The sequence below is a fragment of the Genypterus blacodes genome, unplaced genomic scaffold (assembly GCF_046128005.1).
Source record: "Genypterus blacodes isolate CSIRO-AG114 ecotype Tasmania unplaced genomic scaffold, CSIRO-AGI_Gbla_v1 ptg000067l_1, whole genome shotgun sequence".
In the NCBI taxonomy this organism is placed as follows: Eukaryota; Metazoa; Chordata; class Actinopteri; order Ophidiiformes; family Ophidiidae; genus Genypterus; species Genypterus blacodes.
Genome location: NW_027466879.1, coordinates 6291656 through 6431920, shown reverse-complemented (window position 1 = coordinate 6431920; position 140265 = coordinate 6291656). Strand labels below are relative to the sequence as shown.

At 42.7% G+C, this 140265-nt stretch overlaps 14 protein-coding genes across 21 annotated transcripts; 9 read left to right on the top strand and 5 right to left on the bottom strand.

Moving 5' to 3' along the window:
* Nucleotides 1-4460: 4460 nt before the first annotated feature.
* On the top strand, nt 4461-8914 carry LOC143005005 (voltage-gated potassium channel regulatory subunit KCNG4-like). Its single transcript, XM_076156230.1, has 2 exons — nt 4461-5222; nt 8066-8914. The coding sequence occupies exons 1-2, from the start codon at nt 4461-4463 to the stop codon at nt 8912-8914; spliced, it is 1611 nt and encodes a 536-aa protein (XP_076012345.1).
* Nucleotides 8915-16828: 7914 nt separating this feature from the next.
* LOC143004571 (beta-1,3-galactosyltransferase 1-like) lies at nt 16829-19864 on the top strand. Its single transcript, XM_076155570.1, has 2 exons — nt 16829-16974; nt 17265-19864. The coding sequence occupies exons 1-2, from the start codon at nt 16955-16957 to the stop codon at nt 18571-18573; spliced, it is 1329 nt and encodes a 442-aa protein (XP_076011685.1). The 5' UTR covers nt 16829-16954; the 3' UTR covers nt 18574-19864.
* Nucleotides 19865-22142: 2278 nt separating this feature from the next.
* Nucleotides 22143-25197, bottom strand: LOC143004573 (interleukin-17F-like). The gene is made up of 3 exons (XM_076155572.1): nt 24684-25197; nt 24352-24611; nt 22143-23592 (listed from the first exon to the last, which is right to left on the bottom strand). The coding sequence occupies exons 1-3, from the start codon at nt 24705-24707 to the stop codon at nt 23355-23357; spliced, it is 522 nt and encodes a 173-aa protein (XP_076011687.1). The 5' UTR covers nt 24708-25197; the 3' UTR covers nt 22143-23354.
* A 2954-nt stretch (nt 25198-28151) lies between these two features.
* On the bottom strand, nt 28152-32253 carry LOC143004572 (beta-1,3-galactosyltransferase 1-like). Its single transcript, XM_076155571.1, has 3 exons — nt 32078-32253; nt 30853-31026; nt 28152-29435 (listed from the first exon to the last, which is right to left on the bottom strand). Exons 2-3 carry the CDS (start codon nt 30909-30911, stop codon nt 28367-28369), a joined length of 1128 nt encoding a protein of 375 aa, XP_076011686.1. The 5' UTR covers nt 30912-31026; nt 32078-32253; the 3' UTR covers nt 28152-28366.
* Nucleotides 32254-35563: 3310 nt separating this feature from the next.
* On the top strand, nt 35564-39779 carry nqo1 (NAD(P)H dehydrogenase, quinone 1). 2 transcript variants are annotated; one of them, XM_076155262.1, is made up of 7 exons: nt 35564-35672; nt 36299-36390; nt 37523-37690; nt 38017-38147; nt 38407-38520; nt 38910-39011; nt 39282-39477. In XM_076155262.1, the coding sequence occupies exons 2-7, from the start codon at nt 36384-36386 to the stop codon at nt 39474-39476; spliced, it is 717 nt and encodes a 238-aa protein (XP_076011377.1). In that variant the 5' UTR covers nt 35564-35672; nt 36299-36383; the 3' UTR covers nt 39477. The 2 variants fall into 2 exon arrangements, with proteins under 2 accessions (XP_076011377.1, XP_076011376.1); XM_076155261.1 differs by having other exon boundaries at nt 35590-35672; nt 39316-39779.
* A 3763-nt stretch (nt 39780-43542) lies between these two features.
* On the top strand, nt 43543-48797 carry ctsd (cathepsin D). Its single transcript, XM_076155904.1, has 9 exons — nt 43543-43730; nt 44750-44906; nt 46175-46298; nt 46401-46519; nt 46602-46801; nt 46896-47018; nt 47610-47754; nt 47871-47969; nt 48230-48797. Exons 1-9 carry the CDS (start codon nt 43669-43671, stop codon nt 48389-48391), a joined length of 1191 nt encoding a protein of 396 aa, XP_076012019.1. The 5' UTR covers nt 43543-43668; the 3' UTR covers nt 48392-48797.
* A 14162-nt stretch (nt 48798-62959) lies between these two features.
* drd4b (dopamine receptor D4b) lies at nt 62960-67063 on the top strand. Its single transcript, XM_076155942.1, has 4 exons — nt 62960-63229; nt 63915-64027; nt 64164-64756; nt 66769-67063. The coding sequence occupies exons 1-4, from the start codon at nt 62960-62962 to the stop codon at nt 66972-66974; spliced, it is 1182 nt and encodes a 393-aa protein (XP_076012057.1). The 3' UTR covers nt 66975-67063.
* sirt3 (sirtuin 3) lies at nt 66972-72617 on the bottom strand. Its single transcript, XM_076155558.1, has 8 exons — nt 72136-72617; nt 71770-71821; nt 71144-71305; nt 70807-71039; nt 70570-70670; nt 70114-70275; nt 69725-69937; nt 66972-69551 (listed from the first exon to the last, which is right to left on the bottom strand). Exons 1-8 carry the CDS (start codon nt 72209-72211, stop codon nt 69528-69530), a joined length of 1023 nt encoding a protein of 340 aa, XP_076011673.1. The 5' UTR covers nt 72212-72617; the 3' UTR covers nt 66972-69527.
* A 24-nt stretch (nt 72618-72641) lies between these two features.
* Nucleotides 72642-77102, top strand: psmd13 (proteasome 26S subunit, non-ATPase 13). Its single transcript, XM_076155556.1, has 13 exons — nt 72642-72853; nt 73183-73261; nt 73670-73704; nt 73825-73880; nt 73967-74010; nt 74105-74191; nt 74355-74526; nt 74621-74700; nt 74782-74907; nt 75244-75306; nt 75455-75535; nt 75733-75849; nt 76862-77102. Exons 1-13 carry the CDS (start codon nt 72753-72755, stop codon nt 76955-76957), a joined length of 1137 nt encoding a protein of 378 aa, XP_076011671.1. The 5' UTR covers nt 72642-72752; the 3' UTR covers nt 76958-77102.
* Nucleotides 77103-80310: 3208 nt separating this feature from the next.
* Nucleotides 80311-89874, top strand: jph3a (junctophilin 3a). Of its 2 annotated transcripts, XM_076155313.1 has the most exons (6): nt 80311-80692; nt 84547-85327; nt 85703-85827; nt 86381-86841; nt 87235-87621; nt 87920-89874. In XM_076155313.1, the coding sequence occupies exons 1-6, from the start codon at nt 80311-80313 to the stop codon at nt 87998-88000; spliced, it is 2217 nt and encodes a 738-aa protein (XP_076011428.1). In that variant the 3' UTR covers nt 88001-89874. The 2 variants fall into 2 exon arrangements, with proteins under 2 accessions (XP_076011428.1, XP_076011426.1); XM_076155311.1 differs by having other exon boundaries at nt 86381-87621.
* Nucleotides 89875-92687: 2813 nt separating this feature from the next.
* Nucleotides 92688-96173, top strand: znf319a (zinc finger protein 319a). Its single transcript, XM_076156138.1, has one exon. It carries the CDS (start codon nt 92808-92810, stop codon nt 94590-94592), a length of 1785 nt encoding a protein of 594 aa, XP_076012253.1. The 5' UTR covers nt 92688-92807; the 3' UTR covers nt 94593-96173.
* A 1148-nt stretch (nt 96174-97321) lies between these two features.
* LOC143004478 (casein kinase II subunit alpha'-like) lies at nt 97322-103551 on the top strand. Of its 5 annotated transcripts, none has more exons than XM_076155372.1 (13): nt 97322-97511; nt 98028-98401; nt 99384-99495; nt 99649-99750; nt 99913-99963; nt 100153-100212; nt 100447-100530; nt 100719-100829; nt 101091-101192; nt 101430-101530; nt 102118-102266; nt 102528-102615; nt 103098-103551. In XM_076155372.1, the coding sequence occupies exons 2-12, from the start codon at nt 98295-98297 to the stop codon at nt 102599-102601; spliced, it is 1053 nt and encodes a 350-aa protein (XP_076011487.1). In that variant the 5' UTR covers nt 97322-97511; nt 98028-98294; the 3' UTR covers nt 102602-102615; nt 103098-103551. The 5 variants fall into 5 exon arrangements, with proteins under 5 accessions (XP_076011487.1, XP_076011489.1, XP_076011485.1 ...); XM_076155374.1 differs by having other exon boundaries at nt 97322-97560; XM_076155370.1 differs by having other exon boundaries at nt 97322-97626; nt 98081-98401.
* Nucleotides 103552-103857: 306 nt separating this feature from the next.
* Nucleotides 103858-110940, bottom strand: kiaa0895l. 2 transcript variants are annotated; one of them, XM_076155368.1, is made up of 7 exons: nt 110774-110940; nt 108533-109290; nt 108295-108438; nt 108048-108180; nt 107212-107517; nt 107007-107104; nt 103858-106836 (listed from the first exon to the last, which is right to left on the bottom strand). In XM_076155368.1, exons 2-7 carry the CDS (start codon nt 109253-109255, stop codon nt 106675-106677), a joined length of 1566 nt encoding a protein of 521 aa, XP_076011483.1. In that variant the 5' UTR covers nt 109256-109290; nt 110774-110940; the 3' UTR covers nt 103858-106674. The 2 variants fall into 2 exon arrangements, with proteins under 2 accessions (XP_076011483.1, XP_076011484.1); XM_076155369.1 differs by having other exon boundaries at nt 108533-109284.
* Nucleotides 110941-115370: 4430 nt separating this feature from the next.
* Nucleotides 115371-120074, bottom strand: gpn1 (GPN-loop GTPase 1). The gene is made up of 13 exons (XM_076156287.1): nt 119874-120074; nt 119399-119492; nt 119179-119285; nt 119029-119066; nt 118830-118908; nt 118606-118700; nt 118446-118491; nt 118085-118231; nt 117890-117972; nt 117596-117635; nt 117362-117452; nt 117112-117219; nt 115371-116904 (listed from the first exon to the last, which is right to left on the bottom strand). The coding sequence occupies exons 1-13, from the start codon at nt 120036-120038 to the stop codon at nt 116798-116800; spliced, it is 1200 nt and encodes a 399-aa protein (XP_076012402.1). The 5' UTR covers nt 120039-120074; the 3' UTR covers nt 115371-116797.
* Nucleotides 120075-140265: the final 20191 nt, after the last annotated feature.

Sequence of the window (140265 nt, the reverse complement as noted above, 5' to 3'; positions counted from 1 at the left end):
GCTTTGGATAAAAGCGTCTGCCAAATGATCGTAGTGTAAAATGTAATGTGATGATGAAAGCATTGACACAGTACAACTTCTTCAGGAACTTTCCTTTGTTTGGCTCCACGGAATGATTTCTCTGCTCCTGCTGCTCCAGGGTCTGAACCATCAGAGAGAACCTACCAGGAGAAGACGAGACCATATGTGATTCTGACTGAGGGTTGAAAGATCTTTGAAACAAACATTCACAAAACAGAAAAAACAAACAAAAGATTACAATCTCCTCCATTCCCCCATTATTGTTGACAGCATCTACATCCTTGGTATTCCCAAAGGAGGCTCAGCTGAATGGTGAAGTCCTATCAGGCTAATTTCTTAAATCAACTGCTTGCTGAGGGATTTTATTCTGAAATCCTGTGTTGGGCAATTTATCAAATGAAGGATGTGGGTGGAGGCGGCTGTAATAATCCCTAATACACATTCCAGCTAAGAGTGAACGCCAAATTGTGATTGAATGTAATGTCCCATAATGCTCACCCATCCCCTGTGTGTCCCTTACTCTCTGTATTCACCTCCCTTGAGTTAAACCCCTCCCACTGGTGGATTATCATGTAATCCTTGATATTCATCAACTGAGGGGTCAGAGGACATTTTATTACAGTGCTCCAGCATTATCATGATCTTTTTTCTGGTGTGGATGAGCTAGATTGGGCTGGATAGTGGGCTCTAAGAAGGGAGCAGAAATGGTTGACATTGCAAATCAACACGATGGTGACCTCTCCTACTTGGCTTTGGTGCTGTGTAATAGCTCTAACAGCTGGGAGTCATCACAGGATGTCATTCCAACAGCTGAGCCTCTTCCACACCTGTGAACAAGCTGACATGCATGGTGTGCAGACCAGCGCTCAAAGAAATAAAGTTGTTATCAGGTTTGAGAGACGGACACACAATGTGTCATCACTATTCTCACCTCTACACTATATATAAATTAAGATTTGAATGGAGTCTGTTTTCCAAAACGTTCCAGGGATTAATTTCACACGGCTGGGATGTTATGAGCGCAGACATCACCTTCACATTCAGTGATGCTGGTTATTACATGTGGACCAATCCAGCCACCTGCTTCTTGTAAAGCAGTAATGCAAATTACGAATGACATAATAGTCTGCCCTGACCCAGCTCAGTGTGTGTGTGTGTGTGTGTGTGTGTGTGTGTGTGTGTGTGTGCAAAAGGGTGGGTGGTGGTGGTGCTCTGTGTCTTATCTTCTATCCTTTATTAATCCTCTGCTTCTTTGGATGTCTGACTACTCAGGCTTCGTCAATCAGGCTTTAGACGCAGATGAACAAAGGCTTGCAGCATGTGTCCAGTTTATCCAGTACAGTTAAGCATTGATACCCATGTAATATTATCACACTAATCTAGGGCTCGGTGTTCAGTTGCTGCTACATTGAAAGATACCTGTGTGTCAAAGAGACAGCATTCAGTTAGCTCATCATTTGATAGGGGAGGAGGAAATTCTCTTGTCCCCCACTTCACGACACAAATTGGGCCTGAGTGAAGTCTCGACAAAACATTCCCTGTTGTTGTTTCAATAAAGTATTAGGCCATTAACTGTGATCTGGTGGAGCCTGTGTACACACACACACGCACGCCCGCGCACGCGCACACCCACACACACGTGCGCACACACACATACACACACACACACACACACACACACACACACACACACACACACACACACACACACACACACACTCTCCACAGACAGAAGTGACTCTGCGTTACGTCAGGAGGACAAGTAAGTCTGCTAGCTGAATCATCGAATCAAACAGAAATCTGCTTCATTGGTGAGAAAAATCCAACCATCAATCCAATAAGTTTAAATCTATCTACTTCCACATTCTGGATTAATATTTCTTCATTTCTGTGTTGTCCCTTTTAAAAAATGAAACCCTCTGAAGATTTCTGGAACATTCTGAAGATCAATGATTCATTTTTTATTATTCATTGAAATGCACTGTCACATGTTTTCTCATATTGACCTTTTGTCATTTTGGTTATATTTTAGTTTGCTTGATGCATATTAAGTCCATATTTGAAATGTCTCTGTGTTTACAATATGCTAATGTCCTATTGTGTCCACATGAGATAAATAATGTCTACAACAAAGACTCATTGACATGTGACTTGATTTTTACAGCGAGAGAGGCAGAGAGGTGGCGGGAGGGAGGGAGGGAGGGAGGGGAGGGAGGAGGGTGAAAACAGGAGGAAGAGGAGGAGGAGGAGGGGGAGGATGGTCCTGCTGTCAGACTCAGATGAAAACAGGAGCAGCAGCAGGTTTCAGTGCCGTTAGATAATCGCATTTGTTGCGCTCGTCTGAAGCAGCGGGGACCAGAGGAAGCGGAGCGACGATCTGATGATAAAAACTATCATCCTCATCCTCATCTTCATCCAACTCTGCCGCTGGAGATGATACTGCACAGACTCACAGCAACTCTGCAAACTTCACACTTGATTTTAGATGTGATAACTCAGAGAGCTGCCAGTACTCATTACCAGCCTCCTGCTTGGTAGATTGAAGTGCTTCTGCTCAGCTGAGCACAATTATGCCGACGGTTCATCCTATGTCTTAATTAGTAAGACTCGTCTTCCTTATAGCAACAGCTGAGAGAATGTACAGGACAACAGAGACACAGAGAGCTGAGGCAGCCGACCTTCTCCATTGAAGGTGAGTCAGTATAAAACATAATTTCTTCGTGTTAAACTTCAGTGATTTGCCTCCTTTTACTGCTTAAGGAACAGGAGACGTAACTAATGATAATGAAAGGGCTTTTTTTTATTAACCCAAAAAATAAAGTGCACATTTTTTTGGTTTCAGTTCAAACAAGGGGAATAATTTAGTGTAATGCAGTATAATGAAGTTTAGTGCAATTACTATTTAGTTATTTTACTTTGAATTTAAACTTAAGGGGCAAAAAATGCTGTTCTATCTTATTCACATGTATAAGGTGGACATATATAGCGATATATTACATGGGTTAATATTGTTATTATTGAGTGATGATATGATCAAGATTCCTGGTATTCCTCAGTGCAAAATAACAGCCATAAGGTGAATAATTCACAACAATGTTTGTGTTAAAATAGATAAAGTAAATATTATGTGTAAAAAACAGCAGATTTCGATATTGGATTTTGATATTAAAGTAAACTTGTTTTCAGTTGATACATGAGTGTAACCAGAGGAGCTTGAAGTGTCTCATCGACACGTTACATTAACCTGCCACATCCCCATTCATGAATATGTCTATAGAAAACCTGATAATTCCAAGATCAACATTTGAGTTGGCAGCTCTTGGTTTATGTTGGAAACGGGTTTAAAAGTGTAATCTTGTCAGAATTCCCAGAGCTAATACCATGAAAATGAAGATTAAGATATTAAGTTCTAACGGACGATACTGCCAAAAGTGTTCACCAGCCTGCTCTTATTTTTGGCTATACTAGTTTATCATGGCTCAAACTGAACACACACAGGGGGGAGGCAGGTGGCTAGAGACACTGGAGGTGCCTGTGAATGGCTGTTGATGACCCGTGGAGGTTGTCCAGAGGGTTGCGCTAGAAATCCATACTAGCTACCCAACTTCAGGTTTAAATCTGATTTTTCTATGTAACAAACCTGCCTCTGCTGATCGTGCTGTGTTGTCATGGTAACTTATGCACTACGACTATCCTGATACAGAGCGGGTTATGTTAGAGCTGAAATATAAAGCACCACCTTTTGACCCCTGTACATTTATCATCAGGTCTGTAATCTCACCACTAAAACTTAAATCACTCAAGGCTCCGCTCTCCATTCAGTATTTCTCTCCTCTGCCACACACCCTCAGACACTGCTGTCTCTATTAACAGAGCCACGCTTCTCTCATAACACAGCGCTGATTAAATAGTGTTAAATTCTGCAGGAGGTTGATCCAGTTGGACCATCATAGAGACGCAGTCAAGCCAGCCGCAGAAGGGTTTCAAATTCAAAATGATATTCTTTGTTATCTATCATGAGGTCAGTCCCTGAATGTGTGTGATCACAATCATTCAAGGGCTCACACATACAAATAGATGTAAATACTAAAGTAAATGTGATCGTGTTTATCAAAATCAGAATTTAGTAGAAGCTTCATCCACATATTCAGAGCGTTTCAGTTATGAATGTAAAAGTAAATCAATATATAAATCCTGCAATACTCATTATCAGATTACTCATTGCTTTTCTGTGCGGGATTGGAACTAAAACAATAATAATGAGACTAATGCTTAATCTAAGGTATTGATCACCAGAGATATTCAATCAAGATTCAGTATTGTACAAAAACTGACTTAGTCTGACTTTGATTCCACAGATTATTGGTGGATTAATCGGATCGCTTCTCAATTGGATATACAGGAATCTCCTGAGTTCTTCCATACATCCTGCAGCCAGCATGCCCATCATCAGCAACGCCAACCATGACTTCAGCACCTACTCCATCAGCAGCGACGACAGCAGTCTCGACCGCTTCTTCACGGAGATCCCAGAGACTGAAACCATCAAGGGCGTCTATTTCCAGCGTGCCCATCTGATACGAGAGCCAAAGGCCTCATATGTGGTTGACCACACCCTACAGGTTCTCATCAATGTGGGTGGGAACCGCTACACATTCCCCTGGAGTACCTTGGAGAAGTTCCCACAAAGCCGATTGGGACGCCTTCGCTTCTGCACCACCCCTGAGGAAATTGCACGACTCTGTGATGATTACGACGAGACCTGCAAGGAGTTCTTCTTCGACAGAAACCCCACAGCATTCAGGGTCATCCTCAACTTCCTGGCTGCAGGAAAACTGCGTCTGCTTCGGGAACTGTGTGCTGTGTCACTGCATGATGAACTTGACTACTGGGGTGTAGACCTAGGACATATGGAGCGTTGCTGCCGCCGTCGAATGATCACACGTGTGGAGGAGGTGGCCGAGCGAGAGCGCAAGGAAGAAGAGTGGAGGCAGAAGAAGGTGACGCTGAAGAAAAGCATGACGCAGGCGGAAAAAAAGGGCCACAGCAAACTGATCTGGATATTACGGGAAGTGGTGGAAAACCCTCACTCAGGCCTGGCTGGGAAGATGTTTGCCTGTCTGTCTGTCATCATGGTGCTGGTCACTGTAGTCAGCCTGTGCATCAGTACCATGCCAGATCTCAGAGATGAAGAAACCAGGGTGCGTATAAGGCAGAGGAACAATCAACACACTACATGTAACTACAATTCTGTGTTAGCGGCCATTCACACACACACACACGCACGCACGCAGGCACGCACACACGCACGCACACACGCACGCACACCTTTCAGTTCCAGCAAAGTTTAGTCATAGTGTACGACTGCGAATCATTCTTTTATTTGTACAATATACAGACAGAAGGAATAAACACGAACATGCAAACAAACAATAATCCATATGGCAAACTATCAATCTAAAAAATAAAATGAAGGCCAAAATACATGAATCATCTCACATAATGATAGAGAAAACAAGGAAATATGTCCATAGGGATAAACAGAGATAATAATAATATATACATACATTCAAACCAGAGCCATTTTCTAAACAATGACAGAGAATGTGGCAAGAAATAGCTCCACTTAATGGACAAAAGTTACAATATTACATTAATAATATATAATTATAAAGAAGAAGCACCTGCGCTCTTCCAGATGAGAGGAGCTGCCTGTTATTGATCACGTTAATATGGTCGGTGTTAGTAGTAGCTGCATTGCATTCTGGCCTGTTTTCTGCTCTTGTGGGTGTAGAAATTTGTCTCTGTGCCTTTTCTCTCTTTTTTCTCTGATGAATTTCCCTCTGTGTGATTGTTGAGTGCTGGTGCAAAATGGCAGCTCTTCACTCTCTGATGTTGATGGAGTGGCTCCAAATCTGACATTTACTCTCCATGCAATAGATGTTCTTTTGTTTGCCGTCTGCACTGTGTAAATGTCTTGCAATGAATTATCTATTTCATCCACTGTCATGTGGGGAAAAAAATTCATCACCCACAAAACAGTGGATTGTGTTATGTTAAAAAAAACATCCCCCAATAGCAAGGCAGCTCACTGAGAAGCCCTCCACTGTAAAAGCATGTCACCACTACTAAACAATGATAGGGAGTATGTTGTATTAATTTAAACCATAGATGATGCTGTCTAAACACAAGAGCTATGATGTGACTCCATTGGTCAGTTTGGGCTCTTTTCTTATTACTTTTGCCGAAAGCCACTGTTAGCTTGACACACAGCATTTTTGAGCTGTCTAACTAGAGCTAAACAATTAGGTGGCCAATAATCAAATATCATCCTGAACTGAAGCATGAAAGAACTTTTGCTTTGGGAGACAAAACAACAATCATCGGTGGCCGTTGAAACGTATTTACAATTACGTTTTGGTGACATGCTGTAATTTCATTTGTCATAATTAGTGCCGTTCGCTTCCCCAGCTTCAGGGAGAAATCGATTGATTGTCTCTGGCTTAGAAGCATAATCACATCAGCCTAGTTCAGCCTCTTAACACTGCGAAAATTAGTTTTCACGTCCAGTCCAGAATAGTACTGATGTCATCTACTTGTGTTTACCTTGAACTCTGGCACAGAGCCAATGCTTCAACAATCACACAGCACCTTCCCCTAAAGCAGCAGTCTGCCCCTCCTCCCCCTTCTACATGCTGCAGCCCAGTCTGCACCCCCCCGCATGAGTACATAACACAAGATTGAATCCCCTTGTAGTACATGGTGGGATTTTTGTTTTTTCCCAAATCAGTATCACTCAGTTTCTGGATTCTTTCTTTATATCAAAAGAAGTTTTAACACATTACATAATGTACCATGAAAGTCCTGCATTACAATATATACAAAACAATGGCCTACGGAAAACCAAATACTCTAAATTTATTTTAATTTAAGTTTAAGTAAAATGGAGATTCAGATTAAAATTTTAAGATCAGGATGAATTTTGGAAATGTGAAGATATCTGTGTGAGAAGATCTGAGGGGAGATGGTCCTTTACAGAAAAAGGTGTTTGACCTGAGGCTCTACTGAGGCAGTGCAGAACAAAGAGCTCTCCACAATTACTTTACTTAGAGAGGATCTGCAGGTGTGGTCAGGATGAAATACAGAGACGCTGCATTGTTCATCATAATAAAGAAAACAAATCTCTGTGAGTTTGGGGAGCACCTGTTGGGCTCATCAGCAGATGGCTGAGATGTTTTTGATTACATGTAGCAAATGTGCTAGAAAGGTCACACAAAACATTTATAATATAATAGTAATTTATGTCACTGTGAATAATTAAATTCAGAATGTCTTCATTTCTGTATTTGTATAATTTAAGGTCTGCAAAAAAATAATAAACCTAAACAGGCAGCCCTCCATAAAAAAGGAATAGCAAGCCAACATGGCAAAGTCTGGATATTCAGTCATGATAGGACAGGCAAAGGATTCCTCCAGACTGACATCAGGTTAGTGGGCAGCCAGGAAATCTGCAAGACAGTCTAGGACAAGGCCATGAAGTGTGTCGTGGAACAAACTCTGTTTGATGGATGCTTTTAAAGCTGTGGCAGTAATTTGCACATTTTACATCATCTTAAATTACCCTACACTCCAAATTTCAGCCAAATACAAGATACTGAAAGCAGTTTCAATCTTTATAGCTTTATAGCTTTATAGCTGCATGGATGTGGAGACAGAGATTCACTTTAAAAGCTGTGACAACAGAGTGGCAGGCAGACACACAGGGTATTACAGAAAGCACGTAGTCTGTATGTTGACAAGATTAAATTTCAATTCAACTCTATTCAATTATTGTTTCCCAAATGTTATTTCAATCACAAATAATCCCCTCACCAGAGTCTTATTATATCCAGTAACTGAAGCCGATAGACCTGTTTAATCTTGTGTGGTTATATAGACTTTTTTTTTTTATAAACATGTTGCTGAATAAAGTAAAATAATGATACATTATGAAGTTTTCAAAGTAAAAGTGTGTCTTCCTCACTGCCTGTCTCTGTATCTGCAGGGTGAATGCTCCCAGAAGTGCCACAGCATGTTTGTGGTGGAGTCGATCTGCGTGGCCTGGTTCACCTTGGAGTTTGTGCTGAGATTTATCAATGCCCAAAGCAAACTAGCCTTTGCCCGCGGCCCCCTCAACATCATCGACGCCATTGCCATCCTGCCGTACTACGTGTCCTTGTTGGTGGACGTGGGAGATGAGAAACAAGAGGATGTTGCTGTGGGTGGTGGCAGAGGCTATTTGGATAAATTGAGTCTCATCCTGCGGCTGCTTCGAGCCTTGCGCATCCTGTACGTGATGCGATTGGCTCGGCACTCTCTGGGCCTGCAGACTCTGGGACTCACCATGCAGCGCAGCATGAGGGAGTTTGGCTTGTTGCTGCTGTTTGTCTGTGTGGCTGTGACTCTCTTTTCACCTCTGGTTCATTTAGCAGAGAGTGAATTGGCACCGTTTGCGGCCACGCCCCCTCACCACAGTTTCAGCAGCATCCCAGCTTCTTATTGGTGGGCTATCATCTCTATGACAACAGTTGGCTATGGCGACATGGTGCCACGGAGCATCCCTGGACAGATAGTTGCACTCACCAGCATCTTAAGTGGAATCCTGATCATGGCTTTCCCTGCCACCTCCATCTTCCACACATTCTCTCGTTCCTACCAGGAGCTGAAGCAGGAGTACGATCGGCTGTGGAAGGAGGAGCGAGGCGATGAAAAAGCTGCCGAGGCCGATGAGAACTGGCCAAAGGCTGAGTTTTCACCAGGAGTAGGATTGCCCACGTCTACTTCCAGGGAAGATAATAATGACCTAACCACTAGCAGGAGTCTTAAACCCATGCTTCCATCCACAGCTTTCTAATGGAACAGACAGACACTGACAGGACATTCAGTCATTTACTAAAGTGTTGGAACTGGGTTCTTATATTACTGTAAATTCTCAAATAATGGTCGGTGCCTTTATTTACCTTGACCTATGAGAGAAGCAGGTCTTTATCTGAGACAGGCTACGTGGGTTTATCTAAGGTGAGACACTTCTGTCTTATTATGTAAATCACTGAATACTTCTGGAGTCTGTGAGTTAGAAACGCTCAGCTCAAGTGAATGCAGCAGATTCTACAGTACATCACTTACGTACTTCACTTCTTATGTGTCACTCAACAGTTGTAGTAGTATCCTCTCCAGCCCCACAATGGTGCACAAAGCTCCAACAATATTTAGCCATCTAACTTGACCTTTGGCCCCCTCCCTTGCTTCAGAGAGAGGCCTGTGAATTGCCGCGTGATCCTTGGCTCCACCTGGCTTCCATTTCCGTTTGGTGTCTATAGTTGTGCCACACTCTCTCTCTATCCTGTCCTGATGCATTCTCAGCTCATGTCCCAGCGGTCTGAGCCATCTCCTTTTAATCTCTACAAATATCACTACTGATCTTTGAAGGTCAGCAGTGGCTGGGACCTTATATCGTGATGGGGTGCACCTGTGGTGAAAGACGTTAATACCTTTCTTATCTTGGTGGTGTTCCAACCCTCTGAGCAATACAACAGCACAGGTTTGACATTTCCATTGTACGTTTTTACTTTGGTTGTGTCTGTTGGATCTCCAGATGTTACAAAGGCCACAAAACAGTATTCTTGCTTTGTTCAGACCGAAAGTCTATCTTGACTCAATACTCCCCACTCGCTGATGATACTGCCAAAGTTAAGTCGTTCACACCTGTATGTTTTTCGCTTGGAAGGCCAGCGAAGGTGGGAAGGTGGTGTTGATACGTGTGTGAGCTGTGTGTGTTTCTGGCAGATCTGTTTATAGACTTTTGTTGGATGAGTACTGCACATGAAGGCAGCAGAGCAAAATTGTCTGCATAGTGGACATTGTCGAGGTGGTAAGGGGCCACTGTGAAGTCCTCGGTTTGACAGTGGTTGTAGTCCTCCGTATGCTTGCTGGTTCACTGGTTAGCAATGTTGCCTCACCGCAGGAAGTTTTTTTTTTTGCAATTTGTTTTTATTGAAGCAGACATTGTACATGACATTGTGCATACAGGTGTAGGATATTTTGGAGATCATTTTTTAAAGAGAAAGAGGGGAAAGAGGAGAGAGAGATAGAGAGAGAAGGTTGTGATATCCCTACTATTGTTGTTGAACTTTACACGTGAACCCTGAGGTAGAGTACAAGTGGACTGGAGTTGCAATGATGTCATAGGGTACATACAGAACTTACAGGATGATGTCAAACAGCAATGTAGGCTAGTACAAATCGCATCATAGGTTGTGATTGTCACGTTCTGCAGGACAGAGGACCCAAGTGCAGATTCAGAGATACAGGAGTTTATTATACAAAGGCAAAAGTAACCAAGGGGGCAGGCAAAAGGTCAGGTTCAGGTGAAGGTCCGAGGGCTTGAGACGGGAGGCGAAGTCGGGTTCAGGGCGTGGGTCGGTACACGGGTAGCTCGGGATCATGAGAGGAGTACTGTCACAGGGGATAAGGAACACTGGGAAGCCACGAACGATAGGTATAAGACGGGGAACGGGAACAGAAGTATGCAGGTCACTGAAGCACGCAGGTCACTGAAGGACGCAGGTAAGACAAACACACAACGTAACATTAGCAACGATCCGACGAAGGCCACATGTAACACAGGGGTATACACACACACCAGACAGGGGACCCAGACCGCAGGAAGTTTCAGGGTTCTGTGCCTTGTCCGTTTCGTGTGGAGTTTGCATGCTCTCCCTGTGTCTATGGTGGTTTCCTCTGGTTACACCATTTCCCCCCACCATCAAATGCACAAATGTGTTAGGTTAGGTTAATGCTCCTGTCAAAGCCCTTGATACCTGGGGTTGGTCGATTGTTCTTGTACAATAAAAACTATGAGAGTCGTAATGTTAACCCTGCTAAAATCTGTGAGAGGCTACACCCTTGAACCAATGCCTGTGTTATTGGATGGACCTTGTTTTTACTGTTCCCCGCGTTTTATATTGACTCATACTTTATCACGAAGCCTCCTTGTTTTCTGGTCTTTTGCACTTTTTCATGTTTATTTGCTATTGCTGCTATATGCTGTTAATACAAAGTCAACTGTGTTTTTGCACCGTACTGTGATGAATTCAGCATCAACCACATTTCCATTCATTCCAACCACATAGTCATGATTTGAGCCAGCATTTGGGAACCATTCCCACTGGCTTTTATTTGAGACTTTACAGTATCTTTTATTAAGACATTTAAGCTCAAAGGTCTGTGTGTTATTGTGGAATGTTGTGTATATGTTCACTTAAACTGAACTGCTGTTTGTACCCCTTTTCATGTTTTCAGAAGTTCATGGTCTCAGTAATAGTTTAAACAAAGTCTGTCTAGTACTGCAGATATCCATTTTAATGTTCGCAAATAAATACAGCACTTTATTTAACCATTTACTTAATCTTTATTTGTAGTATTGTCAACAGTAGCACTAAGGGGGCCAGGGCCGAAAAAGTGATCATTGTAAAACTGCATCAATAACGGCATCAATCACATGGTTGCTTGCTTGCTTGCTTACGTTACGTCCTCTGGGTGTGATTTCTGAAAACATAAGTCATGAATGTGATGCTTTAATGCAGCTATCTGCCAGGGCTGTGATCGAAGATTGGCCTTACATGCACCACAGCGGAGAGATTAAAAATCAATGGAAAAAGATCATGTCAAGTGAGAGATTCCAAAATAATCAGCAGCATGCAAAAATTCCAAGTCTAAAGTACTTCAACATCTATATATGGGTAATTCTTCATTTATGGTCCATTTTGGTTCATAAACTTTGAAAAAAATTAACCAAATGCTTCAACAAATACAGGCGCAGCTCAATAAATTTGAATATGGTCGTCTTCCCCGTGTTGTGTAGCCTACTGAACCAGACTGAGAGACAATTAAAGGCTCAGGAAAGCATTGCAGGTGATTTGAGATAATTAGCTGGTTGAGTGTGACAATGTGAGACTACAATATTGAACTTTTTCACAATATTCACATTTTCTGAGAGACTGAACTTGGGGTTTTCATGAGCTGTAAGCCATAATCATCAAAATTAAAACAAATAAAGGCTTGAAATATTTCACTTTGTGTGTAATGAATCTATAATATATGAGTTTCACTTTTTGAATTGAATTTTCTGAAATAAATGAACTTTTCCACGATATTCTTATTCATTGAGCTGCACCTGTATACTGGCCCCTGCTGTCATGGTTGAGAACAGCGGGTTTCCATCCAGGAAGACAGATCAAACATCACAGAGACCAGTTCACATCTTCTTCTATTAACAATAATAATAATAACTGTGAACTTATGTGGCGCTATTATCCAAAGCGCTTTACAATGACCTTCCTTTTTTTTTTACGTCAGTTTTTTCACCTCCCTCCACATTCTTAAAATGGTTCCGCTGCTATGTGCTCCACTCTGACCTAGCAGTTTCCAAGGTAACCACGTATAAATACTGAAAGAACTTCAATTTAATTTTTGTGTGTGGAGGAAATGGCATTAAATAACACCAGAAAATACAAAGATATTTTAAGAAATATACTTTCATTCATCAACTGTGGCATTAATTTATCAATTGTATTTGGAATGTATAAATATAATGATGATATATAATATATACACTATGTATAATTAATTCAAAATTAAACAAGGCAGAATCTTCAAACTCAACAAATTCTATAGCCTAATAGACTGACCTATTATTTAATGGATATGTTGATTTTGGTGTGCAATAAGTATGGCAAGAGTATAAAGTGGGAAATATTTCCATTAATAGTTCAGGGGCACAAAAATGACCATAGCTGAGGAATCACCTATTGTCATCTACTGTATAGGCTCCTCTCTAAGTTTATGTAATTTACAGACAATGTATATAAATTGAATTGAATGACAAAGTTTCAGCTGTTTCACTTCAAATCCTGCAGCAGACAAATTGTAGAGTGGAATGCTGGTTACTAAGACTACATGAAATTTTACCCAGTTTGTGTTTGACGCAGACATTTTATGGCTGTACAGTAGATAGAAGCACAGAAGAAGTCATAGCAATAGAATTTACTGGACATGAATTGGTTTGTGGGTGAAGCTGCAGGTGTGAGACGATGAACAGATGAATATCACTGCTACCCAGTCACTGCATATATGAAGTTTTTTTTTTTTTTGTTGCAATTTGTTTTTATTGATGCAGATATTGTACATGACATTGTGCATACAGGTTAAAGGGAATTTTGGAGATCATTTTTATATAGAAAGAGAGGAAAGGGGAGAGAGAGAGAGAAAGAGAGAGAAGGGAGGCAGGTTGTGGTAACCCTACAATTGTTGTTGAACTTTATACATACATAGACTCTGAGGAAAAATACAAGTGGGCTGGATTTGCAATGAAGTCATAGGGTACATACAGAATTACAGGATGATGTCAAACAGCAATGTAGGTTAGAACAAATTGCATCATAGGCAGTGAGAGAGAGAGAGAGAGAGAGAGAGAGATAGGGGAGAGACAAACAGGAAATGAAAAAAAAGAGATGGCATCCTGCCCTGAAACCTCACCCAGCCCCACATTCATACAACCCCGCATTCACACATCCTCGTCCTGGACTGCCTGAAATGCAAAATAAAATGATAAAATAAAAAGGATCTGATCTGTGTTCTTGTAATCAGTCTGGCATAGCCTGTAGATCTGTGAAATAGGAGAGAAAAGGTTGCCATCTCTGATAGAATTTATCAGTGTGGTTCCTCATAGTGCATTTGATTTTCCTCGAGTCTAAGAAAGTATATTGTATCCTTAAGCCATTGCGAAATAGAGGGAGGGGTGAGGGATTTCCAATGTAGGAGCAGGCGTCGCCTGGCAAGCAAAGAGGTGAACATGATGATTTCCTTTTGTGGGGTGTTAAAAAGGTGTAGGTCATACGGAGTACCGAAGATGGCAATATAAGGGGAGGGTAGAATTTGTATTCCCAATATGGTGGACAGTGTGTTGAAGTAACCCGCCCAGTAGTTGAGCAGCCTGGGGCAAAGAAAAAACATGTGGCTTAAGTTACAATGAGGCATCGAACATCTATTATGCATATATGAAGTTACTGTAAATTCGTTTATCAGCTCTATGAATTGCTGAGGTTGATGTTATTAACCATTATTGAATGCATCTTACTGGTTTTAATAAGATATTATGAAAATATTATGCCCCCCAAGAAATCCTGTCACATTTGAGTGCAGACAGTTTTATTTTGACAGAATTAAAAAGTCGTCCAGTGCAGTTAAATTATTCCAGACTTTCCAATAGAAATCATGATTCATCATAGTAAATACATCATTTTAGTTTTTGTTTCTTGTGCCTAGTGAGGGCCGCTTCATTTATCAACCATGTAGTCCACGTTCTTAGACCTGTACTTGTAGCAAAATCGTAAAAAACATTTTTTCAAGCAAATCATCCTAAAACACATTCAATTCACTCTATCACATTCACAATGATAGAGTGTGCATGCTGCTTGATCCAAATATTTTTTGTTAATAGGAATAAATATGATTTAATCGTCGGGACAGTAGTATATCTCTATTTCTTTGTTTTTATTTTCATTTTGGAATCTATTTTGAAATCTATAGCTTACCTTTATGTGCAGAAAACATCAAATCAACCAAATCTTTTCCCCTCTCCCTTACTGCAGCACCACTGTGCACACTGACTAATATTTATTGGTTTTAAAGGACAACTATAAATCCTGCTGTGTTCTGATTGGCCATCTGTGTCAGGCCTGAGCCAGTAACACCCACAGACTGTGAAACAGGAAAGCTGGCCACTTGCTCGCTAATCTCACACTTGGTTGCTGTGTTTAACCAGGTGTAGGTGGGTGACAACATGAAACCTATAGGCCTGTCTTCCTGGACGCAATACTATAGACATCCACCTTAAGTTTTGACACTGTGACAATGTTCAACCTACACATCCTCCCTAATGTATTACACCCAATGAGTGTAAATGAGTGAAAATAGAATACATAATGTGAGCATAATATGTAACCTTTAAAAAAAGATGTTGACAATTCTGAATGCCTGATTTTGCACTTTAATGTATTGGCTTCCATCTCTCTATTTCTCCCTCCTCATGATTGCTTACTCACTGAACTCACCAACTTAACTTAAGAGAACTTGTATATGTTTGGAGGTCATTGTTGACTCTCCAGTTTCTGAGTTGAACACTCCAAGAGCTCCTTTCAGACCGGATGGCTTGACGAGTAAATATGGATGTGTTCTTTTGGGTTTTGTATTTTCCTGAAAAAGTAGGCCATAAACTCAGTTTGTATTGAGCTACAGTAAGAAAAGCAGGATAAATGATATGATTGATGATAATAAAGATATGTGAATAGAATGTGGCGCTTACCCCAACTATTATTACTACTATTTCACTCTATGTGTCTATTCACATGAAACTAAATGCTATTCACACCGACATCTGTTGTTATTGACTTAGTGTTTCAAGACACAGATGGAGAGCTTTGAAGAGCCGCTTTCTGTCTCCACACAACAAATTCAGACAGTGTTGTTGGCACTACGAACTTCCAGTCAAGCTAAAAACAATGGAAACATTCAAACGTCCAACAATTACTTGTTATTCTCCTCCTCCACCTCTTCTTTTCCTCCACTCTGTACTGCCTGCTGTCCAACATGGAGATTTTATAACACAAGCTGCCTGAGACTTCGCCCACCATCTCCTTCTGCAGATGAGGTCGTAGTGTAGGCTGGTTAATTCTGTGTTTGATTGACAGGTGCTATTCCACCCTAACCAGATTCTCATGCCTGCCATGATTAAAAGATCAACATATTCAACTACTTGATAATAGAAAACAAAGTCTGTTCATGTAAGAAACTGTAAATGTGATTATTTGAACAAACAAGTAGTAAAAATTACATTACAATTTTTTTTACAGTTGATTTAGTTGCACAAACTTATTTTTGCTGCCATCCAATTAGTCAATTATAATTACAGTAGAGCTCTTTGGAAACATTTGGTGGGCCACCTTTCTCTCATTTACTGTGAACAACACAAGACTGATCTATTTACTGTGAGGATAAAAAGTGGGAGTCAAATCATTCAATAGGACTTGGGAATATTTTTTGCCTGTCGCTCTGTTTGTCATCCTGTTGTCTTGATTAACATTAACATGTTTTTATTTAGAATAAAGAACAAGAAAGTGCGGCACAAGTCAACTGTTTGCATGGCAGTTGCTTAGTCGGTCAGAAGGTCGCCGGTTCAAGTCCCTGCTGAGGTGCCCCTGAGCAAGGCACCGAACCCTCAACTGCTCCCCCCTCTGTAATGGGTGGTAATGTAATGTAAGTCGCTTTGGATAAAAGCGTCTGCTAAATGACCGTAATGTAATGTAATGTAATGCATGCTACTGAGTTAACATCTCAGCAACATATGTGCCTGAGAACTGAACAAAGATGATCAAATTACCACACATTATTTAACATTTGACAAAAATCTAAATTTGGCACACAGATTTATAGCTGAGTGGTTTTCCATTACATTTAATTGTGTTGTGTCTGTTATGTCTTATGTCTGTAAGGTCCACGACAAGAGCAACACAATAAACATTACTAAGGGTTCAGAGTTCAGGGTCCAGGGTACAGCTGTCGGTGTGAATAATGCACCTGGTCTTACCTGCACACATAGGTTGTTAAGCCTGTTTGGGGCTTTCAGCTTTTCATTGGACATGAGCTCAACACACCAGCAAATTACGGGGTGGAGCAAACAAAGGTGTGGTTTAGTTACCAGTAAAGATCACACATCGTGATAGCAACACCAAGGAAGTGAAGAGAGCGCTGCTGTTCCTCAGCAGCGTGTATTCACTATGGGACTGCTTGATCATGCTTCTGTCTTTTTCAATTTTTTTGTCATCTAGGAGAAGAAATGACCATGGTTGAAAGCAGGTGAGCACCTTATCATAACATACTTGAGTCACAACCTGGGAGAACATGGTCTGACTAAGGAAGGGAAACATATGGGAGCTTTAAAATGTACTTTTGGTTCAAGATTCTTTATTCGTCACATGCACAGAGATATAAAGTAATACATACAGTAAAATGAAGGTGATGCTCAGTTCCTGACAATGCAATACCATCTCAGCTATAGTGAAAGAGGAAGTTGTAACTAAACTGTGACAAGATTTAATTGCATAAGTGCTTCACTTTACACATCTACCTCTACGTTTTGTTCGCAGCCAGGAAGTGATGGAGGATCGGTTACCATCAGGACACAGCAGATGGTGTAATATATCAAGATGTCGCTGCTTTTTTCTTGTTCTGCTTTTGGCCGCAGTTTTTTTCTTTTACAATAGTAATATTAAGGAATTTGCCCATGACTGGGGCACTAACTTGTGGCAGCAAAATACAACAAGAAAATACTGGAATCCATTTAAAAGTGCAACCCCCACCAAAATTTCTCTCACTAGTGTGGCTTTCAGGGGAAACACGACTTTCAGGGGAAACACCACTGACTCTCCACTTAACAATGCATCCACGAGCTTCAGTTCGCCTTCTACCGCTGATACTCTGATGGATCCCAATGCAAACCCAGACAACACAACAATGACTGTCAGTAACACTACGTATACTGAAAAAATGTCACTGGTGACTAAGCCGACAACACAAAGCACAACAACTGTGTTGCCAACTCCAGTTCCTTATGTGTCTCCAGGACCATACTTAGTGGAATACCCCTATGAGTACCACTTCACTATAAATGAGCCAGAGAAATGTGAGCAACTGAAGCCTTTTGTGGTTCTGATTGTTCCTGTAGCGCCATACAACAGGGCGCATCGCGACGTCATCCGTAACACGTGGGGTGGTCAAAGTCAGGTACTGGGCAAAGCGGTGACGTTGTTCTTCTTGCTGGGGCGGCAGACTGGAGGAGAAGCCGAGCAGGTCCAACAGAGAGTACTGCAGGAGAGCAAAGAGCATCGGGACCTGATCCAGAGTGACTTCCTGGACTGCTACAAGAACCTGACCATCAAGACCATGGTGATGATGGAGTGGCTGGCTGCCCACTGCTCCAGTGCCTTGTATGCCATGAAGATTGATTCAGACATGTTTCTTAATGTGGACAACCTTGTCAGACTGCTGCTTAATGCCCCAAAGAACAACTACATGACCGGCTTGGTGGCTAGATCGGCTGCAGTCCTGAGAGATCCCGCATCTAAGTGGTTCCTGCCTAGGGACATTTATCCTGAGTCACAATACCCACGTTATGCTTTGGGTCTTGGTTATGTTTTGTCTGTGGATCTTCCTGAAAAGCTTGTGGCGGCATCGAGACATGTTAAAGCTGTTTATATTGAAGATGTATATTTAGGGTTGTGTATGAGGTACTTGGGCATCCCACCCACAGACCCTCCCAGCTGGTACTATTTTCACGTCTTCCCTTTGCGGTACAATCGCTGTGAGTTCTCCAAAATAATAGCTACCACCACTTATAGTTCCACGGATATCACATGGGCTTGGAAAGACTTTAAAAAATCTGGTTCATATTGCTGAAGGTGGAGAATGTATGTCTTGTGTTAACAAAGGTGATAGTAGCCTGTGATAAATGAATTACAAAGACTTTAAAAAGTGGATCATTTAGACGCGGCAAGAGTTTGGTGCAATAATACGCATGAAAGAGCCCTGACATATAAAATATATAAATAAGTATAGATAAGTCTCACACAGGCTGTGAGAGAACTTTGGTCATTTATCCCAGATCCCAGTGTGAGATATTCAGCGACAAAATTCAGTGTCAGAAATGTGGGGCTAAAATCTCATACATCTCACATCTATAAACCATTGCAGACAGATGACAAGTTGATGATGCATCACTGCCTGAACAGTTTTTTTCCTGTTTGTTGTAGCACAATATCAGACATTCCTTGAACAATCTGATTTGTATCAAACATGATTTTGCAGTCTGACACAGATTAAGGCAAACGTTTATTCATTACATCTGACCGTGTGACATGTAAGGTTACTGCTTTCTCAAAGTTGGTTCCTGTTCAATAGCAGGGAAACCTTCCAGTACAGCCATTCTGGATGAAGCAGGGTGGATTTTTGATGTTGTTTCTGACCGGGTATGTGGGTTTTAGTACTGTACACTGTAGCCGTCTTTTACAGATTTGAACTGTTTAGGTTGTTTCCCTAACAGTTACTTGAAAGTTAAAAGAAAGAATGTCAAAGCAAACCCCTTTCGCAAACAGTTTTACGGGTGTGTAATCTTTGTTCATTTACATCTGCACTGTCAAACACAAACACAAAGAGTACTGTGTGTATGTACTGATAGACAACATGGAGATTGAACTGACATTCAAGTAACTAACCCTAACCTCAATTACATTTCTCAGTGTATCTGGACCAAAAACAAATATTTGATATTTGTCTAGTTTACTTTTGAAATAGAAAATGTGGAAATTGTCAAAGATTTGCCCCATTAAAACAGGTGTGCTGTGGGAACAGTGCCCCTCCCCCCCCCCCATTTTCTGTGCAGGCCTCACTGTCCTGCTGAATGTATATTTAACATAGATCTTAACTCAGTGAGTGTGCAGATGGATGTGTATGTGAATGTATTCAAAGTGATTCGCCTATTTGCATTGGAAGTAATGCTTTGCTCCGAATTTCATGATTTTACAGCTGCTATTCACAAATGTGCCGGTCTCGAAGTCCAGCCTGGGGCCAACTGTCTAACCACTGTGTGTAATAGAATACAAAGCCAGCATCAGAGATCCTTATCTTTGTTTGCATGACGTGTGGTAAATGATTCTCAGGAATTTGTCATTCAAAATGTGCCATTGTATTGTTTCTTTTGTGTAATCTGAGAAACCAAATGCATGACAGTGAAAGAAAATGTTCCCATGTCAATGTTTACATGTCAAAGTTTTTGTTGTGGTTCCTATTCAGTGCTATAGTTTTACAGTTGTCAGCGTCAACATTGTAGTAACTTACAAGGTTTCCATGACATCACCTATACTCACATTGGCGGTAGAGCTAAAATGTGTCTTTGTTTGCGTGTTAACACAAGAGTGGATCACCTCCTTGAGTAGTTGCAGTCAGGGTGTCGTTTTTTCCATGCATGGTGAGGCAGCATACCGCAAAACTGGTTTTGTAACTCTTTGTGCTCCCAAGCTTTGTTTCATTTGTCTCACTCTGTATTAGCTGTTGCACTTGATTGGTTTTAATCTTAGATGTGTGAGTGTACGTGATTGTGGTTGCACCAATATACATTTAAAACGATAACATTTGTGCACATGAACAAGCTGATCACCTTCATTTTAAAGCTGCTACGACTGTTTGTGCTCCTTATGTAAGCTTCTTTTACATAATAACCAATGTGCTGTATGGAGGATGTACACCGAAACCTTTCCAGTGATTCTAAAGGAGCAGATTGGTGAAGGGTTCCTGCCCTTGGACAACAACTCCAACGCGTGGCCCAATGGCGACTGGTTGGGCCACGCGTTGGAGTTGTCAAAGCAAGACGCCCTTAAGAAAAATCCTGCTGTGGAGCCGGTGAAAGAAATATAAACAGGATTAGATCACAGGTGGAAGTAAACAAAGTTAAACAAAACTGCCACTGCTTGTTTCAAAGAGGAGAACAAACAAGCAAGGATAATAATAAAAAGGTTGTTTCAAATATTTAAACAACGATGCTGTGCTGTAGACAAGCACCTCTGCGTTCTGGGAGGAATCATTTGTTTGTTCTGTTTTCATTGCTTTCAGGGTGTGTGAATCTATTGCCTCTAACACGGAGAATAGGTGAGAAAGGATAAGGCCTTCATGAAATCCAGAAGTAATAATAGGCTATTAGACAATAATAAATACAATACTTGTGCATTTCAGTTGTCGGCCACCTCTTGCCGACCTTTCCTGGATTTTTGCTGCTTTTCTAGTATTGCCTTTATTTCAGGACTCTCCAACCCTTTCCTGCACGGGCCCCTATCCAGCAGGTTTTCTATCCTGTCTTTAAATGTATTGCTTGCTCCTGGTATCTGGTATCCCAAGTACCTGAGAGCAGACCTGAGAACTTAGAATACAAGATGCAAGCAATTATGTAGTGGCAGTATAGAGAACCTGCTGGATAGGGGCCCTCATAGGACTGCTTTAGTTCATATAATGCTTTTAAATCTCTTGCTATCAAAGATAATTGAAGTCAGCTTTTTTTTATCATGTTTTCACGTTCGGGTGAACTGAAATATCCGAGCGTTGGTACAACTAGGAGATCCAGTATAACTTCATTAATAACATATACCAGGTTACTCATACTGCTAGATCTGGCATCACTCGGTGCTGTTCTCACCTTACACAAGAAAGGTGGCGCAAGCGACACCCAATACCATTGTGATTGTCTTGTGTGTCTAGGTGAGAGTGTTTAAGTGCATATGCATATACGGATGTGGTGATGACAGCAAACTCTACCCTGAGACAAGTCAGTTCTTGCTTCTCCTGTCCCCGCCCTCCCCAGGAGCAGATTTCCAATGTTTGAATGTATAGCCCTCTCATATAATGTGAAAGAATGTGCGTGCTCAACTATACTATGAACCTTTGCTCTTCAGTCAGCAAGCGCATTGACTTGCTGTATACATTCATACATTTTCAAAAAGCAGGTAAACATGTCTGATGATTAAATAATGTAGATTAGTCAAGTTGATAACATGTCTGCATTTGTATTACTGTACAGTATAAAAAACACATTTTCAAGTTTGCTTGGAGCTTTAAAGTGGTTGATTACATATACAGTACAACCTGTCTGTACATGAGAGACACCATGTGGACAGTTTATGCACAGCAACTGAAGAAGCAGCAATAAGACCTCACAGTGTGATTGAAGTGAATTAACAGAAAGTTTGGTTATCATATAAAGTCTAGACTCCTTTTTTAATGGAATGCTGTTGTACGTTTGTCTATAAATAGCAGTGAGTAGAATACTCAGAAATAAGAAGCACAAGTCATTTCATTTCCAAACTTTATTTTGAAAATTGGGTTAGTTAATAATAGTTGCAAGAGTAAAGCTCACCAGAGCTGAACAAGTGTTACATACACATAATAATAGTTTGTTCTTGCCCTCTTTCACAGGATACAAAAAATGCAAAATAAAGAGATGCAGGTGATTATAAATCTGAGGAACAAATCAGCGCTCTAAAACATGGTGGCGTTCCTTCTCTCTAGGATGCCTGAACTTCAAGGGTCAACAAAAATGGAAAAAGTGCAAAATAACTACTGTCACATTTTAACTTTCATATATCTAATAGCAATGTTTGGCTCTTCACATAAACAGTTTGCCAAATACATTTTAAATAGACCTGATTTAAATAGACCTGATTTGACTTAAAGCTTTGACTCAAACATGTCATTGTTTCCTCCTCAGTCTCACAGTGGAATACTTACATTGGAGGGTCACATGGTTTATAAATATACACTAACATTCAATCGGAACTAACACTGATCTATAAAGTCGAGCTTTGCACTGTAGTGAATTGTAGTTAAAAGTCTACTTTTAAAGTATGTCTCTCTAAATTGTTTCATTTAAGCTCATTGGAAATGTCTTTCAGGGTTTGACACATTTCCTACATTATTGGTCGGAGGTTTGTCAAGATTACTCATTTCTTATGTGAGACCTAGAATTTGTACTTTTTAAGGTAAAAAAAAGTTCAATGCCAACCAATGGTATTAAACTTTGCTACAATCTGAAACCTGAAAGCCTTCACCTGAAGTTACCACCAATAAGAAAATATATTAAAAACCTCTTATGCTTGTGATATCCTCCATCAACATTACCTGTGTTTAGTTTTTTTGAATTCTTAGCTGCGCATAAAACAGACAGTTGACCACTTGGGTTGTCTGATATAAAGTGTTGAGCCTGATATCTAAGTAAGTGTGCAAAAATAATGGGCAAAAAATAATCCCTGCTTTTCAACATTAGCTGCTTTCATCTGACTTCAGTGTACAAGCTGGATAAACGATATTAAGATGCCAGTTATTTGTTATTCTTGTTGAGGTTGCTATAGATGCTATCTAAACCTCCTCCAGTCACCGCCTCTTGGCACCTATGCCCTGTTGTATAACTACAACTTAGGTTCTTGGTACTTAGTCTTGTTTTTGTCTCCGGACTAGATCGTTACTCATGTTTGTATTCAAATCTCATATTGCCGTCGCTTTGGGTAAAAGCGTCTGCCAAGAGTATAAATGTAAATATAAATTCACTATCCACTTTTGTGTCTGATTCGGTATTTTCAACCAAGAAAATGACTGAGGTAGGTCTCTCTATAATATGTATGCGTTGTACCCAACTATGCTCATTCTGCATATTTGGGTACAACGCAGGTGCAGGCCACAGGGATTCTAACCAAATGTCTAGTGAGGTTGTATCTGGTTGGGTCGCTATGACATAAAGACTTTCTCAGCACTATCACCTCAGCAAACACAGGCACCGAGTTGAAGCTGAAGTTCTCCTTCTGGTTGATGAAACAGCCGTTCGAAATGCACTCTGCTCTGGAAATTTCGTGTGGGATCCTGCCGTCTTCCTTCTCTATGCTGGAGGAGACAAAGCAGGAGGAGGAGACAAAGCATACAGCTACTGTGACTAATGACAAGATTTTCACTTTAATGCAGCTATGCATCCTGATTAAAACGTAGTATCGATATCGATAGTATATATACACACTGGACAGACTAGATAAGCATCATTTCAACACAGGAGATGAGTGCTCGGGGATATGAAGAAGGAGATACGCCTGAAAGTTAAATACTCTCAAGCAATATTTGGAGACTGGTCCAAAAGCAAATTTGAATCCATGAATCAAGCAGCACGAATCAGTCACATTTATTTTCACTCTCATGTTTAGTCATTGTACCTGAATGACCTCATACTCCACACAGTGCGTGATTAACCTTATAAATTAAAGTTCTCGCTCTTCTCCTGTGAGTGCCTGGTCAGGTCTACAATTTCTTGTTACAGCCCTGCTCAGTAGACATGAAGCATGACATCATCCATAGCAACAGAGTCAGCCCCACCCTTTCTGTCTTAAAGTGAGAATCACCTGCAATCTTGTGAGACAGATGCTTGTGCTGGTGTCTACGTGAAACATTTATAATAACTTTTCAGTTTTTAGAGTTTTAGGAGTAAAATTTGGAATGGTCTGTTGAAAGTATATGAACGTCACTATGCTGCTTACATTCTGCCAGAAACTGGGAGAATGTATTGGTAAAAGTTCTTTCTTTCCTTTCGTAAACTGTTGCTGTCTGAGGGTTGGTGAACTAGTATGTCCCTCTGAAGTACCCGTAGCTCCTCACCTGATCTTCCAGGGGGAGAGTGAGCGGCAGGCGACCGTGTTCCCCTCTTGCTGACTGCGGGTGTGGGTCTCGATCGCACCGTAGACACTCCCCCTGAGTGATTTCATGAATCTGGACACCCGGCGATCCGCTATCTGCTCACTGATGCACCTGGGGCTCCGTGCTGCGGCATCAGCAGCGGCGGCGGTGGCATTAGTGGCAGAGGCGCCCGTACTAGCAGACGTGTGGTGATTGAAGATCATCAGCAAACCGATGGAAATCTGTCAACACGTAAAACAAATCAATAAACAATAAGTGATACGCGAAAATCAAACAGTTGGTGGTAAGAGTACCTGTTTCAGGCTGAGCAACTCCATCTCGAGCACCCAACGGTTTGACGCTTGCCGGCATGTCTACGAAGCTTTATAGTCTCCCGATATCCAGGCCAATGCGTGTTTTGGTGATGTATTTGGGGGAATTGAAACTCGCCTGGAAATCGATGTCTAAGCTTCGCTCCACGTGTGACCCCGCCCACCGCCGGCCGGCCGCCATGATAGTAGTGTGACGTCAGCAGTGGGGTGGCATGATGCAATGGTTTCCCTCTCCTCCCCCTCTGAACTGTGGAGTATATCTGAGCACAGCCTATACTTAGAAACAGAGTGAGCTCAGGCATTGACACTATCACACCTGATTCAATGTTTGCAGTAATGTCACTATGAATTTAAGTTCCTAATGTTTATGGACAACCTCTGATTATGAATTCAATCATCTGACCTGTTTATATGCTATCTTTAAGATCATACTAGTGCCTTTCTATATTTTAGCCTTTTTCTTACTATGTCTTTCTGTAATACAGCAACATGATACGGAATGATCAAACATCCACTTTGATAGATGGTGTCAAATATTTTACAGGTCTATTCAAATTGTTGTTGACATCAATGACTATTTTCCCTCTGGTTTTAAACCTTAAGTTGATTATCTGACTCTCCTGGAGTAAATGATAACCAAACACACTGCTTTTCTATTGTATGCCAGTTTGTTTAATACAATTAGCCAAGCTCAGAACTTATCACTCAACCGTTTGTTGTGGTAAAGTGTAATAACTGCACACACATTTTATCCAGAAAGATTTGTAAGGCACAAAACCTAGAACAAAAGTGTGTTCATGTGAATGATAAGTGAACAGGCAGGTTCTGCATGTTTGTCTGTGGAGCCAGTGGAGTCTCAGGGACTCTGACATTGCACCTCAGGGTGCTGAAAGCTGCCATGGCAGTAGTTTCCTCTTCATACCAAACTGTCCACTCTACAGACACAGCAATCCACTTGGAATGAATCTGACTTGTTTGGAGCACCCTCTTGAGCTATACATAATAGGTATTTGCCCTCCTTTGTACCTTGAACTGAATCTGATGTTGTGGTGCATTGCATTGTTATCTGATATGTTAACCAGATAAAGGGGAAAACTTAGTAAAGGAGGAACTGCTTGCAGAGTCCATTGTTATAGTACAATCAGACCTGTAATGTAATAATTGTGAACAGATCTCTGGTATCTGCAAATCATATAGCTGGGTGAGATATATTGACAAAATGACGAAATGACAATGACATTTATTTGTATATTTTTGTACCATATCCAAGCATTCCATCGTCTATCCGGTGAAGAGGAAAAATCTCTAAATCTAATGTCAGCAATAACATCCCACATGGACCTTGATCCACCATCTCTGCCTCTCACATAGCAAACATTCCTCAAGGAAAAGACACCAATCAAGGTGAGGGGTTGTCACATTATCCCCGCCCCGTCTGTATAAATATATGCCGTCTCCATTTAGAGTCACAGAACCTGCACAATGAAACAGCCTAAGCCAGAGTTCCTCCAATAGATTGTTAGAAGTTTGCTAAGGGATGCAAAATCAAAGTATTCAAAATGATCAATGATAATAAATATATTTACACTGTAATGAAATAATACAACCAACACATATTTAGTTAACCAGTCTCTCAACCTTGCCACCAAAAGATGTCAATCAACATATAAAAGTGCAAAATATTTAAAAATTGTCAAATTTGAGAGGCTTTGAAAGAAAGCAACTTGTGCGTCACAATGAACAACAACACATGAACACTAATACAATCTAAAAACTATGACAAATAGATAATAATGAACAACCAATATAAGAATGCAAAAAACATAAATAACAAAGGTGAAAACTGCAAAAGTGAAAACGTGAAAAGTTCTATTTCTATTTCTATTTCATTAAGTATTTTATTTAATAAGCATTGAGGTAGTATTTAGTGAGGAGTCAGAAATACAGACCCCCCTTAGCGCTCCCCCTTGTGGTAGGGATCCTAAACAACCGCATAGACCGCTTAGGCCAGGAGGCTAATGACACTCAGGTTACAGTGAGCAACAATGATGTCACATATTGACCACCAGGATATGGTATGTTGGTTGAAGTTTAAGTTAAGCATTGTAAGATGCCTTTAATATAATGCCAGACATGAATCCGGGAAGATTTCAACTCATGAGTCAAAATTTCTGTGCAGCTTTGACGCACTTTGTCTCTGAGGTCGTGGCTTTTGATGACCACTACTACTCATTTTTTGGGTGTGGTTTTTGTTCGTGTGGTGGTTTGTCTTTGTTGCTTAACAACAAGAAGGTCTAGAGCTTGAGCTGACCTCTCTGTGTGAAGAAGGAAGTTAAGTTTGTCTCATGTCTATTTGGGTTGGCCCTTGGCTGCTTCTCTTTCCTCTCACAGTCAAAGACATTCAGGCTTTATGAAAGGATTATAAATGATAGAGCCAAATAAAACTTCGTAATGGAACAAAATCCTGCTTATTTACTTTGAGATAACAGCATGAGTCATGGCTACACTGCCTCACTTTAAGAAAAGCCTCTGAATCCGCTGCGTTGTCAGGTCTCTCAGGAAGACCCAACTTCACAGCCAGGCCCTCCTAAGTGTGCAGCCCCTACAACTGGGAAACACCTTTGGATTAGTCACTTTTAGTCACATTTAAAAAGGGAAACCTCACTTCAAACTGACATTTAAAAAGGACAACCCCCCATTATTTTGTTGTGTATTTACTGGGGATCTAAAGAAACCAAGGATGCGTCATGGCTCTGGCCCAGAACATGTCGTAAAGGGGATAAAAGTCTCATCATGTATTATTATCACTAGCCAGGCAGATGTTGAATTTGTTAACTTCAAATTGACACACCTACCTAAACAAGATGAGGTCGACACTTGGGATTGTTGGCAAGATTGTTAAAAAAGATCAAAATGAAAGCTTCTCCCATAGTGACATAAAAGTCTGGTAGATACGTTAAATGCATTTTGGTAGTTCTCAAGACATTTTAAGGGATTTTATGGCATTTTTTGAGTATTTTCCTGATCAAACTCAAGTAGCACACTTGGAGGCATAAGGAGCCATGAATCACGAGCTGAATTCAGGTGTTTGTCTCTGCTTCTCTCCCCCTCTGGATGTGAAAAATAGAATAAAAATCTCTATATGGCAATGTGTTACACACATGGACCCATCTAACAGAACCATAACAATGTGGCTTCACTAGTTTCAGAACACAACTATTCATCACCAACAACGCTATCATACACAACCCGACTATAGAAGTTGTTAGTCTCCTCGTCTCCTTTTGCATTTTGTCCACATGTGTATCACAAGTCCCAATCGGTATTTCCTTTCTTTTTCTCCTTCTTTCTGTATTTCTTCAATAAAAATACTACTGGAAATAAATGTCAATATTCAGAATGACCCAAACGGGTTAAAAAGATGAAAAAAAAGAGAACATTTTATAGAGGTTCACAAAAAAGGGTTTATACATATTATATTTACAGGATTTATAAATGAAATGTGGTTCTACCTTTACCAGAACTCAATACAGCACTCCACACATTAAAGATGTACACTGTACAGACATACAGATGTTTATAAAAAACAAAACATAATTGCTTAATTGATTGATTTGATCAGTGGTTAAGCTTGATGGTCTCTTAGTGATCTCAAAAACAGCTCTTCAGAAAGGTTGCACCGTATCATCTCTTTGGCAGAGAGGACCGGGGCTTTTAAAGTCACTCCAGACCCACAAACGATCTGTGTACTCAGGTGTCGTGGTGGCTATAATTTCAGAGTAAATGCAGCGATCGTATGGCAAAGGGCTGAAACTGAAGGAATTCCAAGTCTGGGGGTATGTTGGTGGGATTCGTAAGTAACTCATACACATTCCCAAATATACATCCTCAATGTAAAGAGCTTGAACATGTCTGGATGCCTCCACCAGTTTCTGAGGGAGATCTAAAGAGAAAACATAGGCCAGACCCAAAGTATAGCATGGGTAGTATGTCTCAGGAAATAACTCCACAGGCAGGTACCACTTAGATGATGGGTTTCTTAAAACGACTGCTTCACACTCGACAAATCCAGTCATGTAGTCTCCCTGTGGAGGCAGCAGTAGTAGCATGGTGATGAGGTTGTTGAGATTGAGGAAAATGTCTGAATCAATCTTCATGGCATACGAGGCACTGGAGCAGTGGGCAGCCAGCCACTCCATCATCACCATGGTCTTGATGGTCAGGTTCTTGTAGGAGTCCAGGAAGTCACTCTGGATCAGGTCCCGATGCTCTTTGCTCTCTTGCAGTACTCTCTGTTGGACCTGCTCGGCTTCTCCTCCAGTCTGCCGCCCCAGCAAGAAGAACAACGTCACCACTTTGCCCAGCACCTTCCTCTCACCGCCCCATGTCCTGCGGATAATGTCCCGATCTGCCCTGTTGTGGGGCACCACAGGAACAATCAGGACGAGAAAAGGCTTCTGCTGCTCACATTTCTCTGGTTGGTTTATAGTGAAGTGGTACTCATGAGGGTATTCCACTAAGTATGAGCCGGCACTGTTCAGTTCTCTGGATGGTAGAGCTACAACACCAATCAAAACCTTGTGGATCAGACCTCGTGTGTCTAGATTCAAATAAACTTCAGTTATGACCACAGATGTTGTGATAATCAGAAAAAGAAATAAAGAGATCCATTTATAAAAAAATCTCCTCCTGGTGTGTCGTCTGTGTGTCCCCTGCTGGATGTCTACAGTCTCCCTAGGTAACAGGGAAGAACAAAGAGGTCGTAATTAGTGATTGTAGCACTTTTGGAACACGTCATTACAGAAACCTATGGAACATTCACTGTCGCTTCCATCTGTGGCTCCACTCAATCAGTAAGTACACCAAAACATCATAAAGACGTGAAATTGCTTAGATTCAAACATTCAACTTCACCACACGATTCCAAAGTCAGATTACAGGAAAAAATTGTGCCATCACCCAAATTAAACAACAATCTTTCCCGTAATCTCATGTTTAAACAAACATCATGTAGCAAACATTGGGAAGGGGCCAATATCTGAAATCTGTACTCGGGGGGGAAAAAAACACTCCCTGCTTTCAGAATGTCATGACGGCCCTGAGAGTGGGAAGGAAGCAACAGTTGGCCTGTGGTTCCTGATAACAGAAACTAAATGGAATTACTGAGACTGCAACAATAACTAGATTAAATAATCAAAAGTCTTGGCATCTTTGAGGTTTAACCTGCAGAAGACCAAGCAGGGAAGCTGTTCCACTTTTCACCACATGGGGGCTTTATTGAACAATTTTGCTTTGGCAAACTTTTAGTATACAAGTTTACTTTTCTAATAAGTACCTAGCTATACTCAAATATGTAAGCAGGCTAAACTGTGGTATTGACCAGTGACTGGTTACCAGAACACAGATCAGTTCCTTCCCCCTCTTTCTATATAAAAAATGATCTCCAAAATTCCCTTCACCTGTATGCACAATGTCATGTACAATATCTGCTTCAATAAAAACAAATTGCAAAAAAAACAACTTTTGTCTTGTATTGTAAATGGCAGCAGCTTTCCAAAGATGCAGTTTACATGATATCTGTCGGTACACGTCTGGTATCACTGTCTGTTGGTGTAGATCACTATACATCACACTCCATCCTATATGTTGTTAGCATGATTCCATGGTGACGGTATCGTGTACTTTGTTGGACATCAACACATTTTGATTCAGTGTGTGAAAAATAGGAGCTTCAATGACCGCAAAGAACAAGACGAGATGAAAGATGTAGAAAAGGTTTCATTTCTGAATAAATCTCCACAAAAATCGAGAAAATCTTTTCATGTGATTTAATTTTTTTACCTTCACACTTGTTTGTTCTTCACAGACAAGAATTTTCAGGTTTTTTGACAAACTGGAATTAATATTGTGTCAAACAAAGGATCAGTCTCTGTGAGGCAAATGGTCACGTGATCGTTCACAATCCCTCCGTAAACAAGAAACGGGGCCTTCATATCAGCTATCAACTCAAACAGGTTGGTCATGTATGAACAAGCCAAAATCAGCATTTTTCACCCTGCAGCTGTTTATGACACAAATGAAAACCAAATTTCCAATTCAATCAAGAGTAAAATTGTAAAAATGAATGTAGATTTCTGTTGCTGTATCTCACCTCGTCTCCCTGAAGACCAGTGTGAATTCATTACAGGGATGCCTGGAGCAAATCCCCATCAGTGCTGCACTTTATGCTCCCAAAGGAGGAAAGTTGTACATATGTGTTGGTTGTCCAGCGATGACTTCATCTGTAGCTCAGATCCCTGGTGAGTGTTGATCCAGATTATGTTTCCTGAGACGAAGAAAGAAAGAAACAACAGGATGTATTACTGGCGTGAGTGGCGTGTGTGTGTGCCTGCAGGGAGGGATATGATGGGATCTAGGTATTACGCTGTATTTGCTCATTGTTTTCACTCCGTGTGAGCAATGGTGCTGTATCAAGGAAGCGTAGAAGTGGACCTGTGTGGTTTTGTGCAGAGAAATGTGTGTGCAATGTGTGTAACAGCCCTGCCTATAGGGATCTGTGTGAGCTTGTTGGATTCTTGTTGAGCTTGTCTTGGCACGTCTGGATGTCTATTGTTAAGAGGAGCTCAGTACTTTCCTTACTGCATCAAGCTCCAGGAGCATCTGTCACACTTATCAGTACTTTTCCTCAATGAAATCATAGTATCCATATGTTCTACTAATGAGCAGCTCCTCTTATAAAACAAACAAACAAACAAACATGTGCGGGTTGAGATACAAGGCATCGTGTAAGAATTTATAGTGAGACAGGAAAAGAGATGAGGAAGTAACGCACCCATAAAAAAACCATCTCCAAAATGTTTCATAGCTGTCAGCTCAGTGTCAAATGCTGATCAGAAATATTCAGCAAAAAAAACAATAAAACAAAATGCTGTTACTTTTCAAGCATCTGTATTCAGGAATAAACACGAAATACACAAGTGTTCCCCTGATTCATCTACACAAATTCATTTCCAATATTTGTTACACTGTCGTTTGTCTCTGATGTTATCTTTCACAAACCCGTTCACACAAAACAAAGTCAAGTTTAGCTGTACTTATTTGGTTTAACAACATCACGTGGAATCCGTCCAACGTGTCGAACAAAGTTTGTTTGAGTTAAGTATAAAAGTGACCTCATGTGTCCCGAAGTGTTAGGAATTGTGACTTATTCCTGCAGTTTCCTTTATACTCGTTCAGGTCTCCTGCCATCATGAAGGGCTGGATTGACAGAGCGCAAAACAAAACGTATCTACATGAAGAAAAACGTTTGTTACCCGAAGCTTTAAGCAGCACAGCAGTATCCCTCAGGCCTGCAGGGACTTGAGTCAAACACTCACCTCCACGCGTTATCGGTAAACTCCTCTCCTAACTTTCCTTCGGCTCTGTCAAACTTTGCTTGAAGTAGTCAGAATGTATACTTGAAGACAACGGACTCATGTCGCATGTCTGCGCAGCAGGCATGGGAGAGTGTGAGCTGCTGCTTCAGGTGAGCCGGCTGCTGCTGCAAACCGCAGGGTCCACTCCGCCTACACGGCTGAACTGAGGCGGGGTAAGGGTGTGTGTGTGTGTGTGTGTGTGTGTGTGTGTGTGTGCGTGTGCGTGTGCGTGTGCGTGCGTGTGTGTGTGTGGGAGGGGATGGATTATAATTATTATTATAATTATGTTTTTTCTCCAGTTTACATTCATGATGTGGTTGTGGGCAGACTCGTTTAGGCGTGTAGATAATGTAATGTACAGTTGTGTTTTTAATACGCTGTCACAAATGCTGTGCGTCTGGAAAAAACATGTACCACAATGATCTGTTTAACATGTTTGTGTCCACATGTGTCCTCTCACCTGGGGGACACTGATTCCTCGGTCACACACATGGCTTCTAAACCGAACTAAACCGAATCGTATTATTTCCCTCCATGTTTGTGAGAACAGTACAGTGAACTGTGCGTGTTGTGCTTTGAAATGTTTTGCATTGTGTTAATGAGCAGGGATCCATGCATCTGAGTGATAGGGTCAATGTTCTCCATTCAGTGCGTCATGTTTGTGGTGATTGACGCTCAGAGCCGATCAGCTCTGAGGGAGTTAGCAGGATTTAATTGTTGACGATCTGGCTCAACCTTGGATTCCTCGCTTTATCTTCGGAGCTCTTGTTGGAGTTGTTGTCATAGCAACATATCCTTAAGATTACAGATTCTAGGAGCCTTATTCAAAACAGGATTAGATTCACATCACAGATGGAAATGAATACAGATCGACTATCCCGCCCCGCCCCGCCCCGCCCCGCCTCAGCTGCGACACGGAGGAAAACAAGCATACATATAGGCTCAGTAATGAATAGGCTCACAGGTTATTGTGCAATCGCAATTTGTCATTCCTGCTTTCTTCCTAGTTGCTGTACAAAAATGTAAAAAAAAAAGGTAAAATGTAACAACAGTAACTGATCTGCACAGCCTGTTCCTAATACAGATACTAGATGTTAGAGGAACATGTAGCGTTTAGTGTTCCTATAGGGCCTGTGTGTGCTACTATGTCCTCTAACACAGGGAGCAGTGAGGACAGAGAGGATAATGATCCAGAATAATAGGCTACTAGACAATAAGGAATAAACGTATTACTTCATTTGTCGGTCACATTTTGAGCCTGCACTGTTTTTTATCAAGTTCCCACGTGCGGTTGAAGATCAGCACCATTTGGAGATACAGTAGAACCCAATTCATGGAGCAATCGTTACCCAACACCACTGTGATTGTCCTGTCTATCGGTGATCCTGTGTCCCAGACAGGACTGAGGCAAGTAGTCAATTGTTAATCAGATAGAATAAAGTTCACCTCCTCTGTTTGACATCTGTTACATTTCCTAAGGGGTTTACATTTGTATTGCAGCACAGGTGCTTTGTTAGGACTGATGCCAAAATTTGAAACTACCATTAAACCTGTTGTGCTTTGCTGTTGCGGAATTTAGCCTAATTTGCGACTGTTCAATTGACTTACTTCTGTTTCTTCTTCTTACTTCACTTCAGGAACAATAGGGCATTGTAGAAGAGCAATGTTTCAGAGTCTTCTTTGAGGTAAAGGGCTTTTCAGGACAGCTCAGGATCTGCAGTTTTGATGCATTTCTAAGTGACGTAAACTCCCTACAATACACACCACCCTTAACAATATGGAATACAGGAAAACAGGAAGGAAGCAGGTTCTGGAGTCCTCACAGAGAACCCGGGGAGACACGGGGAGAACATGGAAACTCCACACAGAAAAGCCCCGGTCTCGTACCTACGATCTCCTCACACCACTGCTAGAACCAGAGGGCCACAAATGTACAAGCCCATGATTTACAAACGATTTGATTCAAGGTTATACACACATAGATTTCACATTGACATTGAGTTGTTCAATGACCGAGCTAACATCTGTCACAGCAAACTCCACCCTGAGACGAGTCAGCTCTTGCTTCTCCTGTCCTCAGCCTCGTCAGGAGCAGACTTCCAACATTTGAATGTAGCCTGTGGACGTGAATGCTGCCAACCCTCTCATTTAAAGAATGTGTGTGAGGAAACGTTGCATGGACTGATAGTCAACACAGCTGACTCCGCCTACGCTGACACGGTTAAAGGAGCATTTCCTGTGTTACTGTGGCTAACACTCTTTGTTTTCTTTTCAGATCGTTGAAGGGCATCAAATGCAGGCTTTCACACGCAGCCACACCTCATTTCTAAATACTGGTTTTACCATGAACACATACACAAGATATACTGTATAATAGCTGCTTGTTCTGATCATGAGAATACATAGATTTAATGGATATGTAGTACTCTGATGTCACAGCTATACATACTTAACAGCTTGTTATCGTATCCTACTGCTACAATCACAAACATTGCTCAGGGGTCCAGCATCAGCACAAGGGGCTCTGCGTGTATTTGAATTAGTATTGATTGTATTATTAATAAATCCCCCACCAGGTCACAATCTGACAACACTGAGATTGTAAGGCACAGAGAATGAAGAAAGTAAATTTTTTTTCAAAAGTTGTCATGTGATATGTTTGTGATTTCTTTCTCCACACAACAATCTCCAATTTAGTTGATTTTCATTTTATTGAATGTTTCACCATCAGAGATCATTCCTCTCTTCTTCTCTTCTCTTTGAATGCTGATACTTGTGTTTGTCCACTTGCTGACATGTTCGATGTCCGTGTTTATACTGTATACCTAGACTTTTTGTGTGCAGCAACACCAGCTGACCTGAGTGTTACTAACCACTCATTCCTTATGCATGGTAACATCAGAACACGGGTGTTACCTATCTGCTCTGTGGGCAAGTCCCAGCCTGTTGTCAGACTGTTTTTACTGCCAATTCAGTCAGTCCAGTTGACATGAAAGCACTTGAAAGATGCACAGTATGGAGCTGTGAAGACCGTTTAAACTCGCGTTGAGACAGGCTAATAAAGAAAATAAAAGCGGAATCAAGGCATCTCAGCACCTCTCAACAATTCCCACTGCTGTTTATAACCTCAGCCACAGTGTGAGCCACAACCCATGATGTAGTGAAAAACAAACATGGCAAAAGTGACAGATGAAGATGAGTAACACAAACACACACACACACACGCACGCACGCACACACATGCATAGGCCCGTCAGAGTTTATAGAGCAGCCGTGGGTGTGAGGCTGGGGAAGGTGTGACACTCCACTGAAAGCTGCAGGTCACGTGACTCCCTATTGTGTTGTGAAGGCCTCACTCCAATTCCTACACGAAGTCCCAAGATCTTTGGGTGCAGGCCAGTGTCTGTCACACATTTCACCTGTGACTGCAAGCACGTTCATCTGAGCCCCTTCTCGTTCTTTTTCAGGTGTCAGTGCAGCTGCTCAGGTGTCCTGCTAGGCGAAAGGTTAACGTTGGAGTCTGTCGCACGGATGCACGTCTGATATCAGCATGAAGGTGAGTGCCACTCAAACAACACAACGATGAAACCACAGACTGTCAGACAGTTATGGTCGTATTAAAACGTTTGTACTTCCGCAGTGAAATTTACATGCAACCACCATGTAAGAGGCCACTGTGTCGTTTGTTTGCCCTGGATTAACTGACAAAGCCCTCTGTATGCATTGGAAGAGAGTCCCCACAATCAAACACATGCAGGTTATCACCTAACTTGTATGCTGACTGTGAGGCTACACTGATAATCATGATCGTTTATCACCTTTGACCTGTGAAATGAATGGGGACAGTTGTTGCTTTTTGTTTCTTCTTTCTCTTTTCTCTCTTTTCCCCTCATTTCTTTGGTATATCTGCACAGAATGTTCCTCTCTTTGCTTCACCAAAATGTTGGATGCTGGATTTTGTTTCCGGTAAAACACCGAACAAAACAATATATGTATTTTAGTTTGGAATTTAATTTAAATATCTTTTGAATATGTTTTAACCAATGTTTTTTTCCATGCTAGAACAAAATTCCAAGAGTCCACAGCCTCACTGACGCATACTCACACTGACTAAACCGGTTTTACTCCTTTGCTTCACGCTTTCTTTCTTCCCTTGTCCACATTTGTTTTATCTCTTTGCAGGTCGCAACTCATTTCTCACCCAAACAACCTCACACGGTGTATCTGAGCTGCAGGAAGCTGTGGTGCAGACTCTTCCAAAACACATATGATGGGTAAGTACGTGCTGCTTAATGATCCTCACTTCCTCACTTCCATTTGTGACTTTGACTATCTGGTCTTTCTCGATGAGCAACAGGCTACAAGCTCACAAGTATATTTTATGTTTGTCCAAAGTGAATCTAGCCACATGAACATTTATTTTTAGACCTATGAGTGTATGTGTTTGCTGCCTTTGGCCTTTCATCTCTGAACTCTATTTTTAGACACAGTTTTGAATGGCTGATACTTTTTCTCAAAGGTGAAGTTATGCCATACATGTTGTTTAAAGGAAATTGGGTATAGGGAATATGAGCGCTGAAACGGTAATGCTTCAAATTCCAAATTATCTTTACTATGCATATTTTCTCACAGAATGAAGTTGAGGAAAATGCTCCAAAAATCAATAAGCTGTGATTTCACTTGGTTGAAAATATACAACAACTGCAATAACAATAATAATATTACATTTATTAGCATGTGTCTCCTAAGAGATGGGTGAGATAGACGAGAGCAAGCTGCTCCAAATATGGCCTGCTTGAATGTATAGAAAACGCACAATATACAGAGTTTAACCCTGCATCAGATTTTCTTCCATGTGGGGGCAAAATGTTATTAGTTGCAGTGATGAAAGTTCAGTTGAAGAAAGCAGGAACACTGTCTTTCATTTCAAGACGCCCAGCATTGTCTTGTTGGAAACGTTTGCCAACTGGTTTGATATGTCGAGCTGTATCGACTCTAGCATCTTGTTAAAGGAACATATTGTTCTCGCTCTTCTTCACAATCTGATCCACTGCTTACCTGTTTTCTCATGTGTTTATCTTTTGTCTGTCAGTGTAGGAGCAGATATCAGGTTGTTTCCCCATTCAGACACAAAGTCAGCAAAGTCAATGTTTAAAGTTTAAATCTATACGGTCCTTTTGGAGTAGTGCCTTCCAATGCAATAAAGAAAGCAACGATACAGGACGAGATCATGCATGATACAGTCTGAAAGCAGTTACATTGCAAACAATACAAAACACACTGTGAAATCCACATGCAATGGGTCAAATTCAATGGATGAATTACTGAAGGAATGGAAATACAGTACAGTTCAGATGTCGCATAAGAATAACAACCAATGTGTGTGTGTGTGTGTGTGTGTTCCAGCTCAGAAGACCGTTCTGATTGTGTACGCCCATCACAGCGCCGGTTCATTCAATGCAGCCGTGCGGGATGTAGCTGTGGAGGAGCTGGCCCGGCAGGGCTGCAGGGTCATTGTGTCTGACCTGTATGGCATGAACTTTAAAGCCAGCGCCACGGAGGAGGACATCACTGGTGACCTTTCTGTCTCTGTCTCTGTCTCTGTCCCTCACCTTCTGATTTCATGTCTTTATTACCTCCACCCAACAGGTTCTGTTTTTGGTTGTGTGCCGGCAGGAAATCGAGTTACAGACAGATACGCCGAGGAACAGATTTATCTTGTATTCTCAAATATTCTGACCGTTTTGCTGCCAAACTGCATTGGCGGGGGTCTGCGTGTTTGTTTAGAAATCAGTTATTGAAGCAGAACCAAAACACGAGACAGCAACAAGTGATAGATTGTTAATTATAGGCTGAAATAGGATTTGCTCTTCTTCAAATTCTGAGTGTGTTCTGTTCAGGAGGGATGAAGAACCCTGAGCTCTTTCAGTATGGAGAGGAGACCATGCATGCGTGGATGGAAGGCCGCCTCACTGATGACATAATAACGGAGCAGCGCAAAGTCCAGGAGGCCGACCTCATCATCTTTCAGGTCAGCGGTCACTCTCGCCTCCGGTTTGTCTGGTTTGTGCAAACATCCGAAGTAAAGTTCTTTGATACAAGGCAGAGCAACCAGGGTAAATCAGCTGATATGCAACAGGTGTGCTAGACGCTTAATCGCAAGGCATTGATCTGAATCCTTCCTGGAAGATTCACAAAACATTCATATCGATAAATAGATAGATAGATAGATAGATAGATAGATAGATAGATTTTGGTGACAATAGTAAAATTGTGACTTTTTTCTGCAGTTTCCTTTGTACTGGTTCAGCTTTCCTGCCATCATGAAGGGCTGGATTGACAGAGTGCTGGCAAAAGGCTTCGCTTTCTCCCTGGAGAAGATGTATAATAATGGCATATTTAAGGTCTGTCTCTGGAGATACAAGTACATACTTCTGAACTAGAGCAGAACATTCAAATATATTTGTTTTATGCAAAAAGGTCCAGCATTTCACTCACAGGGAGGGAGGGAATAAGTGAAGGACTCCCTGACTGGCGGTCACAGTTGAAAAAGAAACACTTTGCTTGTGAAGTGCTTGTGAATCTCTTGACTTACACACATTCACACATTGGGTTTAAGAGATGCATTGCTACATCTTGATTGGTAAAACATTCACACAACATTTGTAATCCAAAGATGTGACGGCACATTAAAATTGCGGCCTCAGTGTCAGAAAGGTTCAATGTGGCATTTTGTTTAAAAATGAGTCAATTTGCCATAAAATAATGACTGTGTATTTGTGGTCTTTGGAAGGATAAGAAAGCAATACTGTCCTTCACCACTGGAGCCACACAGACCATGCTCCGCCCCGATGGCATCAATGGAGACATCAATGTAGTACTGTGGCCTCTTCAGGTAAGCCACACACACACACACACACACACACACACACACACACACACACACACACACACACACACACAGCCTGTGATGTTATATGAAGGAGAGCTGCATTTTATTTAGGAGACATGGGATTAGTAGTAAACCCGTGTCAATGTGTGTTTACTAAGCAGTGTAAAAGTTTCAAAAGAGAAAACCGTCACCCGCATCTGCCTGATGGAGGAAATGTGATAACACAGAAACATGTTATGACTCTATATGTTGACTGTGATCTCATCTCTGCAGCTTCCTGTTATTTTGTCACTCTTCCCCCCATCAGAACGGAACTCTGCACTTCTGTGGATTTCAGGTCCTCGCTCCTCAGATATTCTGGAGTCCAGCTCACTGTCCCCACACCGTGCGCACAGAAATGCTCAGAAAGTGGCAGGACCGGCTCAAAGGACTGTGGGTAGAAAAGCCTTTGACCTTTGCCCCATGTGAGCTTTTTGATCTCAGCTTTCAAGGGGGGTTCTTGCTTTTGCCCGAGGTGAGGGAGGAAGTCCGATCAAACCCCTACGGCATCACTGTGGGGCATCATTTAGGGAAACCGCTGCCGCCCGACAACCAGACCAGAGCTCAGCCCCCAGAGGAACACAACACTCAAGCAGCCTGCAGGGACTAGAAGCTTCTCCCTACATGAATGTGTTCATAATGCAACACATTTACAGCAGAAAAATCACACCAAATATGTTATATAAATGATACTGTTATTGTTTAAACTGAAATAAAAACATTTAGATCATGCATATGTGTATTGCATTACAAGGAGCATAAATCAAACACAGATCTAGATGGTGGAATAACAAGAATGTGTTAATGTGTTAAGAAGTAGTAGTATAAGTGAGCGGACATGATGATGTCGCACTGACAATCCAACAGTCATTTTTAGCATATGTGTTGAAAGTAGTTTGAAAGTAGGCAGGGTTTACATATTTCTCTCACATGTAGTCCTGTGCAATACAATGAAGTCCTATGACGGAATGAAATATGAAAATGTGAATCATACTTGCAAACTCCTTGCCTCTGAAAGTCAAATAGACCATTTGCATGAACCATGTAGATGTGAAGGGTGTAGTTTAATGACCTCAAGGCAAGTCAATTGTATTTGTCGATTTATTTATTTGTATATCCCAATATCACATATGTCCCAAAGTGCTTTACAAACCCACATCATCAGGAAAGGTGCTGACCCAGCCCAAAGCTCTCTAGGAAGACAAGGAACAACTCCTGAGAAAACCTTAATGTATAAGGAAAAAAGAAACCTTGGGAGAGGCAGTTCCATGAGAGATTCCTTCTCAACGAATGGATTGGTGTGCAATAGGAACTTCCAGTGGGATTACTGTATACAAAGGTACAAAAAAAGGCATGCAAGGCAACACACACAAAGAGAGAGAGGGGGGAGAGAGAGGGGGAGAGAGACAGGGACAGAGAAAGAGATAAAGGTAAAGCACAGTACTGTTAGGATCTTGCGATCCTTAGTTAGAAGTGGCGGACCCACAGATGCGGACACAACACCAGAAGTTGTGATCAAAACATGAAACAGAAGTTTATTAGCGTTCCTCTCCAGGAAACTCAATGAAGTCTGTACATATTCTGTTAATGAATACTAAATCTAATATATCAGTCTCGGAACAGTCAGTTACATTCAAATACAATTATGCACACATAATTCTTTCTTCTTTTTCTTTGGTTATGCCAAATTACAACATCATCAATATCAATGAAATATTCAGCAATTAAACCCATCGACAATCCAAAACATAAACCTAAACACACCCTTTAAATGCATTTATATTATTCCCATTATAACACGTTATTTTTCCAGGGTTACACGTGCGTGTGTGTGTGTGTGTGTGTGTGTGTGTGTGTGTGTGTGTGTGTGTGCTGAGTTGCAATGAGCACCTTTCATCCATTCAGACATAAATGGAACCACCCTGAATGATGATGTCACAGTTGTTAATGACATCTTCTCCACGTTCACAGTGTTTTATTGGTGGTTGGCATATCAGCTTAGAGGGGCATTATCACTAACTGGTCTGGCATATGGAACAGGAGATATCTGCAGAAAAATACAAAAAGGAAATACAAAAAAATTGACTTTTAGCTGAGTCAGTCTTTTAAATCATGAATGGAGCCGGCAGAGGAACCCCATAATGACATCATGATTGATGTCACTGTTGACATAAGTATAACAACCCTAGCAAGCCCTCATAATTAATCAATAATCAAATGAATCAAATTAAAAAATCCATTAGCACCACGCTGAAGAAGAAGCAACCGTTCTCCCCATCAGGCTGGATTTGGCAGGAAACTTCAACAGAGGTCAGGGGTCAAGAAAATCAGTGAGATGGCGTCTACCCTCCTCAACCTGTGTTGACCAGCCAATAGTGTGTTTCACAGTGTATCTAGGTGTGACATCAGGTGTTTGTGTTGCTTAACAGTGATGTTGGGGGCTTATTCTAATTATATTTAAAACTCTGTAGCGCCACTAAAACTTATCATCTTGTGTTTATGTAAATTGTGGTAATACAATCTAAGTAATTTAACAAACTGAATAACCGGAGAAGTTCCAACCATATAGTGTTGATTTTGTCGTTGTAAACTATAAGAATGTGCTTTTATTTTGTTCACAATGTGTCCTATTATGTATTAGTTTTGAACTGGTTTTACCAACGACACCACTTTGGGTTCTTTCATCTTGGTTTCTCTACTTGATAGAAGTATGGACAAGTAGTGCTGGTCCCCTTACAATACAAACAAATTAAATAAGTTAAGAGATTGTTTTGAAACTTCAAGCAGACTTATTTCTTTAATTCAAACCATTCAACCGATTTAAAAGTAGCAGAGTTCTCCCTGTGCTGTTTGGTATCTGCATATGCACCACCATGAACAACTGAAAGAAGAAAGATGTCCGAGAAGACGAGGAGGGAAATAATTGCCAAATTATGCAGAGGCAAAAGCTACAAGAACTTCTCCAAGCAGCTTGATGTTTCTGTGACCACAGTATCTGATGTTATCAGGACGTTTCAGGAAGTCAAACCTTCCTGCAGTGGCCAAAAGACAAAAAACTGAGCCCAGATTGAACAGAAAGATTGTTCCAATGGTGGAGAAAGAACGAAGGAAAACATCCGAACAGATACAAGCTGACCTCCAAGATCAAGGTCCAACAGTGTCTGCAGCACCATCAGTCGCTTTCTGAATGAAAGTTGGCTCCATGGAAACATATAAAAAGCTGACTGGATTATGCTAAAATATATGTTGACAAACCCCAGTGCTTGTAGGAGAATGTGCTACTTGAAGATGAAACAACATTAGAACCTTCTGATGAGTCAGATCAGCTCACATCTCTATTGTGAAACCTGGAGTAATGTTTTGTTACAGGGTTGCTTCGCTGTGTCTGTACTTGAAGCTGTGCCGAGTAGAATTCAATGTAAAGATTATTAAGATACACTGGAAGCAATGCCATGGACCTCATTATGTTGTGATGTGACGCCGCGTTCCATGTTACAAACCTCTTCATCCTTTTCAATTGAGGAACAGAGGAATGGATTCCCTTCTTAACTCGTGAGACGAAAAGGGTGCTGAATCTTTTCCAGTTTGCAGGCTTATTTTTGGCACAGGTTTCTTCATTTTCATCTTCTTCCTCAATAGTGGGAAGAGTAGGTTTGAATTTCTTACACCACACATGGTCCAGACTCTGCTTCTTCATCCTCCTCCTCCTCTTCCTCCTCCCTGGCATGTTTTTGATGGAATCTTTCCACTCAGAAAAGTCATCTGCGATCTCCTGCATTGGTGCTGTATTCTTCCCTTTGATGCAGCCCATGTTGTTCGAGAGCATTTTTATTCCATTCTCTTTTCGTCCCCATTTATCTGTTCATGTGACATCATGGGAAACACAACATTTGACATATAACATATAAGAGCTATGACATCACACTTCACCCACTAGCATCAACCTTCTTGGGTGATACTTGAAATACAGGAAGAGCTAGTTTCTTCTTCTTCGCACAGATTGTTGTTTTTTTGTCACACATTTGTAACACTATGATCGGTTATTGCACACAATACAAATCAAGAGAAAACTGATAATGTCTATAATATACTGTAAATATCCGAAAGAGAGAAATAAAATATCTCAGGAAATGTGACATTGCTTTTATAAACGATTCTTCGTGAATTGAGTTGATTTGTACAGGCTTTAAGACCACACTTTATAGCTTGGCCACAAGGTGGCAGTGTGTTCACACTTTCCCATGCCTGATAAACTACAGCATCCCTAACAAACACAACTATAGTCATATGAATATATAACATTTAAAACAACCTCACTTACTAATGACACACACAAAGAAGCTTTGGTAAGAATCATCTTCGCTTTGCTATTGACGGACAAAAAACAACGTGCCGCTGTAATTCATGAATAATTTGCTTGGCAGGAAAAGAAATGCAGCCCATTTTCCCAACTAATTCTGACATTTCCGGGGAGCACCTGAAGGCAGCATCAGCCCCGGAGCTTCACGTGACCCGCGCCGCTCCAGTCAGCTGATATAAGCTGTCTTGTTGTGTTGCTCTAACGTGCAGAGTGTCCAGTCATTGTGTTGTTTCCGCTGTTTTTAAATTAGAAAAGTGTGAAATGAAGATTTTATTCCTGTGTGTTTTTGCGGCGCTGGTCTTGACCAACGACGCGCTTGTTCGGTAAGTAGCAGTGAGTTTTTTGAGCAACCTTTAAGCGCATAAAGTGCATTAATACTCGTAAGTGGCTGGCAGCTAAGCCACGCAGCTACGCTAACACTTCACTCCTGCAGGTACAGCGTGTACCGACTCTAAATGTGTGTGTGTAGTGTGTCAAAGTGACGCAAGTTAGCAAAAAAAGCTAACTCTAGCTGTCGGTTAATTCAAAACAGTCCAGTGAAACATCTTTCATTTGGACTGAAGTCACCTAATTGTTTTGTGTGCATGTTAGGTTAGTTTTAAACGCTGTTAGATGTCGGAGTAGTGTCTGTGACAGATGTGGCATCTGCGATCTAAAATGTTGCTAAGCAATACAAATCACTTGTCTTAATTTCCTGCTCTTGCCTTGATGCTTGCTTGAGACCCTTGAGAAAGTTTAGACATTTAAAATTGATTCTTATATTTAGCTGCTTTGATGACTGTAACACTTTATACTGCAATTTCAAAGACGATTGCAACACTAAAGACCATTGAGCTCTCCTCTGTGTAAATGTCTCCCTCGTATTTCCTTATTATGACTGCTGAATCAGAAGTCATCTCCAGCTGTGTGTGTTGTGTAGTTCTCCCTGTGTTGTGTATTTCTCCCCGTGAGGCTCAGTTGTCTCCAGCACTGCAGCGAATTGTCATTTTGTTCTGCTGTTCAGAACTTCCAATCAATTACCTCCACCAAGGAGATTTGTCTGTGTGTGGGGGATGTTTCTGGGAGTAATGGATGGATTGCAATGAAACTTTGTAGAAGGTTGGCGCAAGAGGAGGAAGAGCTAAATAGACTTTGAAGCAGATCTGAATAAAGGTCTTCTCTTTTTTTAATAAGGTAGAATGTGAAGTTTAGCTCACACGGCTACATTAGGTCTAGTTCTCGTCTAACACATGCAGACTGCACGATCACACGGGCGCACAGATAAGAACGCAAAGTGCAGTAGGTCGCTCCTTATATGAACAGCTGTGACTTCATTGGAATCGTCTCGCTTCTTCCCATGCAGAATTCCCCTAAAGAAGTTCCGTACCATCAGACGGGAGTTGACAGACTCTGGGAGAACGGTGGAAGAGCTGCTCGGTGACAACCACTCCCCAAAGTACAACCTCGGCTTCCCTGCCAGTAATGAGCCCACTCCAGAAACCCTGAAGAACTTCCTGGATGTAAGTGACGCTCAGTAAACCTGTGGAGCCTTAAAGCTTCACGTCCTCTGATGCACTTTGTAAATGTTAAAAGCCCAGCTGAGGGAGAAGCGTTACAAAGGTTCTCTTGTGTGGTGAAACTTTGCCCTTTCCTCTTAATCCCACCTGAGACGCTCTTGTCAATCCCACCAAATCTCTGGCACACTGATTGATTTTGTTAGAAGGTTGACTCATTCACATTTCGCCTGATATCAGCTGTCAGAAGAGGAACCTTTCCCTTATGACAGCTGAGTCACAGTCTTGGCGTCTGATCTTTTGAAGCGGTTCTGGTCAGCTGGTCTGCTCGCTCCTCCGCAGTGTTGCAGGCATTTAACCCCTTGTCTAATGATAGCTGTGTGGAGGACAGAGCTAAATACGTTCCACGTTGATTCCACGGTGATTCCACTCTGAGGCGGTGAAATATCAGAATCATTCTACTTCAAACCATTTTTTGGCTTCTCACAATTCCTCCCAGTATTTAAAAATGAGAAGTCCAAACTGGGAACGTGTGTATTAAAGGTGAAAACCTCAAATGACTGAAATTCCTTAACTTTGCTGATCTTCCCCTTCCACCACTGATAAAGGGTACACCTTGGTAAACAGATGCTTTGCAGACTGCTGCAGTGCTGTGTTTGTGTGTGTGTGTTTCCTGTTCCACAACAGGATGCAACAGTTTTTGTTCAATCATGAAAAAGGAGTCAAAGGGCTTGAATGACTCGACAGAAACCACTTGCAGTATTGTGGTCAAGTTGTGTTACAGTCACATGAAGCACGAGTCGCTTCAGATCTTAAAGTGGAAGTACACACACACACACAGAGACAGACAGACAGACAGACGGATTTTTGCAAAGTAATAGTGGAACTTTTCACATCGGTGACTCGGAAACCGCTTGACCTCCGCCCCCCCCCCACCCCGCTGATATTTGCTGACACAAAGCGCTGTGATGACCTGACATGTGACCGAGTGGGGGGTTAAATTCCTCTGCCTGCTGTACATTCACACCTCGCTCATGCTGCCAAGGCGCTCTGCCCATTCAGCCTTTCCTATTCTGCTGTTGGTACAAATGTAGTTGAGTCTCTCTGACAGATTATCATAATCTTTGTTCCTGGATACGTGCAGAGGGACTCAGACTTATTTACTGGCAGGGCTTTGACACAACAATCAGCTCATTCCCCACAGGCTTTTCAGAAGAAGCTTATTGTTGTCATGGATGCTAATGAGTGTGTGTGTTTTGTCTTGATGTGACCAGGCTCAGTACTACGGTGAGATTGGCCTGGGCACCCCGCCGCAGCCCTTCACTGTGGTGTTTGACACCGGCTCCTCCAACCTGTGGGTCCCCTCCGTTCACTGCTCCATCACAGACATCGCATGCTGTAAGTCACTGCAAGGCAACACAACACAGAGCAGGTTCATACATGTTGCTGCATCCCATCTTCAGTCAAATGGCCTAAACCTGTTTCTTCTCCCTTTTGCAGTGCTTCACCGCAAATACAACTCGGCCAAATCCAGCACGTACGTGAAGAACGGCACTGCCTTTGCCATCCAGTATGGCTCTGGTAGTTTGTCAGGGTTCCTCAGTCAGGACACGTTCACGGTAAGACGCCTTCTCACGCAGAATATTCTTTATCTTTATTATGTCACTTCATGTCCTGTCTTGTTCTCTCCTTGTTCTCCAGGTGGCAGACATGTCCGTGGGGAAGCAGGTCTTTGGCGAGGCCACCAAGCAGCCCGGAGTGGCTTTCATCGCAGCCAAGTTCGACGGCATCCTCGGCATGGCCTATCCACGCATCTCTGTGGACGGGGTGACGCCTGTGTTCGACAACATGATGAGCCAGAAGAAGGTGGAGCAGAACGTCTTCTCCTTCTACCTGAACAGGTGGGGGAAGAGTCTTCATCAGTCAATTGACGACGCAGTCCCTGTTACTGGATGACTTGAGCATAATCGTGTGTGTGTTTGTGTGTTTTGTCAGGAACCCTGACACTCAACCTGGCGGTGAGCTGATGCTGGGAGGAACTGACCCCAAGTATTACAGCGGTGACTTCAACTACGTCAACGTCACCCGCCAGGCCTACTGGCAGATCCACATGGACGGGTTAGAGCCTTAACTCTTCATCCACACACACACACACACACACACACACAAGCAGCACAGATCCTGATACAGACCCTCAGTGTAACTCGGTGAACACTAGTGACATCTTCTGGTTGAAATCATCCCTAGCAGCCAAATACACTGCGACCATGAGCTCTGGTATGGAGTGTGAACACGTCTTCTTCACTACAGAATCATGTTCATCTGTTAAATGCTGTTAGTTGATAGCAGTGGCAGAAGTCGACATCACTGCACCACCAGCCACGCCTGCCCTCTGAACATGTAGGGTTCAGAGATTTAGCTCACATTTCTCCCCTAAGCTTTTCTGTTTTCCTTCCAGCACTTTGTCGGCGCTCAGGAGAAAAATGAAAGTGAAACCGAGTAGAGTTATACCCGTTTATACTACGGTTTATGACTTTGCTCAGAGTAACGACCCCTCCCCTCTCCTAAAGCCAAACTTTGTACCGGCTCCACCTTAATCGCATTGAGATAACGACAAAAAGGACCTGTTGCAAAGTGAAGATTGTGTTCTTTCATTGTTCACTAAATACCTAAACGTGTGTGTGTGTGTGTGTCCATCTACCCACGCAGGATGGCGGTGGGCGATAAGCTGGCCCTGTGTACGGGCGGCTGTGAGGCCATCGTGGACACGGGCACGTCTCTCATGACCGGCCCGGCTGAGGAGGTGAAGGCCCTGCAGAAAGCCATCGGAGCGATTCCACTCATCCAGGGAGAGGTGAGACACACACACACAGCTCTGGGCCAATCAGCAGTGTGAAGACTGCGTTTGACCTTTTAGTATACAGTGTCTAGTGAAGAGCAGGAATGAAGTGATTGCTGTTTGTTTTCCAGTACATGGTGAACTGTGACAAGATCCCAACACTTCCTGTCATCACCTTCAAACTGGGGGGCCGGACCTACTCTCTGACCGGAGAGCAGTACATCCTGAAGGTGGGTCAGATGACCTCAACCACCCACAGGGGGCGACAGATAATCCCTTTTTTACACTTCTAACAATGCGGCCCTGTGACGGCATGATGTCATTCAACCAAACAAAAGCCGCTTTGTTCACTTTGGCCAGATTTGTTGTTGTGTGAGGAGTAAACGCTCACACATCCATCGAACGTTTGTTGTCCCAGTTCAATGTTGAACTTCTTACACTTGTCTGTCGTTGGTCCCATCTCACACTGTGTGTCTTTCCCAACATCCAGGAGAGCCAGGCCGGGAAGACCATTTGTCTGAGTGGCTTCATGGCTCTGGATATCCCCCCTCCTGCCGGGCCTCTGTGGATCCTGGGTGACGTGTTCATTGGCCAGTATTACACCGTGTTCGACAGGGAGAACAACAGGGTGGGCTTTGCCAAGTCCAAATAAGCAGATTGTGTGTTAGAGCAATGTTATGTGTATGTCTGTGTGGATCAAAGGTAGTAAAGCCAAAATTTTCTAAGACAAGAATGTGCTGCACATGCTTCTGTTGCTTTGCAATCAACACAGAGTTAGCAAAAGAGCTGTGTAGAGCCCACATGCACTGATGAAGAGAGGCTCATTTTATGATCTAGGATGAATGTGTAGAACCGATTGGAGATTTAATTTGCTGTGTGATGTCATTTGTTGTGTGATGACTGTGTTTACACTGCCGTTTGTTCAGAGATCCGTGTTAGCTTCAACTCTAAGATTAATCAGGGAGCACAATAAGCATTTTGGGAGGCAGTTTGTGGTCTTTAACAGACTCTGGGAGGTTTCTATATGTGATTGGTCTAAATAAACACTTCAGAAACAATGTTTTGATGACGGATCTGTACAGCTGGGACACCATGGAGAGATAAAGCCTGCCCTAAAATAAACAACCAGGAAAGCCCCTAAACTTGACAAATCCTTCAAACTTTATTATTCCCTCAAACACTCTACATCAGTCACTACAGTGTACAAAATGTCAGCATTATATATTAAAAACATAATTCAATACCAAGTTATTTAACTGAATGTGCTCGATACCCTTCAGCTGTTTAGTAGTCAGATGAAATGTGTGTCTCACCATAACATCCAGACCTAAGCTGGTTGTGTTTAGTAAAGCTTGTCCTAAATGTGAACTGTGCTCATCAGCGTTTGACCTTTGAACTCGTGAGTGTCCAGGACATTACATCACTGTACACAGGCTTTATTTTATTCTGCGTTCTGAGCAGATTCCCTTTAAAACTCCCACATGTGGCATAAGGAAGGAACGAATGAATGATGGAGCACAACTTTTCACAGTAAGTCAAAATTATTAGGTAGTATCTCCTGATGGACTGTGAGTGTATCAGAGGAATGAGATACTTGTAATAAGTCATAACTTTGACTTGAATGTGTCATTGTCTCTTGTCATTACTGACTTTAATATTCCCAGGCAGGAATTGCTTCCATAGTATTGTAAGATTCTCACAGTAGTTGAGTCTCAGCTTCTGTCCACACATGTAGACTGAAACACTGACGCCTCTGCCATATCCAAGAAGTAACAATGAAACAAACAGCATTCAACTTTGTCCAATCCAAACAACCGCAGAGGCTGACAGGCTTTGAACTCTGACCTTTGCTGTTTTTACACTCAGCCATCCTTCTGGCTTCCCTCCTCCTCTTCTGCTGAGTTGGTATTTTTCCCACGGTGGTGGTTCTCACGGGGCTCCGTGCTCTGATTCTCCTGCCCACTGTCAGCCTCAGACTGTGGTGCTTCCAGGTCTCTGACTACCCCTTCCATCTCAACCTCCCCTTCCAACTCCTCCTCAGTTTCCTCCTCCACCCGCTCCACGGTGTCGGGTATAATCTCCACCTCGATGTCCGACGAGTCCTCGATCTCTTTGAACCAAACGCTCTTCTGACCCTCCTTCCTTCTCTGCTTTGCGATGACTGACCTCGCACGGTATTCGTCCCCGTCTCCCCTTCCTCTCCTGCTCTGCCTCACTGAGGGGCTTCCCTTGGGCACGTGATTGGTGTAGATGCCGCAGGAGGAGCAGTGGCGGTTTCGTCTCTCCATGGGAATGATCCTGCCCCAGGACTGGGGGACAGTGTTTCGTTTAGGAAGAATGTTGTTCCAGCGCTTGTGTCCGCTACGACCTGCGTCGCTCTCGTTCTGGAAGCCGTCATTGGTGTACTGCAGGGAGTCTCTGTGCCCGGACCTGTGCCCGTCTGACCCAAGGCAAGGGCTCAAGCACTGCAGGCAGGAGAAAGGTGACATTAACAAACCAGGTAGTGAAATGAGATGTATATTTAGACTTCCTGTTCTCTGTTACACATTTCATTCCACTGTCACATAAACTGACACAGTTTCTATGATATCATATTGATAATGTAAAATGTAGTTATGCAGGCAGAGCCTTTATCTTTGAGTTAATATTTAATCCCAAATCCAATCATCTCAGAGATAAAAACCTGACATACTTTATCCAGAATGGTCTTTCCCTTCCACACACGAGAAACCAGGAAGCCGATAACAATGAGACAGAGAACCAACAGGGCTGCCATGATCAGGCCCAGCAGAGCCATGTCGCCGGCACGGTAGCCGACGTTTGAAGGAGACGGGACAGCAACCGCTGCAGAGAGGAACCACAACAAAACACCATCACACTGTGACAATCTAACATCCACCAGGAAGAAAACCACTTCACTGTGACATGGAAGAACCAGCTCAGATGATCATACAGTATATCTTCTATAGATTTGCATAATCAGTGTGGCATCATCACTAAAGCTCCAGCTGTTTCTTGTGTTGGCACCTGTAGTGGAAAACTTACTCAGCCAGAGTTATTATTTGATGGACTATCATCTATAAGGTTTGATTTAAGGGGGAATAATCTTCTGTGATGATCTTACCGGGTATGACCTGGACGGAGAGCGCCGCTGTGCCAACTTCCCCTGTGGTGGAGTCCACTGCTCTAAGCTGCATGCACAAACACACACAGCTCAGACAACTGCCAAGGAGTAAATCTCACTATGACTGTGAAGGTGTGTGAGATGAGGAGGAAACACCCGAGTCACCTGAAGCGCAAAGGACTCCGTCTTGACGATTCTCTTCAGGATCACGAAACCCTCTGAGGTCACGTTGACATAACTGCTGTACTGCACCTCGTACTTCATATCTGGATTCACACCCTGACACACACACAAACACAAAGAAGCTGATCAAAGCAATTTGGTGACATCAAAGTAAAGTACAGAGCTGAAAGAACAATTCATGAAAATATACCAAATCTGGCAGTTTGGGACACAATTCTTCAGATTATTTTCCTAAATTGTAGATAATGTCCAAGAGTCTGAAGAGATTTTCCAATGTTTTGGTCAACAATTTCAATCTGTAAAGCGTGAGGTCATCAGTAAAAGGCAGTGCTGGAGTGTCTCATCAGGAGAGGCGGGAGGAATCCCAGTGGGCTGCATGACTCCTCACCAGCCCTCCGTCTCTCTGTCTCTATTACTCATTGTCCTCCCTTAACATAGGGCAGAAACATACTTGCTCTGAGACCTGGAACTTCTCGGAAAATGAGTGCCACTTGGGAATGAATAATACAATATTTCCCTCATTTCCCTGATATTTAGTCATTTAAGTCTCCCTGAGTGGAAACTGTCAATCTAATGGTATTTCTGTTCATCATAAAGGTTAAAATAGTTCAGCTTTAGTTCACAGTCGGAAGAAACAAGAATTAAAAATGTGAGCTTTGTATATACATTTATAATAAACGAACACTTCTTAAATTATAAATCTACTCTTGTTACCAGGTAGGTTTCAGTGTTTTGCCCTGTACTTGGTGCTGATTGGCTCCCCTATGAAGAATTGCTTAAGTCGCCTTATTGGTTATTAGTTATCTGCAAAATTCCATCTAAAGTGTTTTGATTTGAAACCAAAATCTTACAAACTGAAATTTGTAGGTCTTTGAACGTCATTTCCACATAAACAGGACTCACAGTGGCAAAGTCCTCATCCCGGGCCCGGACCCTGAAGGGTCGGTTGGAGCTGCGGTCTCTCAGGATCATACTCTCAGGGACAGAGTTGCTGTAGATAAATCCCTCGAAGCGCTCCTTCTCAAAGCGAGGAGGGTTTCTGCTCTTCTTCATCACCTCGATGTTCACCTGTGTCACTGCAAACTGATCCCTGTTGGTCACCTGAGATGCCTGAGAGGAAGCATGGGAAATGAAACACACAACCATGATAAAGCTCTTGGTTCATTAGGGCCTCTTTATGTTTGCAGTGATGCATCAGAGCAGGTTCATTACCAGCACAGTGAGCGTTATGGGGCCCACGATGTCAGCAGCTTTAGTCATGGTGATGTTGCCAGTTTCCTCATCAATCTGGAATATATTGCCGTCATTCCCTGGAAATTAAAGAAATGATCAATCAACAATAGACTAGTAATGGTGTAGTAAGTTGAGAAATGGGCCAATATAAAATGAAAACAGTAATATGTCATTGTGAGTTTTTTTAATTTAGAACTTTCACTTTAAATTTCATCATACACTGTAAATCAGTATGAGAGTGAAACAATGGAAAGGTGCTGTGCAGTATTAATAGTAATGCGCAACTAATAGTAATGGCAAAGGGGTTGCTAGTTTCTGCTACAAGATGATTGCTTGGTTGTTTGAAGTAAAGTCATATTCACATGTGGTTATGCTGCAAACAAAGCCAGAAACCCCCAATAACTGCTGCAAAATGGGCCACAAAGTTTAGTTCAAACCTCTGAGGATTCTGTAGCTGATCTGCTCGCTCCTGTTCTTGTCTCCATCCCTGGCAAACACCGGCCCGGGCTCCAGAACCAACGGACCCTCCTACGAAAATCACAAAGCACTCAGGCTATTGCATCACTCATCCATCATAAGGCAGTGAGTTCTGACCTTAAAGCAGCTGTAGACTACGGAGTGTGTCCCTCACCTCTTTTTCAGTCAGATTGACTTTGCCCTTGTAACCGGGGCTGACACACAGTTTGGCGATCCCTAAGTTAGTCCTTGTACACGGCTGAAACCAGGGCGGGCGGTTATCCACGTCTCTAACATGCACCGTGATGGCGGCCACAGACGTGAAGAAAGGCATGTTGGAAGTTGAACCGTTGAATGTATCCTGGAACAGAAGACACCTTTGATTGGGCCTGAGACCAAATAGAACAACACACACCTCCTGGATGTTAAACGTGTGCGTACCTGTACATGCAGAATGAGAGGGATCTTTTGTATGACATCATAATCCACTATGCTTCTGACGAGAATCTTTGGAGTGTGGATGTTCTCCAGGCGGAAATACTTGTCCTGCTATAACACAGAGGATTCAATTCAGCTTGACTTCTGAACTATGAACTCTTGATTTAGTCAACAACATGACCTTTCAACCTGACCCCACCCTCAGTACAAACATGCTAACTGTGCATTCATGTTGCATTTACTTGCTTAATATACTAATAAACTATATACTATAATAAACTCTTTGCTAAATTGATGGAAAAGGAGTCGATTTGTGACATTTTTCATTCAACCAGCATTTTGTTTTTTAGATTAGATTAGATTAGATTAGATTCAACTTTATTGTCAGTGAGCAGGTACAGGTACAAGCCAATGAAATGCAGTAGCATCCAACCAGAAAGTGCAAAAGTGTACTATTATATATACAGAATACAGAATATATACAGAATATATACAGAATAAACTATATACATTATATATACTATATATACTAACTATAAATATAAATTAATAAATATGTAAATAAATAGTGCAAGGAGTCTTAGTGCAAAACGGAAGTGAAATGGAAATGATCAGTGCAAACAGAAAGTTGTGCTGTCTAATAGAGATTTCTGGTTTCTGTAGACTACAGTCATGTTACCTCCTTCAGTGTAGAGGGCCCAGGCTGAAATGCTTATAACAACTGTTTCTATGGTGACTACAGCAGTCCTATACAGTCTCTATAGCACAAGTAGACATTGTCTTACTGTTGCAGACTCTAAGCGATAGTACAGTGGCTGTGAATCCACATCTGTAGCTTCAATGAGCCCAATGCTGGAGTTGATAGGAGAAAGCTGCAAGATACAAACTCAGAGTCAATATCAGCCGACTCAAAGCTCAAACACAGTGCAGAGACACGTAGACACCAAAGTCTGGAAGAATCACCAGCATTCACCTCATTCACTTCTAGCACGTAGTGGTTTTGCATGAAGTTTGGAGGATTATCGTTCACATTTTCGACTAAAACTTCAACCGATTCGTTCACCTGGGAGAGAGAAAAACAACATTTACTCACTCTGTTTATTAACAGCATTATCATACACACTTTTTGTGGAGTAAACTCACAGATATGGATCCTGTTCTGCTGCACTGCACCCACACCAGAAGAGCTGCACTGGGCAATGACTGCAAAACACACATCAGCTGTGTCAGAGTGAAAGGTTATGTGCTGGCAAATAAACATTCCCTTTACTTCAGCCTACAGGTAAGCAAAGAAATTCAAAGCTAAAAACGAGCTGTCTTAAATGTCATATCTAAAGTTCAGAAATCTGGAACCATCTTTACTGTGATGTTGTTTCTGTATTGTATTATAAGGGCCAGCAAAGCTATTTCACAATTCATTTCTCAGGCATGTTTTGACTTTTATGAATAGTAATAGCATAACATTTGACATGGGAAGAGGAATTGAGAGTTCAATGCAACTGAACTTGTTTCCTGGCTCACTGAAGAATCGTTTGATTCTGTCCAATCAGGTCCGATCACAGTGTTTGGGAATTTCCACTGTGCAGAATCTGCCAACTAAGCTTTGACTATTGTTAGGATAAGATTTGTTTTCCCCTGACAAGCAGATAAATCAAATGCTCACAGCAACATAAAGTTCAAATGTAAGACAAACTACACATTTTCTCCTTGTCTCATTAGTCTCAGATGTGATTGAAATGGATGACCTCATAGTCCAGGCCTTTCTTCACCATCAGCACGTCCCCTTTAAGGTAGAACAGGTCTTCAGGGTTCACTGTGATGCTCAGCGTTACATCGCTGCCAGAGATGATTTTTGCTACCAAGACGTCAGCGGTGTTGTTTTCTGGGACGGACACGGGACCGGGAGGAACCGTGCAAACTGAGAGGATCGAATAAACAAATCACTGTTTCAAATCAAACAATAAAGAACTGATGAAGAATTCAGATCAATATGGATTCTATGCAATAAACTGTTGGAAGTTATATGGTGTATGTAAATATAATCCTAAAGTTTATTACCTAAGAATGTCTGAGTGTTTATTTACACACACACACACACACACACAAACACCCCCCTCATAACCTACGACTGAATACATAAAGAATACATAATCTTTAACCTTCATTCTAATCCTCATCTAGTTGTAATTGTAACGTTAACACTGTTGAGTCTTAACCTTGAATTAGTCTTCAATCAGTTAGAACTATTCCCACCTAAAGTCTAATAAAATATCAAATAATAATCTTCCACTCTGTTTCTCTCTCTCTCTCTCTCTCACACACACACACACACACACACACACACACACACACACACTGCACTCGGCCTCATCAGCATCCATAGCTGCCCTCCTTCCTTCCCTCACTGGCCGCTGATGACGCCATTAGCAGGTCAAGTGTTCTCTACTCACTTCTTTGAGTCGCACAAAGTGTACAAAAGCAGGCAGCGAGGATGTATCCAAAGACAAAGTTCACAGGTTTGCTCTTCAATTTTAGTTCCATGTCCTGATTACAGACGCACCAACAAATGAAGTCCTGAGGAGGATGAGGAACCCGTGGTACCAGCTGGTACTTCTCCACATAATGCCCCGTCTGTGCTGCCCGGCGAGTGGGAGTCGACTACAGTTGCAATGTTTGTGACTTCATCTTACGGGCATATATTGCATTAAGTGTTTGCCAGCAGTGGACGAGCAGCCTCCCACGAAAATACTTGCATCTGCTTTAGCTGGACGGGTCCCTCTGTATCAGTGAGCCAGCTGCATTCTGGGAGGAATCCACCAGAAGAATGCTGGCGGCCTGAAACCTTTCTGCCGTATCTTATGGATGAGCTTTAGGTTAGATTGACCTGCTTAAAGTGACGTGTCAGTCACCATGACTGACATGCATGGAGAGGTTCAACATGTGTGATATCGATTGATGCTCAATATCGCCAGTGTGTTAATCTTAAAATGTAAAGGCCTCATCATCAGATCAGAAGGCCAAATCATTTAGATCCTAATTTGATATGAAAACACTGCAAAGGAAGCAGAATAATGCACATGTGGGTTATATATTCAAGAATAATCAAATGTGTCAATTATTTGAACAGTTCTGTAACAATATACAATTTTTGCAGGCTGGTTTCTGTGACTGCTTTCAATAAGGGCAGAATCCTAAGAGCAAAGAATAGCAATTCTAATAGAATGCTGATAGAGTGATGTCAATCTTTAAAGTCTTGCTCTTATTTTGGAGGTTCACAGCATTTTCCTGTTAGACTAATTTGGTTTTGTCTTTCACACAGTAACCAATGACAGAAAGATTTACCACTGGCGCAACCAGGGACACGGGCAGCTGCACATGCAGTACTGTACACACACACACACACACACACACACACACACACACACACACAAACATAGCTGTTGTACATTACACTGCCTGGACACACACACAGCAGTGCCCCTCCCCTGGTTTCTCTGTGTGGGAACAACGGCTATACAGTGTCACATGAAGCTCTTACATTGTGTGTCCATGCAGAGATGGTGCTGGAAAAACACTCCGCCAACAGTGTGTGTAATTTATTTCACAAAGGAGGAGTAAAGACACAATCTATGATCCAAATGAAAACTTACAGGACGCCGCACAACCAAAGTTCAGAACGTCACGACTGGCTGCCAATCACTGCCACAATGATTCTATCAAAACTTTGTTGAATTACATTTTCATAATGATCAACAGAGAAACTATAAATACAGTTGTTTCTTTATTTCTTTAAGTCTGACACCATGATTACACGTGTGAATATAACTTTGATATATTTGAAGTACTAATTGTGACTAACCTTCACATTACCCCAAGGAAAAAAATATTTAAAAACATGAATTAGAGCCAAAGTGTCCCTGCGATGATGTGATACATTATCAGTGACACTCAGTTTACAGTTGTTGACTTTATGCATCAACGTGTCTGTGGTTTCTGTTGTACATTGTTTGACAGCAGCTGCAGTTAACACGTCAGACCCAGTAGAGGGCGCTACAGGATGATCCAAACTCACTGGACTTGAAACCCTCCTTTGTCTCGGGACACAATAGAAGCATTTATTTTAGTTCCTGTATTATGACATCGTTTTGTCTCTTTGTAGTTTATGTCTTTTCCCTCCTACAGCCAGATTATGGACTGGAGAATTCTTCAGCGCTATTTATATACAGTATAACGTTCAAAAACAATGATGCAGTTTATTGTGCTGTGTACTGCGTTGGTTGAGAGTAAATCTGTATTGTTTTATTTGGTTCTGTCATTTGGTACTTTATCCTGTGATGAGATCCTGACAGTATGGGCAGAAATAAGCATGAAACTAGTCACTGTTCATGCTCTAAAGATGCAAATTAATTCTGAAATAACTAATGTGACAAATGCACATTATTAATTTATGTCTTAAAATTGACTATGACTATCAATATGCTCTAACACAAACACCAATTAAGTTTACTGCACTCCCTGAAAATACTAAATAAAATATGCATATGTTAACAGATGGACTGGCATACATACATACAAGTTACAAGAAACGTATTCAGGTTTTACATTTATTTTACTGAAGCATTAAGCAAAAATGTTATATTTCCATATATCTTCCATATTATATGTACTAATGTTCACAGTGTGGATGATGTAACTGCAAGTTGGCGTTTGTGGGATTTAAACAGGGAAGTTAAGCTCATTAGAGTCCTACTTAGTGGAATTCTTGGTCTGCATAAAGTAGAAAGGGAGCTGTTGGTTGGATCCTTCATCCCTTTGGATCTACTGGACTAGAGAAAAAGAGGAATCAGTAGAATTGCTTTAAATGCACCAATCAAATATCAATCATTTCAAATATCAAATATGTTGATCCTCATTTATAGACTGAGATATAAAATCACAACCCTCCATTCATGTTTGACATTTTATCTCGTCACCGTCAGCGTTATAAATGTATATATATATATAATATCTGCTCCAAATTTGACAAAACTCGGACAGATGATATGTTTTACCGCTGCGTTCTGTAGAGAGACTCTCACTGGCCTGACAGAAAACTGAATTTGAATGAAAAATGGATAGATGATCCGTTGTGTTCCTGACAGGTCGTCATCATTCATGTTTCCTTGTTGATAGTGGCAGTGACTTCCTGGCTGTGACCTTGACCCTGTGATGTCACACACTGGCACGGCTGATGCTTCAGGTCAGTCACATGGATGTGAAGGTGGGAAACAGAGTGGCCAGTGTGAAGTGACAGCCATTGTGTTCATTAATATGCAGCAGTGTAGGAAACGTGACACGCTCATCTGACCAGGAGGGAAGAACTGGACCTTCAGTACATTTACTTGACTATACTAGTAACATGTAGGTATTGACTTCAGGGAGACCTCACTTTACCTCCTCAACGTTTCCGAAGTAGAAATTACACTTTGTAATTTACTGCATTAATCAGAAGGTGTAAATATTCATTACAAAAATGTTTACAACAAAACAAACAGAGGATAAGCTCATAAAAGGTAATTCAGCTGTTAAGGCAAACATCTTTTGTAATAATAATGTATGGATGTAAGGAATTCAGGAATTTCAGGAATTCTGACGTGAATTGTATTCCTACATTTTACAGCTGATACTTGTTAATACTTGTTTAGCTTCATTCTAGACTTTACTTACTGTATATTAGCTATTTCTATTGTAATACTTTGACCTCTGCTTCTGACAGATGACCTTTGACACAGAGCAGTAAGCATGTTTGCACTGAGCCAACAGTTGGCTGATGCCTCAGGATGAAGTCTCAGCCTGCTGTCACAATCTGTTCTCCAGTGGTCTCTTGTGACTCAGTCATCTCAATACATTTCATTCCATTTCTATGAAACCTTCGTTTCGCGAAGGACCTCTGGTAAAGTAACTTCACACAAGCAGTCAAGTTAAGGTAGTTGTCTGTTCAATGAGCATGGTGACCATTTCATTCAGACCATACAGCATCTCTACGGGTCTTTCATTCATCATTCATTCATTCATTCATTCATTCATTCATTCATTCATTCATTCAAACAACTAATACATCTGTGTCTGAGCTGTCAATGTCCTTGTGCAGACAGATCTCCATTCACAGCAACTCACAGCTCCCACTCAAATAACTTGATGAATCAGAGCAAGCAGCGCACGGAGGAGGAGGCGTTCTGACGTACATAACTTGTAGGTGGATTTGGATCAGTTGAAGTTGTCATCACTGTATGTGTTTCATCTACACCTGGCTGCAGAGGTCTCATCACTGTCAACACTCGGATGGCGTCCCGATCACACTCTGCAGGTGTTCACGTCTTGCATAAACGCGCAACCTCGTTACCGGAATAACAAGAAGGTTAGTTTAATAAGGCGCCGTGCGAACAGAGTCGATGATTAGAGCCCTGAGCTTGCAGTGATTAAGAGAAACAGATATATAAAGGAATTTGACATTTGGCCTGTTGCTTTTTCTGTCCAGTTTCACCTAACTCACAGTTGAAAGCAGTAATTGTGTGTTCTAATGTACAGTATTGTTGTATTCTGTATACTCTCACATTATCTTTATCTTTATGATAAATCCAGACAGGCAGGCCTACGGAGCATCTGGGCCCAAGCTCGCTGGTACCATAGAATGAATTGAACACAGAACACTGACTGAACCAAAGAATAGAGGTCATAAATAAATGATGACGTCTTTTTTTAAAACCATATTAATAATATCTTATGAAAGTGAATTTTGAAGCTCGTCTGCAACTGAGCTTCACTGGACTAGATGCAGTTTTAGTTCAAATCCTTTATGTCACAGCATCAAAGCTGCTCAATCAGGTCAAACCAACTTGCTTCTGTATCTATTTGTATGTATGTTGCATCATATCTACAAATGCATTCGTCTGCTCTTGTAAGGGAGGCAGTAGTCGAGTGGGTAGAGCTTCCGCTTAAGAACCGGAGGGTTGCCGGTTCGAGTCCCTGCCGAGGTGCCCCTGAGCAAGGCACCGAACCCTCAATTGCTCCCCCCTCTGCGAAGGGTGGTAATATAATGTAATGTAAGTCGCTTTGGATAAAAGCGTCTGCCAAAATGATCGTAATGTCCTGTGTGTGTGTCACTTTGTCTCCCTGCATGAACGTTATTTGTCTCTTTTATTTTGTTATTATCTGTATTCTCAGCCAGTGTCAAGGTCCCCCCGCACACACACGCACACACACACACACACACGCGCACACGCACGCGCGCGCGCACACACACACACACACACACACACACACACACACACACACACACACACACACACACTCTACCCTGCAGTAATTAGTCAGATCCCATCAGTCAGTTGTGTCTCTCAGCGCTCCTACAGCTTATGAATTTTTTAAGCTTTCCCTTCTTCTTCTCTTCTCGCTGAGTTCCCATGTTTTTAAATATCGCTTCAAATCCAGAGGAGCAGTCACTCACCTCAATGACTCATTTTTCTATTTTCTATCTAGGTGGAGGAGGAGGAGGGCTGGGGCATGGGGAGGGTTTAGGGGGTTGAAACCCTAGACAACCTGCAAGGTTTCAAAAGCGTCACATCATCATTAAAGAACCAATTGCCCCTAAAAACAGTGATCGGGTGGCAGAAGATCCAGCAAATACTGAAGAGAACAAGAACTCACACAGCTCATCTCTCGCATTTTTGCCTTTGACCTTGAAGTGAAAAGCCCTTCGTCCATAATCCAAACACACACATGCTTTAATGATGATTTACTGGAGAGGCAGAATCACTAATGCACATTAGTACATGTTTACTTTTTAAGGGCTTTTTTTCCATATGATGATTTGAAGATGATTTCAGTCGGTTTATCATCTTTCTTTCATCTGAACACTGAAGTCACTTTTAGGGACAAAGGACATGTTGTGTTTTTTATTTTGTCCTAAGGATTTCGGTCACTGTGAACATCTGCGTTGTGTTTTCCTGAACATGGTTGCGTCACCTTTTCCTCCTAAGGCTCTGTGACCACGTGCAAAGAGCTAATTCTTTATGACTTCATGCTAATGTTATTCACTCCACTGGACAGATCTGGTTTCAAAAGCAAGAATTAAGTTGGGACGTGGTAGTAAATGCCAAAAGCTGCAATTATTGTCGCAGAAATACTGTGTTTATGAGTTTAAAAGATGAAACAGTATGAGGATGGACCATTGCAGCTCCTCACTGCCTCCTTCAGACAGAGTGACACCTTGGGAACACCACTACCTTCATAGCCACTGCTTCTATGCTCTCCATTCGTTTTCTCCAGTTCCACTCCAATATTTCATAAATCAAGCATCCCGGCTGGGTTGTGCCTTCAGACACTTCCACAGAAGCCCTGACTGTCCATGGAACCTCAGGACTTCATTGCGATGGCTTAATTGGCTTCCAGCAGCACTGGACATGCAACGATGTTTCCACACACACATCTGATTCCTCTGTCACATCCACAACACTGAGCTGGTCACACAATACGGACAAATGTCATAAATGCATTTCACTGTAACAACATATTGTCACAGACACACACAGGCTCAATGTCAATGTGACAGGTATCATCAAGACTTTCATTATGTAGCAATCTGGAGAACATGCACCTAATGTCAACATATCAAATGTCAAGGTAATTTATAAAAGCAGTGGCTTATGACGGAATGAAACACTAAAGGTTACAGCTCTGTGGCCCAGTTTAACCATCATTACATCCAAGCAGTTTATGATGAAAAGAAGATAAATGAGAGAAGTGAAATGTCAGTATAATGTCAAACATACGTTGATTAGTCATTTAATCAGTGTGGATGTGGATTAAACTCCAGCAGGAGGCGCTGTTTATCGCTGTGACAAACCTCAGGTTGTCTGATCCTGAGACCTTTGTAGCAGTGAATCGGTTATTTTCCAAATGTATAATAAAAAAATAAAATGCTTGGCAACCGCCTCTGCAGCTAATCTGAAATTAAAATCAAGCAGCACTTTATTAGAAAAGACGGACACACTGCCAAACTGGGAAATCAGGTTGTTATTATTAGAAATGAAATGAGTCTTCAAACTGTCAAAACGGCGTGCTGGCTGCTTATTGGCTCATTCATTCATTCATTCATCCATCACCTCTGAAGATTGCCTTTTCATGTCTCTCAGCAGGATAGTAATGATTTCAATTCATCTTGGCAGGCAGGTGGGACATGATCCAGAGAAGAACACACTCAGTCTGCCTGATGGTGGCGCTGCAATAAACAGTTCTACACGTTGGTCTTTAACTTAAGAACTGTAAAATCAAAACCCTCGATCGTGGCGCATTTAATGACCAATGAAGTGAACGCACACACACACACACACACACACACACACACACACACACACACACACACACACACACACGCACACACACGCACACACACACACACACACACAGACCTGAGCTACTGGATTTATGTGAGCTGCACTCTGATTGGTTGAGCTCAGTCGCTTTGACTCTGAACACGCTGAGGAGAGACGCGGATCCCATAACGCTACACATGATTAGCTACATGCTGAACAAAAGTGAAATGAAGACTCAAAATCAGGGATAAAACCACGTCGAGCGAAGTCCGGGTTATGTTTTTGGATCCGGATCCTCATCGTCCCCAGAGAAGAACCGGATCTATTCGTGTCGGTGCCGCTTACATGCGGGCTGCTGAGTGGGCTTCATAAATGAAAACTGCACCAGAGAAAGTTTTCAGTCGGACAAGGAGCCCGTCAGACTGCGGTGACGATGTCGGTTAACTCCACCGATCCCGGCAACGACACGCTGCTGCCGGTGCCGGTTCCGGTGCCGGTCCCCGCGGCAGCCCAGTATAACTTCCCTGTGATCATATTCGGGATAGTGCTGATCGTGAGCATTACCGCGGGGAACGTGCTGGTGTGTGTCAGCGTGTGTGTGGAAAAAGCTTTAAAAACCACAACCAACTACTTCATAGTGAGTTTGGCGTTTGCAGACCTGCTGCTGGCGGTGCTGGTTCTGCCGCTGTTCGTTTACGCGGAGGTAAGCTGGGTCTAAAGAGGGACCACCTGCTCCCACGACCACAGACCGCAGAGAGGAGCTTTATTCAGATGGAGGTACCTGAGCGGGTTTAACCCCTTCGGGACCAATTCACTAAATCTGGTAGAGAAGTGATGAATAAGGAGAAGCTGCACAATGATTAGATTACACACACGGGTCATTACAAACACTGATCACAATTGTTATTTGAACTCAGCATTTTTTTTGTCAAATGTGGTATTTGGAACATGAGGTTTGTGGGACTAAGTAATAGACATAAATGACGTCAAGTCTCGCTCAGATACGCTGGTCATCATGTGTTCTTGAATCAGGCATCCAGTGTTTGATCTGTGTAAGAGCCAGTCTGAGAGTCAAAACCCTGTTCTGTTCTGGTCTCCTGAAAAGATTAAGAACAGAGAACCTGAACAGTGTTTTTGTATAATTAATATTTTATATTTAGCTGGCAGGGTGGTGTGATGCAAGAACAACAGGATTATAAACACCCAGGGCTGCTCACATTTTGGGTCAAGTAAGGACAGAATCTCTCTCTCTCTCTCTCTCTCTCTCTCTCTCTCTCTCTCTCTCTCTCTCTCTCTCTCTCTCTCTCTCTCTCTCTCTCTCTCTCTCTCTCTCTCTCTCTCTCTCTCTCTCTCTCTCTCTCTCTCTCTGTGTGTGTGTATGTGTCCAGTTCCATGGGGGAGTTTGGACCTTGAACATGGCGCTGTGCGATGGCCTGATGACCATGGACGTGATGCTGTGCACCGCATCCATATTCAATCTCTGTGCCATCAGTGTGGACAGGTGTGTGTGTGTGTGTGTGCGTGTGTGTGCATGCCCACCAATAATCATCCTCTTCCAGTTTGAATCATCTTAAGTAGAGGCACACAGGTCATTCCTGTGATGTAGAAACAAACCTCTTCTTCCTTTGTATGTTCAGGTTCATTGCAGTGTCTATACCGCTGAATTACAACCGTAAACACGTGGATCACCGTCAGCTCTTCCTGCTGTCGGCCACCTGGCTGCTGGCCCTGGCTGTGGCCTCTCCGGTCATATTTGGTATCAACAACGTGCCGAGCCGGGACCCCACTGAGTGCAAGCTGGAGGACAACACTTATGTGGTGTACTCCTCTGTCTGCTCCTTCTTCATCCCCTGCCCCATCATGGTCCTGCTCTACTTTGGTATCTTCCGCGGGCTGAGGCGCTGGGAGGAGGCGAGGAAGGCCAAACTCCGTAGCAGCATCGATGCCTGCAGGAAGCTGCAGCACGCGGCCGTCATCGCCGCAATCCCTTCACTGGCCGGCCCCATCCCCGGGCCTCTGCCCTTACCTCTGCCCAGGATCATAGAGAGGGACCTGACCCAATCTCGGCTGGATGATATGGGCGACTACCTCCAGCAGGAAATGCCTTACCCTCAGCAGTACAGGGAGAACTCTGTGCCCGTGGTGAGCTTCAGCTTCCAGCAGTGCAAGAAGAGGGCAAAGATCAACAGCAGGGAGAGGAAAGCAATGAGGGTCTTACCTGTGGTGGTGGGTGAGTGTTTCCATTCTCCATCTCCTCCATCTGAGCTCACACTTGTATAGACAGCTCTAATGGTTCTGCATGTGTTGGCCCATAAAAGGCACAAGCTGTGTCCCACTTCCATAAGCTCTTCGGTACATGCACACTATCAGCAAATATGGAGCACAGATAAAAGAAATGGCAGTGACAGCATCTTCAGCCTCATGTATGAAGCCATTCTCATGAAGGTCTTGGGCTCTGTCATTGTCATGGTTACAGAATTCTTCCTCTCAAAGATGCCATGCTCAGTGTTTGCCCCTTTCTTTGTACTAGATTGCATTTGCAGTTGTTTGTTTGTTCGATCATCTGTCATATTGGTCTGTCTGTTCTGTTCTCTGATGCTGGGAATGAACGCAGTATTGATTTACATGACTGGTTTGGATGCTGAGCAGTTAATGTGTATATAATTATGGCCCTGTTTCAAATCTGTACCATCTTCTGTGAGTCATTTCACAGAAGTTGCTCGGGTTTAAATTGGATCAGAGAAAGGGTTTCTGCTCTGTGAATCCTAATTTTGTTTTCCTGATTCCTCCCTGACCGTCTGTGGCGTATTTAACTGCTGCACAGTTGACAGATGGAGACGGTTTAACTTTGTTTTATTTTTGCACTTTGTCTCGCACCTTTTTTGTTTTTGCAGCACAGCTTGTTTCCTTAATGAACGTCACTCAGGCTGGGATAAAGGCGTCACTTCTAGCTGAGTGTTGCTCACCAAGTGGCGCCATGAGAGCTTAAAGCCTTCAATCCAATTATTACACAACACCTGACCTTAAAGTCATAACAGGTCTCCTGCGTTAACTGGAGCAGCGGAAAATCTTAAATCTGCTCTTGTTGTTTCGAGGAAATTTTAATCTTTATACCTCTTTGTCCAATATCTTCAGGGAACGTCTGAAATAAGCGGCAACTTATTTGTCCCATGTGTTTCAGTCGCATCCATGTGTTTAAAAACCCTTAGAATTTAGACAGAACCACATGTAATCAAGTGTCAGCTGAAATGAGTCTCCCAGGACATCAGATTTGACCTAAATACACATTATGCATAAGATAGGGGCGTGTTGTCCCATTGGATGGAGAGGTGTGGAATATTATGTTAAGTTTCCTACCGTCCTGTACAGAAAAAGCATAAATTCCATCCATCAACCTCTCAACACAATGCTAATGCGTCACATCATCTGCATGGAACACTTCATCACCAGCGCAACACGGTGGTGACAGACGACCTCAGTGTGACACTGTTATTCGTCTGAGTTTGAGTCTGAGTTTGTCTGAGTCTTCCTTCTTCTGCAGGATTACGTGTAGGCTCTGTCTTCATTCTCTGTGAATCTGGCAATGAAGTGAATGATTTACGCCTCGTGAAAGAGACAGAAAAAGCTGTGAAGCAATCCAAAATTTATTGAACTCCCCCCGGGCACTAATGTGTCTTGAGTTAAAATTGTAAGACGGCAAACCCATATATTTCTGTGTAGTCTAATTAACTCTGTCTGAGCATGAATCATTTACAGTTACCCTGTCGGTCGCAATGAAACGGCTCCTAGTTTGATTCCTGTTGGAGCGGAATGTTGAGATGGGAAATCACAAGAAGGAATCATCATCAGAGAGAAAAGTTTAAGATCCCTGTTTCCGCTCTGTGACCTATGTACCTATGTTTGGCATGCCGAGTTTGAGGTGACTGTGACATTCACAGCATTCAGCATCCATTAACGCGCGTGTGTGTGTGTGTGTGTGTGTGTGTGTGTGTGTGTGTGTGTGTGTGTGTGTGTGTGTGTGTGTGTGTGTGTGTGTGTGTGTGTGTGTGTGTGTGTGTGTGTGTGTGTGTGTGTGTGTGTGTGTGTGTGTGTGTGTGTGTGTGTGTGTGTGTGTGTGTGTGTGTGTGTGTGTGTGTGTGTGTGTGTGTACAGACTGGAATCCCACTTGTAGAGGTGCAGATGATGGACACTGATTTGTGGTCTGTTACTATGAATCATCTCTCCATGTTTCCGTTGTTGCAGGTTGCTTCTTGTTCTGCTGGACTCCGTTCTTTGTGGTCCATACGATGCGAGCTGTGTGCGTGACGTGCAACATACCGCGCTCGCTGATGAGCACCGTCACGTGGCTGGGCTACGTCAACAGTGCTCTCAACCCCATCATCTACACTGTCTTCAACACAGAGTTCAAGAAATTCTTCAAGAAAGCCATACGGAGCTGCTTCTGCTGACACAGACTTTTATTTCAATGGACATGCACTCCATGAGCCAGTGGATGGAAACGTGTGGTTTTCAGACCAGGGCTGGGATATCATGAACTCACACAGCGGATGAGGGACAAACATCTCACAGCTCTGACGCTGGATCAAAGCAAACGTCATCTTGGGCAAATGGACTTGCTAGTAAAGTTTGCAAGACTAGAAGGTGTGTCATCTCTTCTCCATAAGGCTTCTTCAGTTCTGGCAGACTGGTGAGGGTTCAACCTCTTCAAACCTTTATCAGCAAGTTCAGTTGCCTAAGATGAACTTCCTTGGATACCGTTCCATGGATGACTGAGAACCTTCACAGACGACTCTGGCTTTTCATCAGTTGGAGATTTAAACACATATTCTCAGTTTATGGCGATAAATGTTCCAAACATAGACAATGTGATGCCGTTTTCATTCCATTTGACAGAAAACAATGTCCATGTGAAACACTAATTAAATTAAACTTTTGTATTGTTACTACCAGGCTGACAACTACCTGAGTCAAACTATGAGTTACACTTACACCCGATTGTTGTTGGACATTGAGAACTGGTTCTTTGACTGTAATTGTTAATTCTCTTTTGCCCTTGTGGAAAATGAGACATTGCACTGATTCATGATGAAGTTATGCTAATTGAGTGAGTTGAAGGTGAAAGATAAAAACACAATGGGAAATCTCAACATTTTCTAATTGATTTATAGTGAATATCATGATCTTGTTCTATTATTCAGCCTTGATGCCATCACTCATTAATATATAACGTTGTTGAACCCTTTAAGTTTTCACCACAGGGTGTTTGATCATTTTGCACATGAATCTCTCTTCTGGTCTTCTGAGCTGTTTTGTGTTCTTAAAATGAAAGTATCCTTGGCTTAGATTCATATGTATTGTAGTTTGTAGCCGACGAGCTGATGGAGCTGAGCACCGCCATGGAGCACCAAGAGTACCTCAAGTTCCTGGAAGACCTCCAGAGTTTTGTCAAGTGTCATTTGTTAGGATGGCCTTTAGCGGTTAGACTTGAAACAGGAGGATTTGAGGCAGAGGTTAGGTGACAACCAACCCGGTGTTTCTTTTCTCCAACAATGAAAAAAACATACAGATAACCAAATATTTTCCAAATTAAGCAATCCTGAGGCTCTTGGGTAGCACGTGGTCCCAACAGCGGCCTCGTCCGGTCTTATACAGCCTGCCACTGACAATGAAACTCCCCTAGACCCCTGCAGTGATTCTTACTTGGTCTTTCTCAGAACCTTTAAAGGTGCTCGTGTTGCCTTGGGACTCTTTTGCCCGAAAACCCTGGGAAGTGGACACAAGAGGTGAGTACACAAACCACATACATTTACACAGCCTTTCACATCTCAGACACATCTGGCAATCATGAGCCAACTTACTTGTGTGTTTGTCTTTACAGGACATGATTTACCACCTCCAGCTTAGAGGGAACTGGGGCGGTGTGTATGAGTGTTCCTTTAACCAGACTATCAATTCTACTGTACATGCTAGTAATGAAGCCGACCTTCATTACAAGGCCACAGCATGCCTGCTGTTTGCCATACATCCACGTTTTATGTGGACATCTTATTTTTTTTCTTCTCATAAACAGCATCATCGTTCTATATTGTCTGCATCTGTTTCTTTGTTTCTTAACAGGATTGCTCTGATAGTCCTGAGACACCTGGGACCATAATATAATTAGATCCCCCCTCCCTTTACATAACAGTATATGGAACAAGATGTACATGTGGATTAGGAGGGGAGCATCCTTGTAAAATGAAGCTTGTTTGCACGGATTAATTGTTAAAGGGGTCAAATGAAGTGTCTTATATCCTGTGCTGCCACCTAGCGGTTACAATGCATAACAGAAAATAGCAAACGGCTTCTTTTCCCCTTTGTCTCTCTCTCAGACATACTGACCAGGTGTCTGGTGATACTCTCGGAGACCTGGAGGAGGTTTTGTCTCGCATAATCCAAAATAAATTAATTTCACTTAGATAAATTAAATACTGCATGAAACATGGAGGATACATACATGGTCAATTGTTTGAAGAATAATTGCAGGGGCTTTTTCCAACATTTTTGCAACTTTCATCGTTGTCAGTTTGCGCCCCCTGTTGGCTAACATAAAACGCTTCGATGTGAAGTATAGGATCTCTCCTAACTTACTGGGTGTATTGGAATTAAATGGCCAATTAACAGAAATAAAGTCACAGAAAAATGAAATAATGAGAATATTGTTGTGAATCTATACAAAACAATTAAAGAGCAAAGATAATATTCTGTTAAATTACAGTGCATTGCACAGCTGTCTCACATACTCAGTGTCAGCTTTGCTTATTTATCACTGGATGCAAAAAATCTTCTGCATTATGTGCAATGTAAGTCAAAATTATACTGAAACACGTCATTCTTAATGTGTGTTTGACATGAAAGTAAATCTGTTCAGAAACTCGGCTGGACATTCTCCTGCAGCTTGAGTGTTTTAGGCTCTGAAGTGAATAAGGTCAAAGCTCCAGGCATGACGCACAGCAGTGCTCTCACTCTTCAGTCTTTGCTGCAGCCTGCATATAAAACACATTAAAATAAGTGAAAGTCTGACTCCCTGGTCTATTTGTGGAAACAAGCACAAGAAAGCACTGAAATAAATTTTTGGTGATAAATATTGGTGAGAGTAATATAATCAGCCAATATTATCACCAATAGACAAGCTGGCAGAAACCAAACAAACACTCACTTTGTGGGTATCAGCTGCCATCAGAGCATCCAGTTCTTGCCTCCAGCCAAGGGAGTCAATCAGGACCTGCACCCCACTCACCACGTCCCCCAGCTGCACCACATCATGAGGCCGCTGGCTTCTCGATGCAAACGGACCCACCAAATCCCTGTTGATGAGCAGACGGGGCACAGAGCCACGCACAGCTCCTGCTAGACTGGCAAAGGGCTCTACCTGCACAATGAAGGAGGAACGACAGCAATGTGGCACATCATCACTACATACTATGTCTATCACCATTTCATTGGTTTAACGTCAGATTCCTCTTCTTACCCCATTAAGCAAAGCATAGTCTAGTCCTGATGTATGTGCTTGAAACTAGTCAGTCAAGTCAGAACTATTGTGCTCACCTCCAGAGACGTACCCATGATGATGAGGAGGTCTGCTACTGGGAAGTCTGTGAGGTATTTGAAGAAGTGCAGTGGAAGCTCCTCCCCAAAAAAGACAATGTCGGGTTTTACGACTCCCTTACAAGTCAGGCACTTAGGGATTATCCCCTTCATCACATCTGGCTGACAAAACACAAGGAAACAATCATTTGAAATCACATATTAGATCAATCACATATTAACTTAGTGTTCCAGCATGAACAATCTGCTCTAAGGAACTTTTGTGACTTTCTAAACTTCTGTGGTGGCACATATAGTGATGTAGAGGGTTGAGTGCTTCTACAAAGTCTTGAAAGTACTATGCCTGATAAATGCAAAAAAATATATAAAATGAAATTAGACAAAAAATGTCTTCAAGAATCATAAATCTAGGGGTCAGTCAAATTAGTATGGTTGGAGTTTGTGTAGTAAACTCACTCTTAGGTCCTCTTGATTATAGTTCCTCAGACACACAGTGCAGGTGGCAGTGGCAAACGTACCATGTGCCTCTACCAGCATCTCAGGAGGAATCCCTGCCACTTTGCCACACACACACACAAACAAATAAACAAACAAACACGGTGCAAGGTGGGTTGAAATGACAACACACCATCCAATTAAATGCTGTTATTTTCTTCCATATATTCCCCCAAAAAAAGCCTTGAGTTAACATACGTCTTTCCAGCCCGTCGATATTCTGCGTGTACATCCGGAGAAGCTGACCCTTTTCATGAAGCAGGCGTACAAAATAGTGTGTCAGATTGGGCCGATAATTCCCTGGATAGAGTTCTTTGGCCAGAGCGAAAAAGGGATTTGGGTTGTGATGGAAAAAGCTAATTTCAAATATGGCCTCAGCATAGGGCAGGTCATACTGCTGGAGATTGTCATAGAGACCACTGCCTGGAGATCTGTAAGGGAATTAACACTTCAAAGACTAATCCACTGATACCCCTGATATGTGGCATATATATTTAGACAAATAAACACTAGGACTGGACTGGATATTTTGTACCTGAAATCTGGGATGCCACTGGGTGTACTGATTCCAGCTCCGGCCATCACCACCACTCTCTTGTACTTTTTCTCTCTGATGTTCTTAGCGATGTCCTCCAGGGTCTGCCTCTCCATGTTGGCACCTCCGCCATGGGAGACGATTCCATTAGAATTTGCATGTCTTTGAAAAACATATAGATATGGAACAGTTTCAGATGAAGACTTTGACTTTCTGTGGGAACTCCACAGCTGCAGTTTGCAAGTGTTCCAAATTTCATTCTTAAAGGTTTAATCCATGGTCCGAAAAGCCCCATTTACTATCAATTGTGTGAGTAAGAAGGTAATGGGACACACATGAGTCATAATCATCACTGGGTAAATGCCTGTAACCTTCAAAGGTACTTCAGGTATTTTCAGTTGTATGTGTGTCAGTGTCTTCATCAGTTATTTATATTCCTGAATGATCTTAATTACAGCTGAAAAAATATCATTATGGATTTATCTGTTTTTTGATTTTGTTAATGATCTAGTGGTACAAATTGAGAAAGCTGAAACAAACAAATTATTGCCATTTTACTTTCTTATTCATGATTACATTTGTTTAATTTTCAGTTGTCATTGTCAGTCATTCAAACCCATAAGCACCTGAGCAGAGCTGTCGATCCTTGAGCTGCACACAAACTCCACAGACCTAAGCCTATAACAAAAGACACAACGTGTCAAATGTAATGGTCAAACTGATAAATAGTTTCTATATACATTCTTCATCTTTATAAAAAACAAATACTGTGTTAATTGTTTAATGTATAAAAGTCTAGTGACATACAGTGTGTCCGCCATGAGCTTGCAGGGCAAACCAATGTGTTGACATTGCTGTCAGACCGACAAGAGATTAAATATACCAAACAAAATCATCCTACATATAAAGGTGGAAGAGCAAATGGCTGTCAACTAATCAAATAACTGATTGATTTGTAATCCTTAGTAGATCCGTTCTTTCTGTGTACTAACCTCTAGCTGAGACGGTCAAGGTTGCCAGTTTGAAACAGACAGGTAACTTTAATGAACAGCTCAGTACTGACGCCATAACGCAGATTGAAACTAAACGGTTTTTGTCACCGCTTTGCCCAAGCAGTCCTCAGACACGGGTTTAGACTAAGGACACATTTTGTACAAGCCAGGAACGGTGAAGAGTTTCACATGCCTGAGCTATGTTTTTGTTTTCCTTCTGTGTCCCCATTTCTCTTCTTCTACGGTGGCAGCCATGTTGATGTTGCTTACACTGCCACCCTACGGAGTCAGTTGTCTTCGTCACCATTTCCTTGAGCTCTGAACTTCAGAACACATTATCACTAACAAACTTAAGTTGGTTCCTACCCTGATATTTGCTGATTGACAAAATATCCACCAGGCAAATATATATTGTAATCCATCACCATTACGCCCCAAATTAGACGTGACGTGAACTTCAGAAACGCCTCCGACGTTCACTATCTCCTACGTTTCCCACAATCCCTAGCGCGCAGCAGCAGCAGCAGAGCAGACGGAACACACCAGGCTACTTGACGTTAGCAGAAACCCAACAACAGTTCTCTTCAAGGAGTAAACACTTTCAATTCGTCGCCACCATGAAAGATGTTTCGGGGTTCCTCAAACAGCAGCAGAGCAACAGCTCGACGCCGGAGATGGCAACAGAATGGCACACACTGGAGGAACTGTACAATAAAAGGTAAACGATGAACATGAAGCTAATGTGTGTGTTAGCTGTGCTAACGCTAGCTAGCTCATTCATTGCAATTGCAAGCTGAGTCATGCAACGAGCTAACGTTAGCTGTAATAGCTAAAGGCTAACAAATGTTAGTTGCGTGTTTACTTATTAAAGGAAGCGAGGAAGTTAGTTTCTTATTTACTTTTATTTACCAAATTACAAACAGATTTGGAAATGCCTCATATTATGGACGTAAATAACCTCGTTACTGGGTTTAATGTCTCCGAAATGAACCCAGGCAGTGATTCAGCTGAACTGGTGGACTAACTCACTTTGTGTTGTTGTTACAGATTGTGGCATCAGTTGACGCTGAATCTGACAGACTTTGTTAAAGATCCTTGCTTTAAAACAGGAGATGGCCTCATCCAGGTGAGTGATACACACTCATGGCATGATGTCTCCTGTGTACGAGCTCTGCAGCCCGGCACCTTTAAGAATCAGACTAAGTGCGTTGATTCCAGTAATGATCAGTGGTAATAATGAATCACTAACTGCTTATTTGAACCCTGCGTGTGTCCCGTGTTATGTTTGGGGACGTGATGCTGATCACTCTTGTGTTTACTCTCCCTCCTGAGTTTACTCTACAGCATTTGCGATAGATAAATTGAGTTAAATGAGTAAATGGAGGTTGTGCTTTCTAAATACTGTTTTTAAAAGCTTATTGTTCGGGAAAAGGATGATATTTAAACATTAATAAAACAAGGTACAGAGAAGTACAAAGTATAATGAATTGTCTAAAATCTGCTTTGCTCATCTTTTTTCCATTTTTTTTTACAGCTATACGACAACTTCCTCAGTGACTTTGAACACAGGTGTGGTAAAAGTGGCTCCAGTATTCAGTTTGTTTATGTAATCTTGCTGCGAGAGTATTAACTGTGTATTTGTTGTTGATGTTGTTTAGTGCTAATTGTGTTTTTTTCATCTTTAAACAGAATCAATCCCTTATCCCTAGTGGAGATCATGCTGTATGTTGCCAGGCAGATGACGGGTAAGAATCATTTAAGGCAGACAAAGGTATTTATTTTCTGTCATTCTCAATGTTTTGGAGTTTCTAATGTTAAAATGTCGTCTTAGAACCCAAAGATGCCATCACCTTCCTCGAGAAGTCCAAGGAAAAAGTGAGCTGACTGATGCAAGAAACATTGAAAGTTTTAATGACAAACTCCGATTCTGACCCGAGCTGACGTACGCGTGTGTGTGTGTGTGATGCAGGTGAAGAGCAGCGATGAGGCGGTCATACTCTGCAAGACCTCTATCGGCAGCCTGAAACTGGAGATCAACGACCTTCCTGCCACAAAGGTGACATCTCCAGAACTCTCTAGCTTTCTCCTTTGAGCCGCGTTTGAATGTTAGTTAGAAAGTCTAGTGGCAGTTTCCTTTCCAAAGTTTGACGGGATCCTGACCTCTGATGGCCGTTGCTTGACAGCTTGTTGTTTCATCTCTGTATTTGCTGCTTTTCCAGAAATTAATTGAAGAGGTGGAGGAAATGTTGAATAACTTGCCCGGGGTCACATCAGTCCACGGCCGTTTCTATGACCTCTCCAGCAAATATTACCGCATCATTGGAAACCACGCCTCCTACTACAAAGATGCTCTGCGCTACCTCGGCTGTGTGGACATCAAAGACCTGCCAGGTGAGCAAAACTATGGGCAGGACTCCATGCTTATGAGGCAGAGTTCATCTTCCAGTCATGTCAACACTGAACGATCACGCGTGTCTCTTCACAGAGACAGAGAAGCAGGAGCGAGCGTTCACACTGGGCCTGGCCGGCCTCTTAGGCGAAGGGGTTTACAACTTCGGAGAGCTGGTGGGTGTCCATCAACACAGTTTGTGGCTTTGTGGAAGCTTTTGAGCTGAAGTGACGTTGTGATGCTGTTTGTCTCTGCAGCTGATGCATCCTGTGCTGGAGACCCTCAGGAACACAGACAAGCAGTGGCTCATTGACACACTGTACGCCTTCAACGGGGGCAATGTGGAGAAATTCCAGGGTTTCAAGTCTGCCTGGGGCCAGCAGGTCAGTCAGTCATTCTTCATCTAAAACACAGGGATGTTCAGAGTTAGAATTATCACTTTTTTCTTGCTAAGGCCATTCTCACTCCCTAGAATTTGAGCTTTTGTTGTCATTCTACCTGCGGTTGGTTTCACATTGCATTAGAGGAAGTGCAGAAAACTCAACCACACCTTGGATATAAGTGTCAGATTTCTCTCTCACAGACATAAAAGATCCTCTGTGAGTTTGTCTCACTTTGTGTGAAATTGAACAGTTAATCACCTAAACTGGAGCATGTCAGTCAGAGTCAGACTGGTGTGAAGGTTTTCATTGTTGTGATTTCTTCTTCTTCTGTTCCAGCCGGACCTCGCAGCACACGAGGCCAAACTAATGCAGAAGATCCAGCTGCTCTGTGTGATGGAGGTGGGACGTCCCAAACATGATTTTCATTTCCAAATTGAAGCTCTCAGACTAATAACCACATCAATGTTCTTATACTTCACATGTGACACAAATAACTGAATGAAAACATGCACTTATTCCAATCCAAACACTTCTCTGTCCTTTGTAGATGACTTTCACTCGTCCTGCAAACCACAGGCAGCTGACCTTCCAGGAGATCTCCCAGAGTGCCAAAATCCCTGTTAATGAGGTCAGTGTGGCTGCTGACAAGAAGATCAGCCTGTCAATAAATGTCAATAAAACCTTTTAATAGTGATCAGAGCGGCCGATTTTGATTACCTCACACAAAAACGTTCCCTGCTGTGGTGGGACTGTATGCACGCCTGTGTAGTTTTCTATGGCGTCGCTTCAGACTGACTGACTATTGCTGTGTGCTTCCTGGTGCAGGTGGAACTCCTGGTGATGAAGGCTCTTTCTGTGGGCCTGATCAAAGGCAACATTGACGAGGTGGACAAGAAGGTGCAGATGACCTGGGTGCAGCCCAGAGTGCTGGACCTGCAACAGGTGAGCTCACCTTATTACATCCAGCATGCTCAAGTAGACGTCTTAATCTTCCGAGGCTCAAGACCCTGTGATTGAGGGTCTGTGTGTGTTGTTGGCACCCAAGGTAAACCTTGGCCTGCTCTGCTTTGGATATTCCCTTGGCTGCACTTGTGCCAAACATCTCATGGTTTGTTGCCTTGGTGATGAGGGGCCTGTGGGCAGAGCTCAACTTTTGTTTTGGTTCATTCACTTCTTCCTCTTGTGTGGGAGCAACATTTTGCTAGCCTACCTACACTAACATTCATTGTGTTTACATACACTCAATGCTCATTTTGTCCATAATGCAAATGCGATGACGCAACATACATGGGCGGAAAGTTGCATAATCTCAATGTGAAGCGAGTCCTCCCATTGAGGAGAGAGACGGATGCAGAGGTGGCAAACTCTGATCTAATCTATTTGCAGTTGCATAATGTAAGTCTGTTTCTCAGAGTGAAGAGTGACCACACGATTTCAGTCGCATTACAGTCTTAACATGACGTGTGAGAAAATCTGTTGCTGTAGTTGCAGCGCAGTACAAGTTTGAACATGCGCGTGAATGCACTGCTGATACGCAGCTCAGAAATCTCTAGGAAGTTGAGGGTTTAGAGATCTGGACCTCTGCACAGCTACATTCAGAAACATTTGCAAGCAATTGCAAGATTCAGATGGTTCTAGATTCTAACAGGAAACTCCTGCTCCTTTAAAGATTCACATCCTCACCATTGTAAGAACACATTTCTACACGTTAGATTTTGAACGACAGCGTTTTTTAAATGGAAACACGGCTGGGATGCTTTTCCAGACTCTGAATCTGTTAGTTTAAGATGAATAACATAAAAATCGACCACCAAAACAAATTGAATCAGAGATGTCCTTGTTTAATGACGATCCTTTCTGCAAAGTAATGTATATTTTTCATCAAGTTGCCATCTGTCTGCGGCCTGTCAGAGTTCTTCTTCAGCTGTCACTCACCTTTTGGCCTCTGTTACAGATCAAAGGCATGAAGGAGCGCCTGGACTTCTGGTGTGGCGACGTAAAGAACATGGCCATGCTGGTGGAGCAGCAGGCCCACGACATCCTCACATAAACACCATTTACTTCTCCCAGGAAGACGGAGGGGAACCTGTGGACATTTGTTTTGTACTTTGTTCATTTCTGTTGGATATTCATTCTTCTGTATTACTGCTTATTACAAAGAAATTACAATAAAAGCGTGTCACATTACATCTTCACCATATGGACTGAACATATTTTGTAAAACAAATTAAATACTACCAAACAGAAGTAATGTAGAACCTTAATCAGTGTTTTTATGCAGTTCATTTGTTGTGTTTGAGTATCTGGAGAAGCATCTTTGCCATGAACTAATGAATTATTCTGCAACGGGCTTCAACTACAGGTTGAGATGATAAATGGCTGTAGTCCATCATAACATTGGAGAAGTTGAAGATGTTTCAGCTTTAGCTCACTGCTATAAGATGTGTCAGCTGATCAAGACTTCAGCCTTCAACTGAAGCAAACAGCAACACAGTAAGTAGAAGGAAGTGAATGGAGACCCTAAGCAGATGTTCTCACATGGACACATTTATGTTAGAATACTTGGACCACATTGGACGAAACTAAAGTTGGACTGTAAACAAGGAACACCTAGACTTAAAGATTTACATTTGGTTTTACGGCGATGGTTTATAATAAAAGTATATGTTAACCTACACTTTTCATGTTTTCTTCATTCTGTTTTTAGAGGATGTTCCATTCTTTATGTACATGTTTATTGTAGTCTGAAGGTTCACAACACAGTAAAAATACAACATTCACTTTGGCCTGTGGGGTTTCCCAGGCGTTGTGTTACTTTCACACAATTTCTGCGGCCGTATTTAAATCTTGCTGTATCCGTATCTGTGATCTGTATCCAGAATTGTGCAGGGTGTAAAAAAACTCCAAACAGCTGGGCTCCTCCAGTCTGCCAAAGGGGAGGTGCAGACAGCCACGTGATGCCACCGCCCGTCTGGTCTCACCTGTGGGAGTCAGGCTTCCCCAGGAGGGCTTAAAGCTACAACCCCTGTGTGGAGATGGGGATGTTACTACGCCTCTGCTCAACAATTACTTTTTCAATGAAAGGTAGAAATACACAAGTCCAGGCCTCAGATGTCACAATGCAGAGAACATATCCAGAAACAGAGAGCATATTTGAACTGATGGATGTGAATGAGTCCATTATTACAGATGTTATTGACTGGAAGTAACATTTCACTTTTTAATTTGTGGAAATATAAAAACAAGAAAAAAACTTTTGCTTCAAATGAACCCTAACAGAGCCCAAACTATCAAACGAATGCTCAGAACCTGACCTGATGACCCATATGCACCATTTTATTATCGTATAATCCCGGCTGAAATTCCCTTTTGCACACCCGGCAGATGGGGGAGGGGGAATCTCTCTTGGAATTGCCTGTACAGAGGTTTCTTCCTTTTTTCGCTCATACGTTAAGGTTTCCGTGGGTTTTTTTCCCCCTCATCTTCCTGATGTCATGGCTCTGTAAAGCCCTTTGAGACATCGTATGTGATACTAGGCTACAGAAACCAGCTTGACTTGACCTTACATAAGAGAGGTAAACACATGATTCTGCTGCAGTTATTTTGTAACTTGTGTTCCGCAAGATTTCTACAAGTGAAATCATCATATCGTTATATAATTTGATTGAAATAAGAAGTCTCATCTGCCCTGGGAGTTTGGTTGGGCATTATATCCCCTGGTGACCATATGATCCAGCAGATGGAGCAGTCAAAGGCAGAAACATTTCCAATATCATCTTCCCTCTTATTGATTAGAAAGTATTGATGGCTCTAAAAGCAAATACGGTGCTGGATTGTCAAACTGGAACAGAGCCGATCTACAACTAAAAAAATTCAGGTTTCTGGCCCCTTTACTGCAAACTTAGTGTGCAGACTGTGACCAAGCAGGTTTTTCGCCGTCACTCCAGTAGAGATTACTCAAGTGACGGCTACACTCCATTGGTTTGCCTATGAGACGGCAAGAAAGACTAACAACAATTAGTCTAGGAGTGTACGAGCCTCGCAGTGGCACGGGATCAATGGCCTCACAAACCGGCAGTTATCAGGAAAACAGATTGCTGACTACCCAGAATTCAGTCTGGGTGGGGAGAGTGAAATGAGGCTGGATAATTAGGAAAAGCAGTCTGTATCCCCAAGAGGAGAGAGCGAGCGAGCTTGGTACATGCAGCTATTCGCACCGTCCCTCAGTCTCTATCTCTTTAAGAGCTGAGAGAAGGAGTGTGTATGTGTGTATGTGTGTGTGTGTGCGTGTGTGTGTGTGTGTTATTTGTGGGGGAGGGGTATTGGCTGGGGTGGAACAGTCCTGTAATGAGCAGATTTCAGAGAGAGGGAGAGACAGAGGAAGAGAGAAAGAGGCCGACAAAAAACGGAGAGCACAGATGACTTGGTGGAAATCGGGATACGTGGAAAAAATCCTCATATGGGTGAGAGCTGAGACGGAGAGGACAAAGGGAAGACCAAAGGAATAAGTGTTTTCTGTTTTTTCTTCTTCTGCTCATCGCTGCACCCTCATCTCCGGGACTACATCTCCTCTTTAAATCACAGCCCAGCAACAAGAGAAGGGACCAGAAATAAGAGAGTCAGCGGGGAGATTCACACTCTGTTATGTCTTCCAAGGTGTGTGCGTGAGCCGGAGTGTGTGCGTGCGTGTGGGTACGGATGTGTGTCTGGAGCTAACCTGGATTGCTTATTTTCCAGGCCATGCTACAGAGAAATATCTTCAACTTCTCAGCGTCCCTCATCTTTTTTTTCTATTTATAATGCTGTACCAGCTGCGGTGCCATCCTGTGTCGCTGTCCGTCTCCATTCCTGCCTGCAGGTTCAGCACGGATGTGAGGATGCTGTAATGTCTGACTGAGCTGAGCACGGTTGCTGCTGCTGCTGGTGCTGCTGCTGCCGCTGCCACTGTGCGGGCCTCTGGGACTGCTGGAAAAGCCTAGGCCTCGCTTGTCTGGAGCGACCCGCCGCACGGCCGAGACAACAGGCCGGCGAGCTCCCCGGCTGCGTGGGGCAGGAAGGTGGAGAAGGAAGTGGAGGAGGAGGAGGAGGAGAAGCACTCTGAGCCTGCATGCCCGTGGGAAGCTCCATGCACTACAGTTCCATTTTTCACGCCAGACCCAGTGCTGAGGCTTAGATTGCTTCTCCATCGTGAGTTTGATGTTCTTTAGGCCATGTCTTGCTATTTTTGAGACGAGGAGCTGTTGTACATCCTAAACTAAGAAGAGAGGGAGAGTGGTGGCCCTGCACCTCCATGCTAACACAGCCAGACAGGGCCTCCTCCCTACCTGCCCCTTCTGTGTGAACCGGGCCCTTCTTTTTTCTCTTTCTTGACATTCTGGGGATTTGCCAAAACCTGTTTCATGCATGTCCACTGGAGGCAGGTTTGACTTTGATGATGGGGGGTCGTACTGCGGGGGGTGGGAGCAGGGCAAGGCCCATGGCCGAGGGGTCTGCACGGGACCCCAAGGCCAGGGTGAGTATGCGGGGGCCTGGAGCCACGGCTTTGAGGTCCTGGGCGTCTACACGTGGCCCAGTGGGAACAGTTACCAGGGGACCTGGGCGCAAGGCAAGCGGCACGGCGTGGGCGTGGAGAGCAAGGGCCGCTGGGAGTACAGAGGCGAGTGGACACAGGGGTTCAAAGGTCGCTATGGGCAGCTGGAGAGCACAGCCAGCGGTGCCCGATATGAAGGAACGTGGAGCAACGGTCTGCAGGATGGATATGGCACTGAAACCTACTCTGATGGAGGTAAGAGAGCTGAAAGCCATTTCCTGCTTCCAACACTTCATTTCCTCTGCACAGCTCAATCAAAACTCTCAACTTTTTGGTACAAAATGCAATTTTTCTAATCATTATTGTAGAGCCCTGTGACATTCCATACCTATGATCAATACCAGACTCATCTGTGTCAAACTAAAGATTTGTGTTAATGAAATGTAAATGACTCACAATATTCTTGGAGTTTCTGTACAAACTAACAGCTTTAACTTTATATTATAGACATGGAATACAAATCGACACCTTTTATTCCCACAGCAAAGCCCAGTTTAGAGCTCAGATTTAGACCTGTTTGACTTCTCAGACTGAACTCATTTCCCGTGTTGAAAGTCCACTCAGGCTTTAAAATAGAGCCGCTTGCTTACTCAACCCACGCATCTTCAATGTAGGCTACATAAATGACATGTAGGTCAAACTCACATGCATAGATGAGGAGGGCTGCAGGGTCAAAAGCTATAACATTCAGTACAGATCACCTTGACGATGGCCTGGTGACCAGAGCTTATTATTAGATCCCAGTATTAATAGAAAACAACAAAGTCACAGCACTGAAACAGGATGTTGATGTTTCAGATCAGCGTGTCTGAGATCAGAAACTGAACTGTGCTGGATTCTGACATTTCTTGCCTGACTAGTTTGGACACACACACAGACACACACACACACAACATATAAATAAAACACACACACACACACCTCCACCCCATCCCCTCATACCCCGGACGCTTCTGTGCTGCGAGGTCGCCATGGTAACGTGGAGACAGCGGGTCAGCGTGTCACTAGGGACCACCTCGCCGCCACTCTGCTCTCTGATTGGCTCTCACCGCTGTCACTCACGTCCCTCCTCCCTCCTCCCACCCCTCCCCGTTCGTATGTAGGCTGTGTGATAGCTTCGCCGACGATGCCCGCCTCCGAGCACCACGCGCGCAGGACCCGGATGAGCGATGATGGAGCGCGAGGTCAATAAGCGATGCAGGTGGGTGGCGACGATGAAAACAGGGGCTGTGTCGGTGCTGCATCGGAGGTGGAGGCGGTGGCTTTAAAACGCGGGCCTCCACGTCCCCACCTGCGGATTTTGCGTGGCGCTCGAAGAGATTCAGGACGGAGAAGCGAACGTTAAAAAAGCACTGCGTCACCCCGCGGCTCTCCACCTCGCTTCCGCTCACGTGGAAGACCGCCGACAGATGAATCTAGTATGCGCCAGCTGACACATTTTCCACAACCCAATAAATGTGCAGTGCGCTTGTTTTCTCCATCAAACACACACCGACGGGCCCATCAACACACACTGAAACAGCTGCTGATATCCAGTAGTAACTCAGCTGCAGGAAATGTTTATATTTAGATAACTAGTCATTCAAATTTCCAGTCAAACAGTCAATAAATGATGAAGGTCTAACCGCCATGTTGACTAGTATTCGTGTTTCGTATCCAAAGTCGACTCCTGTTGGCCGGTTTGTGGTTCAGCACCGCGGACAGCTCCGGATCCAGCACCACGGACAGAGCCATCACCTCCAAACACGGCCTGTGAAAAGAAATAGATAAAAGATTTCCTCTTTCAAAAAATTAACAACATCCTCCAAAGACTGAGCGACTACCACCGCCAACTCTACTCAGCTGAGGCCAAAGTGCCTGGAATGCCTCCTCATCTTAACAACAAAGGTTCAATTCCACATCCTCCTTCCACCCTCTCCTCAAATCCCTAAGGCAGACACAATGACAGTGGAACAGGTCCAAGATTTCCACACTTCTTCATCTTCATCTTCATGTTCAACGCAAGGAATGTCAGTTTCAGCAGGAATTGTTAAACTGCTGACAAAGCTGCACAGTTCCATGTCATTACACTCTTAATAGTATCTAATGAGCGCCACAATTAAATGTAGTAAATGGGTTCATGCAAAGTATTAGACCAGGAGGATGTTGGCTCTGATTTACACACGCGCAAAAGGTTTGGTTTCAACAAAGCAGATCTATTGCCGTGCCATAATCGATCATAGATATTTCCTGCCCTGTGTTTTCACCCTGAGGCACTGTGACATTTCCAAACTGGTACACTTGCAATTATAAATTACATTGTACGCACACGATAGCTCTACAGAGTGCTCACACCCTACATTCAAAGAATATGCTTCCTTTCTAAACTACAGAGCAGCAGGTTAGGATCTTGTTCAGACTTACAGATGATGGAATAGACGCAGTATGTGTCCAAGTTCATAAATGTTCTCCTCATGTATAAGCAGTGATGGTGAGGCCCGTTTGCCTCAGAGCTGGGAGGGGCTGAACCATATAGGTCACTACAATGTCTCTGCTAGTTGCTGCAGCAGTGACCTGACATTTTACACTCATTAGGATGTCCCCCTTCATTAAAGCGGTGGTGTTTTCTTCTTATGCGTTTACACTCCGAGGGAAGCCGTCACTTGGCTTTGTGGAAGTGGGATAATTGCTGCATTGAGTCATGAATTCATAATATTTTGTCTTGCATCAGGTAGAGAACAGAGCTCGTACAATATGTTTGATATGAGAGAGATAGTTTCACCAAAACACTGCATATATAATTACAATATATTAGATTATACATGCATTTTCATATTTTGTGAATTAATCAAACTACAAATGAATACAGAATAAGTAAAAGAGCAACAACAACATCGGCAATAATGATAAGAAATTAAACGAGTATTTTAGTAATCAAAATGAACTTTACCCTGTGAATATTACTTGTACAATTTCTGCTGTAGTTTTTCAGATCTTAGTCTTGTCTGGTGAAGGAGACAGGAAAGATCTAAAGGACCTCAAGCATCCTTCACCTTCATGCACTCTGGCCCTGACATGAATCTGTGACTGAATGCTTTTTGTTGTTTGCCTGAATGGTGAAACATTCCAAACACGTTGAACCTGTGCTGTTTGGCTCGCCTGTCGAACACAGAGCAGTCCTCACTTCCACTTTGCCGTCGTTTGTCTTTCATCCACCGCCCCGACTGTCTCACCTGCCAAAATCAGCTCGGGCATGACGACGGTTGATTCGCTTGGCCGGTTCTAAGAAAAACATACAGTATGTCCTTCTGTGATATCTGAGGAAAGCCAAATATTTGATCTTATCTGAGGATTATTGCAAGCTTCCCTTTAAAGATTTACTTTGAGAGTGAAGATGTTGTGCCAATATGCTAGAGTTTGGCATTGCTATGTTCAAAATAATGAATTCTTGGCGCAGTGTAGCCAACCTTTGCACACATCAAAGCTGCATACATATGGAGTGTATCACACGGGAGTATTTGGAGAATATTAATCTATGTCTGTGTTTATGAGTTGGCGCATGAGGAGAAACTATTGGGTCTATGTCTGTGTATCTATCTGCACATGTTGTGTACACAATATAAGCTTGTATAGATTGGTTGTGAGAGGGAGGTTGTAATAAGATAGCATCACGTTTTTTTAATAAAATACATTGTGTCACTTTGCCGTTGCTTTCATTTACAGATTATGATCTGAGATTGAACGGTCACTGTCCAATCTGTCAATGTAGTAACAACTAAGCATCTACATCATAAGATTGAATTCAATATTAACAACATTTAGTTGACTTTTCAATCTTTTATATATTATATATACAGTTATATCTGTAAAGTTAATGTTACAGAGCTGAGAGTTTGCTTTATGAACCAACCTGTGCTGTTTTCTGTGTTTTTTGTCATATCTTAACTTTTCTATGACAGTACAAAAAGAAAACAAAAAAAGAAAACATAACACTCCCCCTCACCTAACACAAAATCTCACTCAAAATCTCACACAGCTTTCTCTGAATCTTGTCTGTGTCTCTCTTCCAGGAACGTACCAAGGCCAGTGGCTGGGTGGGATGCGTCACGGCTACGGCGTGCGGCAGAGTGTGCCATACGGCATGGCTGCTGTAATCCTCTTCCCCCTACGCACATCAATAAACTCGCTGCGCTCTGAGCACAGCCACGGCCCCCCTGCTGTGCTGGAGGACGGCACCGCCACCGTACTCACAGACGGGGTGGTGGCCGGGCTGGCTGGGAGCCCCGTAGGGCGAGGAGGGTTTGCTCTGACGGCTCCGAGTGAAGCCGAACGCCAAAGGAAGAGAAAGGGTCGCTTCCGCCAGTCCATCCTGAGTGGCCTAAAGCTGCGGCGCTCAGAGTCCAAAAGCTCTCTGGCCAGTCAGCTCAGCAAGCAGAGTTCCTTCTGCAGCGAGGCTGGCATGAGCACCGTCAGTTCTGCTGCATCCGACATCCACTCCAACACCAGTGAGAGTGAACAGGGTGCTCCTGTGGATGCCACCGTCACTGAAATGTACGCTGGGGAGTGGCGGAGCGACCAGAGGGCCGGCTGGGGCGTGAGTAGGCGCTCTGACGGGCTTCATTACGCAGGTGAATGGGCGGGGAACAAGAGGCACGGATACGGATGCACCACCTTCCCCGACGGCACCAAAGAGGAAGGCAAGTACAAGCAGAATGTGCTGGTGAGCGGGAAACGCAAGAACTTGATCCCACTGAGGGCCAGTAAGATCAGAGAGAAGGTGGACCGGGCTGTCGAAGCTGCAGACAAGGCGGCAGACATCGCCAAGCAGAAAGCAGAGATTGCCATGTCCAGGTAAGATAATTGCTTTGGTAGTAGCAGGGGGATGCAAGCAACAGGAAAATATAAAAAACAAGTAAATGTAAAAGAAGATCTTGAGATGCGTGGGTTTACTGTATACCATTACAGGACAAAACAGAAAACTGAAAACTGAACACACACAATGCTTCCAAAAGTGTGGAATATTCTGTTTCCCGACAGCAAAGCTCTACAAAGCAGGAAGTGACCTTATAAGGGGTCAGCATGTCGCAATCTTGTCTCTGTCAAAGTCTGACATGTTCGCACGGTGACGTGTTGGAACGTGTTTTGACCCACTAAAGTTTCTTCTTCGTCTTCTTCGACTAAATCTCCGGCTTGCTTCACTGCAGTGTTTCTACCTGTTATGTTTAGGATGAGCCATGCCCGTGGGAAGGCAGAGGCAGCTGAAGGCGTGGCACAGAAAGCTATGGAAGAGTGTCGACTGGCCCGGATGGCTGCCAAAGAGCTCAGTCCCTCTTTTCACATCTACGGCAATGGTGAGCGCAGAAGAAACGCAGGAGCTTTAGTTAAACATTTGCTGCACTAAGACAGTTCAAATGTGTTTCTAAAGGTTTCACACCCACAGCAATGTAACACACGCAGATGATTGAAGGATGGAATGCCATATCAGACATTCGTTTTAGCATAGAATAGTATAGTATATGATAGGTCAGGATAGGATAGTATAACGTAGTATATTATGGAAATTCCTTTTGTTTTTTATACTTGTTCCTTAATTGAATATAGATTGCCTATGTGGTTTTGCAGTATGTCCTGGTTTTTGTAATTCTATACATATTGTAATTTCATAAAACCATCAAACTATCATGTATTAGTACTGACAGACTGTATTTCCTTCCATAATCCTCTTTAATACAGATTTAACCTGATTTTAGACTGTAAATGCTGCACTGGATTCTGTCTTTCTCTCCTCCTGTTATCCTGCGTGCTAATAACACACACTGCCACACACACTGCATGTTTGTATGGGGCTGCTGTGGCTTGGTGCCAAATCACTTCATTGGTGTTATTCTCCAACTGCTTCCATAGGACTCGAGTGTCAGAGGCCCAAGCACCAGGACGGCAAGGACAAAGACCACGAGGTCCTCTCCACGGGAACAGACAGTCCGGAGCTGTGCACTCCAGACACCACGCCGCCTGTCATAACACCTGATCTCAGCCCTGTGATCAGCGTACCCGCCTCCCCGCCACGTAGCTCGCCAAAGCACGCCCATCGTCCCAGAAATGCTTGCTTCATGCGTCAAAGTGCGGTGGATGACCAGGGCGGGGCTGAGATCCAAGTGTTGGTGGAGGGGCGGGGCGTTGATGTTCAGAGAGGCGGGGCTAACACTTGGACTGATGAAATGTATCCAGACCGAGGAGGCAGCAGCCGCTCCACCACGCCTTCCTTGCTGGAGGAGCACGAGGGTCAAATGAACGGCCACGAGCAAGCCCCTTCGTCCAACCACAAACCCCGGGAGAAATCCTTGACCAATCATAAATCCCGGGAGCACTCTTCATCCTACAGAGCCTGGGAGCACTCCAACCAAAAGCCCTCTAAGCAAATCTCTTCCAATCACAAATCGAGGGAGTACTCATCCTCCAATCACAAAACATGGGCTCATTCTTCCACTAATCACAAAGCCTGCGAGCATGTCTCTTCCAACTACAAGCCGCAGGTACACATTTTATCCAATCACAAAGCCTTGGAGCATAACATGTCCAATCACAAGACTTCTGAGCATGCTTCTTCCAATCACAAGTCACAAGATTATATCTCCTCCAATCACAATGCAAAGGACCACATCTCTTCTAGTTACAACCCTCGAGAGCACGTCTACTCCAACCACCATTCAAAGCAGCACAACCCCACCAACCACAAGCTGAACGAGCATGTTGTAGTTGACCAAAGGCTAGACGGTCTCACCGGGGGCTGGACTGCTGAGAGCACCCTTAGGTGGAGCCCCGCCCACTCACGCCTCACAGAACAGGACGAGGAGAGGATGAGTGACTATACGGTGGATATGAGGCTTCAGACCCCGGACTTGCAGACGCCCAGGGGGCCGGGCCAGGAATCACCCAGCGCCAAAAACAACAGGCTGCGATCCCGAGGCCTTAGGCCGGTACAGGAGGGATCTATGGACTCTGTACAGATGCTGGACAACCTGAATGTGGGGGCAGAGCTGGAGGAGTGGCCGCTGCACAGGGACCTCACCCTCTCTCCGCCCCTCAAGTCTCAGCCCATCACACTGGAGCAGGAAGGAGAGCATCTCACCCTCAAATCAAACTCAGTGAGTCTTTACAATTATGTGAAATTTGTTGCTCTGGTCTTGTTTTTTTATTTACATCAGTAGATATGCACATTTTGAATCGTTGTTTTGATTGTTTTGATTCTTTCTCATGCTGCTTCGGTCGCACGTTCAGACATAAATGTTCTAATCTACACACACACACACACAAATAAAATCCAATTATGTTTTTACAAGTACAACTTTTGCGTGTGTGTTCAGACATATCAAAAATGATGTATGTTTCCATTAAGAGAAATGTTGGACTGACAGTTTTTCTCTTCTCCTCTTCTCCTCTTAGGGCTCCAGCTCTATTCTGGTGGTTATGGTCATTTTACTCAATATTGGAGTAGCCATTCTTTTCATTCACTTCTTTATTTAAGCTTATACAAGTATGATCTACTAAGACTTATTGATAACTACAGTATATTATATTATTACTTACCGACACGGACATTCTGCCTGTTCGACTGGAGCCCACACACCCAAGTGACGGACACAGCAAAAGCCTTTCTATCGTTGCTTACTGGTCTTTTCTCCTGTGTTCAAGCCCATATTTGAGTTCCTATGAGAGCACCGTTCCTTTTTGAAATGCTTATTCCCAGCTTGCAACCATAGACAAGTTGACTGAGGAAGAAGTATCATGAGAAAGAGTGCAGCTTTAAACATAGAGTGGTGTATAAGGACACGTGCGTCTGTAGGTGTCTGTCACCCGCTGATTGGAGATGGCACAGGCAGTTTCGCCCATTTTTCCACTCTGAACAGGAATATAGTAAACCCCTTGTGTTCCAAATATCATCACAAACATTGAACATGCTATTAACGGCATGGCACACACTCACTCCATCCTAACCCCCAACAAACCTTTTGCCTTTTAACCCTTTCCCTCGTCGTTCCTATCCACCAAACTCTAACCCCTATTCACACTATGCGCTACAGAACTATGCTGCAAGAGTAGATCCATTTTAAAGGGCTCCGTCATTATTCTTTTCTTTTTTCTTCATGAAATACACAAACACACACACACACACACACACACACACACACACACAACCATTGCATGAGGCTGTGTCATTATAAAAGTGCATTTTCTATCCCTTTAACATCACTGTTCTGTCTTCATTTGTACACACTCCATTCTTAATTGCCGTCATCATGCCTGTTGTCAGAGCTTTGGAATCGGTAACACACACCATCCGAGCAAAAATCACAGAATCTGATTAAAATTCCAAAATCAAATGTTGGAAAAACGGACACATTCTTCATGGCTCTGGTCCATCAATCTAATTTTGAAGAACTTCCAGATTTTATAGAGAGTGAAGTGGAATCTAGGTCAACCCTACATTAACATGTGAACACAAATGCACACACACATACACACATAAACACATATTTAAATGCTGACATATTGAGGATTCAGCCTTGCCCCCTTTGTACAGCCTTGAGACTGTTATGTTATAACCACTAATTCTACTATATATGTGTATGTGTCATTATTATTCAGGTTTGTTACTTTTTGCAGTTTGCAAACTGACTGAGAGAATGCTGAGTGCCTCGTATTTATTTTATTTTCTGTCTTAACTTAAGTTGAACCCCCAAATCCAACCCAAGATGAAACACCCCATGTGGGCAGGCTAAGGGGAGATGAGTAACCTTCCATCATTCTAAAAAGGTGCCCCTCTACCCCTCACCCAAACCCCCTTCACCCTGAAATGGCATGCACTGTTTTGTCTCTCTCTCCCAGTCCCCCCTTTTGGACCAGTCAAAAAGGGAAAACGGGGTTTCTACAGTGTCATTTCCAGACACTCTGGGCCAGATGAGATTTTTTTCAGCATGTTTGTTTAGCCTGCTCAATCTGGTGTCAGTTTGTGAGTTTCTCCCTCTCGTCTCTTTATCCAGCAACACAAGGCTACACGAGACACGGAGAGCAGTGTAAAATAAACGCTAGCTTTTAACTCTCAACGGATACTGAAATGTCCTGAGTTTATGAATGGTATAAAAAGAAAATCTCTGCTACTGTATGTTTTATACTTCGCACCAAGTGGCATCATCATGTTGTGAGATCATTGCATGCCCAAGCATGCTCTTTCTTACTCTTTTGGTTTATGAGGTTGTTTCAAAGTTAATGTGGAGAAAATAATGAAATGTTTGAAATTAATGATCTTGGTGTGGTTATTGCTGCTGTCTCACCTATTTATTAAATTATTAAATTTCATAAAGGTAAGGAGAACTTGACAATGTTATTCAATCGAGAAACTAAAACTTTGATTTAACAGAACTTTGGAGCCATGTATAATCTGGATTATGGTTATATATGTGAGTTAATATGTTACTTTTGTCTGAGGAGAAAATGGTCAGCAAACCAATATGAACTGTGAGGCACACAGCTGGGAGGGGGGAGGGGGGAGGGGCGGGGCTCTGTAATGAGGTTAGTTAGTGGCAACAGATATCCACACCAGCCTTCAACTGAAACAAACTGTCATTAATATAAAAGCATCATTAATCATGATCTGTATCCCATCCTTTGACATACAGTATCTAAAGACTACACCTGTAAGATAATGAACAAGGAAAACAAGGAATTAGTGACGCTGTGATGAGTGTGAGTTCCAAGCTCTAATATCATCTCCGATCGAAATTCCAGAACAACACCTGTTTAAAGAAGCCTAGTGAAAATTACAATGAACGAATACCACGCATAAATTCCGTATATCTACATTATCTAAAAGAAAATACAAATATAATACTTTATATGGTGATACGCTTTACAAATGAAACATATAAAACCTATGAAAGAGCCTAAGAGAAAGATGTAATTTTTGTAACAAATAACTTGTCAGGGTCTGTTTCTTCTTGGTATGGTTCCATTTCTCAGCACACACAAAGGTTAATGGGATTATATAACGATGGATAGATTTATAGTTAATAATAATATTGGGGGCACCTACATTTCTGACATACAGTAGGCCTGAACTGATGGAATCTAACTGTATAAGTGAACCCTATAACCCTACATTAATGAAATGCTCTCCTATTTTGATGCATTCTAGCCTCGCTACAATGTCAACGTATCTTTTGCTAAAACTGTGGGGAGCACCAGGGTGACTGAAGATGAATAATAATAATAAATCCAGCACGCTGCCATCTTAATACACTCTGTCACCAGGATGAGCTGAAATAAACTGAGAAAGTCAAACATGCAAACTGCTACGAATGTGTCGTCTGTCAGTTGTTCATTGGTTTATCTGAGAATACTAAGCAGGTGTGTGAAACAGAGGGGTCCACAGCAAACACACCTCTAACCTTTGACAACAGAGACTGTGAAACATTTATTTATTTATTTTACAAAATGCCAATTAAATATTCCCTCTATTTTCAAAAGAATGTTTTTTTTAAATGCAGCCCAGAGTTAAATGCTATTCTTTTAATACTGACTAAAATAATATAGTTAAATTTGGCTTTTGACTGTCCCCAAAAGACACACACACACACACACACACACGCACACACACTTATGGAGGACTTCCATCACCACCGATTTTATTAACTTTTTCAACTGTAAATACTAATGTATGGTTTAATGTTTGCAATACTGCCCCCTAGTTTAGCAGCTTTGCCTTGAGATATCAATACGAGGAACATGGACACTTTTTTATTCTTTATGTTAGCGTAGTAACACATTTTTAAATACGTATATGTTGTTTATAATAGTTGATAGGCAGTTGGGTGTTAGCGTGTGCAACACTGCCCCCTATCATAAAATTGGAAAACTAACAGTCTGCTATAAGTTTACATTCACCTTTACGTGTGTGTTAATTGCGTGTTCACGTATATTGAAAGAGATTTAAACTTCCAACTAGGTTTGTTTCGTGCTCCTCGTCGTTCCTCCATGACGAAGCGGCGGTAGCAGGACTGCGTGGCGGTTTCCGGTGTCCGTCCGTCTGCAGGAGGATGGCGTCCGGCTTCAACCGCATCCCCCTCACTGCCGGTCCTCCGAACCTCGTCAAACCCTAAGGCGGTCGACCTTAGGGCTATAACGGCTCCGAAACCGAGCCAGGAGTATCTCACGTAAGTTATTTTTTTTGCAATTAATAGTTTAGTGGTTGCGGGTGTGCAGATCTGAGAGGCTTGGCTGCTGGAGGTGAATTTCCCCGCAGCTCCGCCGAGGCCTAGTCTGATTTGGGCTCCGTCTATGAAGGCTTCTATTGAGACCAGAGAACTAACCGTGGCCTTTTCAGTTGAAGGGAAGCTTTGTAGCTTTCTAGTATTTATTCCGTTAGTGTACGCGATCACTGTGCGGGTAATGTGTTCAATGCTGTAGCTGGTGGTCACCCTGAAGCTAGTGCGGTTGGTTAGTAATCACACGTACAAGTAGTGGTTAGCTGTTAGCTACGCTGCCGCAGCTCCCAGACTACATCCTGGAATGCAAACTATTGCGCTGAGTCTACCGTTGAAAATAGACCGTTCTCTGGAGCGAGGATATGGTTTGTTTTTCAAATGCTCACCTGCACAGACCTTTTCGTCGACAACACATAAAATAACTATTTAGTCGAGATGGAGGGACCAAAACATAACGTGTCAAATATACGCGTCGGGTATTAGATGGAGCCCAGGGTCTATTTTTTTTATACTGGTACCCATTTTGCGGAACCCTCTCTAGGAAAACCATGCTATGCTGATGTACACGCACAATATACAGTATATTCACTAGATTCAAGCGTTACCACTTTAACATACGTTTCATTTTTGCCTTTTGAATTATTCAGGAACATGTTTTATGCTGGTTAGCTTGTATTGGTGTTACATTGAACAGTATTGATGTTGAAGTCACTACAGTATGCAACATACACATAATGTAATAGCACAGTATGTGTCTAACAACTGAAATGCATATTGTGCGCTGCTTCTGTCACTGTAATTAATTTTCATGGCTATAACGGAAACGTAGTTGATCAGCCCTGCACTTGTCATTTTGTCATCATGCATGGTATTTACTGATTGTTGTGGTTGCATAATTAAAGTGTCATTTTTGTTGTGTTGCTTGTTTTTCTCCAGGTCTTCTGCTAACACCAAAGGACACTTGTGATTTTAATACAGCACTTATCACCTCACAGCTTTTTTTTTTTAAACACATCAGTCCTCTTAGCTGCGACTGAAATTCTCCCTCTTTGCTGAGCACTGAATCCTACATGCGAAGTGGAAGGATGACGGAGGCGTGGCAGCAACAGCAGCAGCAGCAGCATGCAGTGGCTCCACCCTCTGTAGTGCACACGCTCCCCCAAGCTACGGACAACCCTCTGGGTTGTACTGTATATGGAGTTGTCTTGCAGCCAGATACCTCCCTGCAACAGCCTCAGCATGGCCAGCAGCTTTCTGTGCAGGCCCAGCAACCCTCCTTACAAGTAGGGGGCGAGAGAGGTCACAAGTGTGGAGCCTGTGGTCACGATATATCTCACCTGGCCAACCCTCATGAGCACCAGTGCATGGTCACACAGGACCGTTCCTTCCAGTGCACGCAGTGCATGAAGATCTTTAGCCAGGCAACAGACTTGTTGGAGCATCAGTGTGTGCAGGTGGAGCAGAAGCCTTTTGTGTGTGGTGTGTGTAAGATGGGCTTCTCACTGCTTACCTCCCTAGCCCAGCATCACAATTCTCATGGTAATGGAAACAACCCAATGAAGTGCTCCATCTGTGAGAAGACGTACCGCCCTGGTTCAGGAAATGTCACTCCAACCTCGTCGGCCGCCAACCCTCAGCAGCCCTCCACTGGTGAGACGTCCGGTGGTGGTGCAGCAATAAGTGCCTCTTCTCCCCCTGCGTTTGAGGCCTCTTCACCAGACAGGCCCTATAAGTGTTCAGTGTGCCATAAGGCCTTCCGACATTTGTCAGAGCTGACGCGCCACGAAAGAGTTCATACTGGTGAAAAGCCATACAAGTGTGATGCATGCGACAAGAGCTTCAGCCAGTCTTCACATCTGGCACACCACCAACGTACTCACAGCTCTGAACGTCCATATAAGTGTGCTGTATGTGAGAAGAGCTTTAAGCACCGCTCTCACCTTGTGCGCCACATGTATGCTCATTCGGGTGAGCACCTTTTCAAATGCAATTTGTGTGAGATGCACTTTAAGGAGTCATCTGAGCTCTTGCATCACCAATGTCAGCCAGAAGGAGAACGGCCTTTCCGCTGCGGCTCTTGCGGAAAGAGTTTCAAACGTCCGTCTGACCTGCGCCAGCACGAACGTACACATTCAGAAGAGCGTCCTTTCCAGTGTGAGGAGTGCCAGATGAGTTTTAAACAGCAGTACGCCCTTGTGCGCCATCGTCGCACTCACAAGAATCCTGCTGATCGCCCCTTCAAGTGTAATCTCTGTGATAAGGGATTTCTTCAACCATCTCACCTGCTTTACCATCAACAGGTCCATGGTATGGAAAGTCTTTTTAAGTGTGCATCTTGCCAGAAATCTTTCAGCCAATCAGGAGAGCTGCTGAGACACAAATGTGGCGGTGAAGTGGAGAAGCCATACAAGTGTGACGTGTGTGGCAAAGGTTACAAAAAGAATTCAACGCTACAACGCCACCAGAACTCTCACTGTACAGAGAAGCCGCTGAAATGTTCCCTATGTGACAGGAGGTTTGTGTCCTCCTCTGAGTTTGTCCAGCACCGCTGTGATCCAACCCGCGAGAAGCCACTGAAATGTCCCGACTGTGAAAAGCGCTTCAGGTACTCGTCTGAGCTGCAGCGCCATCGGCGCGTCCACACTGGGGAAAAGCCTTTCAAGTGCGCCAGCTGTGATAAGAGCTTCAAGCAACGTGAGCACCTGGCTAAGCATCAGAGCGTGCACTCGCGGGAAACCCAGTTTAAGTGTGTGTGGTGCGGGGAACGTTTTGTTGACCTTACAGCTCTGCAGGAGCACACAGTCCAGCACACTGCTGAAGGAGAGAATTTCCCTGCAGCTCCCTGCCTCCCATGAGCGCCACCTTCAGTCCTGAGCAGCAAACATACAGGCACCCACCCACACAGGTAGGGTGTGCCTGCCTCCGACATCCCATGTGTAGCCAATGTCATGCACCTGTTACTAACATTTAACGATGTCTGCTCAAAGGCTGCTCTACTTTTAAGACTCAACACATCCTCCTCATCCTTCATTGAGAAAATGGCACAGCAACCTAAATCATCAGGGCAGATAAGTGGCGCCATGGCCGTTACCCTTCCCTTGTTTGGTATTTCATGGAAGAAACTTGAAAAGAACAGGATGGAAAAAGGCTTCTGATATTTGTAAGAAAAACCTTGATTTCTTTTGTTAAGAGCTGAGTGTGGGACCTTATTGTGTGGTTGCATGTGATTGTCTGTTTTGTAAATGGTGTTTATGTTATCAAGAAAGACTGTAAGAACTTTCAGACAGCTGTCATTTTATGTGATCACTTATAAGTTCCTTTTTGAAGTCCACGTGCCTTTTACTCATACTTATTGTGTTCTGTTAATTTCATGTTTGATGTAGCTGAACCCCCCCCCCCACACACACATACACACACCCCAGCAGTATCCTTTCACATAGACTTAGATAGTATCATCTGTTTGTGCATGAGTATTTATCACACTTTAATATCACTGTTGTAATATAGTTTTGGTTCATTTAGGGAAACATAAGGAAAAAAACAAGTGGATTTGTGAACATGTATAGCCTGTGTCCTATGGAAATCTGTGTTGTTGCATCTTTGTATTAAACCGATGACATGCAGGTTATTACTAACACATCCCTGTCATGTCATTCAACACTTGACATGTGCAATAGAACGTGCACATGTTAATATTTATGACTACTGATTCATGGCATAGTCTACTCTGTTATATGGATTGTGTGTATACGCTTATGTAAACATTGAAATATGTATAGTGCTTATGTTACTGGCTTTTGTATTCACTATGAACGAGCTTGCCATATTTTTTGCAAGCGCCGTAGTTTTCAGTTGCAGGTTGATTACGACATGGTTAACATGCCCGGATTTTTAAAAAGCATTGTTTTCGCTCACTCGCCACAAAACTTCTGCTGCATTAGTTACTGTGCGATAAATCTAACATACATTGTTATTTTTCTGAAGAATTGGCCTTGTACACGTCTTCACCGGATTCCAGCCTCTTCTTGGTCCAAACATCTGTTTAGCAGATTACTCGAAGTAGCCTCAAAGTTGCAACTTATGTGTCTGTTTATGCTGAAGATAAAGTATAAATGTGTGTATTTTAGTTAATTGTGTGGATTTCTATATTCTGTACAATCTGCAGTATATTTAAAAGAAGTTTGGGGGGGGGGGGGGGATTTTATGAATTGACAAAGGGAATTAAAGAGGCACCTGAAGGGGCGGGGGATTATGGAATGGATGAGAATTTGCAGTTGTGCCACAGTTTTAAGTTCTGATGAGTCTACTTCAAGCCCTCCGAAGGTAGAATGAAGTGAATGTGTGTTCACTGATTTTACATGTATGGATATCTATATAGACTACATCATACTGTTCATATTCTATACAGACAAAATAAACCACCATTAAGAAAGTTATAGCCTCTATGTTGTACTTCTTATTTTTTATATCAATGTATCCTGTCTGACTCCATCACAGTGTTAATTTAATATTCACTATTTTGTACTATTGTGAAAATTTAAGCTGAAAAATGATAAATTTAAACGTCTTGTTAAATTGGTCGGAGGCGAATCCATTTTAATGTATTATTAATATTTTGAAAGTCATTTAGTTGCTGTGATTTTAGAAATGTAGTATTGATAGCATTTAATTACATACATTTAATGATCTTTAATGATCGATAACTGGATGAACGACTCAGGGCTTGAGGTTCTTCGGCGCTTGGCCGGATTTCCGGTGTATGGGGTGAAAAAAGGAACGTTAAAAACCGTGTGAGTGTGTGTGAGAGAGTGAGAGAATTCGTTTGTATATATGCGTTGTCCAGTCCTGCTCAGCCGTGTAAACGTTTGTTAAATGGATTAAACTTCTCCGTCTCTGTTTGCTTTTCCAGCTGACTCGTGCATCATAGTGAGACGGATTAGTTTTGATGGCTGAATTCTAGCCTGCCGTCAAATGCAACGTATACGTCAGATTCGCATTCATTGCCTTTTACTATGCTTTGAAATATAAGCGGGGTGTTGTTTTACATTAAACGTTATTTTAAGTTATCATTGAATACCAACCGCACCCCTCCGTCACACAGATCAGCGTTTCAAGCACATTTTACCGTGCTATTGTGATCACTGATATAGTGTATACTTATTTGAGTGACAGTCCAGGCTCCAGCGAGTGTATTCCAATAAATACACAAGTTTATTTAAGTATACAGTATATTGGCTGTTTTGTACTTGGTTATCAGGCAGTGCTGTTAATTAAATCTTCATTAAAAACAAACAAAATTGCCTTTACAAATCAAATACACCGTGTTTGCAGGTAAATAGTTGGACCATGACGATTTCAAAAATGTTTCTCAATTTACTTGCTTTGTAAATAAATGGCAATATTACTCTATTTACCCACTATTGTAGCTGTAAGATGGATCATTAATAAATGTGTTCGGTACAGGAAGTGTTTATATAAAGGGATAATAAAGATTGCGATATAATAAGAGTGTTTTATCGTGTTAGTTCCAATCGTTAACTTAATAATCCTCAATTGTTTATTGGGTCACTGGGCTTCTGCAGCTTTTACTTCCGGGTGATGTTTACTGCAGCAGGAGCTCCACCAGGACTCTGCTGCTACTAACCCGCACTGGATGATCCATCACCGCCCGTCTGAGGACGTTATTCATCCACACATACTGCACGGTTTACGGTCTCCGTGCCCGGCGATAACAGCGGTGCACGCAAAACAGAGGATCCCCGAAAGCTAACGAGGTAACGGGCGGACTTCCTCTGAGCTCGGATATTGCAACATTTCTCCGAGGTAGCGTTAGCTGGCTAACATTTGTCACTTATTGATATCGCGGTCGCCAAACGGTCGAATGAACTTGTAAGTGTTCTACTGACATTTTCCTTACAATATTTCGTGCGTATTGTTTGTGTGGCATTTGAGGCTCCGTTCTGTGTTATTTTTGAATTGCTGTGTAGGAGAACAAGTAACGAGAGCTAGGTTAAGTGGTTTAGCTAATTAATGCTAGCTAGCTCGCGAAAATGGCCTACGAATGTTGTGCCACATTTTGTATCCCTGCTCAAGCTACCTGTTTTCCAAGCTATGGAAAAACAAATTGACCAAGGAAAATGCGCGCCGTTTGCTACACAGTTTGTTCCTTGCTTGACGGGAACCTTATTCTTAAGGGATACCAAATTGAACGCGACACCTGCACTCTGTCATATTGCCTCTCATTCCTGCTCTCCCCCCTCTGTTCTCTCCTCTTCTCTGCCTCGCTGTAGCTGGCGGGTCTCCACCCCATCCTGTCCAACATCGTGACTAATATTCTGCTCAGGGGGCTCACACACTCCGTGTTTGTAGCTCAGTCTGTCCGCACAGCAGCTGCCTTGGTGTCGCCTGACGCCTGTCATCTCAGAGCTCCAGCAGCCCGAGCCCATGGTGAGCGCAGCGCTGGGGTCTTGAGTCATAGTTGGGAAGGTCTGTGCGCTCCCTTCCAGTACCGGGACAAGAGGTCTTCATTGGAGGGGAAAAGAGCCACAGCGCGAGCGATGCCGGGATCCACGCCGGCCAGCAGCAAGGCTCGGGTGTACACCGACGTCAACACGCAGAAGAACAGGGAATACTGGGACTATGACGCACATGTGCCAAACTGGAGGTACAGTCCGAAAGCAACTTCAATCTTAAAAAAAAAGACTTATTCAGGTGTTGTCTACTTATGGAATAAACGCTTTTCACTAGAGCAACCTCACACGTGACAGTTTTATGGTTTAATTTGACATTTTACAAGTCAAATCCTTCTATGGTCTCCACAATCTTCTCTGCTGTGAGACGTTAGGCCATTTAAAAAAGAAACGCATTCCCTCGATCCCTTGTTCATCCACCTTTTCTTCCATATTAAAGGGGAACTGCTGATTTAAAATTGCAAAAGCAGTTTATTGTCACAATGAACACGATTCAGCCCATGACAACCATATAAAGGCTCATTTGACCGTAGATTCAGGGGAAAATGAGCATTATGACATTAGAAGGGAGACATCCTGTAGTGCTGCAAACTAAAGCCACACCAACAAATGGAGGTGGGAGGGCGGTTGAGTTTGAGTTCCCACTATCGGGTCTAAGATGTTAAGGAAATGTACTCTAATAGAAACAAGGAAATGGTCATATGTGGTCAAATGAGACATGTTATTTAAACGGTGTCAGTACCGATGATGCGTCCGTTGTCAGCAGAGTTGGAGCTCCTGTGTAGAGCATGTGTTGACTTGGAGTGTGTTTGCACTGATAATGAACAATGCAAGGGCACACAGATAACACTGTGAATGTTACTTTGTATTGGGATTTTCCCCCAGACAACAATACAGAATGTGAAATATAAGCCACATGCATCAGATCCACCCAGAGATACACTCCGGTTTCAGTTCCAATCAATCAAATCTGATTTCTCCAGGAAGCCCCGTCACTTTTCCTTTACTTGCTTCTCTGAGGAGATTTTGTGGAATTTGTTTGAAGAGCAAATGTGGAGTAATGTGTGTAACATCTAAACTTCTCCTGTGGGTAACTCCTGCAGAACAAACATTCATATCCAGCGTTTCTGTCTTGTGTTTCTGTGCCGTTCCATGTTTTCACTTTCTCTCCCCCAGTAATCAAGACAACTATCAGTTGGTGCGTAAATTGGGTAGAGGGAAGTACAGTGAAGTATTTGAGGCCATCAACGTGACCAACAATGAGAAAGTGGTGGTGAAAATCCTGAAGGTGAGCCTGTACTTCCCCTCGTCATCATGTTTAGAGTCCAGTGGTTCCCAAACTTTTTTTCTTTCGCGCCTGAAACGGTATTCAATTCCAGATATTTGGGGAAGTCCCTGTTAAATATGGAGGCAACATATTCTGTGTGTCTTTACTGTGTAGCCTGTCAAGAAGAAGAAGATCAAACGCGAAATCAAAATTCTTGAAAACCTGCGCGGCGGCACCAACATCATCCGCCTGGTGGATACGGTCAAAGATCCAGTGGTGAGTTTGAGTCCTGCAGGTATTTGAGCGCATGCTGCTCTGCTACCAGTGGTAGTCCAGCCATGCTTGTGACCGTGTGTGTGTGTGTGTCCATGCAGTGATAATATCTCCACCCACCTGCTCTTCTCCTGAGTTACGCCTTGTGTTATCCTCTCTTTGCAGTCCAGAACACCAGCGCTTGTCTTTGAGTGCATCAATAACACAGATTTTAAGGTACTTATGTTTGGCCGGGATCATACATGCAAAACTACTAGCAGGGTTTCATCCATGCAAAGGCATTTAAACCCATTCTTATTAACGCATTACCTTCAGGTTGTTTTACATGTATAGAGGCCAAATGAATGGCTGTCCTGGTGTAATTAAGTCTTTTATACATGTTTGTTTGTTTGATTTGCTTTGTAGGAGCTTTACCAGAAGTTGACGGACTTTGATATCCGTTACTACATGTATGAACTCCTCAAGGTAAGGAAGGATAGAAGAGTGATTACTGCTTTAGTCTACATCTGTGTGTGTGTGTGTAGCACAATATGAGAAGTTTTTGTGCCCTAAATCATCCCACATGTGTGTGATAGTAAAGCTTTTTGACTCTGTGTGTGTGTGTGTAAGGTGATTAACAAGCACAAATTGACACTTTTGTGAATCATGTGAAGGTGATGTTATCGGCTGAGTATTGAACAGTGTGTGTCTGTGTTCCAGGCGTTGGATTACTGTCACAGTATGGGGATCATGCACAGGGACGTGAAGCCCCACAATGTGATGATCGACCACCAGCTGAGAAAGGTGAGAACTACGGCAGCGTTACACCGTCCAGTGTTGAAACGACTAATCTACACAATATATACAATTCAAGAGAGTCTGAAGTAAGAAAAGCAACAGGCTGGCCTCTTTGTGTCTGCTTGGTTTGTGTGTGTGTGTTGCTGGGGGTCATCATGTGCAGTCTAATGTGCGTTTTCCCTCCTGTGGCATAGTTGCGCCTCATAGATTGGGGTTTGGCCGAATTTTACCATCCTGCTCAGGAATACAATGTCAGGGTGGCTTCCCGCTATTTCAAAGGCCCTGAGCTGCTAGTGGATTATCAGGTGAGTGCTGCTGGGAAACACACACACACACACACACACACACACACACACACACACACACACACACACACACACACACACACACACACACACACACACACACACACACACACACACACACACACACACACACACACACACACACACACACACACACACACACACACACACACACACACACACTGGCCTGCTTTGTACTTGGAACAGACTGTTCTCTATCCTCTCTCTCTCTCCGCCTCATCCTTGGTGTTGTGTCTGCAGATGTATGACTATAGTTTGGACATGTGGAGTCTAGGCTGCATGTTGGCGAGCATGATCTTCCTGAAGGAGCCTTTCTTTCACGGCCAGGACAACTATGACCAGGTGAGTGAAGAAAGAGAGAAGGAGAACCACAGTGATTAATGAACGCCAAGGCAGCAGTCACTTGAACCTCAAAATGATATCTAAATGGTTTGTTTGATCAATATTGGCTGATTGGATGACTTATGGTTTCAGCACTGCACTCTGGGTTTCATATTTATTACCCACAATCCTTTGCAACAGTGATTAAAGTGCTTCTGAAATGTGGATCAATGGTTTCTCTGCTTATTCTCATTCCAGCTGGTCCGCATCGCAAAGGTTCTTGGCACGGATGAGCTCTTTGGTTACCTGCACAAGTATCACATAGAACTGGACACTCGCTTCAAAGACCTGCTGGGCCAGTAAGTCACAGCAGAGGAGAGGAAGTGATGTCTTACACTTCCTCTTATCAGCACAAATGCTTTCAATTATATCCAAACTGGTGAAGCTGGTGAGCGGGGACGTCGGTCACGCACGGACGCTCTGATGCCTTTCAATAAGATTCAGGGGCAGCACTTCCTGTTTAAGTGGCAGCTCCCATAATGCATCATAAAGAAGGGCATAATTGAACACAGCTTGGAAGTATTGTGCTTGCAATCTGCTCCCAGCTGACAAAATCCTCTCTGACAGCAGAGAGGACGCAGGTTTCCTAAAGCAAAACTGACAGAACGACACGCACCAGGGGAAATATGAAGTTTCACTTTACTTCACTGTAAACGCTGAGATGTGACTTCATTAGACAACAAATCAAATTGTGTTTTGGCGTTCGGTTTGAGAGGGAAGTTTTTGAAGAGTTCATTAAAATGTCTACCAAAGTGAAGTGAGTCTGAATCACAGCGACTCAGTGAGATTGACATCCAAACCACTCGTACTTGTAAACGTGTCAGCCTGTAGATACGTTTGTAGTTTTCCTAGAGGAGTCGTACTTAATTGCAAGTTGTGTGTTCAGGCAAACACGGAAGCGCTGGGAGCAATTCATCCAGACGGAGAACCAGCACCTGGTGAGTCCCGAGGCTCTGGACCTGCTGGACAAGCTGCTGCGCTACGACCACCAGCAGAGGCTGACCGCTGCTGAGGCCATGCAGCACCCATACTTCTGTAAGTACCACTGTGAAGGTACACACAGTAAGAGCTATTACCTGAACAGTGTCATCTGACAAGGACCAATATCCAGCAGGTTTTCTATCCTGCCTTTAAATGAATTACTTCTACCTGCTACCCCAAGTATTTCAGAGAATGGAGGCCAATAGATGTGATGGAAGGATTCCACTCAGCCAACAGTCAACAGAGAAATGGACAGAAATGTTAAGTGTTGTTTATGATACAGTGAGTGTGTGTGTGTGTGTGTGTGTCTCTTAGATCCTGTGATGAAGGAACAGGCAAACACCAATATGGATGGCACAAAGGCAATAAGCAGCTCGAATGCAACATGATAACCAGGAAGGAGGTAAACGCAACCGCCAGCATTGTTTCTAATTTTATTAAACCACCAGGACTACAGCTGCTTCTCTCTACAGACCTTCAACTTTAGTTTGTAGTAAAAATGACAAGGGAATAGAAATGAATTGTTCAAGTAATTTGCAGTAATTGTTGGGTAAAAAGTGTGTGCTTGTGTTTTTGAGGCAGCAGCGTTTAAATAACAAAAGGTAAACAATCGGATGCAGTAACCGGATTATAAAATATCCCAACATTTGCAAAGCTTTACCCCGAAGATGAATTCACTTTGTTTAATAAGAATCAGTTCATTGTGGATTCAATGTCAACTGTGATTGAATAATTGGCTAATTAATTGGTTTCATCACAAACCTTGGGAATCTGTATCTATGAAATGAACAGGCGTGTTGTTGTAAATGTTGTTTATCATGAAGCCACGGCTGCAGGAGACGAGTCAGTATTTGCTGATTGTTCTTTCATTCTATATTCATTCAGGAAGAAACTTTGTTACCTCAACTTGTGACCTTTTTGTGGCAGAAACCTCTGCCTCTACATCAACAGCCATACTGGAGCAAGATGTCAATTTACACAAACACACACACGGATTAAACTTGTCCCCTTCCCTCCCCCCAACAAAGGCCCGGGGAAATCAGCGCTGCTTGATCCGAGTCACAAACACATCAGATCTGAGCTTTTGACCACAATCCCCCATCCCAACACCTCCCCCCCTCCCCCTCCTCCCCCTCCCCTCCTCACTCTGTTTTAAAACGAGCAAAATGACTGTTGTTGGATCAGAATCAAGCCAGTGTTGTGCTGTAAGACGTGTGTCCGTTATGCCATTGTGGTCACCTGAGATCCAATTCCAGGTATTAGCACTGAGTGGCATGGAGGCTGTTTTTCTGCTATGGATAGAACAAATGCTATATTGAAAATAAGAGAATAAACCATTTTTATTTAAAAGACGCGTTTGCCTGTCATTCCTGACGACAAATCACTAAGATGAAGCCTCCTGGTGAATAATGGCGTGAGTTTATACTGTAAATGTTTTTGGCTTCACCTGTGGGTTTTAGTCTCCTCTGCTCACACAGCTGACAAGCTCATTCAAATGTGTTTAGCCCGTCGAGACATCTGGGAATTCTGAGGTTTAGCTCACGACTGAAGGTGTGAACGATGTCAGAAACATTCTTACTTGAATGACAGAATGGTTGAGCACCATCTCTTGTTTTGCTGAGTGGATACAGATCAGAGCTCCGTCTGCCAGGTGTGCACTTATGTTTTTAATAAATAAACTGAAAATTCAAGGTGTTTTCCCCATTACATGAAACATTGTGCAACATTCGTGCGATACAAACAGGTGCATTCGTTTAGCAGAGAGCTGGCTGAGGTTTGGTCAGTTGACAATAAACCGACTCACGATAAAAAAATACTACTTAGCAAATGGCTAAAGTGTAAACAGCCAAAAATCCTAATTAATTAAAAATGTTCATATTTTGGAGATTTAATTTAGGGACAGATTGAGACCAACAGGCCTGCTTTGCTGAACCCAGGTCCTTTGGCTGTGAACCTGGTTTTCAGCCTGTCAGTAAAGGTCCCAGTATGTTCGTATACATCTCAAGGGCCCAACAGGTAACCTTTGTCTTTGTGTACTCCTGATATCTCCCCCTGCTCCAAATATCACACCAGCAATTGAAAAGCCAACACGACTGATCACTGTTCCAGATGTGTTCACTCTCGTTTGCCTCGCGATACTGGGGCCTGAAGTATTCAGTCGGTTTAGCCCAAGCTACTAAACGAATGCCCTGATCGACATTTTGAAGTCTAAATAACAAACACAGTAGAAAGCAGTCTATAAATACTTGGGTAGCTACAGCAGATGAGCTCAGCACCCATCAAAGGCACGCCTACCAGCACCCTACTTTCTCCTCAGCCAGTGACCCACATCTGACAAGTCTACATGAGGGAGAAATGCTGAATCCAAATGTTCACATGTACCTGGACTTGACTGGTCGACTTCCTCTTCCATCACATAAACATAAACTAGAAACAAGCTCTTTACCTCTACGGAAGTAAAGTAGATGTGGTGTAACATCGAGTTGTAGTTCTGCTAAAGTTTCTTTATTGTTCTACAGCATCCATCAGGATCTTGCATGTATATTTTTGTAAACCTGATTTCTGTTTGTTCCTTCAAACTCCAGTTGAATTTTGCCCTCCAACATCAACAACATCGTCATTAAACCATGCTGCCCTGATTTTCTCCATTTCAGTTCTTTGTTCTTTCCGGTTTTATGTCGCGGCAAACAAATAGTTGTAACTACTACTGGCTCAGGCACAGGGGTTTGGAACCGATCAGTCCTGCCTCCTGGGTCCTGTTAGGTCCTGTGAGTCCCACGTCAACCAGGAACCAAAAATGGAAATGTAATGGTACAAACATTCCATTTTACTTACTGATATGAAGTCACTCATACTTAGAATGACCATGACCCCATCCACAGCTCACCAGGGGGTCACTGAGTAGTTTAATGAAAAAACTCACCACACCACCAATAGTTTTTTTTGTTTTGTTTAAAGAGTCGTTTCAGCACTCCAGTATCTATGCCAAGGCACAATTCTTCTCTTCTCTTATCTATGCACACACACAGCTCGTGGACAGATGTGGAGATTGGCCTGTTACTGCTCTCCTCCTATTCAGATGGAGAGTTGCTTTTAGTTGGTGATGTCTTTTTTTGGACCTGCAGTGGCATCAACCCAGCAGCATCATGTTTAGAGTGTGTTACAGGTTGTTTCTGTATCAGCTTCTGGAGTGCAACAACAGAACATTCAGTGTACACTGATGTGAAACGTCTGGTACTATTGCAGTATTTGGTATTCCATGGTTATAAATAATATTGTAACTGGTTAACTTTCTGCCCATGAGGACCCAGTTTGCCCGTCCAGGCAGTTTCAATGACATTTGGATTCAGCGACTGACTGGATCACGCTGCTTTTCTAAAAGCCCAACAGTGTATCAGAGGTGCCGCCTCGGCACATCTGACTGACTGACATGGTCACACAGCAAAAGAAAGTTTGGTTGCCGCGCATGTGGGGAGCTTTGGGGGAAGGGTGACATCACAGTGGCACTGATATTGAAAGACCACCAAGGACACTTTGTTAAGACAGGGGCAATACTGAGTATCTTTGAATAACACTGAGATATTGTAAAATCCCCCCAGGGGATGTTTTAATACTTGATTGAGTCTAGTGGCACTTTAAAAGAGTTTCCCCCCCCCCAGGGTTTAAGAAGTAATGTGTCCTTGGTGTCCTTTTCACATTGCAATAAAATCTAGGGCATAAAACAATGAACTCTACAAAAAAAGGCAGATATAAAGCTGATACCATACACATTCACTTTGTTTTCTGCAAGTAAAAACTTAAATAATTGCATAAGTAAAACATAATGAGGCATATTGGAAACTGTACACGATGTATTAGCACTGTCCTGTAGAGGCGTCGGATGCAGTGATTATGTATGTGCGCGGAAAAAAAATGTATACGAAATATGATCTTGGTTACATCTGGAGTCGCAGTACTGAGGTAACTTCATAATGGGAGAAATCTGTGAACGTCACAAAGACAAGAGAGAGCTGGGTTCCTTCAAATCATGTCTGATTGCATTATTATTAAAAAAATCCTACTTTTGATGTTTGGATTGATCTTTTTCAGATGAGTTTGCTGTTAAGAGCAGAATTAAACATCGCACAATCATTTCAAAGGAAACCACACACACCTCAGGTTTAAAAATAATAATAATTCAGTAAAAAAAAACCTATAGGAACACTGATTAGATGTGTTGACACTGTAGCATCAAAGTGTCAACACAAGTCTTAGATTGGCGAAACCCAGCTCTACATAAGCATGCATCAGACAGAAGTGACAATTTAGATAGAGGTGATAAGTGTGTAAGTCCCTTTGTTTTCTTCATTCAGTTTTTCTTTTTTAAATCGACGAAATAAAGCATTGATTATATCGTTCGTTTCACGTGATATTCAGGCTTCCCCAGGATACGACAAGCTCGGCTCGCTCGGGTTCGTGCGGGTCAAGGCAGCAGCTGTTGGAGCGCCGTGTCGTCCAGCTCGTTCACCGCCACGATGTGATCCAGGTGCTGCAGGTAGCGCTCCTGGTCCTGCATGAAGTGTGGGATTCGGGTCCTGCGGCGTGTTGCCAGGTTCCTCAGCCTCTCCACATCTTCAAAGGACACCTGAGGAGGAAAGTTTATCTTCTAAAGCTTCTAAAATATCACAAATATCTTTTCTTCAATGTTTAATTACTCAGTTTAAATACTCAGAGGCCTGGTATTCACAAGCTTTTACATTGAACAGACGGTTTAATGTTTCATAAAGGCACTCATTTGATTGCAGAAACACTGACCTTGCCTAAAGAGGTCAACATCTTGAAGTCGATCGTCCTCCGATGCCGAAGAATCCGCAGAATTCCATCCAGGTAAACTTGATCTTTACTGAAGCAACCTGAAAAACACAGCAGGAACATTTAATAATTAGTTTTGCAACAAAAGGGTTACAGCGCAGTGTAGCTGTATATCCCAGTGTGTGTGTGCATGTGTGTGTGTGGTCACCTGACTGGGCCGTGTCCGTCTGGCCCCTTTTGGCACGCAGACAGTACTCCCAGCGGACGTCCGGGTCCTGGACGAAGCAGGCGATGTGACCGAAGAGCTGGCTGAAGCTCATGCTGGCGGCGTGATGCACGGTGTAGTAGAGCAGGGCTGCGCGCCACAGGTAGGGCTGTTTCCGTAGCAACACACTGTGCAGACTGGCCAGCCCCTCCTCTGTGGGATTGGCTGGCTTAAGGCCAAACTGCTTCCTGTTTTCAGCGGAGGCCCACGGCTGCAGATTGTTGTTCACCCCTCGCAAATAATGTGTGCCTGAGGGAACAAAGGGGCCACGATGAAGAAAATACACACCAGAGTTTCATTTTAAAACATGCAGGGTTTAGGTAAGGCTGTGTGCTAATGATGAAGATAGAAGATGATGGATTTGATTTTAATATTGCTGAATTTTACACTGCCTTATTTACATTTGAATCACAGATTGTACCTTCAAGTGTATAGATGTGACATTTTGCTACTTGCATAATAATATAACATGTTTTCAATGTTATAAATGTTAAATTCTGTGCTTATTATTCATGATTTTTTTTCTCTCTGTCCAGTAGATAATTGGCCCAATCTGATGTCATGTTGACTCTGTTGTCTGTTGGTTTGATAGCAGGAGATGTAAACAGTTAGGCTGGACACATCTCACACTCAGCATGGGGTCAAATCTGATCTCATAGCTCAAGATTGAATCAAAACCTGCAACACGTGACAGCGAACAGATTCACAAAGCGAGCCAGATTGAGTTAATATCCCTTGTTATCACAGTGAGTGGCAGTGAGAGTGCTGCGGCCGGGTACCGATCTCGTGTCTCAGCATCCCCTCCAGCCAGTGCTGCCGAGCTCCGGCCAGGTTGATGGTGAGAGTGGGACGGCAGCTCTCCACCATCATCACCGCCTGAGACAGCAGCTCATCCGACAGACGCACGACAACCTGAAGACAGAACACACACAGGAATGAGATCACTAGCAGCCTCACCTCTAGTTTGACCTCTAGTTGGAAGAGAATTTGGATTTGACCAGGTTAGGGTTGATTTCCTGTGCTCACCTCTCCTACACAGCCCTCCTTCTGCAGATATTTGCGTACAGCAGCCCACACCTGACTCTTCGGCAGCACAGTGCCACCTGTCACGTCCTCAAACTTCTCATAGGTGCCAAACTTCTTCAGGACACACTCCATGATCCCAACTGCCTGCAGTCAGATAGACCAACACACACGTTAGACTGGACTTGAAAGAGCATCTGCCTCAAGCTACGGTAGGATGTTTGATCCAGACCAGACGTACCTGTTTGAGGAAGAGCCCCGAGCCCTCCCTGTACTTCTCCAGAACGCTCTGCGGCTCGGGCTGCATGTATTCAAACTGGGGCTCGTACTTGTAGTCGGCCTGGAAGAAAGCCTGCTTCTCCTTCTCCAAGTTCAAAGGCCTGAGTGCTACAAGGAGGCAGGGCCTGGAGGGCATAGGCATTGACGTTCCCCCCACCCCCTTAGCGATGTGGGGCAGGGAGGTGGCGGGTCTCATTTGCCCCCTGCTGGGCCGAACACCCAGAGGGTAGTTGACGGAGCAGGTGCTCTCACTGCGTCGCATCCAGCCGCCGGGGCCCAGGCTCAGGCTGGTCAGGCTGCGAATGGGAGGCGAGGGGACGGCGGCACCGCTGCGCCACGGAGGCTGCAGGATCCGCCTATCCGCCATCTGCTCCTGAGAACCTCGCCGGCGTTGGGGCGCGATCTCCAGGCTGAGGGGCCGGCGGAGAGGCGGCCTGGGCGTGGCCCCGCCTTTCGATGGCCTTTTCTCTACTACCTGGGTCTGGTCAGAGGTCGTCTGGAAGGGAAGTCCGTTATGAATGACTTTCTCCCCTTTGGTGACATTGTTCCTCCTGGCCTGCGGTCGGGGGGGCGTGGAGGAGCTGCTGGTGTTCGCTCCGTCCTCCGGCTCCAACAGGTCCCTGCTGCTCCCAACACTCTCATCCTCAACCTGATCCATGCAGACTTCCCCTTGGTCCAAAACCATCCCCACAGCTGCTGCACGTCTCTCCAGCCCTGTTGCTGCGGGCAACACAAGCAGATCACAGTACAACACGGGTGTCTGTCAACACTGACCCCAAAATACACAACAGAATTAAACAGGACATCAATGAAACAAACCGTCTACATCTTCTGTATCAAACTTCAAATAGAGCTCTTTTTTCCTCTTCTTCTTTCTATTCTTCTTTCTCATCTTCGTGTTATACACTACTATCATTGGAGAACGTGCGTGTACGTCTAAACAACAAACCGCCTTCCTCCAATCACGTCCACACTTGCCAGACGCATTGCTCAGGGCTCCAGCGTTTACACCGGGCTGTGAACCTTTCATTACACTGACATTATTGTTTATGATTTATCAGAATAGCCAAATATGATAACCAGGGAGACATGAAGGGAACACGGGAATGATGTCACGATAATAGCGGTGGGAGGATGACATCGTGCGGACGTCATGATTAAAGCAGTGGGAGTCCGGTCCATGTAGTGTAGATGGTGTTACAGCTACATGCAAGTGGGATTGAATCTGAATCCACCCTCTTCATCCAGGTAAAGTAAATCCACAGCCATGGTGTAAATGTAAACGGGACACATTGAGATTGGAATGCAGCCTGACCTGCCAAAGTGTATTATGAATGCAGTTAAGCATGTTTTGTGATGCAATCCCCTTAACGGTAAGTAATTGTTTTAAATGTGAGTGTATTTGAATTTGATGTGAGAATAAGACAAGCACTTAATGTGTAATAATCAAACATAAAGCGTATATATTTTCAGATCTACTTTAGAATTAAACATGTCTGATGTTTGGTTGATAAAGTCTGATCCTTGTACTGAAAGGTTTGACTCAGCAGTCCTGCAGGGTTAATAAATAACAACACAGACTGGCACATTTTTTAAGCCCAGTACTTTATTATTATTTACTGTTTATCAAGCAAAGCAATATCTGCTGATTTTTCAATGTTTTCTATCATTGTACAGCTGTTGCCACTGCAGCTACCATTGCATAGTTTCATCATCACGTGCAGTATATGTGGATTTATTTCATTATATTGTTCATTTTAACACAACTGGTGTCATGTAGTTGTTGATGGGGTTGACAGAGGGAATGTGAGAGAGAGAGAGAGGGAGAGAGAGAGAGAGGGGGGATCAATTTTCCTCGCTATGACATCTTTAACCTGATTTAATGGATGATCAGTCACACATGCAGCCTCACACGAACAAGAACCTTTACCACAAGTCAGCCTCTCTAAAATCGTAGTTTAACTTTTACTTGTGTTTAAATAGAAATATATAATAATCTGATTTAAGACCCTTCAGTGTAAGAATCTGAGCGAAATGACCGACAGCTGAGTTTCTGCGGGAGAACAAACAAATCTGTCAGCTCTGCCCAGCAGCAGCAGCAGCAGCGGCGGGGCTGTAACAGAAAGTGAACCCTATAAAAACCTCTTTTTCCTTTAAGCTAACTCCTTAAACCGGACACATGCAGATATTAACGTATAATTACCGGCGGTTTCGGTGGAGGTATTGTCAATTTCAGCTTTGTCTTCCACCCATGACGCCTGCAGCTCCTCGGGCTGAGCGGCTGGAGGAGGATCCTGGGCGGATAGCGGTACGAGCGAGGCCTGGACCGCCTGCCTGCCTGCGCCGGCCAGGAAGCGCCGGCCAGGAAGCGGCGGCTGTGTTGGAAGATATGACGCAGCACCCCGTGCGTGCCGCTACGCTGCGTGATGACGTAGTACGCTCCAAAGGACGTAAAAGAGGAAAAGGAAGGGATACATCTACTCTACAAATGGGCGGTACATACTTCCTTACCCACATAATAATCACAACCATAACATAACCATAATCATAACATTCACCATCATCGTCTATAGACCTAAAATTAATTCAGATTTCCAGTCATTGATACACAAATATTAATCTGCGCTGTAAACACCTGAATGTGTATTTTCGCTTTTTTCTTCTTTCGTTTTAACTTGAGCTAAGTGGAGCTCCAGTATGACAAATCCCACCACCATGACTGTGAAACCAATAATGAGAGCAATACAATAGGTACAAAAATAGAGTTTAATAGAGCTAATTCTGATAAGAGCAGTATCACTCATGAAAATACATATTAACACACACAAAATATATTAAGGCAATCTAAGGATATAGATTTAGCACATCACTACCATCAAATTATTAAAAGTATTATTCACATGTAATCAGTAATATCACTTGGTTTACAACAGTTTGAGCGCTGACGTCTTCATTGTTTCAGATATCTCACAGCTGTTACTTTTCATGAAGTAAGTTGACACTTTTCTGTGTAATCTTCAGATGTTATTGCTTGAAGTGCTGCAACAGCAAAAGACAGACATTTACAATTAATTACTAAAGCATAACAACATTTACTACAGGAGTACAACATACATGCATAATCATGGACATGTTGCATTCACACATTGAGTTAAAAACAATTTCTCCTTATCTGCATTCTGACTACAATATACTTGGTTCTCAGTATGTGTGTTTCCTCTTTGCTCTATGAATGCAAGCCTATAATTACAATTAAACTTGCTTTTTCATGTGCTTCTCCATATTTGGATACAGATCACATTATAAGGTATGTAATAGTAATTGGAGTAGTGATTGGAGCCTTGTACCGATCTATATCTAGTGACAGATAGTTACCTGTTCTTAAAGGTGGGCAGTCTCTTCAACCAGACAGCATTAGGATCAATACAAAATCGCTTTATCTTGGTTTCAACTCTGTCAAAAGAAACACAGAATAAAAACAATTCAGTTTATAAAACAAAACATTTAAATCTATCCAGAGACACAGCCGGTAAGTAACTTATTTTTCTCAGAAACACTTAAGCTTACTTTGCTTAAGCAGTACATTTTCCAGGCAGTATACTGTATATTTACTTGAGTAATTTGAGTGAAAAGGATTTGAGTCCTTCTTGAGTGATTGTTGGTAACTTACATAACTGCTCTGAGTTTGCAGCCCTCTGGAGTCATGGTCACATTTGTCACCCTGTTTTTGGGAATCTGAGACTTAGCGAAACCTTCACAGCAGCCATCAATAGGTATCACAGGTGGTTTGACTGTGAACACACAAACACACACAAACACACATACGTCAACAAGAAAATTCACAGTTTTGTCTCCTGTACGTCAAACAAATCAAAATGTAACTGACCGGCAGTTGAGAGGTGCATAGAGCTGAGCAGAGCCAGGAGAAGAAGAGTCCGCATCATCTTCATATTTGTCAGACAGAGGCAGGTGTGCTGTAGGATCTGTGTTGGAGATCTGCTGTCGGTCCTACTTATATACAGATGAAGTCCGCATTGTAAGCTGGTCATGCATATAGACCTTTCCTTCCAAGAACTCAGAGCTTCCTTTTGTGGTTTTTGTTCCTCAGTTTTTTCAGCTCTAACTGGTAGAGACATAATAAGAAGTAGTCTTCTCCAAACAGCCTTGCAGAGAATCAAACACGTACCCATGATTATAGTTTCACTCTTGGGATCCTTATGAACAGTCTATCATGTTTGAGTCATCCAATTAATAAGCAAAGGCATTTGGGGGAACATTTCTAGCAGCAAAACACTCTGTATAAGAGTAGAGAACAGAGTATTAATAGGGCAGTAGTAGTAGTACATTACATTACTTTAAGATCATTTGGCGGAAGCATTTATCCAAGGTGACTTACATTACATTACCTCCCTTCGCAGAGGGGGGGGGGGGGGGGGGGCTATTGAGGGTTCGGTGCCTTGCTCAGGGGCACCACGGCAGGGACTCGAACTGTCAACCTTCCGGTTCCCATACGAAGCTCTATCCACTGAGCTACTGACTCCCTACTACTAGTAGTAGTTTTAGCAGTTGTGATAGTTGCATTGTTAGTAGTAGATGTAGTTGGATTTGTTATAATGGTGGTAGCAGTAGTACCAGTAGTAGTAGTAGTAGTAGTAGTAGTATTAGTAGTATTGTGAATGTTGGCGCTGCTGCTGAGTTTCTCACATCCTCAACTGTCACAGTTTTTTTTCAGATTTTCTTGGAACAAGGTTTCACTTTCTAATTTGTAACTCAGAAAAATACGTCAATCACAGCAAATAGAGTGTCTATTTTCTCTGCATCACACAGCAGAATGTATATGCAGCTACAGAGATGCAAAGACCTCTCTGCATTAGTAAGTTTAGCTCTCGTGTTTATAATACTGACAGCTACCAGAACATTCAGGGGCATATTTGCTGCTGTTGTAAGTTAGAAAATGTATCTGCAAATGAGAAACTACTACTACTAAGATATATAAATTAAAGTCCTACCAAGGTCATTTGATCCCCGTCAAGACTTTCAGCAGGAAAGCAGCTCAACCTTTTTAAACTATTAAGATACATCAGCTTTTGATTTATTATTCTTCCAGCAGCTCAAAACACAACACCAGAGATGAAAAATCAACAACCAACAAATACAAAATAAGCAGACAAAACCTGCTATAAGATCAGAGTCTGACTTTTAATCAAGAATAGAAAACAGAACATGAACAGTTATTATCGCTGTGCTGCTACAGAAAAATTAGTCTTGATTGTAGCAGATTCTACCACACTTGATTGTAATGTGATTGACTGAGTCACATTTCTCTGGAATCCTTTAAAATGGCATAATAGCAGATTCTGAGGTCTATTTTTTATTTTTGCAGGGTTTAACTGCAGGCAGTGGCTCAGTGGGTAGAGCTTCCGCTTGGGAACCGGAGGGTTGCTGGTTCGAGCCCCTGCCGAGGTGCCCCTGAGCAAGGCACCGAAACCTCAATTGCTCCCCCCTCTGCGAAGGGTGGTTAATGTAATGTAAGTCGCTTTGGATAAAAGCGTCAGCCAAATGATCGTAATGTAATGTAATTTAATTCATTGGAATATGTATGCAAATATGTGGTTGAAGGTGATGAAAAAAGCTTCCTCATTTGTGTGTGTGAAACTGCAAGGAATTCATGATCAGGGCAGAAATCCCCTGAGCAGCACATTCTTAGAAAATCTGCAGAGGAAGTACATGGAAGTAAATGGAAAACAAAAAATGCAAATGAGGCCCCACGTTTCATTTTCATGATAATAAGGTGCAGATATTTTATTCCAGCACAAATTGAATTGATATCTCTACATTCATGTGAAAAGGCAGTTTTTAGCAACAATGTTGATGTCATTACTGGCCAGAGGTATACTCACTGGCTACTTTATATTCATTTTGGTTGACATTGTGGCAGAGAGGTGATGATTCAACTGTTATAGCTGTGACGTCGTGTTTAGTGGTGGTGTGAACTGCATCAGATTGATTTATTTTTTTATATTTTGTCCCCCTTCAGTGTGTACAGTTGATCATGATAAAGCTCAGAATTCCAGGAGAACGTGTGGCAGACTTTGGCCATTTAGTTACCTATCTCTGATTGCATTATAAATCATAATTTTTACAACATTCTACCATTCTCTATGTTCAACTTCCCTAAATAGCTGTGACCACAGAGAGTAAAAGTATGATTCAGTGGAAAGACTGAAAAAAAGCGTTCCTCATTGTGGCCATTGTGGAAGACGGAACTTTTGACCATATCTAGTATTCTACTAGCTGTCAACATCACATTACATGGAATGAAGTTTAATCTTTTCTTCCTCTTTCTACTATTCAGTAGATGACGTATCGTCTGTGTCAATGTCAGTTGGTGTCTTCATCAAATAATATATCAAATTATGTTATGAATACTTTCAACAGTTCCATATTTGCTAAATGGCTGACCTTATACAAACAATTTAATGAGTGGGAACTGGAACAAAAAACTACTACCACTTCTACTTCTAACAAGTTTCATGTTTCAAGTTTCAAGTTTTTTTATCATTTGTATAGCTCACACAGGACTAACAATACAATGAAATGCTTAGGGCATTATGATGAGGAGGGTCCAGGTCAGCTCAGCAGTAGAAGTGCAAAAAAACACAAACAGTAAGATAACAACAATACTAATAATAACAATAACAAATAATTGTGTATTATCATTATACTATTATAAGTGTAATTATTTTAATGTATTATTTATACTAATAAATGAATGAATAATAACAATAGTAAAAACAATACGATAAAGATAATGACACAGAATAAATGGCAGTGAGTTTTGTAAACATAAGTAAGAACTATATGAAGTGTATGCGAAGTAAGGTGCAATATGGTTCTAAAATGGGTAGGAAAATATGTTAAAGTGCCGACAGCAGGTTGTCAGGTATGTGGTGTCAGTTCAAGAGTTGATGCTCCAGATGGCCGGGTGGTAGAAACTGTCCTTCAGTCTGGTGGGGTGTGCAGCCATGCTCCTGTGAGTTTGGAGAAAATTTAAATTTTGGTCACCTTTTCCAACTCTTGGCCAAGGAAACAGCTGGGGTGCAAGACATTCACACACGGCATCTAGAAGGCACGAGGATCCATTGGTGTGAGTTTGGAGAAAATTTAAATTTTAGTCACTTTTTCAAAATACGTAAGTGGGGGACCCTTATCAAATATTACATTCATTGAACGGCCCAGGAAAGTACTAGAGAGCTAAAAATACATACACAGCATCTGGAAGGCATGAGGATCCATCCAATGGATAACAGATCCAAATTATAAATGTTGTTTTTATATTAGCTGACAAGTTGATGTTACAATATCTGAATGCCAATGTTGAATGTTGCCATTAGGCCCCTCCTTCTCATTAGGGTATTAAAAGAAATACAAATGTTATTATTACTACACCAATAACAACAAATACATTTTCTTGTATATGGTCCATTTACCTATGTTTTATTTTGTTGTAGTAGCCTATTGTGTGTTTAATAACATGTCTTGCATATGGGGCGCCTTGGCTGGAACCTAATGGTATATAGGGGGCCTTCTCATGGAAAAGTTTGGGAACCCCTGTTATAGAGATCACTGTGTCCTTCCTCTAGGTCAGGATAGTAAGTATCCCCCCCATCATTCCATCATTTCACTCAGTGTTACAGCAACACATAGTGGACAGTCTAGGTTATGGATTAACTGTTCAAATCAAAACCAAATGATGAAGTTTTATTCTTCAGCTCATTAAAGCTTTGAGGGCTTTTACAAACATTTACACATGAAAATAAGAAAATGCAAGCAAAGAAAATCAGACAAGTTTCTATCGTATAAAAATAGATATTTGTTTTTAGGACAGCCGTTCAGCTTCAACCCAGTGACATCACGGGGTCAGAGGTCATCTGACCACATGGGAGGCTTAGCTCCGCCCACAGCTTCAGGTCTGTTCTTCTATCAGTAATTATTTTCCTCAAACAGGCAGAAAAATAAATAATTGCAGATTCATGACAATTCCTGTTGCAATCCAAGACATAATCCAGTCCAGGTTTTAGTCCGACCCATGACCTCCTCCAGGTAATAGCCTCTAACTGGTTCAGGTTATATTGGTCTATCACCTTCAGGTAACATTTGGGATCTGCTTATTTCCTTCATTCTTCCACTGTCACCGTCTTCCTGATGAGGTCACAGGGGTCAGAGGTCAGGGTCCCTCTGGCGGCATGGCCTTCTTGTTTCGGACCTGTACGACTTCTTTCCGCTCCTTCAGGAAGTTTCCGAAGGCGGTGCTCTCTTTGCTCTCCTCTGTCACTGCAACATTTAAAACATTTAAACCTTGTTAAGTTGTTGGATCACGCCTCTTCCTCTATTTCCCAAACTTAAAATTCTTTCCAAGTTGTGATGTTGTTTTCCAAATGTCTACACTCATTTACAGGTTACACGGTTTTCAGATCCACTGATCAAACTTGTCTTACTGCGTCTTCTAATTTAAATTTTCTTATCTTCTCACTGTCTCACCGTTGTGGTCGATGTCGTCTGTGTCGCTGTCCTCATCCTCCTCTTCCTCCTCATCAGGGTTACCTCGCATCATGATGAGATCACTGGGCCCGGCGACGCCAGCCTCCTCTGTGGACACATACAAGTGAGACATTACAGTGATTGTAACTTTCAGATGGTCCCCTGCCACAGCAGCAATTGAAGGACAAACCGATCAAAGTCACTGTCCATAAAACGGCTTCTGCACACTGCACGCAATTGTCCGCCTCACCAGTAGAGGGCGCTGAGGCCATGTCCACAGCTCCCATGTCCTTCCTCAGTCTCTCCAGCTGTTGTTGCTGCTTCTGGTTCTGAGCTTCAGCCTGGAGATGGAAAGCAGGACAACCATCAGAGAGCCCAGAACATTCTTCTGTACCCAGGTGAGGGCTGATAACAATGCTCCTAACCACTTGTGAAGCTACAAATGTAAAAAAACTATACACAAAAACACACACACTGGACTCACCAGCTCTCTGTGGAGTCGCTCATACTCAGGTCGGTAGTCCCTGAGGAAAAGAGACGGTTGAACCATTAGATCCTCATCTGCACGCAGATCTAAACACACTTTAACTCATAACTGAAACAAGGTAGAGAAACAACATTTCGTCCCTAGAAAAGAAGTACTTCCTGTCATGATGGCTAAATCTTATTTTAAAAGTTATGTAGTCTATTGTTGTTACTGCGTGAAAAAGTAAATATTAAGATCAGAATGGCTCATCAGTACTGTAATGCTGTAAGCCCCGCCCATCCACCCTCTCACCTCTCATATTCATCGGCTGCATCTTCCACCTGGACAAACAGCTCGTCCAATCCAGTGCCCTTCACCGCAGACACGCCCACCACCTGCAGACACAGAGGCAGCGCCCTCAGAATGCATCGCACTTTGATTTCTACTTGAGTGTGTGTGTGTGTGTGTGTGTGTGTGTGTGTGTGTGTGTGTGTCTCAGTGTTTTACCCTCAGGTTGGCGTAGAACTCGTCCAGTACCAGGCTCATGGAGCGCGTCAGGTTGCTGACGTACGACGTCTCCTGATTCAGAGCGTCCTGGAAAACCTCAAAGTCCTGCATCCACTCCACCGCAAAGCTGTGGTCGATGATGTCAGTCTGATAAACGCCAAGTCCACAAAAGAACATTTATTAGTTAACCCTGTATTGGCAAATGAGCATCACTTCCATTGGACCAGGAGTCTGAATCTCCTGGTCTGAGAACATCACACAACAGTTTGTGATGTTGGATCGTCTCTAAATCGCTGCTGTCCACAAGGGAGCGTCTGAAATGTTCCCTACAGATGAAGGATGTTTCAAGGAGTTCCCTCACCTTGTTCATGGCGACGATGAAGGGCAGCTTGGTTTTGTAGAGAATACTACGAGGAGACAAACACAGTGAGAAAGCTTGCGTCTATCCACAGCACTCATTCATAATAAAAAAGGACGCACTAAATCTTTTTCAGAGGTCAAAGGTCAGATCGGTGCGGTACCTGCAGGCGTACAGCATGTTGGACATGAAGGTGACCGGGTTTACACTGCGAGACGTGTCCATCACGTACACCACCACACAGGGGAAGGATGAGGCCTGGAACACACACACACACACACACACACACACACACACACACACACACACACACACACACACACACACACACATTGATTAATTGAGGTCCGATATGACTCAAGATTTTGTAAACAAACCAAAACCTACCAGGGCCTCAGTGATGATGGTTCCTGATGCAGACCAGGTGAAAACTTCAATCTGACCAGGAGTGTCAATGAGCACGTATCTGCCAGGGTCAAATGTCATCGGACACACACATACACCCACAGGCACAGAAAGGTTCAGTGGAATAAAGATGAGATGAATATGAATGTGTAAGTAAATGTAAAAGCAGGCCAATACTGACCGATGATTCTGCTGCTTCTTCTCTATGAACTGCATCACCTGAACACACACATTTAAAAAAAACTCAGTTGTATCTGAAACACACACACGCACATGCGCACACAAACACACACACACACACACAAACACACACACACACACAATTTGTTACCTGATCAAATCTAGTGGCAAACAGGTTGAGTGAGGTCACAATGCCCCCGTTCGGTCCGAGGTTGTACTGCTTCATCACTTCCTTGTAGTTCACTGTGTCTCTGATGTCTGAGGAAAGATGAGTGGCAAAGACAGAAAACAAACTCCTTACAGATCAGTTTATGCTGAAGACAGACCAGGAGCAGGTATTAGTGCTTCCCAGGAACAAGCCAGGTCCTCACCTATGTTTGCAGGGAAGGGAACTTCATGCACAGCAGGGTCCAGGTTTATGACGTAGGGAGGAGATTTGATTGAGTGAAGGTGAGCAGTCAACCTCTGCAAGACAACAACAACAGCGGCTTCACCACCACATTCCTGCTTGTGACTGTAGTATGTACTGTCACTACATAGAACGTTTAATACAGTATATTTAACCACCGTACAGGCGTGTTTGCCGTTACGTCACTCATCACTTTACTGTAAAACGTACTTTACTGACGTTGACACTACTTCTGAAAACTATGCAATTGTATCTACCCGCATAAATCCATCAGAGAGCTACAATTACCCCTTTTAGAATGACATAGATTAAAAATTGGCTGTTTTAATGTTATACTGACCGCCAAACTCGAGCTGTTGGTTGTTTTGCTGAGCTGGAGAAGATAACCCACCTGGGTACCTAGCGTTAGCCATGTTAGCATATTAGCTTTACGTTACCTGCACGAATGTCGTTTTCCCAGATCCCGCCATGCCCAGAACGATCAGACACACCGGCTTCTCCCGGGCAGCAGCTCCGGGCGCTCCACCGTCTCCGCCCGCCGAGCCCGGCTCATTCTGCGGTAAGCCATTCTGACCACCGGCACACTGCTCTGCGGCTGCCATGATGCCCAATGCAACAGAATACAACAGCAGGAAACGGACTGTAACTGTCGTAAAACGAGGTGCCCTGTTGAGCAGACAGTTATCAGGAAATGCCGCCAGGGGGCAGTGTTGTGAGGATTATCTTCATACGGCCCATTAATCTCAACTGCAACATAATTAAACGAAATTATTGCCATTACCATTAACTATTGAATACCTTACAATTGTGTTCTTATTGCTTTTCTGTTTTGATGCCTCTCTATTGGTGCTGGTCTTTTCCCGCATTTCTGATGTTGCCTTAGAAAGAATATATTTCCACCACAGTGGATATAAGAAAGGACATTAAGAAGGAAGGGAAAAGGCAAGGGAAGAAAAAATGAGGTAAGGATTGAATGGAGTACACAATGAAGGAGGACACAATGAGGGGAAGGAGGATTTAAAATGGAATCATACATTAGATCATACACATATAACAGAATACATAGTACAACAACACTGTATATGACCAAAGATCATTCTGCGGTGAAAGGAAACAGGATGTTTTACTCTTGGCTGAACCCTCGACTATTATGTCTGATATCTCATGTTAGATTTCTCAAAATGTATTTCCCATCATTCATTCCCCATCAAAGATATGGAACAAGGTGAAACCAGTTTACTTCCTGCTTCTTGAATGTCTGTTTTTGTCTTTTGAAAACAATGATGTATTCAAGCTTGGGCCAAGCCTTGATTGAACAGAAATGCGATGTGCGGATCAATACGTCCCTGCTTACCTGCAATTACTAAAGTATGATGAATTCCAGAAGGTGAGCCTTTGAGAAAATTATATTGTTATCTCAAAAAAACAATGTTGATATTTTACCTCCAGGCTGGTTTGTTTGATACAATCGAGAGAGAGAGAGAGAGAGAGACGGAGAGAGAGAGAGAGAGAGAGAGAGAGAGAGAGAGAGAGAGAGGCTGCTCTGTGGCAGTGTGTTGAACCCTACAGCATCTCCTGCGTCATCAATGTCAGAACAGGAAGTCAAACTTGTGTCATACCACTGATAAATGAGTCCAAATCAGAGGATGATCCCTCATTTTATCGATAACCTAATAATCTCTGTGTCCAGTTCCTCTGATTATTAAACTATTAATATTTTTTAACACAAAAGGTTTTGAACTGTCATCAATCAGAACAACAATGCTTTGGGGTCAGAGGTCAGGGAAACTGAAGAGGGAGGCTCCACACTGCAGCAGGCAGGAGTTGGCCATTTCTATTTCCATCTACAGCTTCAACGAGGCAACTGAAAATGATTAGTGGCAGAGGAGGAGAGTCAGGTCATTGGTGTTAGGGTTTGGTGCATAAAGAGAAAGTGTAGCAGGACTTCAATGAAGTGACAAGTGAACAGAATATTAAAGAATAAAGGGCCACAGCTGCAGAAACAGATCAGGCAGGAAGACATTCAGGCTCAGGTTAGGTTCCTGAGGGGCCCAAAGCTCAGACAGGGGGGGTGGGGATGCAGGGGACTGTATCCTGGTGGGGCAGACACACATTTAGGTCTGTAACAGAAGTAAACAGATCAGAACGAGAATGATCACTCAGAAGTAGCTACAGAGCCCTATAATAAGACCTTTTAAACTATGTTTAAATGTATAATGTCATGTAGACACATGTGCAACCACAAAACACTGTGTGTGCACTAACTAGTGGTGGTGTGAAAGTGTGTGCGTGTGTGAGTGTCCAGTGTCAAGCATAAGGAAGTCCAGATTAGATTTGGATGAATGCAGTTTCCTCGGAAAGGAAGTAGCCTTGTCAGACAGGAAGCAGTTCCTGCGTTGACATGGGTTTGGGTCAGAGGTCACACTGATGTACAGTGATCCTATTAAAAACAAAGACATTTCCGAAAAAATCTGCTCACGTTAAATTGGGCACCAAAGAGATTTGATAGCTCAAAGTTGTCGCCAGCTCGGGTCTGAGAACCAAACCTCATCCGGTGATCTTGAAGGAGCAATGGAAGATCCCAGAGTGTCCAAGAAGATCCTTACTAGCTTCCATCTTCTCCTTTGACCTCAAGAACCTGTAAATTAACTTGAAATGAGACACTCCTGAACCGGCTCTGTGAGTTAACATGCAGTCTGTACTCGTACTCAAGTATTTCTCCTTGAGATTAAAGGCAAATATTCATAATTGCCCTGTGTATTCTTAGATGAGCTCAATCGTAATATGGGTTCAATCTGCCAAGCTAGCATGTTGTTAGTCAGCTGCCAAACTACCAACAGTTAAAGCAGGCACAATGTTGGCAAGGCCACAGTGAATAAGACCTGGATGAAGCCAGAGAATATGGGGAAGACAGCACGTAAAGCAAGGTAACTAGTGTGGGACCTAGCGCTTATACTACGTGGTGTGGTGGCTATACTAGCAACGAAGGCAATGCATGTTGCCGTCCCTGGTTGGATTGTAAAATAAATGATTTATTGCCTTATTCGCTGTATAATCAGGTTTTAAAGTGCACGTTAACGCACTGAGTGACCTCTGAAAACCCCTTGAGGGCGCCTGTCTGTCAGCAGCCGCCTGTTTAAAGCCCAGGCAGGCTGTAAACGGCAGGAATCTTCCTCTGAAAGCTCGCTGCAGTAAAAACAGTCTTAAGTTCAGATCTGCCACTCTGGTCTGCTATATTTGGAAGCAGAAGAGCTGCAGCGAGCCATTTGTCTGAACACGGCTGACATTTAGAGAATGAGCTTGAAGATTTTATGGCTTTTGTCGCAATAAAGTCAAGCGGGGATTTCAGATTGTTTCAGACACATTTAATACGTTCATTTCTGATTTACAGTGCAATTTGTGTGTATTGTCAACATCTCCTGTGATCTAGTCCATTTAAGACAAACAAAATGAAAGTTAAGAGAATGTTGTGGTGATATGCCTGCAGGGCATCATGAGGACAAATAGTAGAAGAAGAAAATAGATTTGACGAAGCGTTTGAATCTCTGTAGCATAACACAAAGTTCTATTTGGGACTCCAGGAGATACATTTAGCTTTTATTGTGCCGTGTAGAACTTCTGTCTCTGTGCTGTAGAAGAAATAGGACAGAGAATCTGAAAGGGTCCATTCAAAGACACACATACACACACGGTACACACTGACACAGTGTGGATGGACTCGCTGGAGAAATGCTTTAAAACATTTCTCACTTCAGGGTTTCACAGAGAGACAGACAGATAGATGGACACCCTGCTGTTGCTTATTAAGCTTTCTATGGTCGCTAACACGGCCACAAAAGAAACAGTGTGTTGGTGTATTTGTGCATTGGGAGGTTCCGCTGATAATCCAAAACAACTCGCAGTAAAACACAGAAGATGGAATAAATTGTGTTGATACAATGTGCAGTCAGTGAGGTCAACTGAGGACAGACACAGACAGAGACACACATGCACACATGCACGCGCATACACACACACACACACACACACACACACACACACACACACACACACACACACACACACACACATTCATACACACTTGTTGAGTCTATATAGTGAGCATAGTGTTTTGAGGGTTGAGATGGAAAAGATTTTACAACAACAAAGCCTTTAATTTACTTTGTAAAATCTGTTACTGACAGATGGCCACAATATGGAAAAACCCATCTGCCTGTCTGTCTCTGACCTGAGCTGTCCAACATTTTTCCACTTGTTTACATTCCTGAAGAGTGTTGCATTATGGGATAGCAGTGACTTCATTCATCATTTATCACAAAATAACCTTCTACTTTCAGAACAGAAATGATTGACTTTTTTTTTAGACAGACACTTTATTGTCATTGCACATGAGAGAAACACATGTTTCAACAGGACAATTAACTTTTAATCAGGCTTATAAAATGCCTTGAAAGCCCTCGGAAGAGTTAAAATGAAGCCTCAGGGTTTATGAGGCTTTTCTTCGCAGCATCAGGAACTCTGCTTTGGAGTCACGGTGCTCCTTTACGATTATAAATTATCCATTTAAGTTCTTATGTAGGCTCGCATATTATTGAATTTATTAATGTTTAACATCTTTACATTTTTTAATTTACTAAAAGAAATTGATAATCATCCAGGCTTACTGAAAACACGAATCATAAATATGTTTCTATGTTTCTTCTTTTGTTGATGTATTTTGATGTAGTTTGATGAATTTTGGTGTTGAGTTTTTCAAATGGCAAATAAAGGGTTAACAGACAATGATTTTCTTTTTCCCATTACATTACGATCATTTGGCAGACGCTTTTATCCAAAGCGACTTACTTTACATTACCATCCTTCGCAGAGGGGGGAGCAATTGAGGGTTCGGTGCCTTGCTCAGGGGCGCCTCGGCAGGGGCTCGAACCGGCAACCCTCCGGTTCCCAAGCGGAAGCTCTAACCACTGAGCCACTGCCTGCCTACCTGCTCTTCAACTTTCATCACACGATAAAGACAGGAAAAAGTAATGACGGATCAGAGCAGATTTCACCAGGAAAGCCTGCAAGTCGGCTGGGCGATTCCATCGAAGTGAGATCTCAGACCAGTGGATAGCAGAATATCCTCATTGTCCAAAAAACCATCTGATGTCAATTTGACTCAAATATAAGTGGGCTACTTGTTTAGAAAGCAACCAGAATGTCTTACTCTCACTGTTAACTGTGAACTGTTCTGTTCTTATGAAAGTTTCTTAGCAATAAGTTTGTATGTTAGTGTGTTAATGTACAGTAACTGTCTATTCACAACTAGTCGTACATCATCTGCCAGTATAGTGTACTCCACTAACACACACACACAGCTGCCAGATACTCAAAAGGGACATATTAAATCGCTGACTATTTATACAGTTGTATAGCCAATTTGTATTTGTAACTCTGACCTCATAGCTGGCTACAGCCCTGGTGATGATGTAAAAGGATACTGCCGCAGTGCAATTTGAATGCTCATCAGGATTAGCTGCTGTATCCATTAAAATCCCCACAACATAGGCAACACAGCACACCCATGTCTTTGCACAGGCTGCCTACGTGACTCATCAAATAATACAGTAATTGAATATTGGTGAAGATCAACAAAAAGCTAAATTCAACCAGTAATTTAAGACTTCCGAAATGATGAAAGATCAATATGGGAAAATTGTGGTTCATCTGACGTTTAAAATTCTGACAAGATCACCACTTCACTACACCAATGATGTCATGTTGTCACAGGGACATTGCTGTGTGATAACATTGACAACACCATGGCTTCAACAAGAGATGGGAAAGCTTCTCACTTTTGTTATGCTGTTGTCATGTTTACCAGAAGATGAACATGTCTAATTCTATCCACTTAGGCCAGAGTGGACCTTGTCCCGTTTTACTTTTTGTTTTGTATGGGTCTCAAATATAAATAAATAAAAATCTTATCATAAAGAGGACTTTCAGGCTCCCTGTATGACAGACCACAATCCAGACCACAATCCAGACTGTCCACTGAATTCCAATTGTGTCCAATTGTGTGTTAAAGGTCAATTGTTCCTATCATTCATATATTCCAAGAAAACACATTAAAATATCTCAAGTTTTCAATTTGTTCAAAACTCTTTCAAACCTATAGAATATAGGTTATATAGTTATATTTAGATAGCTATATATCGCTAGAAACATCAAATTAATTTCTGCACGTTCATCAGAGTTCAACATTCCAGGAATGGGACATTACAGGTGTCAACAATTTTTGTACTCTTTCATACTTTTTGAAATAATAACCATTGTTTACACGTTTTTCAACTTTTTCACATTCATTCAAGTTTTGAAACCTTTTCACGTTGTAATACTTTTACCTAGACATGTCAATCACATGCACACAACATGTTCACATATCCTTTATTCCAACACAAGGACAATTCCAAGAAACCTTTCGAAAAAAACCTAAAACGAGACCATTATTAATTTGTGCCATGCATGTTTTTTTATTATTAAGTAAAAGAAAGTATCAGTAAATAGAATATTCTGCAGGTGATGACAAGTTTATGCAACAGTTCTACATTTGTCATGATTGAATTTATAACTATGAAGACAAATACAACTAGCAGGAGATTGCAAATTTAATCTTGATGATTGCTTTGATCGACACTTAAGTGCAATACAAATGCGTCCTGTGTATTATATTAACACCAAAGGACTTTGTATATACTAAGTGCAAAATGTGTCAACCTCAGAGTTGAAAATGTGTTTTATTCATTTTGGAAGTTTTATGAACTGCAACATTATTCTAATGCTGTATAGTATTCTGATCATCTAAAGCAACCACTCACAAAAAGGTTTCAAATATGGGATATGCTGTTGAGCTCTTGACTCTTGCTGTGTAGAATGGTTTGGTGTTTCACTTATAGGTGGTCCTGGTCCAGCTGGCCTTGATTTCTTGAAAACTTAATTTTTTTCTTCAGAGTGATGCATTATGGGATAAAACGGAGTTCCCGGTGAAAACCCATGTCAAAAAACATTCTATCTAAAGAGTCTGTTGCTAAATCAAAGTGAAGAATTCAGTTCATTTCAGTGCAGCATGTGAAACATGGTTGCAGAGACATCGTCAGCAAACTGGTCATTTTGGTGACAAGAGCATTGTCAAAAGCCGCGTCAGTCAAGAATAGTTTGGCCACCATTTTGTTTGCACAATATTCCTTAGTCAGGACCTTATAGACAGCTTTGCTGATCTTCTTCACACTAGAGTTGTCAAGACTGACAGTAACAACAGACCCACTGATCTCTGATGAAATCCTCTCAGTCATACGATTCATTATGTTGACAAAGTCTGTTGCACAGAGTGTAACTGACTTGTCAGCCTTGCTAATGCGTAGCATGAGGTCAGTGAGCACTCCAATGATGAGCTCTCTCTTCAGTCTCTCTGCTGACTGGTGTGATGTTGCTGCTGACTTGGCTGAGGCTGCTGACTTGCACGAGTAGGCTGCTGACTTGCCTGATGAGGCAGCGGACTGGCGTGAGGGGATTGACTGGCGTGAAGCTGTTGATTGGCATGCAGCCCCAAAAATATCAATAGGAATCCAGGGCTCATTTCCTGCAATGACATTCTTGCCTTTCGTGTTTGTCAGCAACGTGTAAATATCATTTACAGCAGCATGTGCAAGGCTTGTCTCCTTTGATGCCATGGATTTCATGAAGAGAGAACAACCCTGGAGGAAACGCTTGGCTGCATCCTCTGTCATCAGGTAAATGGTCTGGATGACAGAATCTGAATTCATCTTGATAATGGGGTTCCTCAGACTTCGAGCAATCTTTGTCTCTACCAGGCAACGGAAAATCATGGTAGTGAGCTCCCTGAGGAAGTTGCTGTGCTCATTTTTTGCGGCATTCTGAAAACGTTGGTAGATGTCCATGTCAGTGCAAACATTCTCTCCAAGCTCCTCCGCAACCTCCAAGAACATCTTCTCCACTATTTCCTCCACATAGTAAGACAGACACTGCATCATCTCCTTGCTTGGCGTCTTCTGTAATAACACTGACCTCTTTGACATGAGTGAGGGATCTGACAAATTGCTTCCAAATGTCTTCAAACTTAACACTTTCTCTTTCAATGCCCCCTGCAGGTTTGTAATTATGCTATGCATTAATGACCTGGCAAACCACTTTGCAAAGAACTTCCTGATCTTAAACATGCCTTTAGCACTCTGCCGATCCTTAATAAACAGTTTGGCTATATCTCTGAGTGGAGCATCCGATGAAGACCGCTCAGCCTCAAGAGTCTCACAGCACAGAGCCACAGAGATTTCAGCTGCCCTCTTCTCAAGGATTTCTATCACAGCCTCCTCTGTATGTTTTGATGACAAAAAACAGCATTTTTGCCCTTGTGGCTTACAGCACTTTGATTTGCAAAAACAGCTCTGCAGCAGTTTTGCAAAATGACTCACCATGCTATGAAGAACATCTGTGCAAGAGACATAGCTATCTACAAAAGCAGCTTGAATCTCTTTGGAATCGGCGGTGGGTAACTTGCTGACTTTAGACAGTGCAGTGTTGACCCTCTGGTCCACCTCGCTTGAAATCAGCTCAGTCAACTTCACTGAGGTCTCATTGTCCTTGATGCTCTCTACATTCAAAGCGTCAGCCATAGCCTCATTAATTGAATCTCCCAGGTTGCCTGTGGTCCTCTCAGCAACAGCAGTTTCCAGTTTCTCCGTATCTCTCAAGGAAAGTCTAAACTGACAAATCATCTGTCTAAGTCTGTCCAGCGTGCGTTTTGTCTCTGCCTGTATGACGTCCAGGATGAAACCAGCCAAAAGAGTCATCATCTGACAGTCTATATTTCCAGATGCCAGCTTCTTCATCTGCTCCTCACTGATCTTACTGAAGGCATTTTCCACAAGAGGCCTGAGATCCTCTGACCTGGTTTGAGGAATTTTTGTCATCAACAAATCTATGTATTTATTCTTTTTATCTGTACTCATCATCTTCATTGTTCCTCTGTGAGCTTCATGACTGACAAGTCAAGTTATATTTATGCTTGTTCTTGATTCTACTGCATGGACGTCATGATTACATCATAAAAGGAGAAATCATCTTGGGAAGTGTCACATCACGACATCCACACCTCTTCTGATGACATCATGAGATACCGGGCATTGCCTCACCCAATAACAGCCTGTGTTTTTCGACAGCGTTAATAATATTCTTCAGGAATTTCTTTTCACATGCATAAATTCATTAACACACATGCAAACATGTATCTAAGCAAACATTACACAGAAATACAAAAGCACACCTGCAATGAAAATGCACATGTACATGGCTTTTCTAATGTGCACATCTACACCTACTAATCAACCACTGTCCTAATTGTTTTCACTGTCCTCACTTGTGTGAGGCTGTTCACTGTCCTGTGGCTGTTCACTGTCTTCAATCTGTTCACTGCCCTGTGGCTGTTCATTGTTTTCAATCGGTTCACTGTCCGGAGGCATTTCACTGTCCTGAGGCTGTTCATTGTTTTCAATCAGTTCACTGTCCGGAGGCATTTCACTGTCCTGAGGCTGTTCATTGTTTTCAATCGGTTCACTGTCCGGAGGCTTTTCACTGTCCTGAGGCTGTTCATTGTTTTCAATCGGTTCACTGTCCTGAGGCTTTTCACCTTCCTGAGGCTGTTCATTGTTTTCAATCGGTGCACTGTCCGGAGCCAGAGGCTGTTCACTGTCCTGAGGCTGTTGACCTGAGGCTGTAGCCTTGCGTGAGGCTGTTGACTTGCGTGAGGCGGTAGACTGACGTGAGGCTATTGAATGGCGTGAGGCTATTGAATGGCGTGAGGCTATTGAATGGCGTGAGGCTATTGAATGGCGTGAGGTTGTTGACTTGCGTGAGCCTATTGAATGGTGTGAGGTTGTTGACTTGCATGAGGCCTTGGACTTGTGTGAGGTTGTTGACTTGTGTGAGGCTTTTGACTTGCATGAGGCTGTTGACCAGCCAGAGGTATTGGACTGGCATGTACTCTCACAGACATCAATTGGGATCCAAGGCTCAAATTCTGTTGTGAAGTTCTTGCGCTTTGTGTTTGTCACCAACTTGTTAATGTCATTCACAGCAGCATGTGCAAGGCTTGTCTCCTTTGACATCGATTTCATGAAGAGAGAAAAACCCCGGAGGAAACGCCTAGCTGCGTCCTCTGTCATCAGGTAAATAGTCTGGATGACAGAATCTGAATGCATCTTGATAATGGGGTTCCTCAGGCTCAGACCAATATTCGTTTGAGTCAGGAAACGGAAAATCAAGGTGGTGAGCTCGCTGACAAAGCTGCACTGCTCATTATTTGCAGCATTTTCAAAACGTTGGTAGATGTCCATGCCAGTGCAAGCTTTCTCTCCAAGCTCCTCCTCTACCTCCTTGAACATCATCTCCACCATTTCCTCCACATAGTGAGACAGAGACTGCATTAGCTCCTTGGTTGGCATCTTCGGTAGTGCTAACCTGGTTGATATGTCTGTATGAACCTCAACATCTGACAAAGGGCACCCAGATGTCTTCAAAATTAACTCTGTATTTTTCAATGTCCCCTGCAGTTTTGCCATTCTGCTGTAAATTAATGACCTGGCAAACCACTTTGCAAAAAACTTACTGGTCTTGAACATGCCTGCAGCACTCTGCCGATCCTTAATAAACAATTTGGCTATGTCTCTGAGTGCAGCATCAGATGAAGCGCCCTCAGTTGAAGAGGACTCAGCTAGAGTCTCACAACACAGAGCCACAGAGATCTCAGCTGCCCTCTTCTCAAGGATTTGTATCACAGCCTCCTCTCTATGTTTAAGTGACAAAAAAGACCAATTTTGCCCTCGTTGCTTACAGCACTTTGTTTTAAAACAGCTCTGTAGTACTTTTGCAAAATGACTGACCATGCCATGAAGCACATCGGTGCAAGAAACAGAGCTATCTACAAAAACTTCCATCTCTGCGGACTCGGTGGAGGGTGACTTGCTGACTTTAGACAGTGCATTGTTGACCCTCTGGTCCACCTCGCTTGAAATCAGTTCAGTCAGCTTCACTGAGGTCTCAGTGTCCTTGATGCTCTCTACATTCAAAACGTCAGCCACAGCCTCATGAAGTGAATCTCCCAGGTTGCTCATTGTCTTCTCGGCAAGAGCAATTTCCAGTTTCGCCCCATCACATGAGGATAAGCTAAACTCACCAATCATCTGTGGAAGTATATCCAACATGCGTTTTGTCTCTGCTCGTATGACGTCCAGGATAAAATCAGACAGAAAAGTCACCATCTGACAGTCGACTTGTCCAGATGCCAACTTCTTCCTCTGAGCCTCACTGATCTTACTGAAGGCATTTTCAACAATAGCCCTGAGGTCCTCTGTCTTGGCTAGAGGAATTTTTCCCACAATTTCTCTACACTTATTAATTTGGTCTGTACTGGCCTGCTCCATTGTTGAGACTTAGAGTTTAGCTGACAGTCTAGTTATATGTTTTATGCTTATTCTGTGATTAGTTCATAACATTACTTCATCGATGTCATGATTACATCATCAAAAGAGAACAGTCAAAAGGGAGGAGTCACATCATGACAACCCGTCTCCCTTGATGACATCGTCAAATTGCCTCAGCCAATCACGGCCTATGTTCTTCTACAACTACTTACATTTTTTCAAACAAAACTTTCAATCAACTTCAAAACAACTTCAACACGTTTGTCATGAGCATGATGGAATTTCAATATCTTTCATAATTTTTAACAACAACAACAATGTTTAAATTGCTTAAACATTACACATTATCCCAATCAAAATAAATAAATAAATCCTCCAACTGCTTTGAAACGTTTTCTTTCAACTCTTTTCCTTTCTTCATACTTTCACCTTGAAATGTCAATTGCGAAACACACACACACACACACACACACACACACATACACACACATAGACGCAATGATAAAGACATAAATGGTCACATCTGCTTACTAATGTTTAGATATACAGTGTGTTTAATTGTATTCATGTTCAGTTTTCTGCCAGTATAGTTCACAAGCTAAGCTTCATGTAAATTCAGGGGGATGTACATGGGCTCAAGCTCACTTAAGCAACATAATGAGAGTAAGCCAAGTTCTTTGATCAGACCGGCTGGATGTTCATGTTGCGATGAAACATCATGGGGATGTTATGGGAGGGTCAGCCAGAAAAGGTAGAGATGTCGGAAGGGAGCTGTGCTTTGAAATAAATTAAGGGGCATCACCTGCAAATCTCACAGCGATCTTGTGAGCACTTCATCTTCTTGCTCCTGTTGCTGTGTTTTGTATACTATACTGCCAGTTTGAATAGGAACCTTCCAATTTTTAGATGACTGCTCAACCATTCTGGGCCATGCCGTTCCCAGTGATCATGTAAGAGGCTAGATCTGGATGTACTGTTCCAAACTTAATTGCCATCCCTAAGAGATGAAAGCCTGTCCAGCGTGTGTCTTGTCATAGCCTGTATGACGTCCAGGATGAAACCAGACAGAAGACTCAACTTGTCAACTTGTCCAGATATCAGCTTCTTCCTGTGATCCTCACTGATCATATTGAAAATACTTGCTGCTTGAGGAATTTTTGTCGTCAATATTTCTATGTATTTAGCTTTTCTCACATGCACATCACTTACACCCTCATAGATTCAGAGACACTTACATAAAGACAGAGCCCCACTAAAGTATGCATACACTCAGTATAGTAGTTTAGCATCTTGTCTATAATGATTAACCATCAATACAGTCAACAGAATGGGACAAACTTGTGATCCATCAGCTGTCTAAAATTTCAGTGATGACAGTGTTAAGTGGAAACGTATGCCAGTAGCTGAAGTATGGAGTTTGGTCATCATGGTCTTCATGACGCACATTGACAACTGAGATCATTGTTTGATTTAATCTCATTTATTGGAAACATCAACAGTAAGATCAAAGGTAGTGATTTCAGAAATATGACAGATCAGTCAAAGCAAGTGAGGTGAACACAACACTTACAAGACACACTGGCTCCCTACTCACCCCCTCTCCAATACACGATGCAGGTGATCCAGTGCTTTTAACAGGTGTCATCACCACCCTTACCCATGTGACCGCCCGCAAATGTAACCAATGATGGACTGTACTTGTCAGTTTTCTCCAAAGCGCTTTACAATGACCTGTCATTCCACCCACTCATACACTGATACACCACGCCATTCAGCTCATTGATCTAATTAAATATTAAACACTGCTTTTTGGGGAAAAAATACAGATAGTGTTGGATAAGAGACATGTGAAGCATGAGGTGGTCGGAACATCGGGATTTGTCAGTAAACTGGTCACTGTGTTCACAACAGCCTTGTCAAAAGCTGGGTCGTTCATCAATAGTTTACCAACCATATTGTGCACTGAATATTCCTTAGATAGTACTTGAAAGACAGCTTTGCTGATCTTCTTCACATTAGAGTTGCCAGGACTGACAGTAACAACAGATCCATTGATCTCTGATGAAATCTTCTCTGTCACACGATTCATTATGTGGACAAAGTCTGTTGCGCAGAGTTTGACTGACTTTTCAGCCTTGCTGATGCGTAGAATGAGGTCAGTGAGCACTGCCATGATAAGCTCTCTCTTTGCTTTCTCTGCTGTTGACTTGCGTGAGGCAGTTGACTTGCGTGAAGCTACTGACTGGAGTGAGGCCGCTGACTTGCCTGAGGCTGTTGACTTGCGTGAGGCTATTGATTGGCGTGAGGCTATTGACTGACGTGAGGCTATTGACTGACGTGAGGCTGCCGACTTGCGTGAGGCTATTGACTGGCGCGAGGCTATTGACTGGCGTGAGACTACTGACTTGCGTGATGCTATTGACTGGCGCGAGGCTATTGACTGGCGCGAGGCAATTGACTGGCGGGAGGCTGTTGACTTGCGGGAGGCTGTCGACTTGCGGGAGGCTGTTGACTGGCGTGAGGCTGTTGACTGGCCAGAGCCTGTAGCCTGGCGTGCAGTCTCTAAGACATCAATGGGGACCCAAGGCTCAAATCCTGTCATCATAGTCTTGCTCTTTGTGTTTCTCAGCAACTTTCGAATGTCATTCACAGCAGCATGTGCAAGGCTTGTCTCCTTTGATGACATTGATTTCATGAAGAGCGAAAAACCCTGGAGGAATCGCTTAGCTGCGTCCTCTGTCATCAGGTAAATGGTCTGGATGACAGAATCTGAACTCATTTTGATAATGGGGTTACTCAGACTCAGAGCAAACTTCGTCTCAGTCAAGAAACGGAAAATCAAGGTGGTGAGATCCCTGAGGAAGTTGCTGTTGTCCATTTTTGCAGCTTTTTCGAAATGTTGGTATATGTCCATGCCAGTGCAAACTTTCTCTCCAATCTCCTCCTCTACCTCCTTGAACATCATCTCCACCATTTCCTCAACAAACTGAGATAGAGACTGCATCATCTCCTTGGTTGGTGTCTTCGGTAGTGCTAACCTGGTTGATATGAGTGAAGGAACCTCAACATCTGGTAAACTGCTCGCAGATGTCTTCTCAACTGACAGTGTCTTTATCAATGTCCCCTGCAGTTTTGCTATTGTGCTGTAGATTAAGGACCTCGCAAACCACTTTGCAAAGATGGCTTTGGTCTTGAACATGCCTTTAGCACTCTGCTGGTCCTTCACAAACAATTTGGCTATGTCTCTGAGTGCAGCATCAGATGAAGCGCGCTCACCCTCGAGAGTCTCACAACACAGAGCCACAGAGATCTCAGCTGCCCTCTTCTCAAGGATTTCTATCACAGCCTCCTCTGTGCGTTTTGGTGACAGAAAAGAAAATTTCTTCCCTGGTGGCTTACAGCACTTTGATTTGCAAAAACAGCTCTGCAGTAGTTTTGCAAAATGACTCACCATGCTATGAAGTACATCGGTGCAAGAGACAGAGCTATCTACAAAAACAGGTTCGTTCTCTTTGGACTCGGGTGACTTGCTGACTTTAGACTTTAGTGCATTGTTGACCTTCTGGTCTACCTCGCTTGAAATCAGCTCAGTCAACTTCACTGAGGTCTCAGTGTCCTTGATAATCTCTAAATTTAAAACCTCAGCTACAGTCTGATGAAGTGAATTTCCCAGGTTGCTCATTGTCTTCTCAGCGATATGTTCCAGTTTTTCCCCATCACTTAAGGAAAAGTTAAACTGATTAATCATCTGTGGAACTATTTCCAGCATGCGTCTTGACTCTGCCTGTATAATGTCCAGGATGAAATCAGATAGCAGAGTCATCATCTGGCAGTCAACTTGTCCAGATGCCAGCTTCTTCATCTGCTCCTTACTGATCTTACTGAAGGCATTTTCAACAAGAGGCCTGAGGTCCTCCGACCTGGCGCGTGGAATTTCGGACATCATTTCTCTACACTTATTAATTTGGTCTGAACTGGCCTGCTCCATTGTTGAGACTTAGAGTTTAGCTGACAGTACAGTTATATGTATTTTTATTCTGTGATTAATTCACAACATTACTTCATGGATGTTCTTATTACATCATCATAACAGAAGAGTGAAGAGGGAGGAGTCACATCATGACATCCCGCCTCTCTTGATGACATCGTGAGTAATGGAAATTGCTACAGCCAATCACAGCCTATGTTATTGTACAGGTTTATTACTGTGATTGCTTTCTGCATTTTCAAACACTTCAGATTTTAGAATTGTAAAGATTTGAAGATTTAAATTTGGTGTGTATTGCATTTCCGATAGTGATGTCAAGTTGAAGCCAATTGGCTGACAGGTCTCCAGTCTCCATTCTTGACGTTTCCTAACTGCCAATACTTCTTTAACTCTTGATTTCATAAACATATCTTAAGTTTTCACATTTCAGAAAATATACATAAAAAAACTTTTGTCCCCGTCAAAGTAAAGGTAATTCTTTAAACTGTATCAGATATAGTTTTCCCTCTGTCCGCCTTTAAGCAACAAGAGGTTCAGAATTTTACCCATTAAATCTAAGTAGCTCTGAAGTAGTCACAAGAAAAAACATCTCTGTTTTCAACTCTTTCTTTTGTTCCTCATTATAAGTCTTGTTAAACAAAAAGACAGTTCTTGTGTTGCTCTATGTTGAAACGGTTTTGACATTGAAGTAACAGTGTCTGCCTAAAAGCCATTCTATATTTGAACAGCCTGTAAAGGGTCTGAACGAAATTTGGAATGTATTTTAACTATGAATGGCTGAAAAAAGTGTTTTAAAGTCTGAAAAAAACATGAAATATGCAAAAATGCTGATAAAAAAACGCCTGAAGGACGCCTGAAGTGCTGAAAATGAATGGTTTCTGTACCTGAATGGATGAAGTGGAATGACAAGCTCAAATCCTATGATGCTGCCAATCGTTTATAAACAACAGGTGCTGCCAATTAAGCAGAGACACAGAGCTGAGTCAGTGTGAAGGAAGAAAATGCCTGAAAACAACATGTCGAACAACTGGCTCTCACGCATAAAATATATTTACTATATGAAAATGGGTTGAACCGTGAGAAGCAGGAGAACTTGCTGAACACAAGGATGTATTTTAGTCCAATTAGGCCAGAAAATAACAAAGAACTGGCCGAACATTTACAAAAATACAATCCTACTTGTCTATGTATGTATTGTATTAGAAGCCTTACATTTGTACAAGTAATTAAGAGTTGAACATGTTTTGAAAATTTCCAGTAGCTGAATTAAGAGTGTGAGGTTCTCAGCCGATCAGCTTCCTCCACTCTTACAAGACACAATACAATTAATACATCGGGAAGGTTGAAAAATCTTAAAAAGTATTTTAAACTCATCGTATCGAGTAACACACACGAGTAACGTGGAATATTTGAAAACGCTGAATTGGTGGCTGAAAGCCTGAAGTATGAAGACCTGAGAAATGCTTCAATGTGTTCTTTGCCTGAAAGTATGAAGTAGTTAGAAGGGCCTAAAGACATGAAGTGCTTGAAGACAATTTGTCCTAGATATTCTAATGGTGATTGTGGTGACTTATTACTAAGTCTTACAATAATAAGAAATATAATAACAAATCTATTGGGCCTTTTCTACACCTGTCCCTATGCACATTGTTCTTCTCCCCTTGGCCTTAATGTCTGCTCATCCGATGTGACCATGACCCTAATGACCCTTGCAGAATATAAATGTTCACACTCACCTCATTATATTATGTTTCAGTTGAAAACTGTATACACAATTCTTATAATCAGACTCAGACTCAGACTACAAGGTCATTCAAGTTCACAATAGCAGGCCAACTATGAATAACAGAAACTCTGGAGCAGTTCTTGGTTAGTGGTGTTTGCAAGGATGAAGGATAAACATCCACCTAAAGTAAAAAAAATAAACTAAACATAACAGTAACTAAACTAGAGAGTTTGACACGCACTAATGAGAGGAGGTGTCAGATTCTGCCATTCAATATCTATCAGTATTTAATTCCATGTATTTTGAGTTTTGATTTATTTCCTGAAGGGCACGTCATAATACATATGTATGTACACACATGCTTTATATATACTGTATTTACACATTTATGTTCTCTCATGGTCTTCAGAACACCATTTTATTCTTTGTGTAGTATGACATTTTCCAGTGAACGTTTCATCAAAAGTCTATATATAGAATCCAACACTTGAAAGACATATTTTCCGACTGGGTCACTGTGGCAGCTATACAGTGTGTGTGTGTGTGTGTGTGTGTGTGTGTGTGCCACCAGCTCTGTGCAATACCTAAACCACCAAACATGATGTCATCAGTGTGTGACAAATCTGGATCATTCTGCAGAGGCAGGCAGTGATCAGTGGCTTGGTCTAATCTCTGTTTTTCTGTCTAATCTCTGGAGTTCTGTTTTTACCCTGAATAATGATGAAGAGTTTGCTGTTTGATTAATGTTCTTCTTGAGTGTGAGACAGAGGGGGCTGGGAGGATCCTCTGTGTGTTTACATCCCAGCTGTCTGTGTGCAGATGTTCGGTGTCGCAGCAGCAGCAACAGTTAGCTCAGAAAGCTTCATATTTACGCTAACCTTGGCTTCACCCAAACATCTCTCAGACCACAATGTCAGAGCTGCTTTGCTTGAAACCATCTGCAGGTCACAGCTGAATGCAGACCTTTCCTAAGAGAATACTTTTTACTGCCTCTGTCACTTTGCCATGTCTTCATGTCACGGTGTGTACCCGAGTGTGTGTGTGTGTGTGTGTGTGTGTGTGTGTGTGTGTGTTTGCCTGAGATCCAGAGCAGAGACGCAGATGCTTTATGAATGAGGCACAGCTCCCCTAGAGCCTGTGAGAGATCAGCTCAAAACTGCCATAGATGAATTGACTAATCAACTGAATGGCTTAACTGTCATTTTCACCCATTTACCATTTAAATAGTTATATTATCATTACATCAACAGTGCATTACAGTGCAGAGTACTCACAAGCAGTTATTTTGCCATACATGAGTGAAGATGATTGCCTCTCTAGTGGCTCATAGAAGCTGTTCAGTAGGACAGAAAGTCATGATTTCATGAAAATAACTTTGATAATTTCTGCTTTAATTTTCTTTTACGCTCAGTTTTATGTAGAAAGCTGATAGTTCTTCTCTTTTGAACTTGCTTCCTGTGTTGTTTTTGTCTAATGGGACTGGGGATTTTTATTGCAGTATAAAATCAGACTCTGCTGGAGCTTCAGCTCCTTAATTAAACTTGTGGGAGGTGAAAACTCAAGAACTTCATGACTTTCAAGGTCATAATACATTTTTTCACTTGTTTCATCTTTTTGAACAGCTCATGTTTGACACACTGAGAGATGAAATGTTGGCGCTTCGAAATCTGCACAACGTGTGTGTGTGTGTGTGTGTGTGTGTGTGTGTGTGTGTGTGTGTGTGTGCGTGCGCTTGCGTATAGAAAGGTAACAAATTCATAATTGTTCTCTGGCACTGCATGGTGTCTGTTTTAACAAGGGTTCCGTTGAGTTCAAACTTTTTGTGAATGTCACATTTTATGTTTTATCTTGATAATCACAGTTCAGACCGAGGGAGCAGCCACAGTGACAGACATTTTGCTGCAGGGATAGTATGACATCGGTTGCTTAAATATGTACTTTCCAAATTCACGCAATAGACTAAAGACACACAGAGCCATACGGGTTCAGTGATGGAATCAAAGTGAGGCTCTGTGTGTGGGTCGGCAGTTATTCCACCCTGCCAGCGAACATGATGGTTATGGTTAGCCGACATGTTTGCATCCTGGTGAAAAGCTCTGAATGGTTTTATAATGTGGGAAAAACACAACAGGTCTGTGTGTGTGTAGTGGTCCTGGTGTGTGTGTGTTTGGGGGTGGGAGGGTAATGACTTCCAGCTGATATTTTATATCCACAGTTAGTCAGGAAGTGAAGCTTTGGAGTTAAGAGCAGGAGATTAAATAAAACAACGCACAGCACTAAAACTATCCTGTAAGCGTTTCTAAAATTAATTTTTCATTTGACTGGTTCACTTTTCTTCTTTGGGCCGCAAAAGTGTTTTTCAAGTCTATTGAAGATCGTTTATGTATCAATTTTAAGATGGAAAGCAGGTTAAAGTTTCAATTTGTACAGTAGATGAGGCAGACAGTTTTGAGTCGTGCCATAGTGTATAATCCCTCCTGTCTGAAGTTGATATGAGATAATATTGATTTCTGAGTGTCAGCAGTAAAATCTAAACATCCAAGGCCATGAGAGGTCACCTGTGCAGTGAAAGGTTTGGAAAACTATGAGCAAAAAACGTCCTGTGACAACATTGTTTGTTCATCGTTCTAACCATTTTCTGGAAACTGGTTTCTGGTCTGAATCTCCTAGTCAAAATGGATGGACAAATGTGCATGGATTGGTAAAAATGAGGTCGTTGAGTGCGTAGGTTTGGTGACTTGGGTCTGGTTTGATGATGAGATCAGGGTTAACTTTCGCTATGATCTTGGGACCGTCAGAGTGAAGCCAACATGTTCTGCTCCATGAAGGAGCAAATGAGAAGCTGGTTCATGTTACAGTTTTCTTCCTGGAAGCGATTTCGCTCCCCTCCTCCGCTGAAAGACTTTAACTCAACGACTGATGACGTGTCGTTAGTATTAAACGTACAGACGGAGTCTTCGTCACCTGACCTCCATCCAAAAACTCAGAGGGAAGAAAAGAAAGAACTGGAAGGAAGGAAAATAAACAATGAGAGTGAGGGGGAGGAGAATGGAAAAATCAGAGCAGGGCTGACGGGGCCCCCAGGTATGCCCCCCCCCCCCCCCCCCCCCCCCCCCCCCCCCCCCCGCCCCCACACACACACACACACACACCCCCAACACTCTGAGCTCAGTTTAGATTAGCGTCCCCACCCCCTGCAGCTCATACACACTGCATATGCGTTCTAAAGATGATCGACTGGAAATCTGAGCGAGGACACGACAGGAAAAACACACCATCACACTTTCCACCCTTTCAACCTTCACGCTCATTCTTCTTCAAACATCTCTCACTTCTTCTTCCAGCTCAGTTTCTCTTGTTTCAGGAATTTCCTAGTTTTCGAGGAATGAGATCCAATATTTTTATGGCCGCACCAAATGGAAACAATCTCACTCTCTCTCTCTTTCTCTTTCTTTCTCTCTCTTTATCTCTCTCCCTCCCCCTCTCTCTCCTCCAGGTTTTTGGTTTAGCTGCGGCCTCCTCTGAGGTGATGAGAGTTGTAGAGGAGAGAGTTCAGTCAGATGTTAGATTTTGGCTATTTCAGAGGAACTGTGCATATACAAAAAAGAGAGCAGACCAGAAACTTGTCCAGGTTTTCGTTT

Coding starts and splice junctions, on each gene's coding strand:
- LOC143004572 (XM_076155571.1), bottom strand. CDS start 30,911: ATGGGGATTTGCTCCAGGCATCCCTGTAATGAATTCACACTGGTCTTC. Junction 29,436..30,852: donor CTGGTCTTCAGGGAGACGAG/GTGAGATACAGC, acceptor CCTGTTACCTAG/GGAGACTGTAGACATCCAGC.
- kiaa0895l (XM_076155368.1), bottom strand. CDS start 109,255: ATGGTTTTGGACCAAGGGGAAGTCTGCATGGATCAGGTTGAGGATGAG. Junction 108,439..108,532: donor CGGGGCTCTTCCTCAAACAG/GTACGTCTGGTC, acceptor ATCTGACTGCAG/GCAGTTGGGATCATGGAGTG. Junction 108,181..108,294: donor AGGAGGGCTGTGTAGGAGAG/GTGAGCACAGGA, acceptor TTCTGTCTTCAG/GTTGTCGTGCGTCTGTCGGA.
- jph3a (XM_076155311.1), top strand. CDS start 80,311: ATGTCCACTGGAGGCAGGTTTGACTTTGATGATGGGGGGTCGTACTGC. Junction 85,328..85,702: donor GCAGAGATTGCCATGTCCAG/GTAAGATAATTG, acceptor TGTTATGTTTAG/GATGAGCCATGCCCGTGGGA. Junction 87,622..87,919: donor TCACCCTCAAATCAAACTCA/GTGAGTCTTTAC, acceptor TTCTCCTCTTAG/GGCTCCAGCTCTATTCTGGT.
- gpn1 (XM_076156287.1), bottom strand. CDS start 120,038: ATGGCAGCCGCAGAGCAGTGTGCCGGTGGTCAGAATGGCTTACCGCAG. Junction 117,636..117,889: donor GCAGCCGATGAATATGAGAG/GTGAGAGGGTGG, acceptor TCTTTTCCTCAG/GGACTACCGACCTGAGTATG. Junction 116,905..117,111: donor AGACGACATCGACCACAACG/GTGAGACAGTGA, acceptor TAAATGTTGCAG/TGACAGAGGAGAGCAAAGAG.
- psmd13 (XM_076155556.1), top strand. CDS start 72,753: ATGAAAGATGTTTCGGGGTTCCTCAAACAGCAGCAGAGCAACAGCTCG. Junction 73,262..73,669: donor CAGGAGATGGCCTCATCCAG/GTGAGTGATACA, acceptor TTTTTTTTACAG/CTATACGACAACTTCCTCAG. Junction 75,307..75,454: donor AGCTGCTCTGTGTGATGGAG/GTGGGACGTCCC, acceptor TGTCCTTTGTAG/ATGACTTTCACTCGTCCTGC.
- LOC143005005 (XM_076156230.1), top strand. CDS start 4,461: ATGCCCATCATCAGCAACGCCAACCATGACTTCAGCACCTACTCCATC. Junction 5,223..8,065: donor TCAGAGATGAAGAAACCAGG/GTGCGTATAAGG, acceptor CTGTATCTGCAG/GGTGAATGCTCCCAGAAGTG.
- nqo1 (XM_076155261.1), top strand. Junction 38,148..38,406: donor CCGACCTCATCATCTTTCAG/GTCAGCGGTCAC, acceptor TTTTTTCTGCAG/TTTCCTTTGTACTGGTTCAG. Junction 38,521..38,909: donor ATAATAATGGCATATTTAAG/GTCTGTCTCTGG, acceptor GGTCTTTGGAAG/GATAAGAAAGCAATACTGTC.
- LOC143004571 (XM_076155570.1), top strand. CDS start 16,955: ATGACCATGGTTGAAAGCAG. Junction 16,975..17,264: donor ATGACCATGGTTGAAAGCAG/GTGAGCACCTTA, acceptor TTTTGTTCGCAG/CCAGGAAGTGATGGAGGATC.
- sirt3 (XM_076155558.1), bottom strand. CDS start 72,211: ATGGCGTCAGTACTGAGCTGTTCATTAAAGTTACCTGTCTGTTTCAAA. Junction 71,306..71,769: donor GGATCGACAGCTCTGCTCAG/GTGCTTATGGGT, acceptor TGTTTTTCAAAG/ACATGCAAATTCTAATGGAA. Junction 71,040..71,143: donor AGTGGCATCCCAGATTTCAG/GTACAAAATATC, acceptor ATTCCCTTACAG/ATCTCCAGGCAGTGGTCTCT.
- znf319a (XM_076156138.1), top strand. CDS start 92,808: ATGCGAAGTGGAAGGATGACGGAGGCGTGGCAGCAACAGCAGCAGCAG.
- LOC143004478 (XM_076155370.1), top strand. Junction 101,193..101,429: donor GCCAGGACAACTATGACCAG/GTGAGTGAAGAA, acceptor TTCTCATTCCAG/CTGGTCCGCATCGCAAAGGT. Junction 101,531..102,117: donor TTCAAAGACCTGCTGGGCCA/GTAAGTCACAGC, acceptor TTGTGTGTTCAG/GCAAACACGGAAGCGCTGGG.
- ctsd (XM_076155904.1), top strand. CDS start 43,669: ATGAAGATTTTATTCCTGTGTGTTTTTGCGGCGCTGGTCTTGACCAAC. Junction 44,907..46,174: donor CCCTGAAGAACTTCCTGGAT/GTAAGTGACGCT, acceptor TGATGTGACCAG/GCTCAGTACTACGGTGAGAT. Junction 46,802..46,895: donor TTCTCCTTCTACCTGAACAG/GTGGGGGAAGAG, acceptor GTGTTTTGTCAG/GAACCCTGACACTCAACCTG.
- drd4b (XM_076155942.1), top strand. CDS start 62,960: ATGTCGGTTAACTCCACCGATCCCGGCAACGACACGCTGCTGCCGGTG. Junction 63,230..63,914: donor CGCTGTTCGTTTACGCGGAG/GTAAGCTGGGTC, acceptor GTATGTGTCCAG/TTCCATGGGGGAGTTTGGAC. Junction 64,757..66,768: donor GGTCTTACCTGTGGTGGTGG/GTGAGTGTTTCC, acceptor CCGTTGTTGCAG/GTTGCTTCTTGTTCTGCTGG.
- LOC143004573 (XM_076155572.1), bottom strand. CDS start 24,707: ATGGAGTTGCTCAGCCTGAAACAG. Junction 24,612..24,683: donor AGTTGCTCAGCCTGAAACAG/GTACTCTTACCA, acceptor ACGTGTTGACAG/ATTTCCATCGGTTTGCTGAT. Junction 23,593..24,351: donor CTCTCCCCCTGGAAGATCAG/GTGAGGAGCTAC, acceptor TGTCTCCTCCAG/CATAGAGAAGGAAGACGGCA.